Here is a 140,938-nt window from a genome sequence, read left to right on the forward strand (position 1 = left end):
CATTTGATCAACTATGTTCATAACAGCTTTATTCATAACAGCCAGAATCTGGAAACCGTCTAGATGTCCGTCAACCAAACAATGGATAAAGAAATTGTGATACATTTACACAATGGAATACAACACAGCTATTAAAAACAAGGAAATCTTGAAAATTGCAGGCAAATGGATGGAACTAGGAAAGATCACCCCGAGTGAGATAACCCAGACCCAAAAAGACACACATGGTATGTACTCACTCATAAGCAGATATTAACCACATATTATAGGATAACCACACTACAATACAGAGACTGATGCACCTACCAAGGTCCATGTTTGATATGTTTGATGTGGACCTAGACACTCTGCTCAGATGTAGTAGATACAAAACACAGTCTCACTGTGGATCCCAAAATATGAGGAGTAGGGACTATTTCTGGCATGGACTTTGGCAAGACAGCTTTGTCAGGCCATAGAGGAAGAGGATACAGGTAGTACAAATGAGACTTGATAGGCTGAAGTCTGATGTTAGGGGAGGAGGGCTCACCTTTATGAAGACTAAAGGAGGGAGGGAGAGGGTATGAGGGAGGGAGGGTGTGATCGAGAGGTGATGAGGGAGGGGCTACAATCAGGATGTAAAGTGAACAAGTTATAAAAAAAAAAAACCTCAAGATGTATGCTCTGGTTATCTAACAGATTTTGAGCCAATTTGGTGCATGGGCCGTGGTGGCTTTGGAATTGTCTTTGAAGCTAAAAACAAAGTAGATGAATGCAATTTATGCTGTCTTTGATTTTTATTGAAATTAAAATAAATATCTTTTTTCTTACCTCATATCCTGAAACACTGCTCAGTCAAAAATTTCCCAACAGCAGTTGAACAAGACCAGGGTTAAGTCCTGTCAGAAGGTTGGAATGGAGTTCTGCCAGATCAAATGATTTGGACTCAGTTAATATGACACAGATCCTTTCATATAATCATACAATGGTCTTACCTACCTTGGGATTTACCTCTTTCAGACAAATGCTCATTGACCTTTAATAACATACACATTCTTCTCTCCATCATAGAGAAGGCAGAAGCAAAAAAACTTCAGCAATTTTATGTTAACTCTACCTGTTGTTCTTATATCATTAGCCCCAAGCTATGAGCCTGGGCTAGAGATAGATCTAAGCATCATCCTTATAAAATAGAAGGTGGAGTAAAGGATTAGTAATACACATAAAAACTGCTGATGCTGATGAAATGTATTTGGTGACAAATTTATAATGACTTTGCTGTTTAATTGTCCAATATAGTTCTATGCGTCAATTTTGATAAATTAATTGGTGCTTTGTTTTATCTTAATGGTTTCAGGTACCTAAAGTTTCTAAAAAGTAGGGCCATATGTCACTGGGTAATTTGATTTCCAAATTGATTTATTTACAAAAATTACACTGAAATCTCTGAACAATGTATTTTACAACATTATACCTGGGTAGTATATTTCAACTAGCAAGCACTTTTGTATTTGAGCTTAACAAGTTTGTGAGACAGATACGATTACACACCTGGTCTTTTTCCTCTTTTTCTAGCATATAACTCCTAACATGGTTTGCCTTTTTTGGCATGCTAATTAATTGTTTGATCACTGGTTGCTGGGAACATTAAAGTAGAGAGCATTAAGGCTTTCAGACAAAATTGAATTAAATTACAGGGCTTCCAGATGGTGTCCATGGATGAAACAACTGCTTGCTTAGCATGCAAGATAAATCCCACCCCACCCCCACCCCCTCACACATCGGTGGTGACATGAGTGGTCTGAGTTTTGACTGTAAGAGACTCTGAGTTTGTTTATCCATGTCCTCTGTAGAGCAAATCAGTACTTTTGTTTGTTTATTTGTTTTTGTTTTTTAAGACAGGGTTTCTCTGTGTAGCCTTGATTGTCCTGGACTTGCTTTGTAGACCAGGCTGAGTCTTGAACTCACAGGGATCCGCCTGCTTCTGCCTCCCAAGTGCTGGGATTAAAGGAATCAATACTTTTTAAATGACCCTCAAAATGTTCAGCCAAAATGTAAATTATTTTTATTTTCTTTAATGTATGTAGCTGATATTTCAATCCTTATGTCTGTCATTAATATAGAAGTTTCATTTTCTGCTTTATTTGTGTATATACTCGCTTGAATTTTTAACTACTTTTCTTTTTAGATGTAAAACATTTTATTTACTATGTATGAGTCTTTTGGCTGCATGTATGTATGAGTATCATGTGTATGGCTGGTGTCCTCAGAGGTTAGAATAGGGCATCAGTTACTCTGTACTTGTAGTTACAGATGGTTGTGACCCACCATGTGGGTGCTAGGAATTGAACCCAATCCACTGAAGGTGCAGCAAGTGTTCTTAACTGCTAAGTAGTCACTCAAACCCCTTAATTTGCATTCTTAAAGAATGAATAATTTTTATAGCTACGAACAGTGAATATAACTTTTAGGTCTCTTATAATTAAATTATCTTCTAAGGGAATATCTGTTCTATTCCCCCAAATCAAACATTATAAATTAGGTTTTTGGGTATCAAATATAAAATATCTACATTACAGAGTGAAGCAAAGAACTGTTGGAAATATAATCAAGCATTCTCTGAACAAGTCTAGTGCTAAAAATAAGTAATGAACTCTCATTACCCCCATTTACCAAAAGTAGAGGGAGAGTACAATCATAAAGCTTCTAGAACACTGGATTTTCAAGTGTAAAATGGTACAGGTACTATTATTACATGGATAAGTGCATTTGTGTTTAGTTATAAATAAAAACAATTGGCAATGTAGATCATGAATTCACAAGGGAGTTCCCAGAGAAGGAACTGAAACGTTTTTGAGAATTATTGATTAAATTCTTGGTAGTGCTTAAGCTCATTTCTTTATTCTTGAACTTCAAGTTGTGTTTCTTATACCCAGGGCTAGGAAACAGCGATGGAAGACAAGTAAAGACTGAGGGAGTATATCAATATCACACATTAATTGTGGCCTAACTACATCAAAGTCGATGGCCTCTATTTCTAAGAAATTTAGAGGGAAGATAAGATTTTTATGAGGACAATACTTTCCATTCTTCACCTCAATTTCTTCTTTACATACAAATGATTTATTGACTGGCAGCTGATACTAACAGCAGTATGTGCATATTAAATTTACATTTCTGTCAATGTTAACTAGATGACACCATTTATATCCTGTCTCCATTCACACAAAGCTTATGAAAAATTAGATAGCCAACGTTAGTAATGAGTTATTGATCTAAGATTATACCCAGTACTTAATAGGTTATGTGCCCCTAATTAATTTGTCATTGTTTTATTTTTATTTTTTGAAACAAGGTTTTAATCTGTAGCCTATACTGGACGGAAATTCATTGTTTAGCTTAGACTGACTTCAAACTCATAGCAATCCTTGTGTCTCAGTCTCACAAAACTGGAATTATGGTCATGTACCACCATTCTCAGGTAATTTACAGTGATGCTGTGGAACAACATCTAAACGAACAAGTGTGTATGAAACCTCTTCACATAGCAAGAAATGTGTAATAAGAACAAGTTACTTTACAGGTTAATTTTCAGGTGTTTTGTATATACCTTTCTTCCATAAAAATTCAGATTACTTTTAAAGTCAATTGTAACTTGTCATTTCAAATGTGCCTTTTCTTCTCTCACCTAAGAGATGTCTTAGTTGGGTTTGCATTGAGCAATTGAAAACTGATTTAGTGGTCCCAGGTCTGATCGCAGACATGCACACTCTCTCTCTTGAGGTATGCAGGGCGGCAGGGAGGGTTGTTTGCTGGAGGTGGGGAAGAGAAACAAGGAGGAGACAGATGTTGGGAAGCATTGTGTTCCCTAAAACTTCAAGTGAAGTGCTCTATTATCTGGGTGGGAAGGAAGGTGGCTGTGAGATGACTGTGTGTGTTAGACTCAGGTCTCTCTGCTGTCAGCATTTGTGGAATGGACTCTTGCTTTGTGGGTCCCAACTTGATGGCCGTTTTCTCTGCTTGCTTCCTTGCCTCCATGCAGGCGGGAAAGGCCAGAAGGAAAGTTCTTCTTGAAGATAAAGTGGATAAATGGATTGAGCTAGAAATGATCATAATGAGTGAGTTAACCCAGAAACAGAAAGACTCAAATGGTATATACTCACTTATATCTGCATATTAGCCCAACGGGCATGTCCCACGAAAGCCATCTCAATGGTTATCCCATCCCTTGTATCCTCCCATTCTTCCTTCCCTCCCATTTTCCCCTTATTCCCCTCCCCTATGACTGTTCCTGAGGGGGATTACCTCCCCCTGTATATGCTCATAGGGTATCAAGTCTCTTCTTGGTAACCTGCTGTCCTTCCTCTGAGTGCCACCAGGTCTCCCCCTCCAGGGGACATGGTCAAAGGGGAGGCACCAGAGTATGTGAGAAAGTCATATCCCACTCTCCACTCTACTGTGGAGAATGTTCTGACCATTGACTAGATCTGGGTAGGGGTTTGTTTACTGCCTGTATTGTCCTTGGCTGGTGCCTTAGTTTGAGCGGGACCCCTGTGCCCAAATCTGCCTATCATAATGTTCTACTTGTAGGCTTCTAGGACCCTCTGGATCCTTCTACTTTGCCATTCTCCCATGCTTCTCTCATCTAGAGTCCCACTAGAATGTCCTCCCCTCTGTCTCAGTTTCCTGGTAAGTGAAGGCTTTCGTGGGACATGCCCCTTGGGCTAATATACACTATGGAATACTATTCAGCTATTAAAAACAAGGAATTCCCGAAATTTGTGAATAAATGGATTGAGCTAGAAATGATCATAATGAGTGAGTTAACCCAGAAGCAGAAAGACTCAAATGGTATATACAGTTCCTTTAACAACAATGGAACTCCCTGTTTTCACAGGCACAAAGAAAGAAAGGAAGGAAGGAAGGCAGGCAGGCGGGAAGGAAGGAAGGAAGGAAGTCAGAGCAAATTCCTGTGTAAAACTGCAACTCATTAAAAGCAAAACACAAAACACAAAGCATTTGTGGAATGGTACCATTTTCCCCAACCATTCCCACAGCGACCTCCAATTTCTAGTCAGACATTCAGTCCTTTGGATACATCTCTGTCAGTGTCATTCAAAATACGTACTATGACTGGAGCCAGATAAACAGGTTTACAAATTAGAGAAAATGTCTTGGAGTCCCCATGGCAATCTGCTTTATCTGCATTATCGCCAGGGGTTTGTGAAGAATGCAAATTTGTCTCTGAAAATTAGTTTGTCCCTAGGCCAGTACCCTTTAATGTGGTTTAAGATCCTAGAATGAGAGCTCAGGCTTGAGACCCCTTGGCTAAGTTTAGAAGCCATGGAAAAGTCGCTTTTTTTTCTCTAAAAGGTTTTGACATTGGTATCGCGTTTGTCTTCAAATCCTAGGAGTGCTCCTGCCCTGAACTTCTGTCTAGGCTTTTTCTAGACTCCTTTACCTACTGGGAAGGCTTGTTGCTATCTCTGTGGCAAGGCAGGGCCTCTCCTGGCACGCAAACCTGCTGGGTGAACCCGCCCCTCTGGGGCGTGTCAGTACCATTTCCTGGAGCAATCTCCCAGGGTGGCTCCACATTTCATTTCAAATACTTTGCTGTCTACTCTGCAGCTGCCAGACCTGCTCCTGCTGCTGCTCAGGTAACTCATCTTTTACTGGCACCACCAGGGATAAAAGGTGGTTGATAAAGGCCTCCTTTGCGTGTCCCTGCTTGCCTGCCTGCCTGCCACATTATCATCTTTTTATGTCTATTCCTTAGGGAGAGCTCCTGGGGAAACCCTTTCTGACCACTGAGAAGATGAGCTCAAGCTACTGGAGTGAGACCAGCAGCAGTAGCTGTGGGACCCAGCAGCCCACTGAGGTCCTGCAGTGCCAGCCTCAGCATTACCACTGTTACCAGCAGTCAAGTCAAGCCCAGCAACCTCCAGAAAAAAATGTAGTGTATGAACGAGTGAGAACCTACAGTGGGCCTATGAACAAAGTGGTGCAGGCCTTGGACCCCCTCGGCTCACGGGAAGTGCTCTCCCAACTCAAACCTGCCTCCTCCTACCAAAATTTGGTTTGGAGCGACCATTCTCAGGTAATAAAAGACAGCTATTCCAGATTATCAGGAAAAGGAAAACAATTCTTGAATCTCACTTCTCTTCTTTTCTGCTTCATTTGCTGTAACCTACAGGATAGCTCTTGGTGGATTGCAGTTATGTATGTATTGGACAGTCTCCCAAGTTCTGTCTCTTAGCTATTTTTTTTCTTTTTTCATTTACAGGTGCCTGTGGTTGGTTGGTTGGTTGCCATTCCTATGATTTACACAACCTAACCAGAGCATAGGAACACACATTTTAAAAATTGAAATTGATAGAAAAAAACATGTTCTAAGTGGCAAAGCATTTTGCCTTTAAGGGCAAAAGCAGTCATCAACTTGAATGCAATAGGTTTATTTTTAGAACAGTTCCCAACAGAGTCACTTTATATCAGGAGCAAACAGGTGTTTTGTGCTAAATAGAATGATGTAGAGACAATAGCATATATGGAGTGACGTGTAGTTATTTATGTACAGGTAATAGTATCTTGATCCTAGATAAATGACAGGTGCACATGTCTTAGAATTTTCTTATGTGTCAAAATGACACATACTAGCTGTATAATTTATGGAATGTTAGGAGAAGTCAGGTTAAAGGATTTGAAAAGCGAAAAAAAAGGCAAGCAAGTATTGTATGAAAGCAACAAAAGATGGATCTCTAAGACACTCTTGAAAATGAAATAAATTGTTTCTAAGGGTTTTTGTTACCATACATACCTGTGCTAATAGTCTTGCAAATACATGAAAAATAACGTGGAGAGAGGATATAAAATGACAGCTTAATGTCTGCTTTGATTCTCTAACTCTCTTTATATTAAATGCACATACCTTTAAGCTTTCTGTGAGCTTCTATCCAAACTGAAATTGTATTTTCAAGATATTTATACTGTGAAGACCTCATAAATGAATGACTGGGGTCTTATCCTGTCTTACATTATTATATCAATTGGAAATAGTAAGGTTCTTTTTCCACAGCCCATACTTCAAGTAGAATATGAAGCAGCAGTCTTAAAGTGTACAGTGAAACTTTAAAAAAATTATTTCCTCAAAGATACATATGGTTTCTAAACTATTGGGACAATCATTTTAGTATTATTTTATTTAACACTTAGTTTTAATTCAGGGAAAATACAAAACAAATCTCAGATTTAATAACAGCAATTTTCTTTTTTTACTCTTTTCCTTTTATTGAAAGTAGGTTTTTTTCATAGAATATATTCTGTTTAGTGCCTTCCCATAACTTCTTTAAGATCTTCACCACTTCCTCTCTCACCTCACCCACACCCTTTCTGTCTATAGCTTTGAAAAACCTTCATGTGTATTGAGTTCAAGGAATAGAAAACTATGAGGGTTAAAAAAAAACAAGTTATATAAGTGAGCATAGTGATGCAAATTTACATTCCAATATTCAACATTAGCATGTTAATGAACAACAAAGCTGATATCATCTTAGATCCTTAATACCTCCAAAACAATGGTTAAAAACAATTACTATTATCTTAAGAATGTTGAAATCATCATACTTTTAAGTTATTTCAAGGCACAGCTTTTTTTTCATGTGGATATGCTAGTAAAAGAATGATAGATACACACTTCGGAGCAAATGAAAAATGAACAAATATTGAGTATAGGACACTTTTGAGAATTGTGTTTTATTATTCTTTGGTTTAACTTTCCTTCCTAATAATAATAATGTCAAGGTCAAACTAATATAGTTAAGCTTTTTATAAAACTTTTCTTCTTTTATATGGAATTTGCCAAATTGATCCCTCTAAGCCTCTTTGCATCCTGAAACTTAGTTCCTTGTAGAAAAAGACAAAAACATATATGCCCATATGGGCTGAAAGTGTGGCCTTAGTAGCTAAGATAAGAAATAGGAATGGAATTCATTGTGAAGTCTGGAGTTGTTTATGACTAGAGAGAAATAAAAATAATGAATGAGGGAACATGAAGGAGATGAGATTCAAGCTGTGGGATAAAGGGGAAGAAGAAGAAACCTTATTCCCTTGTTAGAAAAGAGAAACTTTGGCTATAAATTTTCAAATAGACTTGGATATGAATTCCACTAAAAGGGGCTACAACAAAACAGCTTTTTAAGATTAGAAACTTCAGTGACAATGAATAAAAGCCCTTCTATTTAGTTTTCCTTCCTTCCTGTTTGTTGTGGATGATGTTGTACATTATGTAAAATAGTCGTCGGTTTTAAATAGACCTGAAATTACCTTCATGCTGACAAAATGGCTTATTACATACCATCCAGGCACAAGGCAGTAGATATTACTCAAAACTCCCATTACAGTTAAAAAAATCTATCTCTAATATGCTATATTTTAGGTAAGTTGATACGTGGCAGTTATGCGTATATAAGAGTTTACTATAGGGGAAGCCTATAGTAATGAAGAATTATCATTCAATTTTTGATCATGATGAATTCAACTAAACTTTTACGTTGTTTTGATGAATGTGCGATATTTAGAGAACTCAGATTTTTAAATCAGTTTTGTCAGTAATAAACTATTTTCCCTTTGAGAAACAATTCATGCAACTCTGCTTTCTTTCCAAAATCTTAATCTTAATTTTAGACTTAACTAAATGCCATTTATGATTATTTAGCATTTTCTATCTCTGGCATTTTAGAATATGTTTTCTACTACTCTGCTCTTGTGTAGTAAAATTATGTTTACAGATATAAACATATTTATATTTCTATATATATGAGACATAATGTTTCTTTCATTTTTTATCTATAATTGATAAGATATATTTATGGTTTTCTTGGTTATTATTTTGTCTGATTAATAGAGTGTTTCTCAAATAAAATTATAGTAGCTACCACTTGCTAGTAAGTTATCTGAGTTAATAGTAAAATTTAAATAATGAGGTTTACCCACAGGAACAAGTATAATCATACAAAGCCAGAAACACTTTTAAGCTCAATGTGGTTTTACAAATAAATGAATAATGTTCCAGGAGCTACTTAAAACTAAAGAAAACAATAACAACAAAACTCTTTAGAATTCAATCCTTAACACTTAAATATTAAACCACCATAATTAACTCAAAATGGCATAGTGCTGTAAATGAACAACACTGGTGTGAATTATTCATTGGACTTATATTTTTTCCTTTGGCTAATTTAAGTATTCATGAAGGTCAAGATATTTTCCATGAATACTGAGAAACTGTTTTGAGAAAGAAAAATGGATCAAAATTAACTATGTTAAATTCCAGTCATTCAGTGAACAGATGCTTCTGAAATGCCTATTTTACAGGAAATGTTGTGATTGGGCTAAACACCATTTGCTTATCCAAAGAAAGTCCACTTGGAGGATAAACATGCAGAGTTTGGGCTGTCAGTGGCCCATATGCCTATCTACATTTAAAAAATTTAGTTTATATGTTGTCATGAGGCCTTTCTTAAACAAAATATTGGGTTTTGATATTAGGCTTGAAAAGTTTAACATTATTTTTTAATTTGAAAGCTTGTAACAAAAAATTTAACCTCAGAGTTTAGCCTAGGGTAAATGTGAATTTGTAAATGACCTTCCCTTGCCAAGAATTATTCACTTGGGGTAAAAATTTGTTTACAATGTATTTTCCTTTGTCTTTGGTTACAGAGACTATGAATGACTTCCTTTCTGTGCTAAGATTTCTATTTACTACCAGAAAATTGTTCCTGTTCTGTGTGAAGGGGTGTGTTGCTTTGAGAAATTGTTGTTCAAGGGTGTGGTCAGAAAAGAGAATGATTGTTCAGGGAAGTAGGTTGTTTGAATAACGAATGAGGTCATGGGATAAAGGGGCTGATGTTTTCAGAGTTGGTCATCCCCTTTGTGCTTACAATTAAATGAAGCTTTAGAAATTGTTAGTGCACCTAATTGCTGGGTGAAAATGTTCATGGCAATTGTCTCTTGTTAAGGCAGGTCTGATAAATTTCTGGGCCAGTTTTCAGGCAGCAGCACTCACAAGCTGTCCTTGTGATGTGGTGATGGGCATGGAGTGTAGCCAGTGGAAAAAGAGAAAAAAAAAAAAAAAACGTTTTGTCTGCTGTTCTTTCTTCATCACTGGGAGATTTGCCATGCTCTTAAGCTTCATTTAAAAGTTAAAGCCTTTCTAAATATATTTAAACTGACCTTTCACATCAGAAGCACTATCCCAGTAGAAGCTCTTCTTTACTGTTTGGAACATATTTCCTAGTAAAAGCTAAAGACGCAAATCATACACTGAAAAGAGAAGTATATATTTTATTACCTCTTCATGTAATAGTTTTCTTTTTTAAAAAAGAGAGAAAATAAGAATCAGGAGTAAGCATCTCAAGTGAAGTATTAGGGCTTGAAAGAAAGAAAGGAACTATTTTTCTTTTCTTTACCTGACAACAGAATCATAGATTTTTATTCTAATTTAAGGAAGTGTTTGTCTTATCTAAAAAAAAGGTGGTGGTAATTTACATGTCCTCTCTTTTATAAAACATTGAAAAACATCTCAACAATAACCTAAGGCAGGTGTTTGATGATGCTACTGATTTTGAAATGTTCTAACAAAAATGGTCTCCTCACTATTCAGGGACTTTATTCAAATGGTAGATTATCTTTGGAAATTTTATAAGGATAAATGTCAAGTAGTTTTAAATTATATTGTGCTTTCAGATTTTGTGCTTTTCTGTGGTGTGTGCGTGTGTGTTTCTAATGTTTTTTAATTTTTGGTTTGCTTTTATTTTTAATTATTGTTTTGCCTGTTTTTCTAAAGAGAGAGAGAGAGAAGGGGGGGGGGAGAAAGGCCTGGAATTGAGTAACTGGGGAGTTGGAGAAGATCTGGGAGTGGTTGGTAGAGGGGAAACTCATCAGAATATATTGTTTAAAAATTACTTTGAATTAAAAAGTACTATAAAAATAAAAAAAACTGCTTCTTTGAAATTACTGAACCTATAGATTTTCTGACTAAGTATTATTATTTTCAGTTATTCTTATAAGTGTTGGGACTAACAAGAGGATTCAAAGAACTCCCATGATCTTCTCTGGTAGACAATATGTATTAGTCTTTAAGGAAAGATTTAAAAGTCAAATTAAAAATCATGAAGATATTTCATGTTCATTGCAGCATTCTTCCAAGTATATAGTGAAAAAGTCCTCTGCTGTGCATATAATATTCTCTACTACCTAATTTATTTATTTCTTCTCTGTTGCTTGAATATCTTGAGTGTTTTGGCCAAAGCCACCAAGAGGTAAGTGAAAGCCAGTAAGAGATGCTCGAGGATGTTGTGATATTGCAGTCTAAACAACTGTTACATAGAAAATTCATACAAACCTGCTCTCTATGAAATGTCTTAGGCAGAGCTCTAAGTATTAAATGTTCAGGATTTAAATGCTCAGATACTAAATGTTCAGCTGAAATATAATAGAACAGAACTCTGAAACAATGCAGTTTAGATTTGAAGCTTGAATTTAATTCGTAGAACAGGAACTCATTAGCTGTATCTGTTATTTTCCTCATTTATAAAGTGGGATAACAATAATAAGGGACTCATAAGTTATTGTTGCAGCCACATGGGATTACATACAGTGGAAAACATATAGTACAGTGCCTGACACATAGGTAAGTGTTAAGTATTGTATAACCTTGAATAAGTCACTTGACTTGTTTTAACCTCTCATCACTTATTAGGAAAGAAAAATAAATAGATTTCTTCAGACTACAGTGATTACTGAATGAGGTAAATGAGAAGGTATCCACTAAATGAAGTACTATTTCATTTCCATTTTTACAGACCCAGTCCCTGAGGTGCAGAGATGTAATATAACCTTTGGAATTCCATGTGGCTAGTGTATACTAAAATTGGGATTTAAACCTAGCAGTTAGTTGCAGGTCTATACCTATGACCATTATGTAATATTCTTGGTATGTGAATTTGACTCATTTACATTATAAAACCTGTGCTAGGTGATTCATTATTGTATTTCGTCACTATTTTCTTTTGTATGTACCCATTGCAAACTACCTAAGATAATATAGGTGAACATAAATAAAAATATATAATGGACATGGTATAAATCTCTTCATTCAGGATGCTGAGGTAGGAGGACTACAGTCAGTGAATGAGTCCAGCCTTAACTACAAAATGAATTTAAAGACATCATAGACTTTCTAAGAAAATGTAGCATGAATAATACCTGTCTGAAATATGTTCTTTCTCAGAAGCAAAAAATTTTGTTGTTCAGAATTAATTTTAAAAATCTTTTTCCATTAATTTTACTGATTATTTATCAAAATAGATGATGATGCAAGAAATTAACTTTTGCTTATTTCAAAAGTTCAAATGCTCTGGGATAACTTTAATGGAAATACTGAAAGAATAGGACCCCCCCTTTACCTTCATGTAAATTTTTTTATCTAAATGACACAAGATATCATTGATGATGTAAAAAAAAAAACCTTTTAGGACCTCCCATCCTGCTTCTTTCAGTCTATCTCCCATTTGCTACATCTTTCTATCTTCTGTTCCAGATATCCATATGACTGCTTCCTAAACAAATTCAGTTTGCCACCTTTCTCCACTTCCAACTTTGTTATTTCCATTCCAGGTCCTGTAAATAATTCATCATGACTCAGATCCTACTTACACCTGCTCCAATGCACCTATAAAGTCATCTTTAAGTTTTTTTCTTATCCTGCATCTTTTCACCCACAACCACTCTAGATTTAGTCTACTTTTACAATTAATATTAGTTTGCATTAACTAGAGGGTGACATGCATATTACTGAGTAATATAATACCACTGTGGTCTTTATTCCATGCAGGGTTCACACCTCTTAAAGGTTGACACATTATTTCTAAAAATCAAGACTCAATGACAAATGCAAGTAAATGTTCTGGAAAATAGAATCTCTAAGCCTTTTCTTTCTTTTTATTCTACTTTTCTGCCCCCTTCCTTCCTCTCTTCCTGCCTTCTTCTTCCATACCTCTAGTATTTCTTCCTTTGCTACAATTATGGCTTTCCTAAATTCCTGAACATGGTTTTTATAAAGACACAGTTCTTAACTGGAACTATTTCAGAATGTCACTCTTGTCGACCTCTCTTTGAAATTAAACTAGAAGGGCACATATTGTTTTTTTTTTTTTAATGTGAACAGCACATAAAATAAACATAATAAACATAAGAAAGTTATTCAATGAGTCAATTAGTTTGTTTTCCAGGTCTTAGGTCTTATTAAGCATCTGAAATCAACTTGTTTGTATTTGGTTTGCAGTTTTGATGGATAAATATTTGTCACAATTGTTATGGCATATGATGTTAAAGGTCATCATATCAGTTCTCTGAGCTGTTGTTGCTTGAAGCTGTTAATTAGTTTTCTTTTAGATATATTTCATGTACTTGCCCTGATGGTAAAATTCTGGCAAAGTGAAGTTCTTTTGTTTATTAATTTTTACTCTATAATCTTCTAATGGTTTGATATACTAGTTATGTGCCCAAAGATTCTCTTGTAAAAACTATTATAACCCTTCAGTACTCATCTACACACCAAACTATATTTGAAAATTTCTAAAGGATGATTTTTGCTTCAAACAGAGCATTTACTTACCCATTTATCTTTTTACACAAACTTTAGCCTGGATTTATTGTGGCTTGATTATGAAATGGCATCCACAAGCTCATGTTTAAACATCTATTCCTGAGTTAATAACACCTGTTTTTGGAGAGTATAGAAGTGTTAAAGGAAATGTGGCCTGTGTAAAGGAATAAGGTCACTTTGGATAGTGACTTTGGCCACTACATCCTTCAGTGTATATTATCCCTGAACATATATATATATATGATCTCTCTCTCTCTCTCTCTCTCTCTCTCTCTCTCTCTCTCTCTCTCTCTCTCTCTCTCTTTCTCTCTCTCTGTTTCTTGATCTGAATGGTGTGATCAGCTTTGCTCCAGCACAAGCTCTTGTCACCTTTTCCTTTTTTAATACACAAGACTTTAGGCTTTCTGAAACCATGAGCCAAAATAAACAATTTATACTTTAGCCTGTTTTTGTTTTTGTACTTGATCAAGCTATACAAAAATGACTACATCAGATGTAGAAATTATTTTAAATATATTATCTTTATTTTAAATTCTTTGCAAACTCAATTACACCTTAATTTTTTCTAGAAAAAAAATTTCAGGTTTTCTATGAACACCTCATTTTATTTTTCTCCCCATTAAACTTTCAGTGACATTCAGTCTATAAATTTCTTTGTTTGACTTTCAGATCTACTTGTGAGCTGCTTCTTATGGACCTTATTTTGTTGAAACTCTATTCTACTGCCCTGTGCTACAGACCAAATATAAGACATTATTCTCTAAATAAGCCCTCAGTTTTTACACATCACACCAATCTACACATGACAAAACTGTAGCGAAATTTACTACCCTCCTCAAGTGTTTCCTTGTGATCCAATCTTTAAGTATCTAAAGTTAACTTTACTTCTTAACACTTAAAGTTCCTGTAGTAAACTCCTTATAACTCTTCACTTTTATTTGTAAATTTTTATCTCCTACCTGATTATAAGTTTGACAAGAACAGAGAATGTATTCTGTTAATCCTTATACCTCTATCTTACATAACAATTAATACCCATTACACATATAAAGAGTGCTGGAGATATAGCTCACTTGATAGAGTGCTTGCCTAGCATGCATGAATCCCTGTGTGTGATATCCAACACCCACATAAACTGCTCTGGTCCACACATCCATTTGAGAATCAGAAGTTAAAAATTATATTTGGCTTAATAGAAAGTTTAAGAACAGAGTTGCTATATGCAACTCTGATTCCTGAAAAAAAAAAGAAACAAAAATACAAATTAAAAAATCCAATATTCCAACAGCCCAAGATAACTTGTCCAAGTTAGCATAGCTATTTTAATAAATCACAAATCATTGAATTTAGAAACTTACTTTGGCTATTTCCATTATATCAATTTATCTGCTTTAGTTAATATTAATTTAATAATACAGATTCTCACTTTAAACATTTATATTTTTATTATGATAAGTTATTTGGTGACTATGATATCTTTATCACCCTAGAACAGCATAAAGATATATTAGAAGACAAAAAAGCATCCATTATGATTTTTAATTCCATTCCTCAAATAATCCTTGAATGCAGAACATAGCCTACATTTTACAGATTTCCTATATGTCTAGAGGAGAATAACAGCTTTCCAGCTTCTGATTTTCTTTCTTTTTCCATTGCACTGTGATACTGACAAGCACTGTCATTAGAGTAAATAACTGAGAAACTTGGGCCAGTTACACTTCAAGTGATTTAACTGAAAAAACATAGCTATTTTAACAGTTGAAAATGAACACTTTTCTGTGAATAGTGAATTCTCTACTGGAAACCAAAGTTTCTAGCTCTGGTATAGTATGTGCTAAGACGCAGAAAATTATCTTGAGTGATGTGGTGAAAATCTCTCAGAAAGCCAACTGATTTCAACCCACTCTGATTGTAAAATTTCCAATGCCATGTCTACTTCATAAAAAGTAAATGATGAAGATGACAAAGAGAAGGAGTAATACTGTTACAACTGTGTCAAAGCTAAAAATCATTACCCGGGGGCAGAACAGGACAAACAGATCTAGATTTTATACTGGACCTGTATAATTATGAACACTGATTTCACCAGACTTCTGTGTAAAGTAAGTTGACAACAAAATGATACTTATCATATCTGAACCACAAGAACAGATGACTCATTATTATAGTATGTATTTTATAAGAAAAAGTAGAATCATCCTGAAATATTAAAGGGATTAAGTGACATAAGTGGTAAGTAGAACTTTGGTGTTTTATTTGATTTAGAGCCCTGTGGTTGTTCTTTGCAAATGTATCATGCAGTGTAGATATATCCTTTGTTGAATTTATAGCAACTTAAATAATTTAATCAGGGTTGTCTCCTCATGCAATCACTTTTAGACAGATATAATATTTTCAAGAATACAAAAGTTGCCTTTCAATTAGGTATGAGGAAGCACACCTATAATTTCAGCATTCTGTAAATAAAGGCAGGGGAATTATGAAGTCAGCCTGGGCTACATACCACAATTCTACCACAGAAAACAATACCCAGGATATAGCTTAGTGGTAGTCCACTTGTTCTAGTATGCACAATGACTTCAATTTATTCTCTAAAAGCCAAAAATATAAATGCTACTTTTCACAAGAAATAATTTTAAAGAGGCAAAAAAATTTATTTAGTCTCCTCATATAACATCTAATCACAATTTACCTTATAATTTGTAAAACTGAAAATATAATCAAGCAAATTATGACTATGGCAAAATATAAAGTGATTATATGCACAATTTCTGGAGCTGTTGCTACTTTTGTTAAAATTATAGTACCTAATAATACCTGTATGAGCAGTGGAGCTGTGGCTCATCATTTAAGATCCTGTCTGCTCCTCTAGAGGGCCCGGTTTGAATAATACCTGAATGATTGTCATCTCTTAAATTAGGCTGCTTTGTCTAAAATTATTTATAAGTATAAAGGATTGTACCGGTACCTTCCTTATGAGGTTGTTTTAAGTATTGGATTTTAAACTCTATGAAAGATGTTTGATATAGAAACCTTTTATTAAAATTATTTTCTTTATTTATTCACTTTATGTCCCTATCATAACCTCCTCCTCACTCTCTTCCCAGTTCCACCTTCTCTCCTTCTTTCCCCTTCCCCTACTCCTCAGAAAAGGGAAGACCCCAACAACCCCCCCCCCAGCACATCAAGTCTCATCAAGACTGAGTGCATCTTCTTCTCCTGTGGCCTGGCAAGGCAGCCCTGCCAGGGGGAAGTGATCAAAAAGCAAGCAACAGAGTCATGTCAGAAACAGGCTTTGCTCTCCTTACTAGAGGTCCCACATAAATCCTAAGCTGCCCATCAGCTACATCTATGTAGGAGGTCTAGGTCCTGTCCATATGTGGTCCTTGGTTGGTGCTTCAGTCTCAGAAAGCCCCCCTGGGTCCTAGCTAATTGGTTCTGTTGGTCTTGTGGAGCTCCTATCTTCTCCAGGTCCTTCTATCCTTCCCCCCATGCCCACTTTTCCAAAGACTCCCTAAGCTTTGCCCAATGTTTGGCTGTGAGTCTCCACCTCTGTTTGAATCTGCTGCTCATTGGAGCCTCTCAGAGGACAATTCTGCTAGGCTCCTGTCTGCAAGCATAGCAGAGTATCATTAATGGTGTCAGGGGTTGGCTCTCTCCCATGAGGTGAGTCTTAGTTTGGACCAGGCATTGGTTGAACATTCCCTCAATCTCTTTATCCCTGCACTTCTTGTAGGCAGGGTAAATTTTAGGTTGAAAGTTTTGTGGATAGGTTGGTGTTCCCCTCCATCCACTAGGAGTCCTGTCTAATTAGAGGTATCTTCTTCAGTCTCCACGACCCCTGCTACTAGGAGTCTCAGCTAAGTCACCTCCATATTCTCCCAGAAGCTTACCCTGTCTTAGGTGTCCAGCTTGTCACTGAGATGCCCTCACCCACGTTTTCTGGTTTTTCTTCTCTCTTCAGTCCTGTCATTCATTGTCAGGCTGTGGTAGGAAGGCCTGGGTGCTGCTTGCTTCTGCATGAGAACAAATGGACCTCAAGATAAAAGGTCTTGCTTCTCACTCAGGGACAGCTTAAAGAACTCAGGGTGAGGTTCATGCACCAGGCGAAGTTCCAGGTCTCACAGCGGGAGGTGGAAATTGAGTTTTCCCTTTAGCATTACTGTAAGTTCTTTTAGAATGAGATTGCTGGTATCCAATGGCAGAGGAAAGTTGGGACTTCCACAGGCCTATGATGATACCAAAAGTGTTACAGCCCTTTGTCAAGCCACTATGCAAGTCATGACAGAGGATGCGGATGAAGGCAGATGGATGCCTGTAACCAGCTGGAAGGCAGGTCCTGTGAGATACAGGCTTGGTAGTGCTTTGCTGTTGATCAGCACCAAGCTTGTCAAGTTGAAGCGGCCTTCAGTGGCTATGGAGGCAGTTCTGCCATCACTGCCTTACCAGTGCTGTGACTCCAGCAGTGATTCTCCAAGGACGGGAGCCCTCCCTTCCCCAGTGTAAATGGAGTCTCAGACAGTCATGGTAGAGGAATGGGCACAATGAGAATTCACTTCGTGAATTAGAGACATTTATAGAACTTGGAGAGTTGAAGGTGTTTTGAGGGTGAGAATGTTGGATTTACCTGGACTAGGGTGCTAGGGACACTTGATTTACATGAAGTGGTATACTACCTAAATTACATGCAGTAGCATGGGGTCTTGTCACAAGAAGAACACAGTATTTAATTATCCTATGGGTGTGAGAAGAACTTCCAGGTACAATTAAAGGTCATTTGCTAATAGCCAAGATCTCTTTAGCATAGGGTGGGGTATTTCCAGGAATTCTCAGCAAGGTGCTTGCAGAACAGATTCTATGAGGAAAGGGTTGGGCCTGTATTCTTCCCTGAGGGCTATGTGATGCTCCTTAGGGAATCTCAGCATCCACAACTCAGGTGAAGAGAGAACCCCTTTGATAAAGGAAGCCCACCTTAATAGACTGTGCTCAGTTGGCTATCTGGAAATGCCAGACTTGAACCTTTCCAGTAGAGCCCCACACAGACCCTCTGTCCTCTCTCTGCAGCTCTCTTCAGGTCTGATCTTCACCCTCATTTCTCTCTGTGCTCCCTCTCCTACTAGCTCCCTCCCTTCAACTGCTTTTACTGTCTATTCTATTTCCCCTTCTGAATGAGATTTAAGTATCCTCCCTTAGACCCGCCTTGTTACTTAATGTCCTTAGGTCTGTAAATTGTAGTACATTTATCCTGTACTGTATGGCTAATATCCACTTATAAATGAGTATATGCCATGCATGTCTTTCTGGGTCTGGGTTACCTCACTAAGGATGATCTTTCCTAGTTCTATCCATTTGCCTTAAAACTGCATGATTACTTTGTTTTTGATAGTTGAATAGTATACCATTGTGTAAATGTACCACCGTTTCTTTATCCATTCTTGGATTGAGGGACATCTAGGCTGTTTCCAGATTCTATTATGAAAAAGGCTACTATGAAGATGTTTGAACAAATGTCCTTGTTGTATTGTGGAGCATCTTTTGGGTATATGCCCAGGAGTGATATAGCTGGATCTTGAGATAGCACTATTCCCAATTTTCTGAGAAAGCACCAGATTGATTTCAAAAGTGGTTGTACAAATTTGCACTCTCACCAGCAATGTAGGAGTGTTCCCCTTTCTCCATATCTTCATCAGCATGTGCTGTCACTTGAATTTTTTATCTTAACCATTCAGATAGGTGTAAGAAAGAATCTCAGAGTTAACATGAGTTAGCATAATCATTATTAGTAACATCACCATCATCAAAGAAAAAGAAGATTGACAAGTTTAAAGAATTTAAAATTGTTTTGTAAATGTGGAACCAATATGGAAAAATAAGTTATAATGCTCTCCTTTTGTTTATAGAATGTCAGAAATAGAACAGAAATTAAGGATTGTCTAAACTATACTTACATACACCTACACGTAGTTTCTCACGTGAGGAAACTGAAGTTCATGGAAAACACATGAGTTACCCAATATCACAAACTGGCTAATACAATAATTAGGTTTTAACACAAGGAGCCTGACTCTAAGCCCAGGTACCTATCTACTGTACCGTGATAAGCAAAACACCCCATTTGTGCCATAAATTACTTATCAGGAATAAAAAGATGTGGTACAAAAGGCATATGAACCAAAAATATCATGGCTCATTAATTTAATGATTCCAATATAAAAGGTCTAAGTGATTTACGTATAGGTGATTTATACAACATTAAACTTACAAACTCTACTAAAAAAGAAATCCTTATTCTTGGAGTGACTTTAAAATTATAACATGCTCTTTGGTGATTCATTCACAAACATTTTTTCACTTCTTATAGAACAGGAAATGACTATCTGCAGGATTAATAAAGGGGATAAATATGATCTAAGTATATTATATGCCTGTGACTATTGTGATGAAACCACTTACTTTGTATAATTAGTATGCTAGTAAAATTTCTCACTAATCTTTTAAAAACACAAGAATTAAGTTCATGTAGAGCAAAAAACCCCCACTTTTTCTCCATTATCTTTTGGCCAGATCCATTAGCACATGCTTATATTTGGAATCATTTTTCTGAAATGAAGAAGATGTACTTATTTGCTTTACAGTCTGTAACCTTCTGCATTTATCTGAACAGTTTTTAGATTCTAGCAGTAAATCCAGGAGCCTATTCAGAGGCACCCAGAAAATATCTGAATCTGTATTGTTCAACTTGAAATAAAGGAAGGGTAAGATGGAAATGTAACAAGTTGAAGACAAAATGACAAAAAAGTGCCAGTCTCCAGAGGATTCTCCAGTTTGAGCAAATGTTTTTTAAAATGCATGTTACACTTACACTGTACTTTGACTTCTAATAAACATGTCAGTGTTTATGGGAAAATATCCTAGAAGCATATCAATCCATTATAAATTATAGGAAGGTGTGAAGACCTTGAGTAATACTATCAACTCTGTGCAATCTAAAGATGGGGCAGTTGCTCAGTGGTAAGTGATTTAGCAATGTATGAGGTCTTGACTTTTATCTCCAGTACCATGAAAAAAAATCCCTGTACACACTAATGAGGCAGTGTATGTTTCCTAACTTGGGGAGAAATATAAAGAATGATAGTATAGCCAAAATGGTAACCATTTTGTCTAATCATTATGAATATCACCGTCCTTCACATTTGTGAATGATTTTAAAACAGCACTACTGGCTCCAGGATGACACTGGTAGCAGAGGAGATAAACTACGATGGAGCCAACTTGAAGTAAACTAAGAATAACAGTCAAGTTCTCAAAGATAGCTTCATCTATTATTTTGATAATCTATCTTTGGGTTTGCTTGACAAATTTTTCATTTTGTCACATCAGACATATAATATTATTATGGTATATATTAGCACAGTTTTCAAAGAAGAAAAAGGAAACCTAATAATACAAGATTGTGTTGTTACAAAAGTGCTCTAGAAATTAAGTTATTATTAGGTTATTTTAAAAGCTGGCCAAGTAATTCAGTAAATGTGTCCTTTGGATAGACATCATCAAAGAAAACCTATATACAATGCTCTTATTTGTGACTAATTAGATTCATTTAATTGTGTGGGCTAGTAATCACAGAAACTGGAGACGTTCAAAGTACAGTGGTCAGAAACAATTTCTGAACCCTTTGTTCTTCTCAACAGGAGCTTCATTCTCCAACTCTGAAAATATCTACCTGTGCACCAAGCACTCTACATATAACCCAAAATGCTGAGCAGGTAAACAAAATTGTTTGTTACATTAGACATGTTTTTCTTCTTCTTATGTATGTGTGTTTTAAGTTTTTATAGAACTATACCCTCACAAAATGTCATAGCTCACAAACAAAAGAGGGCATTCTCATATATGAATATAGGTTTGCCCATGAGAAGGTTGTATAGTAAGTGCCATGAGTTACATTTTTACTTCCATTATTCTCTTACCCACTGTCTTTAGTTTAAGTGTAGTTGAATTTTAGCTGAGACTCTTCTAGTGACTAGATATTTGAAATGTTTTTGTTTGAATACAAATAAAATACATGAATTTGGATTGATTGAGGAACTGATAGTACTTTAACATTTATACTTACTGGGCAAGAGATTATCTTTACTATGAGTGTATAATTTTAATGACATACACACTCTTATTTCTTTTCACCTTTATGGCCTAACAATACTACTTATTGAGTTAGGTTTTACTGTAAGTATTGTATATCCATATGAAAGCTGTAATTAATAATAGTATAATAAAATTTTTAGCTAATTTATATGTGTAAAAAAGTAAAGTTCTAAAGAAATAAAATTCAAGCATATTAAATGTGTAGTTACATGCAAGAGGAGCATATAATTTAGGGTATAGACAAGAGAGAAGATGCTATTTTAAGTTTCAGGAAAACACGTGGTACTTTGTTGTTGTTAAATCCTAATTCCTAGTTTTGTTGAATAGTTTGAGGTTTGTTAACCATTTTCTTTCCCCTCACGTTTTAGTTGAGAACTTCATACATGCGTATAAGGCATTTTGACCAAATCAGATCTCTATTCCTTCCCCTTAAATTCCTATCCTTTCCTCCCAAGACCTTTTTCTCCCTACTTCATGTACTTTTATCATTTTTGCAGAGTCCACTGGATGCTTCCTATATGGGCATGGGTGTTGGACCCTCTGCTAGAACATGAGTAGATTTTCAGAGGCCACATCCATGACAAAAATTTCAGTTCCTATCCCCAAGCTCCTTAGATAGGGGCAGGATTTCATGATACCCTACCCGAACCATATTAGTGTTTTGGCTACTTTGATCTTGGACAGATCTTATACATGTAGTCACATACACTGTGAATTCATGTGTGTAATGGTTTTGTCATGTCCAGCAAATAATATTTTGTTGCAGATCTCCATGATTTCTGGTGATTATAATCTTCCCACATTCCCATCCTTCTTTCACAATTCATGAGCTTTATTTTGTACATATATTTGATCACTTTGATATTAATTTACAGATATTTTCTCACTGATATATAACAACCCGTTTCTATTACAATATTGACCTTTCCCCATTAAAAGTTTACAAACGAATTTGTTCTAGCATTTTAACTTTCTCTTCTTTCTTTCATTCTTTCGTTCTTTCTTTCTCTCTCTCTCTCTCTCCCTTTCTTTCTTTTTAAATTTATTTATTTAAATAATTTATTCATTTTACATCTCTATTGTTATCCCCTCACTTTCTTTCTTTCTTTTTGGTAAATTCCTGAGACAAAGTCTTGGTATGTACAATAGGCTAATCTAGAAAGCTATACCTTCTTGTTTCAGCCTCCTAAGTATAATTTACAGGTCTGCATCACCACATACATGGTTTCTGTCTCTTTTAATGTAATCTATGGCTCTTTACCTCCAACAGAATGAATATTCAAAGCTGTATGTTACCATGCCCAGATAAAGCCAAAATTTTAATTGACTCATTTTGAGCAGTATTTTGTTCTAATCCTATGGGAATGCATCCAACATGCAAGTCTCACCAAGTATAGTTTCAAAAGTATGGAGAAACACTTAGTCACTAAGCTACTGCTGTTGCTTCTGGAGTTGCTGTTAGTCATATTTGCATAGCACATTTTTATGTGGTCTCCAGTATGCCTGATGTTGCCACATCAGCCAGCATTATCTGGAGAATAACCTTAACCTGGAAAGTGACTCCAGTCAGAAATGCTTTTAACTCCCCCCAAAGAAGCAGCAGAGAACCATTTGACCATTGAGCAGGCACCTTCAACCTTTCTCCAAAAAGTAAATCAGACAAGAGACTGGGCATACTTGATTACAGAATGTTTGGTCCAGATCTTTTCTCCTTGATTGATGAAACTTTCTAGATTTTCACAAAGCTGGTATCAATGGGAAGAATACAAATACCCAAGTCATTGTCGAGGTTGTTGAAAGTCCTTACTCTAAAGCCTTTACATATCCCCCATCTGGGTCTAAGCTAATCAGTCTCATTCCATGACTTGCTGTGGGAGTCTTTGCAAAAACCATAGTTAGCACGATGTCCCTGTAAGGTAAACAAAAAGTCTGGTTAAACATGACCCAGTAGCTGGTGTTGGTTCAAACTTTTAGAGTCTGACACTGGACAGTTTATTTTAGACAGATTTAAGCACAGCACAATTTGGAAAATATTTTCAGGTGATAAGTAACCTAACCCCATGTGTACAACAAAGCTTAAAACGTGATTGCATTGAAACGCTTGTAAAATACAAGTGAGTATTCCATAAAAATGTGTTCTATAAATTAAGTAAAGAAGCAGGCTCAAGGTCAACAATGTTCATGATAAGGGTCTCTGGGAGAATTGTGCCATATATTGACTGAGATAAACATAAGTCTGGGAGAGCCCATGCTGCCTGGTCAGACAAATAGTGCAGATGTCACCGGGATATTAACCGCATCAGTTCCCAGCTTTCTGGACAAACAAAACCAAACTGAGTTATATGTCTCTCCTTTTGAAAAGACAACTCTGCATGTTTAACATCCCTGGTTCCCCTAGGGCTTATCTGTGAGCACAAATACCTATATGCTTCCTACACCTTGCAAGTCTGATGACAGAAGTCTTTGTCCTTGGTGAGGGAAAACAGTGGGGGTTAGGACTATAAGTTGGAATGATAATTGTTTCCATACACTATATTAGTTACTTTCCAGTTGCTATGATAAAACGCTATAACCAAAAGTGACTTAGGGAAGTGTCTTAATTAGGGTTACTAATGTTGTGATAAAACAACATGACCAAAAGAAATTTGGGAAGGAAAGGGCTTATTTGGCTTATGCTTCCAAATCACTGTTCATCATTAAAGAAAGTCAGGGTGGGAATTCAAGCAGGGAACGAACCTGGAGGCAAAAGCTGATGTTGAAGCCATGGAGGAGTGCTGCTTATTGGCTTGCTCCCTTGCCTTGCTCAATCTGCTTGTCTATAAAACACAGGGCCACCAGCCCAAGGGTGGTTCTGCTCACAGTCTTGGTGCCCCTCCATTAGTCCAGTCACTAATTAAGAAAATGTCCTACAGGCTCACTCACAGCTTGATATTAATGGAGGCATTTTCTCAATTGAGGCTCCTTTCTCTCTAATGACTCTTTTACCAAGTTGACATAAAACTAGCCAGTACAACTGACCTCTTGCCAACTTGACACACAGATAACTCCTTGTTAAGCCACAACCTTCCTTTTCTTGTCCATCCTCCAAATCACACATTAATATTGATATTACAATATAAAACATCAAAAAATTTTAAAAGTCCCACAGTTTTTAAAAATTCAATTTCTTTGAAATATCCAGTCTCTTTAAAAAATCAGAAGTATTTTAAATTCCAATGTCTTTCAGTTGTGGGCTCCTATAAAATATGTTAAATATTTCTTTACTTCAAAATGGAAGAAACAAAGCATACTCACAATCTGAAAGGAAATACAAAAATAAACTCCAACTGTAAATAACTTGGTATCCAATGTCTTGGACCCACACATGATCTTCTGGGCTCCTCCAAAGGGCTTAGGTCACTTATCTGGCTCCCCTGTCTGCACCACACACTGCTTCTCCTGGTTCCACTCTACCGTGCTGCTGTGCTTGGTGGTTATCCCATAGTACTGGCAACTCCAAACTGCTGAGGGTCTCTTCAACTGGGCTGCACTTTCATCAGTAGCCTTTCCTGGACTCTTTTCATGATGCCAAGCCTCAACTCTCTTCATGACTCCTTAAATCCTGTGGCTTCAACAGCTACTAAGGCAGTGCCTTTATCAATGGCCTCTCCTGGCTTCTCACTGTCCCAAGCCTCAGCTCTTCTCCGTTACCCCTTCATGCCTTCAAAACCAGTGCCACCTGGCAAACTCTTCCACAAACTCTGGCTGCTAACTTAGGCACCTCTAGAACAAAGCTTCTGTGTGCTAACTCTTAGGAAACACTTCCTAGAAGATTTCACTTCAGGGTTGCTGACCTGTCCTTAGCCACAGCTGATTCATCGGCTCCAGCTGACCAGCATCCATTGTCATAACAAGGCAAAGGTCTCTTGTTAGTCACAGCCGATTATTCACCTCTAGCTGACAAGATACCACAGATCCTTCACACAAATGACCTGATAGAAGCTTTACATATCTTTGAAGCCAGACCTCCCTTGCCTGCATTGCTCTCAGCATTCAATGACTTTTCTAGCCTAAAGTTCCCAAGTCCTTCCACAACTCTCCCCAAAACAACATGGTCAGTTCTGTTGCAGCAATATTCCACTATCTTTGTATCAACTTCTGTTTTAGTTAGGGTTACAATTGCTGTGATAAAACACCATGACCAAAAGCAACTTGAGGATGAATGGGTTTATTTGGCTTATACTTTCACATCACTGTTCATCATTGAAGAAAGGCAGAACAGGAATTCAAACAGGGCAGCAACCTGCAGTCAGGGATTTATGCAGATGCCATGGAGAGGTATTTGCTTACTGGCTTGCTTCCCATGAATTTCTCAGCTTGTTTTCTTATAGAACCCAGGACCATCAGCCCAGAGGTGGTTGCCCCACATACAGTAGACTGGGCCCTTGCCCATCAGTCACTAATTAAAAGCATGTCCTAAAGGCTTGTCTGCAACCTGATCTTATAAAGGCATTTTCACAATTGAGGCTCCTTTCTCTCTAATGACCTAGCTTGTGTCAACTTGACATACAACTAGTCAGCACAAGAAGGGTTTATTTGTTTTACAGTTCCAAAGGCTGAGTGCAGAATGTTAGGAGAGTCCTTACAGCAGGTGGCTGGAAAAGGAAGCTATAAACCTTCAAAGCCTATCCCTAGTTCAGTACTTCCCCCAGCAAGAGTTGTCCCACCTAAATATCCCATAACCTATCCAAACAGTACCACCAATTGAGCACCAAGTAAATATTCAGATTCCTGAGTCCATAGGGGAAATTTCTCATTTAAACCACCATTCCCCAGGATGGGACCATCTAGAATCAGACTTTTGAAAGCAAAGAGCAGCCAGAATAGGATCCCACAGACAACAAGAGTGTCTGAAGTGCCTGGTCTGTCTGTAGTATTACCTACAGTTATGGCAACCAAAACCACACACCAAGTCTGGTGCCAATGCAGACATTACAATGAAATGCAGAACTTTGATGATCCAACCTGCCCATGAATTGAAGGCATTTTCAAAGGACCTGGAGCCCAAAGGTGTTAGATTTGGGAAGCCACTAACCTTGTGGAAAAGGACACAGCTATGAATGATGGAGATGCTTGAAAAGGTAAGTTCTGAAAGAAGTAAGAACACAAGGAAATCACTGAACTTCCAGCTGCCCCTGCTCCATTCCAAGCAAGTTGCCTGCAGCATGGTTTTAATAGTGTCTTTGATCATATCAAGCCTGAAGATTTCCTCTGAAGGATACTATGGAGGACAAAAAAACAAACAAAGAAGCAAGCAAGCAATGGAGATCTTTACAAAGAATTCCATGGCTCAAGACTGCATCTGCTTCATGTTCCTAGAGAGTGTCATTGTGGCTGCCTAGTGCTGTTTTTGTGGTGGCAGCATGCAACTCATTACTTATAGCAAGTAGGTCAGAATTCTCAACCTCCTCAACATTGAATTCCCAATTGAACTCTCCTACACAGTAAAAGTTCTGGTGTGGATTATCTGGAAAGTAAATTGAACTATGTACAAGAAGGTCCAGTGTCTAAAAATAGACACAAACATAAAGAGATTTAGATGATGAATACATGAAAGAGTTCCATGAAGCCAGCAAGTAATAAAGAGACTAAGAGGAGGGTGAGGAGATACCTTTCCTGATTTTTAGACACAAGTACATTGTGCCATTCTGCTGATCTGCCCCCACTTACTTTTTATGTGCATATTTGCATATACTGTATAAGTTACTTTTATTGATTACTTTAGGGGTATGCACAAGGCCAGAGGGTTTGCCATCATATCCTTGTGATGTATTGAGACTGTTCATATATCCTTGGAAATACTCTTAGCAGCCAGATGGGCAGATGGGTGGGTAGATGAGGACAACAGAAAACAAAACAAAAATCCCCAAAGAGTCTGGAAGCTATAGTCATTTGATTCACACTTAGATCCCATATCTCTAGGAGAAAAGAAATTGGCATCATAAGCTTTATGTGTAGTTTTTATATACAACTTACTTAATATGAATTTTATTTAAGCTTAACTTTTTATCTAAACATGCCAATCACTAATCACTTTGAGGAAGGGGATTAATAAAATGAAGGAAAGGGAAATTCAATATGAATTCCTTAAAAAATAAATACCTTTGTGGAGAAAACCACTTTAAACCAAATTATGTAGATTCAAGGCACCTTGCTAGATTTTCAGTTTTTCAAATTCTCTTACCCAAGACTGAGTAGGAAGGAGGGCAGAAAGTGAGAATTTTTAGAGCAATTCTGAGGTCTTCCTTTAAACACACTTTAAAATAAAACAGAATTATAATGCTATTATTCTATTCAATTTACATGAACAGTAGCATTTCTGCTTGTGTCTTAGACAGTCCAGAAGGCTGCAGAAGACGCCAGGAAACTTAGACAAACAAATAGGAGCAACATGGTTTAAAAGTGAGAAGAGAAGCACAATAAGAGGGAAAATAGTGTACTTCATTTAATTTGTTTTTGCACCATTTAAGCAATTTTCCTCTAATCCAGTATGCCTCCAGTATGAAAATAGAAAAATGAGTTAGGAACTGGAATCTTGGAAATGTTAATTTTTAATATTTTATGAAAGAAAAATACCTCCATTATTTTTGTAAAATATTTATTGAGTCCTTGGGTCTCATGAATTAATCAATCTTTAGAAGTAGGGTAGAACTTAAAAACAAATAAACTGTTAGTTCTTATAGAACCTTTTCCTTGCCAAACTCTAGTAGAAAATAATATATAATAAAAATAAATAAAACCATAATAAAATGTGAAAATATGATAAAATAAAAATTAATATAGTGTAATTACTTACGACATCACTGAACAAATGCTGCTTTTCAAAAGTACTTTCAACACTAAAGTTAAATAAATTATAAAGTTGTATGTCATTGTTCATGAAAGTGACTATATAATGTTTACTATGAAAATTGTTCCTTATTATTGATGGCTCTAAGTTACCAAATAATGATAATATTATGTATTTACATGGATTTAATTTTTCTTCATAGGAACTCCATTCTCCAACAGTAAAAGTTACTACATATCCACAAACCACCATTAGGAGATACGTAGTACAAAACCCTGAGCAGGTAAGGTGTCTCTTTTTCCAGTGGATAAGTAAGTCAGTTACTAGATTCTTAAAAGTAGATTACTGGCCTGTCTTCCAGTTAGAAAGTTCACCTCTAACTATTAATATAAAACTATTTTTAATTTCAGGTAGCTGTGCATCCATATATTCTGATATAGCAAAGCAAAAGTTCCAAGTAGCTTGTATGTTATAATATTTTCATTTCTGTAGCCCCACCCTTGCACTACAAGGGACTTTTGTACACTTTGAACCAGAGCAAAATGGGACAAAGGTCTTCACAGGCTTCCCATTAAAATCTACCAACCATCAGGAATCGGAAGATTTAGTTTATTTAAATTTGCCTTTCAGATGTATATTTGGAAAAAGAAAAGTCAAAGTTAAAAGTTCAAAAATATGTTCATGTGCTTGTAGCCTGTGATACATAAAATAGATGCATGCATGTACCTAGAAGCAAGCTTTAAAAAATTACATTATTATATTTTTACTAAGATAAATAACCTTGTCTTACAAAATTATTTATGTGCTGTCTAATTTGAGAAGAAAATTAAGAAAATATTTTTCTAAAATAATAAACCTTTCTTAATGTACACACACACTTCTGTATCATATATCTAGAGTGGCAAGAGAAATTTTTTGTTGTTTTAAAACATCAATCTCACAGTAGGAAACACTGTGTATGGACAGAGATATGACATTCTTTCCTTTACTCTCTATTTCTCCATTATAACAAGAAACAGTCTCTCTCTCTCCTGAAAGGTTGAGTATTTATTCGAGCTGTAGAAAGAAAAGGGTTAATGCAGAGTCTCATGTTTGTTACTAATCTAGACAGTGTGCAGGTTCTACTACTCTCTAGTCTACCTCTTATTTTTTAAATCTAATTATTAAAATCATGTTCTCATGTCTCCTTATCTAAGGAAGCTACTAGATGTGCATGCATATCTGTGTGGATTTCTGTACACAGATGATCTGAGTAGGGGGATGATTGCTTTGGATATTTGCTTGAGTTTTCATAAACTTATGTAAACATTCAAAGAGGATGTGGTTATAGCTAAAGCAGTTGCCTTCTCCTTCTTTTGCATAATCAAATATTTAAACAGCAAGCCTGAAAACAGGCAAGGTGGCTGGACAAGGGGCAGTGAGGACAGCCTCAGGGGGAAAGTATGTTTCCTTACCTTTGTCCCTCTACAGCTCCCCTTCTCAATGTATGTGATGAGAGTTGAATATATACTATCTGATACAGCCTATACTATTGGCTCCTTATAAAGGCAGAATTTCTGGTACGTTTTGTACTTATATACATCTAATCTGATTTTTTACTCACTTAGTTGCTGTCCTTATACTTACATAGGTATATAATCTTGTATCTGGTAATGTGGTGTGTGTGTGTGTGTGTGTGTGTGTTTATTTGTATCCATGTATGCAAGTACATGTGGAGGTCAGAAGTTAATATCAGATGCCTTCTTCAATCATTACCTTTCTCTTTCTTTTTCTTCTTCTTCTCCTCCTCCTTCTTTTTCTTCTTCCTCTTTCTCTTCTTCTTGTAAGCCTATCAAAAAGGTTTTTTAAAAATTTATTTACTTTAAATCCCTCTCTTAACCCTCTCCCTCCTATCCTCCCTGTCCCATACTCCATCCCTTTCCCTCTCCCTCTTCCCTATTCCTCAGAAAAGGGAATCCCCTCTTTACTCACCCTCCCTAGCTCATCAAGTCGAATCAGGACTGAACATGTCTTCTTTCCCTGTGGCCCGGCAAGGCAGCCCCTCTAGGGGCAAGTGATCAAAAAAGTAGACACCTGAGTCCATGTCATAGACAGCCTTCTTTTCCCTTACTAGGGTACACATATGAAGCCTGAGCTGCCCATCAGCTACATCTGTGTAGGGGGCCTAGGTCCAGTATATGCATGGTCCTTGGTTGGTGCTTCAGTCTCCCATAACCCCTTCTAGGCCCTAGTTAGTTGCCTTTGCTGGTCTTCTTGTGGAATTCCTGTCTCCTCCAAGTCCATTTCTCCTACCCACCCCCAGCTTTTCCACAAGACTTCCTATGCTTTGCGCAATGTTTTCCTGTGGGATTAAGCATTTGTTCTGAAGTGCTGTTGGGTGGAGCCTCTCAGAGGACAACTCTGCTAGGCTCCTGTCTTCAAGCATAGCAGAGTATCTTTATTGGTGTCAGGGGTTGGCTCTTTCCATGGGGTGAATCTCAGGTTACACCAGGCATTGGTTGGACATTACCTCAGTCTCTGCTCTATCTTTATCCCTGCACTTCTTGTAAGCAGGGTAAATTTTGGGTTGAAGATTTTGTGGGTGGCTTGGTGTTCCCCATTCTTTTAGAGACAAAGTCTCTTACTGAAACTGGATCTCATGGGTAAGACTAGCCTGCCTGCTCAGTAAGCTCCAGGGATCTAGTGACTTTATTTCCCTACGCCTAAGATTACAGGTATGATACTAGGGTCCAATTTTTAATGAATGCTGAGCATCCAAACTCTAGTTTTATGCTTACACAACAAACACTTCATCAACTGAGCCATCTCTTTAGCCTGGAACTCACGTTTTTGTTGTTATTGTTGTTTGTTTGTTTTGTTTTTTTTGTTTTTGTTTTTTTTCAATTTGTTCACTCTACATCCCAATTATAGCCCCCCTCTCTCATCGCCTCCTGGTGCCACCCTCCCTCCCTCATACCCTCTCCTTCCCTCCCCTAAGGGGAGCCCTCCTCCCCTAACATCTGACCTCAGCTTATCAAGTATCATCTGGACTGTCTGTATCCTCTTCCTCTGTGGCCTGGCAAGGCTGCCTTGCCAGGCGGAAGTGATCAATGTGTGGAAGCCAAAGTCCACTTCAGAGATAGCTCCTATTTCCCATATTATGGGACCCACAAGAAGGCTGTGCTGCCTATCTACTACATCTGAGCAGAGGGTCTAGGTTCTTGGTGCATCATTCTCTGCAGCACCCGCCTCCTCTGCTTGGATTTATTGGCTCGGCTCCATTCTCCATTGGCCTCCTTGTGGAGTTCCTGACCCCTCTAGTTCCTTCTATTCGCTCATCTCTTCCATAAGACTCCCTGTGCTCCACCCCTATGTTTAGCTGTGTGTCTCAGCATCTGCTTGGATCTTCTGCTGGGTAGAGTCTTTCAGAGAACCTCTGTGGTAGATTCTGTCCTGTTCTTTCTTCGCAAACACTTCCAGTGTCTATTCTATTTGTCCTTCCGAATGAGAATTAAGCATCCTCCCTAGAGTCCTTCTTGTTATTTAGTTTCTTTAAGTCTATCTATTATAGTGTAGTTTTCTATATTATTTAGCTAATATCTGCTTATAGGCGAGTATATACCATACTTGAAAACATATTTTCATTATTCTTGGGAAAACTAAAGTTCTTAAGTGATGCAAGAACACTAAGTTACAAAGTAACAAAGTTGGAAATGGATTTGAATAATGCAGAAGAAAAAAATGCAAATTAATGACAACTCATAATGGACCTTTAATGATTACCAGATAAATTCTGTAGCTACATATTTACTTTTATACTATATTGTTTATAAAGGCAACAATGTTAAAAGTATATGTATAAGTAAGGACCTATTAATAACACCAGGTTAACTCCTCTAAAAACTCATTATCTCAGGCTTTGTTGAACTACAAACATTTTCTCAAGAAGACCAAACAGAAAAGGGAAGAAAAATAGTCATTTAAAAAAATTGAACTCTGTCCTTAATTGAGCAATAAAACAAGTTTCAAACCACATGCTTTGTATATAAAAATAACCTAACTGGTTTTGCAAAATAGCTTTAACTCTGTATATCCGTGTTTTCTTTTTAAGTGTGTTTCTTATATATTTTGCACTTTTAATTCTCTCCAGGAGAAAATGTAGTTTAATTGCAATGTTTACAGTAGGTTGAGGCTCTTAAATAGTAACCTTATTCTCTTTCACTTCCTAGCTTTTGTAAGCTTTATTTCTTCTTCTTGGGATTAAACTGATATCAATCCACTTCTCTAATTATAGTTCCTTCTGTCTCTATTCAGTTCTTTTTTGTGATTGCTTCTGATTTTCTTTATTCTTGATTTGTTTTTATAGTCATAGGATTTATGTATGCTGATTTATTTTTATGCAAAAATGAAGAAAATGCATTCATTTCATTAGTAGATGAAATCCAACTGATATTTATCAGTTTCATTAAGTTTCTCATTGTCATGCTACAGGTATGGAGAAGATACTGTACAGCAGTGGTTCTCAACCTTCCTAATGCTATTTTCAATTCAGTTTCAGTTACTGGTGTATGTGGGTGTATCTGCATGTGGGCAGACCCACCTGTAGATGGATAGAAGGGTGGTGTCTCAGTTCCTAATACCCTCAGAAATATGTGTTTTCTGTTGGTCTTGAGTGACCCACAGGCTGAGAACTGCTGCTCTACAGCCTTCAAATAGGCATAAGGAAATAAGGCATTTTTCTTAAACCAAAGGTGCTTACATTTTCTTTTAGGGTAGGAAGTAAGGCATATCCACAAATAGGCATGAAGATACATTGTAAATTACATGGTAGGGTAGGTGATAGTTACCAGTGGATAAATGCAAATTTTCGTAGTTTTCTCTTTCTGTGACAAAATACCATGGCCTAAGCAACATAAAAAAGAAAGCATCTAATTTGAGGCTTGCTTACAATATCATTGGGTGAGTACATAAGCATCATGGTGGAGAGCATGGCAATAAGCAAGCAGGCATGATGCTAGAGCATGGCTGACAGGGTATAACTAGGTGGGGCCTTGCCTTGAGGTTAACATTACCTTTATTACATTTCTCCTTATCTCACAAACTAAGGCTCCACCATTACATTTCCTAGTGCTTTTTTCCTCTCTTTTTGCCCTGCTTTCTCTTTCTCACTGTAGATCTGCAGAAGAGAGATAGATCACTCATAAACATACAGCACAATCAATACTTAGGCTGTATTGAAATATCCTCTGCCAACAAAACTATTCTGAATCTCTTCAGTTGAGTCAAATCTCAGGCAGATTCTTAGCACAACAGCAAAATGTGGCCACATTCTTTGATAAAAACTCTTAAGAATGGTTCTTAGCCTAGTTGTTAATACTGTTTACCTCTGAAACCAGTTGATCTGGGCCTCCATAGTCCACATTGCTCTGAGCCCTATTGTTTTTCAATATCCTACAAAGATGGATCATTAAGCCCCACTTACATCATTCAACCACTTTCTAATCCAAAGTCTCAAAGTTTTTCACTTTCCTCCAAAAACAAGAAAGACAATAAATAAATAAATAAACAAATAAATAAATAAACAAAACACTGTGGTTACGCATGTCATGGCAACAGCTCACTCCCTGGTACCAACTCCTGTTTTAGTTGATTTTCTATTGTTGTGATAATACACTATTAACAAGGCAATGCTAAAAGAAAGAGTTTAATTTGGTGGTTCATGGTTTGAGAGGGTGTGTTCATAGCCATGATGGTGGGAAGCTTGGCAACAAACAAGCAGCTATGGCACTGGAGCAGTAGCTGAGAACTTAAAACTCATCCATAAGTGCTAGACACACACACACACACACACACACACACACAGAGAGAGAGAGAGAGAGAGAGAGAGAGAGTGAACTAACTTGAAATGGTATGGGTTTTTGAATCTCAAACTCTATCCCCAGTGATACACGTCCTCCTCCAACAAGGCCACATCTCCTAATCCTTCTGAAATGGTGCCACTAACTGGGGAACAAGTATTAAAACATATGGACATAGGGAGCAATTAAACACCACACTGCAGTTTGATTAGAGGTAACACATTTTTTTGTGTGTGGAAAATGAAGAAAAGATTTGTTTTGACATGTAATGTATTAGTACAATTAATATGATCTTAGAATCATTATATTCATGAGGATATTAAAATTCAAATATGTGTGTTTTGTTCAGGTCTTCACAAGTTCTCCTCTTTTCTGACTCAGAATCTTGGCATAGTTTTAACAAGATTTAATAACTTACTGGGTAGGGAGGATGACAGAAAAAAGTTAAGTGTGGGCCTAAAAGCTTGATAAGTGGACACATGGGTTATGATGACCTAATAGAAAAGTTTAAGGCAATTGGGGGAGAAGTTGGTTTATTAAAGGGGAATAATGTGAGGTCTGCTTGAGCCACTGGTATCTGAAGTACATAATAGAGAGGGTACCTAGTGCATATTTAAAATGACACTGCTAAAGGTCACATTTGTGACATTAGTAAGAGGATTGGCACCTAAATTTTATCACCAAGGTGAGTGGGATTGCTGTGAGGTAATGGAGAGGGATCTGTTTCAAGGGAACCAAAAGAAGGACCCACTGTAAGAAAAGATCCTCTAGGAGAATGTTGTCAAAACAGAATAACTAAAGCAAGTAGAAGAAAGTATTGACTAACCATATCAAATTAACATAAAGCCACAAATAGATATTAGAATGAGCTTTGATAGTTAAGAAAGTGATGGTGGAATTTAAAACAACAGTTTTAATATGCTTTTGGGAACAAAATCCAGTTGCAAGAAGTTAATGAGTGAACTTCTCAAAGGGAAGTGGAGGAAATAAGTGCAGGTAGTGCCTTTCTGAAATGGATATTGGTCAAAGCCAAGAGAGAACATATCACTAGAGGAGAAAGCTTAATCTTGGAGACTCTGGAAGGTTTATAGATAGAATGAATCAGTAATGGTGAAGGATAGTGATACAATAGAGAAAAGAGACAAGTGAGATACAATTCTGAAAGAGAAAAGAGGGGTAAAATTCCAGGTACACACAGAGATGAGCTGGAAGAAACAAGAGTAGTTTTTAATAGTACTGGAAATATGTGGTGAGAGCACATTAACTATGCCATCTTGATTTTCTCTGTAAGGAAGGGGGTGAGGGAGAGTGAGGACAGGGGTTATGAGAAATAAAGGCTTTAGAAACACAGTTATAGCATTTGATTAGTCCAAGTATGATCACAAAGCTTGAAGGTGACACTTGAAACTGAATTAACTTGAACTTGTAATGAACAAAGTTTTATTTTAGTTTCAAAAACTGTTTCTCTATTATAGCTTTGTGGCCTGGGAACATTGCAATAGGTGTCGGGAATTATATACTTTGTTAAATGTGAGAACTACTGCCAGAGATTTTGAAAGTAACAATTAAAGTTATAACATCAACGGTTTTGAAAACACCTGCTAATTTTTAGGGTGGATTTGGCACCAAATCAAATGTGTAGACTGAAGAAAAGAAGATACCAAAGCAGTGAAACTGTTGAGCTTCTCAACTGCTAAGAACTCTTAACATGCTGATTTATTTTTATACAGTAATTATTCATATGAATATTTTATTTTTACCTTTTTATAAATTTGGTAAAGTGATAATCTAAATTTGGATGTGTTTTTATTGTCATTTCAATAGGAAAACCAAAACACACTCTAAAAAGAATCAGTAGTTCACATATATTAGCCATCTTTCTTCTTAAAAAACACTAATAGACAAAGATGTAAAATTAACTACATTTCACAGAGAAGAAAAATTTCATATTCATAAATTTGTTTTTATTTTTTAGAAAATTCTAAATCACCAAGTGTTACTACCATCCATTCTCACTCAATAATCTGATTATCTATTATGGAAAATTCAGGGTCAATAATTTCTTTGCCTTCAAAACAGTCTATGTTGTATAATTTAAATTGATATCCTAGAAATATTATAACAAGATTTGCCAAGAACATCTTAATATATTAAAAATAAATGTACACAAAAAGTAAAGATTGATGGAACCTTAAGATTATTTCACTTGATGCAGGATACCCTGTTTTTACTATCCTTGTGATAAACACAAGGAACTTCAGAGATGGCTAATGCCTTACTTACCTAAAAATCCACTGCATATAGATGGAGAAAGAACTGCAACTTTTGTTTTATGCCACCATACCTTCTTTTTCCACTCCTCCTGCTTCCACTGATTATTACAAGTTAGAGTCAATGAATTTGTACCACCCATTGATGGCTCAAGCATTTTCGTGTTCAGTTTCTTACTAAGTTGCTGAAAATTTATCCCTCTGATTTGTATGGTTGTTTTTTCTGTCTTGATTCTCAAACTTCATAAGACTTTCCTAGTTCTAATTTGGGGAGGATTTTGGGGGTGAAATTTGGCAGTTTTATTTTTGTTCTTGTTTGTCTTCCCTCACATTTTGAGCCGTTGTGATATTATTAACCAGAACTTCTAATCTGTTCATTGAGAAATTTGGATCTGCAGACTTGAGCTACATAATTTCTTTTCTTGTTAAGAATCAGTCTTTTAGGCAAGTTACTTTAAGAACTCAGAGTAATTACAATACTTTTCAATCAACAATATTTGCTGTATAATAGTAATTTCATCTACTAGAAGTACATTAAAAATAAATGAACCCAATTTTTGTGTTGTGACAAATCAATTAACAAAACCTAGTGGCTGAAATTAAAATCAGAAGGGACATACTGGGCATGAGAACATTCACCTTTACTCTCCTGACACTTGGAGGCAGAGGTAGGCAGACATCTGAATTTGAAGCCAGCAAGATCTGCATGATGAGTTCCATAGCAGCCAGGAAGTGCTATAGTGAGACTCTTCTTCAAGAAGAAAAAAAAAGTGGGGAAAAAAAGAACGTGATGTTTATTACATTTATTTTGGACCTTTGTCTGATTTTTTTTTATTAGTCTTTCAATCTAGGACACATCACAGGCTTTTTTTTTCTTCATTGACTGACATCTTCTAAGCACTTGGCTAATGCTACAGTAATTTAGTTGATTACATGGAGAGACAGTGGCTCTTAAACCTTCTGCTCTGTTCTCAGTACTCAAAACATATGTTGGACTGAGAATCTTAGCCTTGATCATCATCACTAATAGGAACTATACACTTCAATGACATGCAAATTAAGTCCTAGAAAAATACTTTAATGCAATTCTGCCCACTTTATACTTTAGTAGGATTGAATTATATTTATTCTAAATTTCTCTATTAATTTCTTTGCATAGAAAGAAACCTGTCCATAATCCCAGTTTGAGTGTTCATGCCAGACTACCTTAGAAGAAGCTTTTGTTGTGTTCTGCCTTAGAGACAATGGAGTCACAGCAGCTCAAACCCAGTCTGCTTTGTACTTCTCACCCATTTCTCACCCAGAAAATCAAGTGTTAGCTTTCCTACTTCCTTCAAATCTCTCCCTAGAGAACTAGTAAAAATAGGAAGAATTCAAATTTTTCTCATTGATAATGGACTGTTTTTAAAATTATTTCTTTCTCCTGGAATAAACTTATTGAAGAATCATTCCATCATCTTCCTAATATCTGATACTACCACAGAGCTATTAGATACGAGTTCTTTGTTGGAGTTCCTATGAAAATAACACCTTTCAAATCAAAATATACTATTTTATCTCTATTTAGGAACCATTGTCCCCTTTCCTAAGAGGAGGTCACTTCTTCCCAGGAAACAATGTAATTTATGAAAAAACAATAAGAAAAGTGGAGAAGCTAAATACAGATCACGTAAGTAATCTTTTGTTTTAAAACTTGTACAGATATAAAATTTTGAATTATGATTATTTTTTGGTTTTTTGAGACAGAGTTTCTCTGTGTAGCCTTGGCTGTCCTGGACTCACTTTGTAGACTAGGCTGGCCTTGAATTCACAGAATCCACCTGCCTCTGCCTCTGCTTCCCAAGTTTTCGGATTAAAGTACTGCATGAGACAAGACATTATCCTTCTGGAACTGTCAGGAAAAGAACCCTTTCGTTATTAGTCCACTTGTGGCACCCTTAGGCATTCTTTTGATGGCATAATAATAGCATTCCTACCCTCGATTATTAAATGGTGCTCTATATGTACATCTTCACATTGGCATCCCTCTGCATGGATGTCTTTGTGTAAAATTTTCTCATTTTTATAAAGACATTGCTCATATTGGGTTGGAGCTCATCCTAGTAACCTCACTCTAAATTGACTCTATTTGAAAAGACCATATTGAAAAGAAAATGCTATATCTCTGGAACTTATATCACCACCCTAAATTTCGAGTATGGTGAACACTTCAGTACATAATAGGCAGTTAAATATTATAAAATGGATTTGGATAAAAGAATCATTTTTCTCATATATAAATGAAACACTCTTAAAATGTATTGGATTTTGTTTTAAAATTTCTTGGCATGAGAAAATAGTCTATTTTTATAAGCACTTATTGGCAGTTGTTAGTAGACTTGGAGGAAACAGCATGCTATATATCAAATCTTCCTTATTTGATGCCCAGTAAAAAAGAAATGACATAAATTTTCAGAATGATAACATCAAGATGTCTCCCTTTTGGTTTTCTTGTTAAACTGAATAGTGTCTCAAGTTTTGGTGGATTAAACACAAGTGTTACAGAACAGCCCAACATTATGATGTCAAGCAGAAAAAAAAATCACTACATGTTTCTGATAATCTGAGTAATAATTTCTAAAGCTATTAATTTACATTTATATATAATATTAAACTTGGCTATCTAAAATGATAAGTTTTACAAATTAATTAGTAAGAGGAATGTGGAGTACATCATTTACACTGCTTTCAAGTTCCTATTTTAAAGAGAGTACTTTTTCTTCTTTATAGCCTCTAGAATACAATGTTGACTATATAATATATTGTCTTACCACCCAGGCAGCTCAAACAAGAAGGAGATTTTTTAAAGAAGACTGCTTTTTCTTTTACACTTTTTAAAATTAACTCATTTATTTTACATCTCAATAGCTATCCCATCCCTTGTATCCTCCCATTCTTCCCTCCCTCCCATTTTCCCCTTACTCCCCTCCCCTATGACTGTGACTGAGGGGGACCTCCTCCCCCTGTATCAAGTCTCTTCTTGGTAGCCTGCTGTCCTTCCTCTGAGTGCCACCAGGTCTCCCCATCCAGGGGACATGGTCAAATATGGGGCACCAGAGTTCGTGTGAAAGTCAGTCCCCACTCTCCACTCAACTGTGGAGAATGTGCTGTCCATTGGCTAGATCTGGGTAGGAGTTCAAAGTTTACTGCACATATATTCCTTGGCTGGTGCCATAGTTTGAGCAGGACCCCTGGGCCTAGATCTGCCCGTCATAATGTAAGAAGACTGCTTTTGCTTACTTTTGATATCACTATTTGACTGTGCTCATCTTTTTTTTTAAATGAATGATTTCAATGGTTTGGGAGTTTTAAAACTGCCATGTCAGTCGTCCAAAGTACAATTACTTGTGCCAGCATAATTTTTTGTTTTGTTGTTTCCTCTGTGATAGGGGCTATACCACAGCATGCTGGGTAAAGCCAAGGTCCAAATAAAGCTATTTGTTGGCACTTGTCCAAGAAATAGAAGCCTCTGTAGTAAAAAGTTAGTAAAGTAATGCCAGTTCCAAGTTACTTATCTCTTCAAAATAATTTATATATTTTTTTTGACGTCACACCTTTTTTTTCCTCCTTTATTAATTTATTCTTGTTTATATTTTTATTATATCGAAAGAAATAACATATGAGAAATCATAACTGTTGGTTATTCTGTATGTTAAAATTTATACTATGATATACTTCAAAATATGATCAGCATATGAATATTTTACTTTAAAATAATGACTTCAGTAGTGAACTGTAAGAACTGGAGCTATAACTCAGGGATTGTGTGGATGATGCTCTGGATGACCTTATCACCAAGACTGAAAATAGTAAATACAACTCTTTTTAAATTTCCAGCACTACATGGTGACATTTTATAATATAAAAGAACAGATAATATATCTATCTGTCAAATTTTACCAAAGCTGATTAAAGCATATGGTTAGTTTTCTAAAATATAAATATCTCAGTGCTATCGTACTTGTAAAATGAGTCACATTTAAACAGAGTCTAGAGAAGAAATGGCAAGAACTGATTCTATGACCTTTATATGTCTACCAAGGCAGTTCCTATTAATAACATTTGTTTCTTCATGTATTTTCTTTATTTCAAAATATTTATACACATAAAAATCAACTCATACAGAGTAAGAAGTTTCAGAGTATAAAAAATATTTAAAGCAATACAAATAATATTAATGGTATTTGGCTTCTCTATCTGGGCCTTCATGTCTCAAGTTTTTTTTTCCAAATAGCCACTCTTGGAAGTTTATCACTCTATTTACATAAAAAGAGATTTATATATTTGTAATATATGTGTGTAGATTATTTTACATGTTAAACCAGAGGGATAAACTATTCTATTCATTATTCTATGCTTTGGTATTGTTTTCATCTGACATTGTTTGAAAATTGTTGCATCTAAGAGTATAAACCGTTGAATTACAACTTTTTACAGTTAAAAAGAACATTTATATTGAATTTATACTTTCAAACTTGACTATGTGTGAGTGAATGTAACATTATGACTAAAACCTGAGTGTTTTTCCTTTGAAATCAGGTTTTTAGCTGTCTCTTTTCAAAGCAGAATAATAACAACATACTAAAGAAGTGTTCAAGTATATCTGAAGGCCTCACAATGGATATACATAAATGTTAGTTGTTCACTGTATTTCTCAGAAAATAAAAGTCATGACATAAACTAGCAGGTGAAATAGATTGGGTTTAAAAGAAAATTCCAAATTTTCGTGCAGTCAATATAAATGACACTTACACCCTCAGAGATCCTGAAGAACAAATCATGAATTCTAGGCACAATTTTGTCAAACTTAGTTTTGCTATTAGAAGTATATCATCTGACTTTTGTCATCATTGAGAGAGTACTATTTCTCTGTTCAAAGTTAGCGAGATAAATGATAATAAAACTGAAGCTTATGATGGCAACAATGTTATAATAATAATAATAATAATAATAATAATAATAATAATAATAATAATAATAATAATAATAATAATAATATATTTATCCCTCACTTCATTGTACTACAAAATTTAGCAACTCAACGGAAGCAATATTTGAATAAGCATGGTAGAATTAGAGAAAGGGCTTACATTTTCTGGATCAAAAGCACTAATCAGTGGTTTTCAAAATTTTTTAAAAAGCTCTTTCTCAAGTTTCATAAGCATGAGATCATTGCCTCCCCAACAGGGATGCAGACAGATTTCCTGATATTAAAAATTGCTGTGTTGTACTTTTTCCTAATTTTAAATTCTTTTTAGACTTTTAGCATTTTAGGACTATTATCTAATTAGGTGCCTATAGAATCATAAAAGGAAGCTTAAAATTTTCATAATAAGTTTAGAATTAAGTACAACTAAATTATTAATTTAATTAGAACATGCAATTTTATGGCTACTTTGGGTAAGTATTTTGATGATCAGAACTACTGATTAAATAAAAGCAAAATTCAATAAAATTTTCTTAATGTATAAATTAAAAATAATATATCACTAGTTAAAATTACAAATTCTACATCTAATTATTTTGTGAAAGACTTGTTGTGGCTCTCAATTTTGTTTCCAGTCTTTTTTTGATTTGTAGTCACTATGATTATAGGTGGCTATTTTTGACATGTATATATATATATATATATATATATATATATATATATATATATATATTATATGTTTTAGGAATGTTGTCCTCAAATTCAATGCCATCATCATGTCATCCAACAACCCCAGATCATCCACTCTCCACATTGTCAACAATCCCAGTCAAGTCATCAAATCCAATGTATAACAGAAAATGATTCAAATATTGGGCATGAACTCTGCCATGGTGGGCCAAGCCAGATACATGAACAGGTAAGATTAATCATCTGAATACTTATCAAATTAAATAAGTTTCTGAGCATGTCTTGTGCATGTGAGTATCTTAACACTCACATTAAATTTTCATCCAAACATTGAGGAATTATACCAGTGGTATTTGTGTTTTTTTTTTTTAAGTATTTTAAGTAACATATTTTAAAGTAACAGACTCCTCTCAAAAGACAAAATCATTCAGGTTCATTAATTAAATGTATAAAGTTATAACTTGAATCATGACTATTTAATTGTAACTGATAACTGATCCTTAGAAATGAGCTAAACTGTTGTTCAGCATTACACATTTTCATGTGATATAATATTCAAATGAGCAATGAATTACAAATGTTGTTAGCTGAGACGATTGCTAATGGTAGCATTTCACAAGCTGGTAATTAGTTGCTGTATATATATTCTTTGAGACTATACTATACTAATTCAAGTCAGACTATGCTTTCAATTTATTGTGTATTATAACAAAATAGAAACCAAAACTTAGTTGCTAAGGAGAAACCTCCTTGGATACAATCTTGAGTGACTAATTTATGTTGTGAAGATGCTGAAGTCTTGTAAACATCTGCTGCACAAGTGATAATAGGAAAAAATGATTTTTCTTCGATCTGGTAAAAACTAACAATAATGACCGAAATAATGGAGAATCAGACGTCATTTGTACTTACAATTTCAAATTGACCGTTCTCATAGATACCTCTTAAATGATAAAAGAATTAGAAAAAAATAAACAAAGTATCTTCTACAGGAATTTGGGTTATTTTGTATTAAGTATACATAGAATTATTTTTCAATAATGATACTTAGAAATACACACTTTGGTCATATTGATAAAAAACTAGAAATAATTTACAATTCATGTTTTTCCAATATTAAAAAAATGCTAAAATGATCTTTTCTCTGACTTACTGCATGAAGACATTAACCTCTAGAATAGTTTGTGAAATTTTTTATGTACATGGATTGGTAATGACAAAAAATAGTCATGTTATTGGATTAAATCACTTGAAATTGCTATTTTATAGGTCATAATTGGCCAAATAGTCATACCTCTGTGTGGTTCAATTTAACCTTTAATTTTACTTTGCCTTAATTTCCTTTAATAAAATGAAGGGACCTAAAATTTAATGCAAAGCAAAATGTTGTCGTCTTACTTAAGAAGGAACAATGTGTTTTGAGAGCAAAAGAAAGAAGAAATTTATTTCAACTGGGAGATCAAGGATGTGGTGAGGTGGGAATTGACCTAGACTTTGAAAATTGAGCAGTATTTCCATATTTGATATCATGGGACAATGGCCAGGAAAGAAAAAAAAATCACAAGAATAAAGTTACAGGTTTGGAGAAGTACATTTTGTGTTTCAAGGTTAGTTAGTCATGGGGTAGGAAGATAGCTGAATGGGTTTGCCATGCAAGCGTGAGTACCTCAGTTCAGATCCCCAGAACTGTGAAGCAGGCAACAGTGTGTGCATCTGTAATCCCAGTGCTTCTATGGCAAGATGAGAGGCATGTAGGAGACTCCTTGGAAGCACTCAGGCGAGGTGGACTGGTGTATGCAGTGGCAAATACTTAAATGATCTTTTCTGAAATGGGGTGGAAAGTAAGGCATGGCACCTGAGGTTGTCCTCTGATGTCTAAATGCATGAAGTGGTACATATAGGCCTCATTTACATACACAAGCCAGCATACATATCACATATGTTCAGATACAGATGCACACACAGTACAGAAAAGAAATAGAATAGTTTTTTTTTAATAGAATGGAAGGTATGCGATAGGAAGTACTTGTCAACATGGTTCATTTAAGGCTAGCTCATGAGGTACTAAAAATGTTAATATGAAAACAACTTTGGGCTATATACTAGACAGTAAAGGTTTTAAATAGGAAAGTACCAATAAGAATACTACTTTAGAGGGTTATCTATGGCAAGTAGACTAACATAGTGCTTAACTTTATTCTCATAATGATCAGATTAGAAAGCTATTACTGACTTTTTGTTCATAAAAGGAAACTAACATTTGAAGAAGTTAAGTTACTTTAGAGACATATACAGCTAGCATATTTTAGATCAAAATTTCATACAAAAGGTACAAATATTCTGACATGAGATATATTGGTGATATAGACTAGATTAGCTTCAGAGTAAGAGCTAGTTTTATCCCTAGCACTTTGCATTTTAAATTATTCATTTTAATAATATAACATATCCCTGCAACATTCTCCTTAATTAAATTTTGATAGTTATATCTACCTCACAGAATTGACAAAAAAACTAAAAGAAATACACTTGAGAAATATCTCCATAAAATAGGAAGACAAAGAAAAATGTCATGGAGGAAATTTTTTGAAAATAATAAAGCCTAAATTAGATTAAGGATGGAAGGACTAGTATAAAAGACAATTTTCAAAGATGGAAGCACTATTATAGGATTCAAAATATTAGCTATAAGGTGCATTGATATGCATCCACCCAGTTTAACTGATAATACATATGACCAGCTGATATTATTATCTACTTAAAAATACCAAGAAGAGACTTGATACCCTATGAGGATATACAGGGGGAAGAGGTCTCCCTCAGTCACAGTCATAAGGGAGGGGAGTAACAGGAAAATGTAAGGGAGAGAGGAATGTGAGGATAAAAGGGATGGGATAACAATTTAGATGTAATGAATAAATTAATAAAATATTAAAATAAGAATTAAAAAAATAAAAATAATCATCATCTTTAGGTACCTAACATATGTCTTTCAGCTTCATTATTTACACTATAGTTTGCAATTTCAATGTACCTTTGTGAAAATACGAAGTACATTTTTATATAGCTTTTCCATTTGATTGAATCTTTATGAGGATAACCAGGAGATGTACAATATACACAAAGGAGGGTCTTAGTATTCACTTGTCCCTTGTAGGTCTGATATATCAGAAGAGTCTCCTGAAAGCTTGTGTTTGGAATCCCAGCCCTGGGGAGGGGAAGATAGGAAGAGTTGTAGGGCTTTCTGACTAGGTGTGAGCTCTGAATTCATTGAGAGGTTCTGTCTCAAAAAAATGAGGTGGAAAATAATTGAGAAACATGTTAATATTAGCTTCTGGCCTCTGTGCACATGTGACCACTCCAATATGCATATGCACCTGAACCTACATATACAAATGCGGTTCATAAGGAAGACAAATAATTATCTATAATATGTTATTGAAAAAAGTGTGAAAACGGTTTAAGATAATTGTGTAAGAATTCAATTAGCTTTATTAACTGGCAAGTTTTAAGTTTTAGTTTTCATAGAGATAGAGAATCTTGAGATATGTTTGTAGATACAGAACAATTAATTCCACTATTGGTAAAGCAAAGAGTATAAGCATTTAAAGGTTTTATATAGAATACTATTTATTTGTATATGGCAACCTTAGAGAAAACATCTTTCCTATCTTGCTGAGTCGACAACTCTGACTCAGTAAATCAATATGTGTCATATCTTATCTCTATCAACCTAAAAAAATCTATCAAAATATAAACACATCTTAACTCCTGCACAAGTAAGCTTAAGTGTAAAACTAAACTATCTGGTCTTTAATCCCATCAGAGACTTGAGAAGGAATAAAATTAAATATCTGAGTGACAAAACACTATGAATGTAACATTTACATAATTCTTAATTGTTCCATGGTCCTTCTTGCTGTATGTAGTTTATTGTATATATGTATAGTAATATAAATGTATATGTAAAAGTAAAAAATAAAAATTAAAAAGAATATTATCTATATAGATCTATGTATACAACTTCTAATTTCCATGATATAAATATGTTGTATGATATTAACATTACATGTTAATTCATCCACTTCATGATTTCATATAAAAGGCTTTTTACTGTTTAACAGACAACTTTTACTTCTTTAGGGGAGCAACTCCATAAGGTATACAGCCAAGATAACTAACATTGTGGAATATTCATCCAGACCTTATACATAGAGGGAAGCTACATACCACAAGGCCATATATGGAAGTCAGAGGACAATTTGTTAGAGCCTGTTCTTGCCTTCTAACACGTGGGTCCTGGGGATCAAACTCAGGCCATTGGGCTTGTAGGCAGGTGCCTCTATCCACTGAACCATCTCCGTGGCTCTGATTTCTTAGCCTTGATGATTTTGAACTTGAGACACCCGAGTCATCTGTCTAGGCTACTCATTCTGACTTTTAAAAAATATGAATCTACACTCCTTTTAAAGTTAAGTAAAAGCAGAGAAGTCACACGAGTAGGAGGGATTCCAAAAAAAGACTATGGCTCATGAATATATATTTCTTTATAAAACTATATGAACATATACTGTGATTTGCATCCAGAATTTATTTTTTGTTGGTCAATGTTTTATAATCTAAATTTTGTATTATAGATGTAGTTATGAGTGCCCATTCTTACTTGCTTTCTGGTCCTTCCATTTGTCTCATATGCCAGACTTTTAGGGTATTCAGCAGAGATGTTGAAAATGAAGTATCAGTCAAATCTAAACTACATATCTCTTCATCCTTTGTTCAATATTAAGACAATATAGAGTATGACCTAAGCTATTGCTCTCTACGCAGTGAGTCTTTGAATGATTGACAAGGTAGGCAACAGCATTAGAAAGATTAATAGCAAAGAAATGAAGCCAATAATGTATATCTGAGGACAGTAGTCATGGTAATTTTTTATCAAAGAGTTTAAATGCTTCTTAGGTCTATAATTTTTTTCATTTAACCCTGAGCTGCCTTTTCCATGTCTGATTGACTACATAGTCAATTAAAATAAAAAGTGAAGTATGAGACAAAAATGCATAAAGGCCATAAAGGCCATTGGATTGAATATTTTTTCTTAGTCTAACTCGTTTAATATGCACTAATAAATCAAGTGGACTTTCATCAAATTAGTAGGAATTCTTTTATAGTCAGCATTATTACAATAATTCACATTTTATTTACCCACAGTATGCAGATAGGAAAGAAATTTTAGGGGCTTGGAGAGATGGCTCAACTGTTAAGAACATGTAGTGTTCTTGTAGAGGACATGAGATTGATTCCCATCATCCATATTAGGTATGTCACTACTGCCTATAATTCCAGCTCAAAAGATTTGACAATGTCTTCTGGCCTCCAAAGGCACATGCAGATTCCCCCCATGAACACACGTGTGTGTGCGCGTGCGCACACACACACACACACACACACACACACACACACACACACATACACATTATAAAATTAAAAAATTTCGTGATAATTGAAAACTCTGATTTATTTAGTTATTTATTTTACTGTTTCATGTAAACAATTATATTCAAAAATTTAATGTTATTCCAGAAGGGATGGAGTACACTAAGGAAATAAGGCCCTATAAACACAGCAGTATCAACACACACATAATCTCACAGAGAATGTGGCAGCATTCAGAGGGCCTACAAAGGTCTATGTCAAATGGGATTCCAATGTTGGGAGAAGAAATGGGCACAAGCACCCATAGCTAACCCAGAAGCTATCTCTAATTGATAGGCACTCTAAGGGAGTCTCAAAGGTGATACAAACCACTCTTAAGGCCAGGCCCCATACCCAGTAGTAGATAGCCAACACAAAATAGACTCAATGGCTTCTTTGTAGATTCTTTTGTCTTACAGTAGGTTGTTTCTTCTTCTTCTTCTTCTTCTTCTTCTTCTTCTTCTTCTTCTTCTTCTTTTTTTCTTCTTCTTCTTCCTCTTCCTCCTCTTCCTCCTCCTCCTCTACATTGCATGTCATTACAGATTATACGCATCTGTTTTTATGTTTTGAGGTGATTTCTATGTGTCCAAACAATCTTTCTCTGTATATACATGTATATCTTATGTTTTTAATTTGGCTCTTTCTCTTCTGTTTGTTTTGTCCTAGTCCAGTTTGCTATTTTTTAAATTTTATTTGTTTTATTTCATTATTATTCTTTTAAAATTTTTGTTCAATTAATTTATTCAGATTACAACTCAATTGTTATCACATCACTTGTATCCTTCCATTCCTCCCTCCCTTCCACTTTCACTCTATTCCCTCTAAAAATGCATGCTTGTTTTCTAAGGAGAGACAGAAAGTGTGTGGATTGCAATGAGAGAGAAGTTAGAAGAAATCTCAGAGGAATTGGGTAAAGGATAACCATGATTAAAATATATTGTATAAAATACCTATTTTCAATAAAAGAAAGAAAAAACTCAATATTACTCAAGTTTCAAGTTTTTATTCACTAGAGCACTTAGAACTGAGTAGAATGAAAATTAAAATATCTCAATGTTGGTTTTTTCCTTGCAAATCCTCTCCTCCTAAAAATACACACATCTGATGCATAAAAATTTGCTGGCTTGATTCATATGTTGATTTTAATATTTTTTATTCTTTAAAATTTTATATCAATATATCTGTCAACTTAGAAAATTTATAATTGCACTTGATATTTGCTTCAGGTGATAATTCAGGATGATGGCCCTGAAAAATTGGACCCTAAATATTTTGGAGAGTTGCTTGCTGACCTAAGCCGCAAGAATACAGACCTATATCACTGCTTATTAGAACACATGGAGAGAATTGGAGGAAGGTACTATAGATGTACTTTTTTGTCTTGATGTTGCAGTTGTCAAATATTTTAGTATAATTTTATAATTTTTAAATTAGGCCTTTAAAGATAATTTTTGATCTGCATATGTGTATGCCTCCATGAGTTTATGTACAAGACATTTGTTTGGGTGCCCACATAGTCCAGATAGGGTTGGATAGCCTGAAACTTGAGTTATACACAGTTGTGAGCTGCTCAGCACCATTTTGGGAATGAAACATGGGTCTTCTCAAAGAGTAGTATGTAGCTCTAACCACTGAGCAATCTCTCTAGCTCTCAAGACAGTCTTTTTGAGAAAGCATGTTCAGGTTCAGAGCAGAACACTGGTACTCCTCCTGAGGAAATGGGGTGATTACATGGGAAAACTGAAAAAATGTTTAATTTTAGAAGTTAATCATGATGATTTTGGTGGCTTCACACCAGTGATCCTTACCTTAATTTTGAGGCCATCCTGGGCTATATATCTTATCTTGGCAGCTAGTGCTATATAGCAAGACTATATCTCAAAAAAGTCAAAACTAAACAATGAAGAAGAGTTAATGTACTTTATAAAAATCAACAAAGATCTCATTAACTACTTTAAGATCAGTTAAATAATTACGAATATCTTCTTTTTGAATATATTCTTATGTAATGTACTTTTATAGCAAAAACTAGTACTTGGAAAAGTAACTAAATAAAATGAATGTCATGTTAACAAGACAAAAGATAAATACTGGTGAAGATGTGGGGAAGAAAAAAATTGAATATTGGGGTAATTTACACTAGTCATTATGAGAAACAGTATTGTGGAGTTTTAAAATAAAAACTAAAGCTACCATGCTACCCAGAAATCTGACTACTGGGTATATAATCAAATTAAATGAAATGAATATGTAAAATACACACCTTCACTGCCATGTTCATGATACCAAGGAATAGAAAAAAAAAACACCTGACAATCTACCAGCATAAATAGAATAAAATTCTGTCATGTTTTACATTATAAATGGAATTTGAGATGATTCTATTTAGTGAACTAACACAGGCACATAAAGCAATTGTCACATAACTTACTTTGAAATCTTAAAAACATAAAAGGAAGGGGAGACAGGCTATCAGGATGAGACTTGATAGACTGTAGTCAGCTTGTGAGGGAGCAGCCCCCTGCCCCTCATCAGAGGTCTAGGGGAAGGGAATAGGGCAGAAAGGGGAGGGAGGTTGGGAACGGGAAGATAAGAGTGAGGCGATAACAGCCGGAATGTAGTATGAATAAATTATAATAAAATTTTTAATAAAAAATTTAAAAGCAAGCAATTTCATAGAAAGTAAGAGTAGGATGGGCATTGTCACAAATTTAATAAAGTAGATGGGTCAAGATGGAAATTTTATTCAATGTACAATGGCTGGATGAGGGTAAGTTCTATTGTACTATTACAGAAAGATGATTATAGTGATTAATACCTTTAAATTCCAAATTGAGAAGAAAGACTTTCAGTGTTTTCCTCATAAAGAGAATATGTTTGTCTTGGGAAGGGGAAAAGGGAGGGATGGTGGGAATGGAAGGATGTTAGTGAGGAGGTAACAATTGGGATGTGATGTGAGTAAATTATAAAATTAAAATATTAATTAAAAACAAAATATGTTAGATATTATAGGAGTGTTTAAACTAATTTGAAAATTGTACTGTTTACACATGGATATAAATATCACTTGGTGCCTCATAAATACATATAGTTCTATGTGTCAATTACAAATATTTGGGTTTTATGAATTTTATGAATTTTAACATATTACATTTATAATAGAATATATGCTTACTGCCAATACACCACTGTGTGTATGTCATTGATGTGTTCTCAATTTATAATTTTATCCATAAAATTATATTAAATATATATCACTATATTAATTTATATAGCATATTGTATGTAATATATATTGTGGAGGATTATATATTTGTAAATAGAAAACTGTATAATATAATAAATAATATGCAGCTAGATATTTAAATTTATACATTTACCTTTTTGTGTGTACATGTGTGTACGTGTATGAGTTTATGTGCACCACATCATTACAGGTGCCTCGACAGATCAGTAGAATTTGGATTTTCTGGAATTGAAAGGGAACATTCATTTGTTATTAAATGAGTTACCTGATGCTATATAATGGTGATCAAAGCATGTATGTGACAACAAATTAAAAATAATATAGAAGATAAAGGAATGTCAATAGATTTTTTAATTAAAATTTATTTTATTTTATTTTTTTATTAATTTATTCTTGTTACATCTCAATGGTTATCCCATCCCTTGTATCCTCCCATTCTTCCCTCCCTCCCATTTTCCCCTTATTCCCCTCCCCTATGACTGTTCCTGAGGGGACCTGGTGGCACTCAGAGGAAGGAAAGCAGGTTATCTATAGATTTTTTAACTCAGAATTTTCATTGACTATATTCTTTTGATTCTAAATAAATGTTTATAATGATTTATTTATTTATTTAGTATATAAATATAGAGAGTATGACACAATATACACAATTTTGTATACCTCTTAAGCTAAAGAAAGCATATATTTTCCTAATAAGTACCTTTAATATATTCTTTTAATCTACTCATCTCTTTTCTATCAATTTTGTTATCTTCCTGTAACCTTTCTCTTACCATTTTCTTCAAATACTTTTTGTTCTTATCTACTTGGTCATCTGCTAGGAAAATGCTAATGCCAGATAAGTATAGCTCTCTCACTTGGCTTCTCTCTCCCTTATATCTACTTCCGTCTCTACTAATCACCTTTCACTGTCTACTATCCACAGAATTTAGAGAGTTGTACAATGGCTATTTTATATAGCTTAGAATTCATGCTAGTTAATGCAGGACTTAATATCTGTTGACTAATTGTATGCCTTCATTACTGGTAATCCACTCAAAATATATCAGAGTAAAATAGAGCTGATTACTTAAATCTGTTCCATTATAAATGTGATTTTCCCTTTTGCTAGATTTTGATCATAATCAACATTTCTTGCATTACCTAGAAAAACTACTTCATGCATTCATTCATTTTGACAAGTTTACTGCCTTAATATATTTCTCTTCCTCCCAATAACCAATTTATTGAGTTACAATCATGTGCCAGACACTCTAGTGCTTATATGTATTACAAAATTTGAAAATTAACCTCATAAAATTTCAGATGAAGTTAGTAAATAAGAGCACATACCTACTGAGGGCTAGAGATGTATTCAAACATTTTTTGTATTCTCTTACCTATAAACTATGACTATGTTTCTGCAAAACACTCCTTTTTTGTGCTGTAGGTATGCTTTATGAATATTTTCCCCTGGATATATCCCAAGATATCTATTTGGCACAATATAGCAAATACCACTTACATACATGCAAACTATTGTACATGTATTAGCCATGCCTTAGGAATGGGAACCTGCAGTTCTTTTCCCATGATAGCTTGCATAATTTTATAAATGTATGCAAAAGGCTTTCCAGCATGAGCCATTTATCTCTATAATCAACATTTTGCTCATAAGCAATTGCATAGAGAATAAAGCTAGGGATAATGTATTGAAAGTCTTTTACCTTAAAATATCATTTCTGCCTTTCTGTCAGAACATGTACAACTGTTTTTCTTTTGTTTGACATGTTCACCATACATGTTCATACCCCATTCTTCTACCCTTGTGCAGAGGAAGCAATTAGACAAAAACTAAAGGTCGGTCTGTTGCCCTTGACAACACAGTAACTGTATTGTTCCCAGCTTTCACATTTCCTACAGGATCATATTTCAGACTGGTATAACCACTGACAATCTCATAAGATTTGCCTTCTTAATTTGGCTCCACAAACACTCTCTCAACCTCTCTGTCCAAATACTCATTTTGTTGCTTGAAAGTCTATTATCAAACTAGAATTTTGATTGTTTTGCTTTGTTTGGTATAGATTCAAATGCCATTCTAACCTCACATCTTCCTGATATTCATAGATTAAGTGAGTTGACTTCATGTTAAAAGTTTTTATTTTGATAAAATGGGATGAAAAACATGAAAACAGTAATAAAGAGAAACAAACTCAAAACTGAAAAAGAGAACCAAAGAGAAAAGGGGGATGTAGAACTACAGAAAACCTGTAATGGTTTTTTGATTCACCCAAGGACCATCTCCCTTGGGTGTCAAGAACTTCTACATCTCCCCTCAGATGGACTGGTAACAATGGATGATGTACTAATTCTGCAAATTTTATTATTTTTATTCAGATGTTGCTCATTTTAGATCAGCTAATTCCAGGAAAATTATTTTAGTCAAGCTGAGTGAAAGTTCCATTTTTAAATATTTAAATGTCTTTATTTATGATTCCAATTTAAACCAGTATTATTATGATATACAAAATATAAAATAAGAATAGGAATATTTAAATGTGGTTACTGGATACATTTTTCTAAAGTTGTGTTTTTATTGTTATTCTTTCAGCAAACAAGATTTTGACTCTGCAGATGCAGTAAGTCCAAAAATCATTAAAATTAAGTAGAAAATAAATACATTTGATTGTGATATTCTTTTATTTAGTACAAATTCTTTTACTTAGTACAAAACAGGTTAGTAAAATAAAAAATGTTAATATCTTTGTAGTGACTATAAAATAATAATCACAGAGACTATTTTTATGACTGTCAGTAGGATTTAAGTTGTCATTGTTTAAAGTATATTTAAATTTACCTGATCACAAAACTGTTTCAGAAGACAGAAATGTATACAATAAAAATAAATGTTTTCTAATATCCTGTGAAACCTATGGTGCAACAGCAACTTGAAGTAAAAATCTTTAAGTATCAAGTCCATTACAACTGTAATTTTGTAAAACTATTTATTTTAATTTTATAAGCAATCAGATATTTATTTTAGCACAATAAAAAGAACAATTACCTATTGCACATTAATTTTATTATTAATTCCGGTATACTGCTATTCTGCATACACAAAATAGTTCTCTAAGTCCTAAATTGCCTATGAAAAGCACTTATTTTAGCTTCTCTCTTAAATTTAGTTGAAGCTGACAAATGTTGCTGTGGTAACATTATAGTCTCTCAAAACTCACCACAGCCGCAAACAAATTTTCTTTAAGCTCTATAATACCTATAATTTCATTTCATGGTTTTCAAAATTTAAAAATTAAACTTTTTAAACATATCTACCACCCAATAAAACTTATGTTTGAATGAACATTGATGATACTTTAAGTGGAATTTGAAATTTATATTATTGTTATTATCTCCATCATCATCATTATTTATTTTATGAGTCAGGATGTGTCTATATATCACAGCTTGGTCATGAGCATATGTAGTACATATTAGCCTTGATCCTCTTGCCTTAGATGCTTGGATACTGGTTGAATAGGCATACCACCATACCCAGATAAGTAATCACTTTGTTTTAAATTGCTATTCCTTTCGCCCCTTGGTTCTGGAGTTCAAAGCCAGACCCTTGTAATGCTAGGCAAGCACTGTGCCTCTGAGCCCTATCCCTAAACTGATCTTTTAAAACGGGAATGGAATGTTTGACTGGTCATCCAAATCTTTTCTCTAACAATGAATTCAGTATTAGTTCCACATATATCTATATAACTGAGTATTTAAAAGTGAGACTTGGTAAAACTACAAATACTATTTGTAGAAACTATTCTTTAAAGGGTGACTTAATCTGCTATCCTCCTAAAATACACAAAAACCTATGGAGTGCAGCCCGTAAAATTAAACTGCTGCTGTTTTCAATGGATAACTTCCATTTTCTTACAGTCAGAAGACATTGAGTCATTGATTCCTAAAGGACTGTCAGAGTTTACAAAACAGCAAATTCGTTATATTCTGCAGGTAAGATGGAATCGATGTCTGGCTTCAATGTGATAGTTGTTGCTTCATCTTACTATAGTTTATTTTGCCATGTTTGCTCATTATCTGTTAGAAACCTGTTCTTTTCTTTTTTTTTTTTCTTTTTGGTTTTTCAAGACAGAGTTTCTCTGCATAGCCTTGGTTGTCCTGGACTCGCTTTGTAGACCAGGCTGGCCTCAAACTCACAGAAATCCTCCTGCCTCTGCCTCCCGAGTGCTGGGATTATGGATCCAGAGGGGATGGAAGGTGGGGTGAAACTAAGAGGAGTAGAGAGAGGGAAAACTATAAACATGATATATTGTATGAGAAAATAATCTATGTTCAATTTAAAATTTTAAAAAGTTGTAACACTACAGCTCAGATCAACTTACTAAATTAATTAATTAAAAACTTTTTATAATAAACTTAAATTGTGTTTTCTTTAAGTAATCAGTCATAGGCAACTACTACCTAAAATGATTCTCATAAGAATAGATAGTCTCAAATAAAAGCTATGTTGCACAGGAGTTGAAAATATTTTAATTAGATAGGATCACATTTTAGATTAGTCAGACCACCAAGACTTGAATGTTTAGCATTCAGGTAGCCAATCTAGAAATATTGTTGTCTTCCATGAATTGTTCTTAATTCATACTTGCAAGATTTAGTACAACCTAATTCTAAATCATAGTTTTTTCCCCTCTTTTTCTCATGCCAATTTCATACTCTACTTCCTCCATTTCTACTTCAGGCGGTGAAAATGGAAAGGCATTGTCTTACCTTTCCAGATTAGTGTAAGGATAGAATCCACAGGAACTGGGAATTCTGCAATAAAGAAAAATCCACAAATCAAGATAGAAGCTAAGGAAATATGAGTGAAAGTAGTATGCATTAAAAAAAATGCTAGTCAGGATACAGAGGAAAAGGGTTATGGGAAAGCAAAGTCATCCACATAATATGGAAATCACTATGGATGCTCATCAAAAAACTAAAACTAAAACTACTGTCTTAGTTAAGGTTTCTATAATTGTGATAAGGATTAATTTCACCTTCCACTTCCAACTTACAGTCCATCAGTGCAGGAGGTGAGGTAAGGAACTCAAGACAGGAACTCAAGTAGAAGCCATGGAAGAATACTGCTGTTAGCTTAACCCCCTGGCTTTCTCAGTTTACTTCTTCTACAACTCAGGACCACCTTCCCAAAGATGGCACTGTCCACAGAGATCTGGGATCTCTCACATTAATCATTAATCAAGACAATATCCCACAGACATTCTTTGTTCTTTGTTCTGTTTCTTTATGAAATGCATGGCATTTTAAAATTCCACTTTGATTTGTTATTATTGTTTTGAGGTGCGCTGGTTTTCGTGGTTTCTCTAGATATCAAATAATATATCCATGACTAAATCTTGTGTGTGGATTAGTGCATTTTAACAGTTTAAGAATCTGTAGAAAGCTTTAGGTTTTTATGTCTTTTTACTCTACATTTATATTATTCTGATACAGTACTTCTCCATTAATAAGTAACATATTAGCATCATATTATTTCAGCTACCAAACATAAATAAGAAAGTTCAACATAATTACAGCCTGTTGTATATACCCATATGATACTTTTCCTTCTTACTGTCCAATTGATTTAGAATTTTATTCTATTTAGAGAAATAGCTAATCTAGAAGGTCTAATAGTGATTTGTTGTTTCCATTTTTCTAGGCCTGAAAAGTAGCATGATTTGTTTTCTTCATTTGGAAAGGAACTCAGTTTCATTTGATATAAAATATATAGTTGACATTTCTGTTCTTTGAGCATTCAAAAATGCTCTTGTTTTTGTCTCCATAATTTCTAAAACAAATCTATTATTGTTTTAGCTGGTTTTCCTAGTAACTAAGATTTCTCTTGAAACCTCTCAATTTTTGTTTTTGTCTTTTAAGATGTTTGGTTTTGATTTCTCAAGAATAGATTTCTTTGAATATATTCTGTTTGAGATTTGTATTCTCTCTCTCTCTCTCTCTCTCTCTCTCTCTCTCTCTCTCTCTCTCTCTCTCTCTCTCCTCCCCCTCTGTCTCTCTATCTCTCTGTCTGTCTCTGTCTGTCTGTCTCTCTGTCTCTGTCTGTCTATCTCTCTGTCTCTGTCTGTCTGTCTCTTTCTCTCTCTGTCTCTCTGTCTCTGTCTCTCTCTCTCTCTGTGTATGTGTGTGTGCATGCACACATGCATGTGTACATATATATTAATGAAGATTGCTAACATGGAGAGCTTCTTAGCTGCTATTTCTCTGAATTTCTTTCATTTTCTACCTTTTTCCCTTTCAGAACTCTAATGATGTGACTATTGGGTATGCTTAAAGGATTCTTGGATCAGCTTCATTTTTGTAATTATCTTTTATTGTTGCTGATATTATGATCTTTCCTTTGTGTGCTTACAGTTACTTTACTCTGTCCTTTCTCTGATTTTTTTTTTATAATTCATTCACTAAGAGTCTTTCTGTTGCTGTTTTCTTGCTTATTGGAATTGTTATGAATTTTTCATTCGATTATTTTTTTTACCCATTTCTTTGCTAAGAATCAATGGCTTATTGTAGAGTAATCTGTTTTAAGTCTGTTCTTAATTTCATTATTATATTCTATTCAATTTTTTAATAAATGAAGAAAAGTAATAATTTCATTATGAAATTTTCATGTGTAGCTGTCATTGCACTTTGTATATATTAATCTATCCATTACTTTTGTCTTTGATCCTCCCATGGGTGAACCTTCCTACACTGCCTCACAACACCCGTCTACTGTTATACAACATGTGCTCTCTTCCTCCCCTCTCTCTTTTTCTCCATATTAGAAAATATATGTGCTATTTGTGTTTCTTATTATCCCGTTTTGTTTTTCCTCTCCTCCTATTACTTTCTTTCCTCCCTGTCTGCTATATGAATATATGTACACACACACACACACACACACACACACACACACACACACACACACACACTTTCTAAATTCCAGAGAAAAGATATAAAGTTTATCTAAATTTGTCTTATTATGCTTAAAAGATCTGTCATTCTTGCCACTACTTGAAATAGCAGTTTTATTGTTCTTTATGATTAAATAAAAATCATATATACATAGTAAAATTTTATTCATTCACTTATTGATTCCATATCATAGCTATTGAGAATATGCCACAACAAATGTGGGAATGTAGGTATCTTTGTGGTATGTTGTCTTAGAGACTGAGTATATGCCTAGAAGTGTTGTGGATGGACTACATGGTATTTTTTTTTCTATTTTTTTTTTTTTGTGAAATCTTCCATATTGATTTCCACATTGACTTGAAGAGCTTACATTTCTACCAGCCATATATTTATATTCCCATCCCCTGCATCCTGGTTAGCATCTGTTGTTTGTTTCTCTAAAAGTTTAAAGAAAAAAACTGTGATAATAATAGTCTTAGATGGCAGTAATTAACTTTTACAATTTGAAATTTATTGGTCCACGATTTTCTAGATTTTATGTGGGTTTTTGTTTTTGTTTTGTTTTGTTTCGAAAGCCAATGTTGTTTAAATAGCTTTGCTTCTGTATGTTAAATGGAAGTATTCTCTTGAAGCTTTTAGTATCATAAGAAAAACAGCTTTATGTGTTTGTGGGTGAGTCTGGGTGTGTCTAGAACTGATAATCTGATAGAACTGATAGTCTCATTTTCAGCCATGCATTCCTGGCTTAATTTATAGAGCGGTTTGTGACTTTCCCTTTCTCAGTGTCTCGAATTTCTTGCTAAGCATTTTATGGTTGCTTAAAAGTCTTTGTTGGGCAATTCTAACAGTTCTTTTCATCTTGATATTGGTATCTATTGATTGGGATTGGTTTTCCTTATCAACTTGAGACTTCTTTTTTATCTTTCAGTGGTGAGTGAATCTTGATGAAAACATGAGCATTTTGTTACGTGTTTTGAAACTCTGAGGCTCATTCAGATAGTTTATTTTAGGTTACCTCCTGCAGTAAATAATCAGAAGAAGTGTTATAGTTTCTATTACTACCAATTGGAAGTGAATGCTATAACCATCCTGTCTACTTAAGATAGTACAGAAGGCTTTATGTTATCAACTGTACAACAGAGTTTGGTATATCATTTTTGTGTAGTTAGGATGAAAGTCTCATCTCCCTACTCTCTCTACTGACATCAACCTAATAAATAGTGTTGATGTGTCTCTTTAAACTGGTAATGGCAGAAGTTTGGGTTCATTTCTCATCTTCTTATCCTTAGGTGAAATAGGAGTTACAGTTTTCCCTACTAACCTGATGTGGTATTTGGTTTGAGTCAAATTTTTATTGCCTAAAAGTTTTCTGCATTTACTCTGTTCCTTTCATCATCTTGAATTTTTCAACATGTTTATGTATAACTGTTTATGATTTTTAGTCACACTTAGTAAGGACATCAGAAAAAAGTGTCTCTGTTCCATCTTTGCAGAAGGTAAAGTTTCCTTTTAAAACTTTCCCATTAAACAAATGAGAATAATTTATTGTAAGAGCATTCTTTTCCTTGAAATTAGTTGATTCCATCTATACTTCAACATTATAAAGTTTATTAGAATTTGGTGAGCATATTATGTTATAAACATCAACAAAAGCATGGAGTTTTGCATGTATTTCCACTATTATAGAATTTATTGATTAATAATATATTCATAAGCTATGTCAGTATGTTGGCAGAACATCAACAATTATCCCTCATTTTATTTGATATTATGGCAACTGGAAATGGCAAGTTCTTTTATGCAAATGTTATCTACTAATATTGGTTCTCACACTATGCATTTCATGTTACGCAATAACATATAGAATATTGAATTGCTAAGAAACCATTAAAGAGATGATGAAATTCAAAGAATTCTTTCTAAAGGCCTGAGCACTCATACAAATGCAATGAAAGCCATTGGATGTAGTTAGGTAAGATATTAAGGAAACCTGTCCTGAATGAGTTTTGCAAGATAAATATCTCTCCAAAGTATACATGGGTCAAAGAGTATTCATGTTGTAGGGTAGTCAATATGAGGCCATCCCAAGTAATATCAATTCGAGGGAAGCATGTCCAGAAGATAGGGCTATTATGAGCTGTAGTTCTGGGGTCAGTTCTGAAAGTTTTCACTTATTGATAGCATGATTCATGTACCACATGATATGATGAAGTATCAATAAGGCTGCACATGTCAGTGTTAATAGGTTTACCTACTTTATATGAGTGTTGAATCATTCATTTGTTGGTGTGTATGGTAAACTGTTAGACCTGGGTTTTGTTTTCTATGGTTTTGATATGTCATATTCCCCTGTCCTCTTAAGGTAATTTTAATGGTAGACATTCATATGGTGTCAGTAATATTTGACTTGTCTGGATCAGTGGTTCTCAAGCTTCCTAATGCATTTTAATACAATTCCTCATCATGTGCTGACCCCAACAATAACATTACTTCCATTGCTACTTTATAACTATAATTTTGCTATAGTCATGACTTGAAATATAAATGTCTGATATACAGGATATCTGATATTCTACCCTAAAGGGATCATACCGTACAGGTTGAAAACCAATGGTTTTAACAGATTATTTTTCAGTCTGTACCTCATGGTTCTTACTGGGTGGGTAGGTTGCTATTCACTTGCAACAGAGAGTCATTCAGCATCAGGGATTATATTCACTATGCAGCAATCAAGATATGTTCCCTGGTCTGTCTCAACAGCTCTCTGTGGTTTGGAGAGGTGGGACAACACATTGCTATAGCAGAGAACCAGGATTGAGTTCCAAGTACCCACATAGAAGTTAATAACATTCAGTAACGCCACTTCTTGGAGGTTCAATGCCTTTTTCTTGCCTCCTCAGGCCACCAGGCACTCATGTGATGCCTATCTACATATACACGTGGGCAAAATACTCATACACATGACATAAAATGAGCTTGTCTTTTTAAGAATTGTGTTGTGAGGTAGCATACATTTTTTAATGTAGTAAAAAGCTTTGAGGAGGGTGGAGTCATTCAAGGCAGGTTACTGCCTGAAAACTCCACTTGGAGTAGCTTAGGGCAAAGTGCACTGTATTCCAGACAATATTTTTTTCCTCACACCTCAAGCAGAATCCGTGCACATCACAGCACACTTCGGCAAGTTCATTTTATGGCCTGAAAAATAAATGTCTCATCTCTTCTCTAATCATTTAAACAAGAATTAAAAACAAAATTTAATGATAGAATTCTGCTGTGTGAAGGAGATGATTTTTTCCAAACAAAAGAAAAGCATATATTCCAATGATATAGCTAAAGTGTTTTTTAGGAATGTTGCTTGACTTGCTTAAGAATATTATTCAGAAAGGTTTTTTTTTTTTGTCTCCAGTCAAATATATCAAAAATAAATTTATGAGAGTGAGGGGCATGGGAGGTACTCTAATGAGAGTACATGGGAGGGTCTGAAGGAAGGAAGAAGAAGAGGGAAAATGATGCGATTGTTTCAATTGAAATTATGTATAAAGTGCTGAGTATGGTGGTGCACAGACCTTTTATCCCAGCATTAGGGAGGCAGAAGCTGGTAGATCTGTGTAAGTTCAAGGCCTTCCTGCTTTATCTACAAAGCAAGTTCCAAGCCAATCAGGGCTACACCATGAGCAACTATATAAAAAATGTATCAAAAATAAAAGTTTTTAAAATCCAAACAATGTTTGCTTCTTTTGCCTATTTTGAAGCATTAGGAAAAATAAAACCTCAATTGCTTTATTTCTCCAGATGAGGGGTATGTCTGACAAGTCATTGAGACTAGTGCTATCCACGTTTAGCAATATCCGAGAAGAACTTGGACATCTTCAAAATGATTTAACAGTAAGATTCATTTGATATTTCTTTCCTAATCAGTATATCTGATTGTTTGCTTCCTAATACAAAAATGAAAACATTTGATATATCTTTAAAAAGTATATCATAATGTGACAATAGTACACTTACCTAGATATAAATTATTTTGTGAAACAACTAATTAGCATTGAAAGATGAGGAAAAAAACTGCCTTGTGAGTACATGAAAGCATGTTGATATTTACTAATCATTTAATTTACCACTAAGGTAATTTAATGCTTAAAGGCAGAGTTGCCTGTAAATTTAGAATGACTGTATTCATTTAATAAGAATTTCCTTCTTTACTATAATAATACAGCATATTTTGAATTTCTCTTTAAATAAAACAACTTGAAAACCCTTCCTCCCAATAGGTAACCTTTTCTATTTTTTATTTTAACTGTTATTCTGGTGCTATCAGCTGAATACATTCTGAATGTTCTCTTCATAGTGAAAAATACCCTGAGGACTTTGGATTGGTTCTTTCCCCTACTTTTCTAGCTTGTTTCTGCATTCTCATGAGTCTACCCAGATTTTAATTTGAAAATTCTCCACCTGCTGGGATTAAGAAGTCTTTGTAGATTGAAATAAAACATAAAAATGATTTCAGAGCCTTCTGCTTCATTGCACTTAGAAATAGTCAATCCATCAAAATATTCCTTTTAATATAGGTTTTTAAAGTTTGTGTTTTTGTATCTTATATTTCACTCTACTTTGAAGTATTCTACTTTGTTAAGCAATTACAAGATGAAACAAGTTTTTATTTAAAATTTTACAACATAAACAAGACTTTGCCTGTTAACAATTTTATATAACTCTGAGTTCTAATAAGTAATTTATGCTTTTAGTCACTGGAAAATGACAAGATAAGACTTGAAAAGGACTTGGCATTCAAAGAAAATCAAATAAAGGAGTATGAAGAACTCTTGGCATCAGTGAGAGCAAATAATCGCCAACAGCAAGTAAGTTGATGTCTTTTGTAGGTGATACTCTAGATTGATAGCTTTCCATATACTCAATTGCTGGCATATTGAAATTCTGAGATGCAATCCAGACAGCATTAACGTGTGATGGAACAATTTGTTCATTTGAGAATTGAATAGCTTTGCATATTTTCAACAGCTGAATGCCCTCTCAGAAAAATACGCAACCTTATGGATTATATAGTATACAAAGTAGACAGTTCTCTGTATTTGGGGGCAAGAAGAATTGCCACTGGAAGTCTGAGTTGACTCATTTAATCTAACGATGTACTAATAAGGAAAATTTTACATCTTATGTTTGTGTAGTGAATAAACAAGGGAATGAACTCTATAGGCATTCTACAGTTTTCTGATATAATTCTAACCAAACTGTAATAAGCCTCTAGAGTTCATTTTTTTAATTTTTGTCTCATGACTTCCCCAAAGCTATTTTTAGCACAATCGAGGAAGCAATCATTTTAGTGACTGCTAGTATAGTATGTTATTCCTTTTTACTCAAGTTAGTCAAATGAGATTAGGAACAAGATTAATATGTAGTATGATGTTTAAAATATCATCCAAGGGCAAGAATCTGGTAGACTCAATTTGAGAAAACATTTCCTTCATTTTTCTCAATGAATCACTTAAAAGGACATTTCCTCTGTAAATTCAAAATGAATTATTCTTATGGATTTGTATCTTCTTTACAGCAAGGACTTCAAGACTCAAGCTCAAAATGTCAGACATTGGAGGAAAATAACCTTTCTCTTCGACATACATTATCAGACATGGAATACAGACTAAAAGAACTAGAATATTGTAAACGTAATTTAGAGCAAGAAAATAAAAACATTAGACTACAGGTACTAATTTTTGTATTTTTGTCCTAGTTATATAATTGTAAATCTATCATAGTTGATAGAAAATACAAATTTCATCTTGAGAAGTACTTGGACTCTTTCTGTTGACCTTAAATAAAAGTTTTATCATGCTGACACTTGAACTTTACCAATAAGCCACTCCAGATCATTTTTATTATTTCAATGTCTTATTTAATCACATGGTATTCATGTAATAATAAAGCTTGAAACCTAATATGAATTTCCTTCTTAGGAATCCAATTACAGAAAGTTTTTTTGGTTTTGTGTAGGTGTCTGAGACTTGCACAGGCCCAATACTTCAGGCTAAAATGGATGAGATTGGCAACCATTATATGGAGATGGTAAAAAACTTGAGACTTGAGAAAGATAGAGAAATCTGCAAGCTAAGGGTATGTTGATCCTATACTGCATAAATACCTACTTTTACAGAAACTTGTTAAACAGTAGTGATTGTTGGGTTTGAGAGTTTAGAAATGTTGTTTTGTATCCTCTGATGATAGGACGAGATGAAAGCTGTACCAAAACTTTAGGAATACATGAATTAGGCTGAGCCCAGAGCAGTTCTATCTAAAAATCCCTAGGCCTAGGCCTAGAAGCTTCTAGCCTCCAAGCAATATAATCTTATGCAAGCCTGGACTTTGAAGGCCTCAGATTCCAATCTCCATTTGCTAACCTAGGCTTGGAATGTTTTCATTCTCCAAGATTTATGGCTGAATAAGCTCACACTTTTTAGTTCTTTCTGAACGCTGGCTGGCTGGTTTTAACTCAGCTGTTCTGGCTCAAACTCCTCCCTCCAAACTGACTGACTCATTCAGATTCTCTTGGTTTCTCACTGAATTGCTCTGCTTGGAAAAACTGCCCCCAAACTCCACAAATTCAACTGCATGAACTCAGCTGCACTTAACTGAACTGTACCAAAGTGTACTGTACTCCTGAACTCTGTTTCCACAGACTCCTGCACTGCACTCTATTCCACTGTACTGTACTCTCTCTTCACTGCTCTTAAGTAGCTTCTCTTTTCTGTCTGTTAGTCTTGAGAGTTGGGCTCATGCTATCTCTGATTCATTCTGTCGAATCTTTCGCTGATTCATCACTTTGTCTCTTCCCTCAATTAGACATCACTGTTTGAGAATATAGCTGTGTGCTAAAAGCATGTTTACTTTCCAGCCAAAGGGATTCAAGGTGTGTGGTAAGGGTGTGTCTGTATTCCAGCTTGATCACACAGACATAGGTCTTTGGATGCCATGCTTTGCCAGAGTAGCCATGTTGCTGGATTGAAATTTCTCTACAAGAGGTAATTCAGCAGTTAAAAACATTTGCCACAAAACCATGGGAAGCAGAGTTTGTATACCAAAACCCATGTAAAAGGCCAAGCATCCTTGAAATGCCGGTAACTACAGCTCTGTGAGATCTATTACCATCTACATACACATATAAGCATAAACATACAAGCATGTACAGATAAATTAATAATGTAATTTTTTATTAAAAATAATAATTATTATAACCATCACCACTAGTCCCTGACCCTACCACTATTTTTAAAAATTATTGTTACAACTTTAAATCTACAAAGAAAAATAAGTAAGTTGAAGATTTTTAAATATCTTCTAAAACCGTTTTCTTATAAACATACTTCTGTATATTAAAAAGCAACAAAACTTCTAACTGGTTTTTCAAATTAAATTATTATAAAATTTAATTAAAAAATTTTCTTCTCAGATGGTAAAAGGAAGTCAATTTTATTGTCATGATTTTTATTAATTTTTAACAATTTGTATTTCGAAGATGGGTGGAAGACCCTTCATAATATTGCTTAATGCATGTTTTTTCAGAGAAGAGTAATATTTTACATTATACAGCTAAGACATAGCTGTCTTAGATGGGTGATTATAAATACTTTAGTTAACATTTTGAATTAAAAAAACAAGTACACCATTTCCCCTTTGCCTTTCCTCTCCACAGTCCCTCCTGTATACCCATTCTTTGCTTCCTCTCAAGATCCTGGCCTCTTTTTCTTTAAATGTTGTTATTACTTATTTCTATAAATGCCTAAATACATAAACACATCCCAGTTAGTGTTACTTGTATGTACATAGTATTGAGGCTGTCAATTCCATATTGAATAACCAATTAAGGGATTTATATATAAGGAAGCCTATTTCTCCCACTCTCTGCATTTCTTAGTTTTCTGTAATTCTTTGTCTATAGATGGGGGTGGTAGTGAGATTTCCCCTTCTGTGTTAGCATGTTCTTCAGGTATTTTTTAGACAGCCATATTGTTGAGGCACCATGGATGAAATTTCCCAGTCATTGCTAAAGTGTCAGTCTTAAAGCAGATTTACTGATCTGGCTTTTGCACTTTTACTGCCTCACTTCCTTGATGTTTCTTGAGCATTAGGTTCAGTAGTTAGGTTTTACATGTATCAGTTGGTGCTAGACACCTCATGATCATTTGCTCTCTGTATTTTAATAAATTATACATATTAATAATTTTGTCACACAACACATGATATTATGCTGGACTTGATTATCTATGGTGGACATCACAATTAGGATATTTTCGAAAAATAAGTATGTAGTATGTTGCCTTATAATTCTTTTTGAATTTATTTAACTAGCCCTTCGAAATATTAAATGTAAACAAATACATTTAAATATCTTATGATTTCTTTATTTTTATTTTCTGTGGATTGTTACGTCTGTGTGAGGTTATTAGATCCCCTAGAACTGGAGTTACAGACAGCTGTGAGCTGCCATGTGTGTGTTGGGAATGAACTTGGGTCCTCTTGGAAGAGCAGCCAGTTCTCTTAACAGCTGAGTCATCTCTCCAGACTCTTCATTTAAATAACTTAATAAACAAAATGGCCAATGCTTTTTCTCTCCTAATATCAGTGATATTTTTCTAAAATAAAATTTAATTTGTTAATAGGCCTACTGATCGTTCTACCAAATTTCTTCCACTGGTCTCTTTTTTTCCTTTTTAAATAATTTATTCAGATTACATCCTGATTGTTATTCCCTCAATTGTATCTTCCCACTGGTCTCTTTTCTAACCTAACATTCATTATTGAGCACTTTATCCGAGCAGCTTCTATGTCCACATATGTGGAAGTGAGGAAAACAAGGCTTTTCCTTGGGCATCTCTTTTTTGAGTTACAGCTGTTATTATAGTAGTATGGACTGCTTCTGGGATTCAACTCTTTTGAAAATAATACCTCCTTGGAATGTTGTGAATATTCCATTAAGACACGCGTTAGGAGTCATTTTATGAACTAAAAATCACAGTAGAACATTAAGATTGAAGGTGTTTGGCAGAATTCAAAGAACCTATTTTCTTAGCTTTATTTTATTGCTAAGGCCTAAAGCAGTTGCTTAGAAAGTACTTAATCATATACAGCAAATAAGACATTTTAAGAAGAGAAATTTCTGACACTTTACATTATATTTTGTTAATAAAATTCCACAAACATTTATGGAAATTGATATATTATTTTTAATTTTATGATTAGCTATGTGATTTGACCTAACTATACTACATGAATTAAGTTGTATTTTTAAAGCATTATAATAATTATTATTTCTAAATCCTTAGTCCCAATTAAACCAGTACCAAAAAGATGTTTCAAAAAGAGAAGGAAGTTGTACTGACTTCCAATTCAAGCTTCACGAATTGACAAGTTTGCTGGAAGAGAAGGATTCTCTTATAAAGCGTCAATCAGAGGTAAGAAAAGGGAAAAGAAAATTTAGGGTGGAGAAAAATTATACAACTAGTTCTGTAGAATAAATAAATCCCATGGATTAGGAAAGGACGCACTGACCTGGAGAGATGGTTTAGTGCTTAAAGGCTTGGCTCTTATTCAAAAACTAAGGAAATGATGCAATACCAAGACATACTATAATACATATGAAAGTATGTATATGAATAGTAAGATTTTTCACTTGAAATGAAAGCAGGAATTGAAGGTTAAAAAAAAAAAGACTGGTGTTGTCCATTTACTATTTCTAAGACACTGACTTTATATTTCATTTGCAGTGAATTTCCCCAAAGCCTGTGAGCTCATTTCTAAATCATGAACTCTTCTTTCACTAAGGAATTATATCATATCAGTAGCAAGTAGCCCAGACTCTGCCATACAATAAGTTCTAATGGAACTATTAAAAAGAGTGGCTAATATGCTATTGCTATTATTTTAAAATGGCACTCACAGTAACATTCACAATAAATTTCTGTTAGAATTCTGCATCTACTTCTTTAATTGAAATGTCATTGTTATTTATTATTATTATTATTATTATTATTATTATTATTATTATTATTATTATTATTATTATCATTATTTTCAACTGTTCAGAACAAAAAAATTTACATCCTCATACTGACAACAATTTCCATACATTTTTCAATATACCACCTTAGTTAGTGGGGTTCTTAAAAGGCATGTATAACATTTTGGGTACTGTGAATCAACATTAATAGGATTAGAACACTTTACATCAAAGCCAAGGAGGAGGAGTGGTGGGGGTTTTTCTCAGTAATCTTACTGTGTCATGCTTATATTTATTCTTAAAGAATCATTGTTTTTTACTTGTAAGGAACTATCAAAGTTGAGACAAGAAATATATTCATCCCATAACCAACCCTCCAGTGGTGGAAGGACTACAATCACCACAAAAAAGTAATGCACATTATTTTATATGCTATATTACTATAAAATTTACGTTATTATTCTCTTAGTTGATGTGTATATCACTAAAAAGTCTTTGGATTTATTTGTGTGTTAGCAAATTATTAAATATTAATTATTTAAATATTAATTAATTAAATATTTAAAAAGACATTGCTATCATGGCTAGGATAATGTGAATTTACACTACATGAAATTCTATAGATGTAAAAGCAAATGATCTGTTTATTTATGACATTGTGCCTATCAGTTGATAGATATTTATGTAGTTGTGCCCAATTTGAGACTATTGTGAATAATGCTACAGTGACCATCTCTGTATATGTGTTGAATATGTCCTTCGATTCTTTTTAGTATAGGCCTAGGAGTGAAGTTATTGGATAAGATTGTAGCTGTTTACTTAACTTTTTGAGTGACTGCCTTGCTCCTTTCCAAAGAAGTTGTGCCATTATACACTCCCACACATAGTACATGGGGGTTCCAAGGTTTCTCTACTATTGCCAACATTTCTTAGTGTCCTTCTCTTGGACAACAGAGTTGATGAGGCTTTTATTTGTAGCTTTGACTTGTGTATTTGAGGGGGGTTTTTTTGTTGCTGAGGTTTTTATTTGGGTCTTTGATTTGTATTTTTCCAACTGGTGATGAAATTTTTGCGTTATGTCATACATATATGTATATACATGGAATATATGTTTATTCTTTGGAAATTTTTCTATTTAAATTATTTCTCTACTCTCAATTGGCTAATTTTTACTGTAGAAGCTCAGTTTTATTCCATTGGTCCATCAGTCTTTATGTCACTGTCACACTACTGTTAATATTATAGGTTTTAATAAGTTTAAATCAGGAGTGCTCACCTTCAAATCATCCTTTCTTAGATTATTTTTCCTAGTAGTTCTGAAATTAAAAGTGTATATGCCGCCATGCCTAGTTCTCCTTCCATTACTACAACAGTAATTTGTAGTCTTTATTGTATAAATGTTACACTTTGCTACATTTATTCCTACGTAGTTTTTTTCATACTATTGTTAGTACCATTGTTTTAATTTTTTAAAAACTTTGTATGTGTAGGTCTTTTGCCTGCATGTATGTTTATGTACCATCTGCATGCCTGCTGCACAGGAAGGCCAGGAGAGGGCATTAGATCTACCAGAACTGGGCTGTAAATGGTTTTAAGCCATCACATGTGTGTTGGAAATTGAGCCCCAGTCTTCTTGAACAGTAACCAGTGTTCTGAACCTCCAAGCCATGTCTTCAAACACTCAAATTGCTTTCTTAATTATATTTTCTGATCATTCATTATAGAGGTATAAGATTATAGTTGGTAGTCTGTATGAATTTTATATCCCTCGAGGCTAAAGATGTATTTAATTTTTAGATGAACTCATCAAAATCATTAGATATGAGACTATTTCATTTGCAAATAGAAGTGTTTAACTTCTTCATCTTCAGCCTGGTTACATTTTTTTTTTATGAGACAGGGTTTCTCAGTGTAGCCTTGGCTGTCCTGGACTCACTTTATAGACCAGGTTGGCCTTGAACTCACAGAGATCCACCTGCCTCTGAATCCCTGAGTGCTGAGATTACACAGGGCCCAGCTAGCCTGGACCCATTTTGTTTCCTTTTTCTTGACTAATTGCCCTGAAACCTCCAATACTAAATAGAAGGGATAAGGGGGAGTTTTTTCACCCTTCTTGATCTTGACAAGTGGGTGTGTGAAATTTACTCTTTACTTTTCATATATGATGTTAGCTGTGGGTATTTAAAAATTAATCTGAAGATATTCAATTCTATACTTTATGGAGTTTTTTCATATTATGACCATGCTAGAAAATTTAAATCTCAATCTGTACCTACTTAGATGATCAAAAGACTGTGTCCACCATTCTATAAATAATATAGTATATTAAATGACTTTAAGATGTTACAATCCTATATTGTTTGAATCAAATATTTTGTTCATGTTATGTGATTATTTTTATATGTTACTGGGTTTGGTTTACTAGCATTTTGTCAAGAATCTTTACTTCTGCATTCACAAATAAATAATATTGATCTGCTTTTGTTCTTTTAATCTTGTGATATATTTCTAGTTCTGGTAGCAGGTTACAACTTACTTTACTGAATGAAATCAAAAGTGCATTTTTAATTAAATACTCTTCAGGAGAATTTCCAAGGATTAGCATTAATTCTTTTAATTTCTGATACACTTTACTAGTTGCAAATATTTGAGTATTGTTTTCCTGTGTGGGAAGTTGATTTGCTTTGTTTTTAAATAGTTTTTCTGTTTGTTCTTGAGATAGGCTTACACTCTGTATTCTCCTAAGAATGGATTCATTTCATCTGGGTTACCTAATCTGTTTCTGTACAGATTTTTACTGTACTTTTATGTACTCATATTTTATTTCTTCAAAGTCTGTAATAAGTGGTTTTCCCTTTTACCTTTGTGATCTTAATAATTTGAGCTGTATTAACTTCTCAGTTTCTATTTATATTTTATTGATTAAATTTGTTCTTTAACAATTTCACACAATGCACTCTATTGTTGCTTCCCACTGTCTCTTTTTTCCCTCTCACCTGTCATCTACCCCTCTTCCCTACAAGTCCCTTTCTCACATCCACGTCGTTCTTATTTATTCAAAGTCAATAATAATGATCTTCTATTTTACCTATATGATTTTAGCAATTTGAGACCTTTCTCTTTTTCTTGGTCAATCTACATTAACTATTCAGAAATGTTTTTTACTATTCTCTATTTTCTGTTCAATTTATCTCCTATCAAACATTTAAATTTTTATTTTCTAACTGTATTTTGTGTTTACTTTCTCTTTTTGAATAGTTGTTAAGATACAAGCCTAGGAGATTAAGTTGAAATTTTTCTTTTCTTATAGAAAAAGAAATATAGCCATAGTATTTTTCATTCAGCACTGCTTTCACTCTATTGCATAAGTTTCCGTGTGCTCTATTTTTGTAGTTGTTTTGCGTTATATCCTTTCTCTTCTCTTTCATTTGTTACAGTGCTATAAATGGAACATAGGGCTTTCTACATAATAAGCAAGCACTCTGTCCTATATGCTGCCATCATCTGTAAAGAAATTTTGGGGGGTATTTTCCTTCTCTAACTCATTTATTGTTTAGTAATATCACCTAATTTACAAATGCTTATAAATTTCTTAATTTATTCACTTATATTTCTTATTTCATTCCATTTTAACTAGAGAATACTCTGCATGGTTGTGTTCTTAAAGTTATTGTTTGTTTCATAGTCAACATTTAGTCTATCCTAGACAAAATTTGATATGTATTAAAAATTATGTTTTCACTTCCTTTTAGGTTTAAAATACTATAGATGTCTTCTAGGCCTGCATGTTAAGTGGTATTCAAGCCTATTTCCATGTTCACATACTGCCCAATCTACTCTGTATAGAAAGTAGTTACTGAAACTTCCATGTATTATTTACCTATTTTCATATTGAATTCTGCCCAGTTTGGGATCATATAATTTTGAATTCTCTCAGTTAGACTTATATATGTTTATAATTTTTGTGATGCCTGTTAAAATTTCTTCCAGAATTTATTTTTAAATAAAATTTAAATTACATTAATTTATTTTGTATATGCATGCTGTGGTACACATATGGCGATCACAGGACCACTTGTGGGATTTTCTCTCTCTACCAAGTTTCTCACTCTACCAAGCTCATTCTGAAGAATGAACTCAGGTCATCAGGCTTAGAAGAAAGGGTCTTGACCGGTTTAGCTAATGTCTTGGCCTTCAATTTCTTTTGTTTGTTTGTTTTTTGAGAGAAGGTTTCTCTGTGTAGCCCTGGCTGTCCTGGAACTCACGTTGTAGACCAGGCTAGCCTGAAACTCAAAGATCTGTCTGCTTCTGCCTCTCAAGTGCTAGGATTAAAAACATGCACCATTATGCCTGGCTACCTTAAATTTCTTGTAGAGCAGTTTTGCATAAATCTTTATACTCTCAAAGCTTTTTTCCAGTGATGTCTTCCTCCAGCAAGGCCACACCACTAAAGTCCCCAGACAACTCCACCACCTAGGGAGCAAGCATTCAAATGCCCGAGATTCTGACAGACATCTCATTCAAACCACTACACAATGTTTCAGTTATGTTTGTTTGGCCTCACTGCCTTTAGGCCTATGGTAAGACAGAACATTTGGCAGTGGGCACATGGCAGAAGTAGCTGCTTATCTCATGACAGTCAAGAAATAAAAAAGATTGAGAAGACAGGCCATGGTCTCAACATCTTCTAGGGTACATGACCATTGATCTGAATTCCTTTCACTAGATCTCATGTCCTAAAAGTCATGCCACTTACTAATAGTGCTACACATTGGCCACCAAAGTTTTAATCCATTGGCTTTTCAACAACTTATCCACAATATAGCAGAATTCACATGGTATATACACTCTCACCATTTTGCTCTAAGGCTATGTTTTTATATTTAGGAAATTTCTTTTGCTTGTTTATTTTTAAATAGCATAACTAGCTGTTCTTCATACAATTGAACAATTTGCTGTTAGAAAGCATTTTAAAAGCACTTATATTCATGGCAATTATCTACACTGTTTGTTGAAATCTACTATCTTGTTAGATGTTTGCTATTCAACACTCTCCTTGGTCTTCCTTTTGTCCATTTTTTATTTTATATATTTTTATGATTATATAGGTCATCTGCTATTTATCGTGCATATTTCTTTTCATTGTTACTTTAGCACTTATAATATATAGTATTCTTCAGCATATCTAACTTCAACCACTTTTTTTTGAGACAGGGTTTCTCTGTGTAGCCCTGGCTGTCCTAGACTCTCTTTGTAGACCAGGCTGACCTTGAACTCACAGTGATCCAACTGCCTCTGCCTCCCTAGTGCTGGGATTAAAGGTGTATGCCACCACTGCCCAGGTAACTTATGACACTTTTATCCCCTGACACATGTCACATATTTCTATTTCCTCTTATTATTTTTTATTTTTTACCATATATACTTTCTCATATACATCATGAAAAAATTTTTTTTTTACTTTTAAAAGTTAACTATCACTTAAAAGCATACTAAGAATAACAAAGGGTTGGAGAGATGGTTGAGAGGTTAAGAGCACTGTCCACTCTTCCAGAGATCCTGAGTTCAAGTCTCAGCAACCACATAGTGGCTCACAACCATCTATAATGAGATCTAGTGCCCTCTTCTGGTGTGCAGTTGTACATGCAGATAAAACATCATATACATAATAAATAAATCTTTTTTTAAAAGAATAACAAAAATGTTTTAGATTTTTCCACATAATTACCTTTTCTAATTCTATTCATTCTTTATCCTGCATCCCAATTTTTATCTAGTATCACTTTCTCTTTGCCTACATTTTTATTCTGCTCTTCTAGTGAACAATTCTCCTTGTTTTTTAAGTTGGAAAGCTGTCTTTATGTTGCTTTCATTGTTCCCAGTCAGAAAAGTAACCCACTATGTGAAAGGAATATGATCCATTAATTACAGTATGTATCTGAAACCTTGGATAGGATAAACCCTTATATAAAATTTGTCTTTTCTTATTTGATTTTAAAACAAATAGTATCAAGATCACCATATAATTTTTCCGTTACTAAGTACAAATGTTTTAAAACCTGTTCCTTTAAAGAATGTATAATATACCTCTGAATTTTCAGCATTAATAATTTTGTGCTTTAGAAATTAAAATGGTTATGTATGATATCACCCATTGCTCTGATAATAAAGAAAGACAAGTTAGTAATAAGTGAGTAGCATATAAAGCATAGATACATTAACTTACATGGATGTGTACATTTACATGCTGCATATGTACAACATAACGAGATTGTATTGCCCTACTCATAATGATATAATATTTATAATTTAAGAATTCTTTACTTTGGAATTTTTCATTTAGTATTTTAGAACTTATTTGGCAAGAAGTGTGTGGAACTGTTGAATAGGGAAGGGGCAGAATACTGCTTTTCCTTTGTATAGAGTAGTACTAGAGAGGGCTGCTACACAAGATACGGCTGCAGCATACATTATTGTGTCACTTTAAGTTGACAAACTTTCCAGAATCAATTTAATTTTCCTTTCTTTATCCAGTAAACATGAAAAACTTCAAGCAGTTAGTTCAGTACTTATGGTACTTCTTTTTATCTTTTATGTGTATAATTGTCCTGTGCTACCAGTGAGCCATCGTGATGAGAGGCATATTCCTCTCTTTGTTTAACACAGTTGCTCTTTTATATTTGAGAAGGCATTTCATTTGAAACTAATCATTCATTGATAAAGTGATTTAAACCAGGGACTAGAAATAGGAGTGACTACAAATGAAAGTTATTTCATACTAACTGTGACTCTGTTTTTGGTTGTATAGGTACAGGACACAATATCCAATCCTAGGCCTCCTGTATGATGACTATGAATATATACCACCAGGTAGCGATACACAGACTATTGTGATTGAGAAAACTGAAGACAAATGGACTTGTGTAAGTTTACTTGGGTAATTCTAGCCCATTTTAGTTACTTATTTATATATTTTTAAAATTAGGTAAAATATCAAATGTCATAGACAATTTGAAGGGGAATGGAACATGAATGTGCATGTACTGATTAAATTTGTCTTGTATCTTGAATATGGATACTTAGTCTTAGTACTCTTATTTCTTTAAAATTTGAAAGGAGAGTTGTAACAATTTTTTCTATAGATTGTAAAGTACTCTAGTTTTAAATTCTGGAGTTTAATATGAGGCCAAATAACCTTACAAATGACATGTACTCTAAAATTTACTTTCTATGTCTTCCTCCAACACAACCAGATAACATAAATATTGACACCATTCCAAATGCTTCGACTCATTACAAAGGGGTTGATTATTTTAAAATTCTCTTTTTTATAAATGTGTCCAGCTATTTTCCTAAGATTTCAATTGCTTTCTTAACTGTTAAAATAGTGATCATCCAAGAAATACATATTCCCTAGCGTAGTAGTTTTCTCCACTGGCATCTACTTTGCAACTCCAGAGCATTTACTGCATTTAGACATTTTCAGTTTTCATTAAAGGCTAGCTATATTGGCATCTACTTGGGAATAGACCAAAGTAATCTGTACCCATGCATCTTATAGTGTGTAAGAAACTCACTTACAAAAGAATTATCTGGCCCCAAATTTTAACACTGCTGATTTTGAGAAAACTTTCTAATATTTAAAAAGTGCTCAAGTTTTTCTTTAATTGTATACTTCTATAATCTTGCAAGATATTTAAATAATAATTCACTGATCATGAGCACAGGAAATGTGTAACATTCTTCTGGCACAATGGACAGAAAAAAAGCTTCAGAATCTCAGCTCTCAAACCATACATATATATAATCTTATACAAAACAGTGTAGAAAGTAACTTCAGTGTTATGTTAACTACTGCTTGTCAAATGGTTTATAATGCTAAAAACAGGCAAAGCATATCTGTGGTTAGTAAACTCAAGAAGAGCTTAGTCCAAGAAAGGAGAGGCTGACTGCAAGAGAACATATGGAGGACATCAGTTTACTAATAATACTTTGTTTTCTGAAATGCATAACTTTGAGTACATTTTTTCAATTTGGAATTGTTATTTTATACATTTTTATTGTACTTTGATACATGTGGTGAAAATAAATAAATCTTACATCCTAACATTACACCTCAGTTATGTTGTTACTAAAATTAACCAGTTATTAAATAATGAAATATATATATATCTTGGACAGTGGTAGTACATGCCCTTGATCCTAGCACTTAGGAGGCAGAGGCAGACAAATCTCTGAGTTTGAAGCCAGCCTGGTCTATAGACTGAATTCCAGGACAGCCAGAGCTACAAAATGAAACCCTCTCTTGAAACAAACAAACAAACAAACAAATAAACAAAAAAGAAAAAAAAGTGATATAATCTTATGGCCAAAAAAGTCCAAATATGTCAGTAGTAATAAAAATACATAATGATTTCAGTTTTAATGCTCTTTCACAGCAATTAGACACCATTTTTTTAAGTAATCAGCAGAAGCAGTATTTAGTAAATCTCCAACAAAAATAAAAAGACATGAACAGTTTAATCTTTTAAAATCATATTTCAAACGTCATTGACTACTTGGAAACTATTACTAATTATCAAGTGATAAAGCATACTTGATAACTCAAGAATCAGATTGGTAGCAAAAAGAGGTCTATACAGGATATAACGTTTTCACTCAATGATAATTTGATGCTGAAAGTTAAGACTCAGAAACAATTGCTGGATTACATGTGCCTCAGCCGTGAAAACAGTGTGGGAATCTGTAGAATTAAAGGGCTTAGTGTAGTAACCATTCCTTCTGTCTCCAATGAAATAAATATTTAAGGTCTGAAAGAAATACAGAGGAAGAAGTTCCAAATATATTTAAATAAGTCACAAATGATAGATCTGTATTTATCAGCAGGCATATTTCAGCGTATATGTAACCTCTAAATATGACAATAAGAAGAAAATGCATCCAATCTTCCTCCTCCTAGCTTAAAATCATTTAAAGCATGTGTTTTAAGTCAGAAAGATTATCATTTTATTTGGGTACTCTAAAAATAGTATATAAAAGTGTGATACATTTGTGTTAGCAGTATACATACCCAACTGAATAATTTAGTATGCACATGTAATAATGGCAGTATTTCAAAATAATTGTGAACCAATTGTAAGATACATTTTTTTCTTTTCTAGCCATGAATGGATCCACTTTACAGTACTCAACTGAAAAGAAATTTTCTTTGTCTGCATCAGTATTTTAATGGTCATTTTTCCACTGCTAAAATGCAATCAAATTGTAAATCACGGTAGTACCTCATGAATCTAATGGGATGATTTAATTCTGCAGAAGAGTTCCCCAGCCATTCAGGAGATCTGAATCCTTTTTTATACATTAACATATTTGATATAACACCTTGCAAATGTGGGGAAAAAAACCTTTGTGTTTAAAGTGTTTGCAGACAGTGTAGAACCTAACCTACTATTTTTATATAGAGTGCTTCCTATATGTTGAACTTATTCATAAGGATAGAGTCTTTACAAGTTATTCTATTATGCTAAATGTGTGATTTAGCTACAAGATTTCAGTGCTGTTTTTCAGCAAAACAGAGGCAAAGGATAATTAAACTAAAACATAAGTTAACAAGCATGAAATATACAACCGAGATTTACCTTTTTCACATTAAGTTTATGACTACAAGAGTGTGTGACAGGGCTAACATATCTTGGAAACAGAGAAGTCAAAGGTGGAGGTTAATTTTGTTAATCATGGAAATGGGCTAATATCTTTTTAAATAACTATATTAATTAAATTATACATTATGTAACCTGGTTCTAAGTACATCTGAGTACCTGGGAAAATCTGTTCTTTCAAAACATATATTCTGCAAGTGATCCTATTCACTTTCTTAAAAATAATAATAGTGTACTGTAGTAGTAGGGCAATAAGAATGTAGAATGTTTCATAGTGATATCCAGACATAACATTGAAATAGTGCAAAGCCATAAAAGCTTAAGTAATAAAAATAGTAGTAAAAGATACTTCATAGCCTTATCTTACTTGGAGGATATCTTATAGTAGACTCTTTATCATATTTAGAAGTTTGTCAGTTGAATTACAATGATATTACAAAGTGAACACAAGTATTTCTTAAATATATTAAAGAAATTTCATAACATAACCTAATTAAAAGGTAGAAAAATTTGTTCATCAAAGTTTGTACTAATGTAACAAATACATTCAGGTTACATGTTTAATGCATAGTATTGTACTAAAACATCTATGGAAACCTTTATAAAATTCTTTAATGCTTAAAAGCATACTCTAATTATTAATTATTCTAAGAAGCAGTTAGGATAAGCATGGCTGTGGCACTATGCTATCTAGAGTTATGCGTTAGAAATATTTAAAAGGTCTTGATATGAAATTAAGTTTTATTTATATTCTTTTAACAATTGAGATCAACATTAAGTTCTCTGACATGAATAAGATTTCTATTTTACCAATATTTTATTATATAAAATGTGAATGTTTCAAATTCTTACAATTCCCCTCTATTTTATGAACAACATATCAGTTTCTTACTCTGCTAGCTATTAATATATGTAACTGTGGCAAGTGTTATTCATCCAATACAAGGGAATGTTTTAATTAACTTGACAGAAAACTGCCATAATTACAGTTTGAAAATGAGAGTAAGAGTTTTTCAAAATTACTAAAAAACTGTATCCAGAATTAGAGAGCAACTAAAAAGATAGCTTATGTGATCCTGGATAGTTAGAGTCACATAAATGTTTCTTATTATATTTACCAATGTTTTGAGATCCAACAGCAATAAGAGGAATAAAAGTGATATATTTTTCTTCTCACCAAGTCCATGTAGTTTCTGGATAAAAACTCCGGTGATATCAGGTGAGAATGCCTGTTTATCCCATTTCTATTTCCATATGTTTTTCACTTTATTTTTGTCAAATAAAACCGAGACTGTAGACTATCATGAAAAGTTTGTTTATATGTCTAAATAAAATGTTAATCATCTATATGGTCCTTGTGGAATTTCAAATAGTAAAGACTTTTAGCTTATCTTCATATTTTGCCAGGAAATATTTTTAATCACTTGAATGCTTATAAAGTAGCTAAGAGGCAATACTGTAAAACAAACACATAGAACAAATGCTTCTTGATGTGGCCTACACAAGGTGGAACTTTAACAAAAGTTTGATAACAATTTGATGTAAAAATGTAATACCTTTGTTTACAAATTTAGTTTTCTAAGCCCAAAGATGGATTGATGTTTTCTTTCCACCTTTGTACTGGTCTTTTCACCAAATTATGTTTTTCAAGCAACAAGAAAAGACCACAATTTTTAAAATTATTTAACAATCACACTTACATCAATTTAGCAAAAACTTGTGTTTGCATCTTTTTCATTATTGCAACTTATAAAGATTATATTTTTGGAATATAAAAATTCTTTTTAAGGTAGATGTTTTTAAATGATTTTCTCAAGTGGCCCATCTTCACCCTGACACACCATTACAAAATTTACTTGATTTCATATTAAATTTTGTTCAACTGAAAAATACAATGTTTCATGCTTACTGTAAGATAAATAGCAAACATAGTATTTCAGTAAAGAGTATAATAAGCACATCTTTCACTAATAAGAGAACCTAATATTTACTCCAGAACAAGACATACTTTTTATTCTACAAAGGAATAATGGGATTGTTATGTGACACAATTACATGATAACCAGTATCAACTAATATTCTGTCATTTTATTGAATTAATCTTATTAAGAATGTGCTTATTAAAAAACAGGCATGCTCTGACATGAGCTCTGGTGCCCCCAATTTGATCACTTCCCCTTAGTGGGGAGGCCCAGTGGCATACAGAGGAAGGCAAAGCAGGCTATCCTGATGGGACCTGATAGGCTATGGTCATATGGTGCGGGTGAAGGTCCCCTTCTGTCAGAGGTCTAGGGGAGGGTAATAGGGCAGAAGAGGGAGGGAGGAAAGGGGTGGGGACAGGAAGATACAAGTGAGGGGTTAACAATCGGGAAATAATATGAATAAATTATATTTTTAAAAGCCAGACATGGTGGCATATACCTTTAATCCCAGCACTTGGGAGGCTGAGACAGGTACTTCTCTGAGTTTGAAGACAGCCTCTACAAAGTGAGTTCTGAGACAGGCACTGGAACCATGTCTCAAAGAAGTGTTTATAAACTTTATTTTCCCGTCCCAGCATATTGTTTTATTTGAAATGTATGCTACAGAGATCCTCTAAGGGGAAGACTTCACAATATAAGTATATTTCTATACTTAATACCATCAGTGTTGAATACTCTCAGTTTGTATGGGTCAAGGACCATCAAAGCAAACCAATTTGTTTAGATGAAAGAATATATACATAGTTTTATGTAGTTTCCTAAATGAATCTAGTGAGATAATCATGTTGTGGAAAACATCTGTTCCTAGGATGATTCCTAGTAAATCAGATGGAGGTGACGGAGGGTGGGAACTGGAGGATAAGAGCAAGGGGATAACAATCAGAATGTAATGTGAATAAATTATAATAATAAAAAAAATTTAAGGCTTACATTAAGTGATGTGTAAGGCAGCAATACTATTATCAACTGGTTCCAATTTTTAAATGAAACAAAATTCTCTTTGGAGGAGCTACTTGAAAATGTGTAAGTATAAAGGCATAATTGGAACAGGCAGGTATCTAGGATTGGAGCTTGTATGCAACCTCATTTAACAGGTTTCAAGTGTACAACGTAATGCTTTTAGAAGAGCAGAGTCGATATATACAAAGTTGAGAAATAAGGAAGATTATTTAACATAATGATATTCTAGGGTCATAATATAGTCCTGCTCATACATGAAGATTTACTCAAAATATTTAAAAGACTTACTGGATAAAATCTCAAGGTAATCCAGCCATGATTCCTTTTGTTCTACCTTCATAAATGAGCAATTCTAGCATCTATCAAAAATTCTTTAAACAATATCTGGGATTCACTTCAGTTTAAACCAGTGGGGAAAGGAGGTATCAAATAGCCAATTATCAGTAAGTAAATGAAGAGAAGAAGCAGAATGTAAATGAAACAAGTTTTGTCAAGTAATGTTAATCATTGAAGATTTGTAATGGGTACATAGAAGTTAATTTTATTCTTGAATTTGTATGTATATATAAAACACAACTTCATCAGCAGTACAGGGTTGATAGTGGTGTTTTTCCTGTTTGAGATAGGGTTGAATTTAAGGGCTTTATCTGGGAAAATAATTCCTGATACATTTTATCATGCCATAGATCATTTAAAAGTGAGAGTTGAACAAATCTATCATCTGCACATGATGGCTATGAACTATTTTGTAAAAAGGACTTTTCAGTAAGTCTCTCTTGGCATACAGGGCAGTGCTGTGTCAGGAAAAACCTGTTCTTTTCAGGACAATCTTTAATTTGTAATGTGATTTGTATTCTGTCTGGACTGCAATATTTTAGGGACAATTTATAAGTAAATAAATAAATAAATGTATTTTTGTTCAATTCCACTACAACCAGGTACAACCTCTTACTATGGCACCTTGCTTCCCTCAGCAAGATCTTCAAATAGAAACCAAAACCAATAAAAAAAAATGTGCTGCCCTCAAGCCAGGAAGTAGTGGCACAAGCCTCTCATCCCAGCACTCAGGGAGGCAGAGGCAGGTTGATTGCTGTGACTTTGAGGGCCAATCTCTTCTACAAAGTGACTCTAGAACACCCAAGGCTACACAGAGAAACCCTGTCTCAAAAAAACAAAACCAAACAAAAAATAAATGTGCTCTTACAAACCCACATTGGTTTTCAACTAGAAAAATCACAGGCTCCATCTCTTATCAGTCATAATCACTCACCATATCTCTCAACAGCTTATTTCAGCTCAGATTCTTTGTATTTATAGGTTTCCTTTCCTTGTTCTTAATAGCATGTCCTCAATAAAGATTTTCTTTATCCACTCACCCAGTTAGTTATTCAACAGCACCAAAGTAGTCTAGAATTATACTAGATGCTTTTTATCTAACACCTTATAACAAACAGGGTGACAACACAGGTGAACTTGCCAGAAATGTAAAATTGTAATCACTACAATTGAATCTGAATGTACATTTTAATAAGTTTCCTAGGTAACCTTCTAATTATTAAATTTGTGGAGCACTGGTGCAATACATGAAGTTAACAGATGTTTTTCCTGCTACCAATAGGCTTTACACAATAATCACTCAATTGGCAAAAATGTAACTAATAGTGCTATATATGGCAACATGAATCTTGTTAAATAATAACTATTAAAAATAGCAAATTATTGTATGCTTATTTCCAGACACACCTCACAGATACATGAAATCAATACTTTACCTTTTAAGTTACAGTGGGAAATATACTCATTTCTCTGAACTAGATCATGTAAAGTTTTAAATTTTTTAGTTTCTTTTCTAATAGTCAATCTTAGATCTTAAAATGAGTACCTTTATGCATAGCATTTAATCATAGTTTTTATCAAATAATACCAATTTTTGATGAATAAACATGCCACAATCATTGTTAACTGTTTAAATCTCTAACTCACATTAACACAAAAAATTCAACAAGATATTTTCAAAAGATCAAACTGCCTAAGAGAAACTTTAAATGAAAAGTCTTTAATAAGGAAGTAACATTATAACACACCTTTAAATAAACTTATAAAACTTTGAATTGCAATAAATGCTTTTTATTGTATGCTCATTTCAATGAGTAACATTTAGAAATAATAAGTCCACATAACAGTAACAATCTTATTTTACAGCGTGTACATCATTTACAGCCACATAACACACAAGTTTAGAATTTCCAAATTTAGTATTCTGAAGTTAAGAAAGATAAAAAAATTTATTTTCAAGTAACTGATTCTTATCTGGTGCAAAAACAGAAAGGTGAGTATTACTTAAAACACAATGCCACAATATAGCATGAAATAAAATTACACTTTATGCTGACCAGCTGAATATAAACTAAATTAGGCCAACTAAAACTTAAAAGTACACATCATATGCATTACATTTATGAACAGGATTTCATTAAAATTCCCTACACCAGCTTTTAATATTAAGCGCCATTTTGATTTGCAGCATGCTAACACAAAGCGCTGTTAAAGGGATGCATATTTTAAATTTTTACACTGTAAACTGAATACCACCTCCAAACTCTATTGGCAGCATATTGTTCTGTTAAATACTGCATAAATACCGCCTCATTGAAAGTTCATGTTAAGAATATGGTATATAGATTTAAAAAATCAAACTTTTCAATAATGGCATAAAATTGCACCTTTAAACATTAGAGCAAGTAAGACTTGAACAGTCATACTTACTAAAACTGTCCTAAAAATTCTAAATATTTTAATATTTAAGAAAACTGTTCTCTCAATTCAATATTTAGATTATAAGAAACATAGTGCTGACTTTGTAACATTATACTTGCATCCATTTTAGAAAGCCACATTTGACTCAAATACACTTTTATCATATATGCCATACTGAATCTACTTGAACATCAAAACTGGAATTTCGTTTCTTATATTTCACTTCAGATTTCAGCACAGAATGCTATGTCTTAAACTATCCTGTGATAAAATATCAGCAACTCTGAAGTTCTCATTCTGTCTCTCCTCTCTCCTCTCCTCTCCTCTCTCTCTCTCTCTCTCTCTCTCTCTCTCTCTCTCTCTCTCTCTCTCTCTCTCTCTCTCTCTCTCTTCTAGTACTGAATTAATGTAACTTGTTTTTTCAGTGAGATTCCTTGTAATGAATACACAAAACATTTGCCATTTCTGGAATCCAATGTCCAAGTACAATATAAAAGGTTCAATGACTAAGTGACGGATGGATGACTGCATTTTCTTTCCCCACCCATTTCTAAAATTGCATAAAAGTGAGGATGCTTGCTACAGCAAAGCATTTCTAAATCAATTATATTCTCCTTTTAGAAACACTTATCTCTAGTGTGACCAATCAAATAAGGTGTCTTTCTTAACTTTTCCCCTCTGTAGTTTAGTTATGCATATAATACTGTCAAATACACAGTTAAGTTAATCTGCAACCATCCTATAGTACTTCTTAAATTCTTTAATTTTCAAAGGGCTATAAGATCTCCCTTATACTCCAAATATTTTAAGATCTTTAATACAAAGAATGTAAAGTTAAGACTTAATATCAAGCTTTTAAATCAGATAAAACAGTGAGATTTTCTTTCCAAATAGTATATCTTATTTTGTAAATACCTTCTTTCCTTATATTGATCTTACTACATAAGAGTCTCCTTGTGATGCCTCATTATATGCTGATTTTTTTCTGACGGTCTCCTGAATCCCTTCTTGCAGAATTCACACCTGTGTGGATAGTCTTTTGTATGTATTGAAATCACATGCCGTTTAAAGCCAGATGCGTCTGTGGTGCTGTATTCACAATATTCACATTGGTAAATCTTCCTTCCAGTATGTGTCTTCATGTGCTTTTTGAGCTCATTCTGTTGTCTGAATCCTCTCTTGCACCTTTTACACTTCAATGACTGATCCTTAGTATGAACTGAAAGGATATGACCACTAAGAATAAACGGATCTGATGTTTTAAAGTCACAATGCCTACACTGATGAATCTTCCTACCCTTATGAATATCACTGTGTTTTTTAAGCTCTGAAGGACGATGAAAACCTTTATCACAGACTTCACATTTGTGAGGAAAGTCCTTGGTATGGACAGATATGATGTGCCGCTTAAGGTCACTTGAGTTGGTGCTCTTATGATCACAATGAGGACATTGGTGTGTTTTATGTCCTTGAAACAAATCCAGATGCCGTTGAAGCTCTCTTTCATCACCAAATGCTTGAGGACAATGCTCACATTTATATGGCAAGTTGTTACCATGTTTAGACTTAATGTGAGTTTTCAAATTTGATTGATCTGCACACCTGAAGACACAATACTGACACTGATATGGCTTCTCACCAGTATGGGTTCTCATATGTTTCTTGAGTTCAGAAGGATGACGAAAACCCTTTCCACACTCAACGCAAACATGAGGGAAATTCTTGCTATGAACAGCCAGCAAATGTCTATTTAACAGTCCTTGTTCAGCAGTTTCATAATCACAGTACTTGCACTTGTGCATCTTCGGCTCCTTGTCTCTTAAAATGAGTTTATTTGAACTTAGTGGACTAGCTTCTCTGTATCTTCGGGTGTATTCTGTAAATTCATGGGTTTTATCAACTTTGTTTATGAGCTTATGGCTTTCTAAGTGGTTATGGAAACTCACTTTCTTGTTAGTTGTAAAGTCACAATCTGTACACTGATATTTCTTTCTCATCAAATGATCAGGATGATTCTTCATATGTCTTTTTAAGAATCCCCTGGATTTAAACTTTTTTGTGCAAATATGGCAAGGGTATACTGTCAAGGGCTGTCCATCAGGACCTATTATAACAGCTGGATGGGGGAAAAAGAAAATTGTGACATTTGATCACAGTGCTTTAAAAGATTTTGTAAAACAGGTTCCTGAAACTAGCTGAAATTCACTAAGTGAAAATACTAGTTGAATAAAAGCCTTATATGATAAAAGTGCATATCATAAAATTTTTGTAGTAAAGCTGCTTACTGAGTAGTGAGTGGCTCTCTATTGTACACTACTCACTATGGCATGAAATACAAAAAAGGAGAATTAAGCACCTCTATAATTAAACCCATCTGAATTTATCTTAAAAAATCTTTTGATTAAGGAAGAAATAATCCTTTTTAAAGCATTAATCATATACTGTTAAAATATAATTATTAGAGCTAGAGAAACAGCTTAGTGGCTAAGAACACTTGCTTCTCTTGAAGAGGATCTTAGTTTGATTCACAATACCCATGTCAGGCAGCTAACAACTATCTGCAACTCCAGTTCCAGTGGTTCCAACACAAACAACTGCATGTGCCTACACGCGCATACACACACATCCACACTCACACGCACACTGAATTAAAATAATTCTTCTATTTTGTCTATAGAAAATACAAGGATATATGGGGGTATAACTACCTTAAAAACATTGATTTTACTTCTTGTACTACATGTGTATCTCAAATCACAATAATATCCATAAAACAAATATCTCACCTGTTTGCCACTGCCTTGTTTCTCCTCTTCTCCTCTTCTTGATTTTTTGTTTAAGTACTTTATTTGTGTTAATGCTATCACAAATTTGAAGGTACTGAGCTGATGTAGTGCTTCTGTTTTCTAATGCTGAGTCAAAAGTGTTCCCTGAAAACAAAAGATAAACTGTTTCAACTGCATAAATTTATTTTTGGGGCTTTTGTTAAAAGAATTACTTCAGGTGACATGGTGCTAAGTTATGGTGTTAAATTTCATAAAGTATACACATTTCCTTATTATCATTCATTTAATTTATATCCTCTTGTATGCAAGCAAGCACATTGAGTACTATAGTACACAAATTAGGTTATTTCAACATGACCATCCTAAAGGAAGAAACTGGTAAGATTAATGTCACGTAAGAAATTATACAAAATTATGGCATCAAACCAACTTTTCATAAATAGAACATGAAAAAAATTGAAGGAATTTGGCCAGGAACATATATAACTAAGTTACTCAATATAATCATGGTAGTTATAGGTAAAACAGATAATACATGTATATTTTAGAATAATATATGATATGAAACTTAGTTTTTGACTTAAGGGGTTAAAAACAGATGTGACAAGCAATTTGCTGCAATTTCAATGTTAAATCAATGCATATAAAATAAAGTCTTTAATAAAACCAGTACTGAAAAATCTATCACGTCAAGCAATTACACTGTGGTGGTTTGAATGAGCATGACCCCCATAGGCTCATAGATTTGAATGTTTGGTTCCCAGTTAGTGGAACTGTTTAGGAAGGATTAGGAGCCTCGGCCTTGTTGGAGGCAGTCTAGCTGTGAAGAAGAGGGTGGGGGTGTGATTTGAGGTTTCAAAACCCCACCCTAGAGACAGTTTCTCTCTCTACCGGCCTACCTAATTGTGGATCATGGTGTAAGTTGTCATCCCCAAGCTGCTTGTCTGTTTACCTGCTGCCATGTTTCCTGTCATGATAATGAACTAATTCTCTGAAACTGTAAGCAATCCCCCAATTACATGTTTTCTTTAATAAGAGTTGACTTGGTCACAGCCCTTCACAGCAATGGAAAAGGAACTCAGACATACATTAGAAATGTAAATCTATAAAACTGTCAGAGTAGCCTATATGCTGTGATATCTATCTTATTTGTATGAAACCTACATTTAAGTTTAGAATCAAACTACCCAATGGAAGAAACAGAACAACTATATACTTTATCATGTGAAAAAGTCTTCTTTAAGAAAAATAAACCATTCTATCATGGAATAACAATAGAGTATATTAAACTAAAAATGTTATTAAGCTGGGACATGGATTTATGATAGGTACATATTAGATGATTGCCATAGAAATTAAGAGAGTCTTACTCCAAGAATGATATTAGCAAATTGTTGATATGAACAATTGTTCTATTTCTCTTCAAGCAATTTGTTTAATTTTTTTCTATAGCAACCTTTTATGATTCATGTGGTAAATTGGCTAATACTTGTACCAAAGGGAAATCTAAAATGAATTTCATTCACAAGTTAATACATATTGTATTTATATATGTTAGTTGTTAAAAAGAGGCAGACTCATGTGTAACACCTACAATAGGTGAAGTCCAAAAAATGTGTCTACAGACACAAGCTAACAAGTTTTTACTGATCATGTAGCATATTAAAGCAAACATCTAATTTATTTCCCCTATACAATGCTCTCTCACCTGTCGTTTGACAATCTTCATACCTTCGGGAAACTCTTCTTTCATCTATATATTTAAAAAAAGACTAGTTATAAACTGATATACTGCCTAGAGAAACTACTACCAGATTGCATTTTAATCTACAAAATTTTACTTTTGCCACCAATTTCTCAATGAACTACACTTGATATTGAATGCTTTCATAAGTTAGATAATCTTCTCCACTAAAAATAGAAACTACTTATCTGCTTCCTTAGAGTTGATAATATCTAGAACAGTTTTACAACTTAAGTGAAAATTGAGTAGCTATTTCTGCAGAGTACTCTTAGCAATGAAGATGTTCAATACATGCATGACTGTTGAATGAATGAAACTTTGAGAGAACTAACTTTGGCTAAACCAATGCATTGCACACCAGAAGCTTTTAAAATGTAAATTATAAAATGAGGTTAACAAAAGACAGAATGGAGTTTTTAAAAACTTGATGAATTAACATACATTCTAAAGATTTTGATTTTTCCCAGAACCTCAATTTTATTATTTGTGTGTCAACAATTGAAATATAGTTTTGTAAAAGGGGATGGTTTAATTTTAAAGGATACTCTTATTTTTGTAAATAAGGTATTTTATGGTGCTTACTTATATAGGTAAGATTTAGAACAGACAGATCCTAACAAAAATGCATTAAGCAATGGTTAATAATATAAGATATGATAGAAACATCATGTAAAATAATTGGAGATGAATCAATTCATGGTAGAACATTTTATTCAATTAGCCAACACACAAGGGCTTTAGAGCACAGAATATTTAATTGCTCAAAAGCATAGTAAATACATACTTAATATACTTAGGCAAAAATACTAGTGGTCGTACCATATGATGCAGGATAGACAACAGGGGAAACTGTTTTATTAACATCAGAGTCCTCAAGCTGAATCTCAAGGAGACTTCCTTCCTCTTCCCCTACAATGACTTCCATGTTCAGGTCATTTGATATTTCAGGATAACCTAAATTTTGGAAATAATTGCTTGTTTACAATCTCAAGTATTTAATAAATGTGTGAAGAATTCCAAACAATTTAAATCTTTAGGTTTTTAAGATTTCATCTTAGTTAATTTCAAATATATAAATTTATATTAAGTTTATATTTTGTATTTTTCGAAGCTAGTGCTTCTAGAAGACAACTGTTTCCCCCAAATTGTTATCTTCCTATATTCGAAACAAGTGCTATGAAAATGGCTTCTTTAATTTTCTTTATGAGACAAGGTCTTGCTTTGTAGCCAACGCTGGTCTAAATCATGCAATCCTACTGCTTCAGCCTTCAGTGTCTTGGAATTATAGCCATGCACCATTATGCCTGGCTCTGAAAATGACTTTTAAATTTACAAAACATGTGTACTTGAAAAGGGTATTATAATAATAAGGCATTAGAAATTTATAAAAGGGGTATTATTCCATACATTTTCCTGAGAGATTTTTGGAACTCAGAAAATATTTCCAATAAATACAATATTCTTCCCCACATTATTTTGCTAATACTGTATATGTAATGATTAATAATCAATATATTGGTCATTTAATAAACTTTTTAAAATAATTAAAATTATATGTGTATATACATACATAGGTACATGCAAATATAAATATAAAATGCTTTTGCTCAAGAATTAGTAGACCCTCTTCAGGAAGCAAAACTTTTAAGTATACTACCGAGAGAAAAAAATAGACATATTTAAAGATAATAGTATTGGGGTTTAAAATATTTAAAACTGAGGCAATTTACATATATTCTAAAAAATATTTCTATTTAATATCATAAATATATCATCAAATTTAATTTATGCTTTCCCTATAATTCAAAAACATACTATAGGTGAAATGTGTAAATGCAAGACACTTACTTGTCTGTGTTTTCCACATTCCTACCAAATTCTAGCAATAGATAATACCTCTACCTCAGTTTCTTATTTGCTACCATGCCTCTTACTTAATTAATGAGTTAAAAATGATAAGATTTAGAGATGAAACAAACATTATTTAAATAAACGTTTTTGGTCCTAACTCAAGTACTTTGCACCAAGTATTTTAATAGTTTCAGCTGTGATGTGGAATTAGAATTCAGCTCTCTATGGTTGCTAGAGAAAGACATGAGGAGTAGTTGTTACAGTGCAGCATAAGTAGAACAAAGCACTATAAAGGTAATTCTGTGAAAAGGAGGCACTCCCTCTTCTGCAATAAAACCAAAGAGAGTTTTGTCAGCATGGCAAGGAAACAGATGTAAACTTAGAGAAAGCCTGAGTAATGAGATGAAGACAATGTAGGAAAAGAATAAACATCTCCATGAAAAGTAAACAACAAAAAGCATGAAAAAATGACAAAAGAAAGCAAATCTGAATAGTGTTACCCTATGATCCTTGGCCCCAAGAAACCCTAGTAACAAGTACTCATAAACAGCACAATAAATTTACATCCTGGCAGAATGGCTTGTATAAATACTTACCAACCTAACCTCTCAGTAACAGGAGATCGACCAGTTAGCCCTTCCACTGCTAAATCCAGATAGGCCAAAAGTGTTTACTGCCATGTGGAGAAAACACTGGCAGGAGAGTAAGACAAGACTTCAAGTTCTAGTATTGTAAAGGTTTTATTTTCCCCAAGCCTTTACTTGTCTTATTAAAAAGAATACTATTTTCTACCTCAGAGATTGTTAAAATTAAATGAAACTAAATAGATCTAAAGATCTTTATATTTTTAAATGTTATGTCTACATATGTGTATATGCCTGTGTGAGTTCATGTGCACCAATTGTGGGCATGTACAAAAGTAGGCCAGAAGATGGTGTTGGATCCCCTGGAACTGGAGATATAGCCGGTGGTTATAATCTGCCTGACTTAGGTACTGACATTGAACTGGGTTCTTTGCAAGAGCAGTAAGTGCTCAATTAGACAGATATAATTCTATATACATAATATAATGTATAAGATTCAATTTTTATGTATTTGTGAACTTCATTACAACAAAAGTTATAAACTCTTCATCTATTTTTTATAACATTATTTCAGATGTAGAGTTCATGTATTCTTATCTGAGTAATACTGGCTTATTTTTAAATTTTTTGATCTTATTTAATACAGCTATTGTTGTTATCAATTGCTTTTAAAGTTGTACTATTGCTTCTTCTAAGTCATTGCAATACCCTTTTATCTTACTGATATCATCCTCTTCTTGGGAAGAATCTTTAACTGCCATGTAAACCATTTTCTCTCGCTGCATTCGGTTCTGGTCAAGCACTCCAGCTACAGAATGGCCACTGGTGTATTCACTCTCTGTGACAATTTCTGTCCCACCTTAAAAATTAAAACATATGTAAACTATAAATATATCATGGAATAAATTCCTGAATTAATGAGTATATACAGGGTATATAATTACTGGGACAAGCTTGAAAGTGTCATTAAAATATTCATATTACTAATACCTTTAACATTCATCTCTCATTTCAGTTTTTAACAGTTATATAGCATTTATATTCCAAGCAGCATTATATATATATGCATGTTTGTATGTATACCCATTTATTTCTCATAAAAGAACATTTTTAGGTAGTCACTGTCATTATGGCCATCAAATGATGAAGAAACAAGGCAGAAGATCACACAAGCCATTGAAGGTTTTTCTCAATTAAGGTTTAAAATCCAAACTACTTGCCTCTGTCATCAATGCTCTTATACACTCATCATAATCCTTATTCTAATACAAATTATTTTCAGGTTTTAAAACTTTTGTAATAATAGTTTTATATCTGAAAGAATCTAAGAATGGCATCTTCCCTATTGCCATTTATGTGTCGATACTCATATACAGTTTTTAAAATACACTAAAAAGCCTATGAACATTTTTGTATTTTGAGAATTTTAGAATAATCCACATGAAGGATAAGAATTGGAATGTCTCTTATATCATAGAATTAAAATAGCTTTGTACCTATTTCAACATCATCTTCAGCTTCTGCTTTAAATATATATACTTTTATCACTTCTGAACCAAATCCATCTTCTTTAACATCTTCTTGTGAACCATCACTACCGATTTTCAATGGTGTGTTTCCCATATGCTCCAACTTCTCTCCCACATCATCCACTGCAAAACATAAAGGAAACTATTTCAGTTAAGAAGTTCCACTGACATTTAATGAGTGTTAAGCATGATGGCAAAATAATGTTTTAACCACCTACCCACTATATTCCCTTAGTGACCTATTATACAGTCACTAAAAATGGTATGTTTCGTGGGAAAACAATACTCAAGACCAGCTATATCATAAAATCAAAGTCACATTAAAATATTTAAATTAAATCAATATTACTTAAACTATGTTTCTGTATAAGAAGCACTGAAATTTAAAATAGTAAACATGTATTTAGGTAGGCCATTTTTCTTATATATTACTTATTATTTTGGCAGTTAATGAGTAGACATTCATAAATAGATATTCATAAATATATACTTATAGATATTCACTGCAGTCCATATATAGTGCCCCTGTGATAGTAATATGGTTCTTAAAACTGCAGAGAACACTGTTTTAATATACATGGTGACTTCAAATACTATGCCTTTGCCTTTTCATATATGATGTCTTTATAGTTACTGACTCATCAGGTTTTCTATTTCTGTATTTGCTTCACATGCAATTATGATATAAAGCGTAGTCGCATTTTAAATAAAAGCCTATCACTAAAATCAGTAACCGAAAACAATATATGAGTCATAAAATAAGTTCATATAAACAACTTCCAAATGAAAAAGCAGTTGTTCTAAAACAAATTATGTATCAAATCTATTAAAGTGATGAAATAAAACATATCCAAATAATTTTAATAAAAACAACTTTTCATAAATCTTCATGAAAATATTATCTGAGAGCTCAAACTTCTGTTGAAGCATTTGAACAAAGACACAAACCTTCTGGGTATGTGAATTTAGTAATATATGCTTCTTTTTAAAAGCATAAACAAAGAAAATACCTAATTATGTGGTACTCTTTCCTTATTAAAAACCCTGATGCTTCAGAGCATATAAAAACAGTAATACAAAAAAAGTAAAGGAACTGTATTTGAAACTACTACTAAAGATTTTCAATATATGTACACAATGTTATTCTGTTCTGCACTCTGAGGATAACAAGACATGTCATATAAATACTATATATGAACCACAAAATATATATTCTATTATTAATCTTGTAATAGCCACAAGTCATATTAAGCAGCATATAAATAATATGTCTCTAGCACTTTAATTTCAATCCTGTTCTTAGAAAAACTAAAAAGCAAAAATAACACAATCTAAAACAAAATTATGCTATTACATATTTTAGAATAAAATACTGAAGCTCCTGAATATATCTAAAAACTTTAAAACTGTGAAAAATAGAATAAATGCATTAAAGAGCTATAATCTTGGTACTTCTTAAAAATCCAGGCAGATCTAAATGAGTCAAAGTGTACAATTTCTCTACACCAGTTTTAAGGTTGATAAGTCATCAAAAATGTTGTCTTGACTATATGAAATGGAAAACAACAAATTTGACAAATTATTTTAACTCAGAAAGGCTATTTTATCTTCTTATTTAAATATAAGTAATCCAATTCTATTTAAAAATGTGATATTCTATTGCCGATGAAAACTAGCATTTAAAATGATACAAGAGTGATATAAATATTTCCATCCCACTATAGCTCCTAATCATATTACTACACTCTTAGAAATTCTGGGATGACAATGTCATGAATTAAGATGATGAGCTATATGATATTTATTTAATAGTTTTTCTTATCAAATAAAATAATGAGATTTTAGAAATAAAACAAGCAAGCAAAATTTTAAAGAAAATTCTGCCTCAAAAAACCAAAAGTGCATACAAAAAAGGTTAGCATAATAGAATTTAGAAATATATTTAAAAATTAAATAAATATACTTTATGGTTTTAGTTTCAAAGATTGCTAACAGAAAATTATGAAATGTCATAAGTACACAAGCATACATACACAAATTTCTACATAGAGATTCTCTTCACAGTATTTTATTTTTATTTTTAAAAGGAAAAAGCACATATCTTGTAAAAGTTAAAAGTCAGTATCTAATCTTTTCTATTTGTAGCATGATTCCTTTAAAATTTATATTAAAAAAACCCAAAAAACTACTTTTTGCAAGACCTGTATGGATGTATGTATACTCATGTGTATGTTCTTAGGAGTGAATACAGGTGTTAAGGCAAGTGTTCTACCAGAAAGACTTCCTATTTTTATAAATACCATCAAAAATATCATAAGACTTTTATTATCTTTGATGGCTGGTCTGGCAAATCTAGCACCCAAAATGAAAATAAAATATTTCTATTCTATTCTTTCAGTTGAAATGCTATAAGGACCTCAAAGTAGTTTGAAATAAATGCATCAAATAGTTTTAAATAGACCACACATAATCAATTAATGAAAATAGAACACAAATCTGGAAAGAACGGCAGGATACAAACTAAGTTTATGCTATGACTGAAATATTTTAAAAATTCATATAATCTATATCTAAACACATTATGCTTAAGTTCTTATGTAAAAATTTATTGGCAATGCCAGCACCTGTTATATTTTTTAAAAGCAATGGTAACAGAATTTACTACTCATTTTGAAATATAAATTATCATTGAAATGTTGTATTAATGTTTCTGTTGAGCCTTTCAAATACATATTTCTATTCTAAGACATTAATTGACCTTTTTACTTTACTTTGGTGTTCAATTTCTGAGTATATTAAAAATAAGGGTAAACTCCAAAAGTATCTCAACACCACAGCTTAGAAATTACTTTCAAAAGGATTTCTTCTATTACTTTTATTGAATGTATCTTTAATCCCGGAATACCTTTCCATATTATAAAAGTTAATCTCTGAAGCAACTGATTTTATGCTTCACTTACAAGATATCATTAAGTAGTCTTCAGAAGTGCTCTTGACATCTTCATCCTCATCATCATCATCTTCAGTTTTTATGGTAACAGTAGAACCAGGAACACTACCAGCTGCTTGAATCACAGTTTCTGTATCTGAATTAGTTACTAGAACTTCTTCTGATACCATTGTGGGAGAGTCAACACCTGAAACACAGTCTTGGACCACGTGTCCCAAATGTCCATCAGGACCAGTAACAAGATCAGCTACAAACACCTGCTCAGGTACTCTAACAGTTTCCGTAATTAGTTCAGAAGTCAAAATATGATCTCCGTCATCTTCCTCTAAATCTTCTTCAATGGCAACATCAGCCTCAAGTACTGCTTCAGGAACGATCACACCTTCTGTTACTACATCAGTCTCTGTGATAATATCAGGCCCATGGACAACCTCAGCTGCAAGGCCATGATCAAGAGTTATCCCATCATCTGTGACAACATCAGAAACTAATACAGCTTCAGGAACTGAAACAACAATATGGTCTCCATCGATATGTGCAGTACCAGCCATTCCAGCCACTACAATACAAACAATTATTCAAAAAAAGGTAAAGTTATTTTATTAATAAAATATTATTTTTAATAAATATCTACTTCTATAAATGTTTAAATATGGACTAAATGATTTGTTAAATATATATAATTTTAAAAACATTGTTGATAATTTAACTGTAATAAAAATAATCACTAATTAGGAATTTGGTTAGAGGTCAGTGTAAAAGAGCAAAAAAAATCTAAATTGAGACCTTAAAAGTAATTTATTGTCCTTAAAAAAAAATCAATGAGACATCACCATACTCTCAAAATAACTAAAGTTAAAAAACAAGCTGATGAAGATAGAGAAAAATGTCTTTTATATGTCTGGGGAAACGCACAATGTTAATAGTCGTTCAGAAAAATACTTTCCACAGTTTCTGACAAAACTAACCATTCATTTTTATACAAACAAACAATTGCAATCTAGAGCATTTCTTCCCATAAAATGTAAAACATGTTTACATAGAAGCTACTCTTAAATATTCATAGTAGTTCATAATTGCTATTACTCATAATAGTAGAAAAATAAACACTATCTGAATATCAATCCATCAGCAGATAAATGTTTGGTTAAATCAACCCTGGCACACCCTTTCCATAGAATAATACTTAGAATGAAAGACAAAGTACTCATATAACCAACAACTAGGATAAATCTCCAGAAATTTATCCTGAGTAAAACTTGCTACTCAAAATGAGGAAATTAATTGACAATGTGGGCCAATCCCTAAACAATGTACCTAAATAATCCCTTTAAAGGCTTAAAGAAGAGGTAGTGGGAGAGTTAAAGATGTATATAAGAGCTAAAACTATGGTGAAGGGTCACAAATGCTGTTACTCAGACTATTGTAATCCCTAACTCACATAAGTGTAGTTATCTGCATTGGACCACACAAAACCAGCCCTATCAACAATCAGTCAAAGAAGAGAGAAGAGCTGATGGGGATCTATCCTTTATCTCTGAACTTTTGGCTATGCAAGAAAGTGGGAGAGAAGGAAATCACTGACTGCGTTTAGTTGTATAACTTTTGCTGAGCCTAGCAGGCTCCAAAGAATAGCTCTAAACCACATCACACAGATGGCCCTGTGGTGGGTCACAAAATGAAAAGAAAAAACATTAACGTAAGAAATTTGTTGGAAGAAAGAGTGAACAGGCATGGTAGGAAATAGGAGGTGAGAGTAGTCAGAATGAAAGGGATACATATGTGAAGTTATATTTAAAAAGATGCCATTAAAAATTAAAAATTCTTACCGAGAGTCCCAGTAGGATGTCCTCACATCTATCCCAATCTCCTGTAAATGAAGACTTTCGTGGGACATGCCTTTTGGGCTAGTGCCCAATTATAAGTGAGTATATACCATGTGAGTCTTTCTGCTTCTGGGTTAACTCACTCAGTATGATTATTTCTAGTTCCTTCCATTTGTCCACAGATTTCAGGAATTCCTTTTTTTTAATAGCTGAGTAGTATTCCATAGTATAAATGTACCACAGTTTCTTTGTCCTTTCTTCAACTGAGGGATATTTAGGCTGTTTCCATGTTCTGGCTATTATGAATAAGGCTGCTATGAACATGGTTGAGCATATGTCCTAGGAGATGGGGAAATAGAAGGACCCAGAGGGTCCTGGAAACCTACAAGAAGAACATCTTAAGCCGGGCGTGGTGGCGCACACCTTTAATCCCAGCACTCGGGAGGCAGAGGCAGGCGGATCGCTGTGAGTTCGAGGCCAGCCTGGTCTACAAAGTGAGTCCAGGGCAGCCAAGGCTACACAGAGAAACCCTGTCTCAAAAAACCAAAAAAAAAAAAAAAAGAACATCTTGGTGGGTGGATCCGGGCCTAGGAGGTTCTGCTCAAACTATTGCACTAACCAAGGACAATACAAGTACAACAACATCGAACCCTTACTCTGATCTAACCAATGGATAGGACATTCTCCACAGTTATGTGGAGAGTAGGGACTGACTCTGAAATGAACTTTGGTGCCCCCTATTTGACCACTTCCCCTTGGTGGGGAGGCCTGATGGCACTCAAATAAAGAATAAGCAGGCTACCAAGATGAGACTTGATAGCCTATTACCATATAGTTGTGGAGGAGGTCCCCTTTGGTCTTAGGCCTAGGGGAGGGGAATAGTGTGAAAGCAGGAGGGAGGGAGGAACGGGAGGATACAAGTTATGGGATAAAAATTGAGTTGTACTCTGAATAAAGTAATTAAATAATAAGAAATTAAAAAATTAAAAATTCACACACAAATGTATGTCCAAAGGATAGAAAATGGTTGTGATACTCTAACTTTCTGGGTCTACTTATAATACGTTATCTACATGAAATGGCCCAGTACATAGCCTCTTTGACCTAATGATCACTTTCTCATAAAATACTCTCTGAAAGAATGTATAGTAAGATACTACCAGAGATATATAATGCTCACTATGTATAACCAATTTATCAGGAATTTAGTCAAGATAAAAAACCAACTTATACCATCAATGATGAAAATTAAGAATTAAAAGCGGCTGATTTTCCAACAGAAATCTTGCAACCATCATTATTATACTTTTTTTTTTTTTTTTGAGACAGGGCTTCAGGCAGTTCAGGCTGGCCTCAAATTAGCTGTGTAGTCAAGGCTGACCTTGAATTCATGATTGACCTCATTGCCTCAGGAGTTCTGGAATCACATGCCAACACATCCATCCTCCTTTTCAGCTATGCTAAACCTCAACATTCTTAAAATTCCACCTTAAATTTCCACTTAAACTACATCAAAAGAACATAACAACAGAAGTGGCAAAATAGACCCAAGGCTTCATCCCTACACAAGGAGCTACAGGCAACTAAAGAATGTTCAGAGTAGGAGAAATAGTCTTCCTCAGAGAAGAGCACACCAATACCAAACAGTCAGCCCTGAAAACATATATACAGGTAACATTACATTATACAGACTTAGCAGGTTATATTTATTAATATATATCAATGACAAAAGAGGCCATGAATTTGAAAGAGAGCAAAGAAGAGGGTTTGGAGAGAGGAAAGGGAATGGAGAAATTATGTAATTATACTATAATCTAAAAAATAAATTAAAAAACTTTAACCACAACCATACAAAACTAGTAGACAAAGAGAACGTGTATTTAAAAAGTGATTTTTATCATTTATTACTCTGAAAAATAAGAGATAAGGACAGAAAAGGGTTTCAAATCTTGTATTTATCCAGAGTGGAACTATAATAGCTTTAACAAAGAAAATTAAATGTTAAGCCTATTAAGGTTCCTACTATTGGGATTCTCTGTATGTAGATGCTAAGATTACTATTTCATGAAAATATTTTCACAAATCAATGATTTAATATTCAAGAAGTGCTAATTATTTCATAGCACTGCTGGAGATTAATTTGATTTCTGATTAAATAGTGGGGAAAGATGGAAGGAAAGAATAAGACTAGTTTAGTCCTATGCTCAGATTAACCTGCTCAAGTGATTTCAAGAAAATAAATGATTCCAAATTCGTCTAGCCTAGAGTAGGTCAAACTCAATCAAAACTAAACCAAAATGAATCTAAATATACTTGTTACCCTGATATTTCTTAAACCTGAATCAAATGATCTTAAAGAATCTAGATCAAGAACTAATAAATACAGCAGAATATTGTCCAATTACTCAGACCAAAAAAACATAATTTTGCTTTCTTCTTATGAGTTCATCTGTTACATTTCATTAAATTCTAAAACAAAGTCATTTATTCAGCTATATATGCACTGTAATTCCTTTAAAATGTCATTTATTCAGATACACATGAGTAATATTATGCACTAATGATGCATCAAGTAACCTTATACTATGTGTGCGTGTGTAAGGGAGCATATGCACTCATAATTTCATTTAATCATCAAAGTAAGTGTGAGTATTATCTCCATTATATATGTGAAAATATAGTTTTTCTTTAAAAATTGTATTTATTTATATAAAATTGGGGGAGAATCCTGGAGGACAACTTTTTGGAGTTGGTTCTCTCCTTTAACCTTTACTTGAATTCCAGGAACTGAAGTCTGGTTGTTGTTAGGCTTTCATGGCAAGTACTTCACCTGCTAAACCATCTTTCTAGGCCCAAGAAACTATATTTTAGAGAGGTTTAGCTGTATTCATTCTTTGACTCATTGTAGTCTTGTTTTTTTCCTCTTTCTTCTACTCACATAGGAGCATAAAGTTTCATTTATCATTCTAGATAAATTTTAAAAGAGAGACTTATAATGTTAAGCAAACAGGCCATTGCTATTGTAATATTTTGAGGAGATTTAAAACACCTATTATAGAAACTCATTTAAATATTTTTTAAAAAATTTAAACAAAACTTAATGGCATAAAGAATTTATCTTACTAGTTTAAAAAATTAGAAACAATCATCTTTCAAATGTGAACCAATTAAAATGAACATGTAACAATGAATAGTAAATCCTGACTTGAGGTATTTTCTATTTTATTTGTTCAAAGGTTATCTATCACCCCACTGGAATGAAAACAAAATTTTCTTTCTTAACAGTCTATCTTGGACCACTATCTAAGTTTTGTTATTTAAGTTTCAAAGCAACACTGACATTTGTAACACCATACTCTCAAACTGTTAAACTCAATGCCATTGAGTGTAAGGCCAACCACTGTACTCAAATATCAGCAAAAAAAATGCATAAGACACAATATTGTAAAAATTTAAAATTTCAACCATCCTTCAAAAGAATTGATCTAATAACTTCTAAATTAGTTCTTCCAGTTTTCTGTACAATATCTATCTCATAGTCTCAATTGGGAACCTTACAGAATTGGAAGACCTTATGACCTGTAGTCTATTTAAATGGATATGCATACAAATTTCTGTTTTATAACTTTAAAGATTTACTAAGGACAAATGGAAAACTAACATATTTTAGGACAGCACCATCACAAACCATAAATCCATAATGTAAACATTAGTCATATTAGAACTTCTTGGTTTCACTATAATTTAAAAAACAATATTACTGCAATATAAAAATTCAGTTGATATTGACTTATCCACCACAGTTTAAGAGATCATGAAAATGTAATTTAAAATAATTAATTATTTCAAAAATACAACTAAGTAGTTGAATTATGAATAGGCATATAAAAAACCAGTAGTTCTCTACTTTTTTTCTGATATAACTTTTTTCATTTTAAGAGAAGCCTTCAGCACAGGGCATGGTGACACACACCTTTAGTTCCAGCACTTGAGGAGGTAGAGGCAGGTGGATCGCTGTGAGTTCAAGGAGAGCCTGGTCTACAAAGCGAGTCCAGGACAGCCAGGGCTACACAGAGAAACCCTGTCTCGAAAAACCAAAAGAGACTACCCTTCACATTACTGTGACAATACCGACCAAAATTGGAAGTAGTTCTCAAACTTCCCATCTTCTTACTCCTTCCTTAAACAAAAGGGAATATACAAACAAGAACATTTTTCCAGCAACAACATATTTCATAGCGAAAATCATGTTAAATATATAAAAATGACCCCCAAGAAGCTCTGCTGTTTATCTTATGGTTTTAAGTATGCCTTGGCACACTGACACATGCTTCAAAGGGAATAAGCCTGAGAGAGAAAGCTTCTAGTCAAATATAAAATTGATCTAAAGTGTTTCAACAACCCAAATATCTACCAACAGACTAGTGAATAAATACGATAGGATCACCTATAGCATATCATTCAATTATAAAAAAAGGACTTATGTGTTGATATGTGCAATGACATAAATAGCAGATGAAAATGTGTTAAAGTAAAAGAAGCTATGTATGAAGGGCATATTTATATGACAGTATTTATAAAAAATTTTCAGAATAGGTGAATCCATAAATTGAATTACTGATTGTTAAGGACTGGTAGAGAAAGAAACAATTAGTATAACTGCTATTAAATATGTAGTCCATATACATGTTTTTGATATTATAATTTTTAGGATAAGAAATGTTCTAAAATTAGATGTCATAACTCTCTAATTGTACTAAAATATGGAATTATAAACTTTAAAATATGGTCTGGAAACATGGCTCAATTGTTAAATATGCCTGCTGCTCTTCCATAAGACCTGGGTTCAGTCCAAGTTGTAACTTCGGCTCCAAGCAGTAACTGCTTTTATTGCTTTCATGGGTACCAGCATACATGTGCAATACACACACATACTCGCACAAATAAATACACATACATGCAAATAAATAAAAATAACTACTTTTAAAAAGGGTGAACAATATAGCAATTGAATTGTATCTCAATGAGAAATAAAACATATTTATATAAAAGTAATTCAATATGTAGCTCCTATTTCCCAAACAACAGAAAGCAAATAAAACATTACATTTAGGAAAACCTTAAGACACTAAGGTCACAAAGTTGACATTTAAAATGAAAATATTTACTATATTAAAATTCAAGTATCCCTCTATTCTAAGACCTAAATTATAACAAAAATGGTTCTAGGATTCTAATGGCTATCAACTCTCCAGCCATGAATTTTAAGGAAAAAAATAGTGTCTCAATCTTTAACCTTATCTTTCTTCTATAATTCTTTCTGTGTCACTTTTTTAATTATTGTGATTTAAACATGAGAGGACAACTTAAAGAATTCATTTTAGCTCAGTTTCTGAAATTTTAGCCTGTTTCCATTTCTATGGTACTGAAATGAGAAAGGCTGAATGTCATTGCAGGGAACATGTAGTAGAGCGAAACAGTTAACCTCATTGTGAAAAGGAAGCAGAGGGAGACTATGCCTGTGGTAGCAGGTATTCTCCATTCTTCCAATTTTATTGCATGTAGGGCCCTAGTCTGTTGGATGTTAATGCTCATGTGTAAGGTGGGTCTTTCATCCTACTCAATCCTCTGTAAAAACACACACTAACAGATATATCGAAACATGTGCTTTGATAATCTCCTAAAGTCTTTCCTAACCAATATATCACAATTATTGTACATTTTACCACATCAAATCATTTCTAAATCATCCATAAACAACAAACCTCACTCATCTTTTAGGAGAATAAATCCATAAATCCTTTATATGTCATCATCATCTCAATTCTTACTAACTTCAATCTTGAGTGCTCAACTGTATTTATATCTGACAAATGTCAAATAATCACAGAAGAGGACCTTAAATGTTATTATTTCAACTTCTTCATTATAAAACTTGATCAGTAATCCAGCCAAGTTTATAATCTAGACAGCATCACTGTCAAGACTAGAATACAGTTCCTCTAATTCTTATTACTGTAAACTCTAAAATAGTGCAGCAAATAGCACATTAAACCATGCTGAGAATAGCAGCATTTTCTTAGTTGAACAAAGTATTACAAGTTCTTATGCCCCAAAATTTCAGTTTCATCAACTCCACATCATTCTATGAGTCCTGTGTTCTTCTTACACCAAGTTTTCATTTCTGTTTTCTCATTTTATTCCTATCCTGCCTTAAATTCTTAACACTCCACCCTCACCACTTTAATTTGGATACCTCTATCTCCTTTAAAATTCATACCAACCTTCCCAAAACCTAGTTTCTTTTAGACTATTAATATGGTCTTAATATATTCAGCAAAGTGATTACTGTCTTGAGACTCGTGAAAAAATGAGTATAAAGTAAGAAACCTTTTATTAGGGAAAAAAGGAAAAAGTGGACTGGAGAAATTGGTCAGTGGTTAAGAATGCTTGCTCTTAGAGGATCTGAGTTCATTTCTAAGCACCCATGTCAGACAGATCACAGCAACCCATAACTCTCTCTGGCACCAGGAAATCAAATGCCTGCTTTTGGAATGTGGGCACCTACACAAGTGCTTCTCTCTCTCTCTCTCTCTCTCTCTCTCTCTCTCTCTCTCTCTCTCTCTCTCTCTCTCTCTCTCTCTCTCTCACACACACACACACACACACACACACACAAATAAGTCTTTTAAAAAAAGAAATGTATTCTATTGGTAACAACTTTGAGGAAATGAAATCTGAAATTAATTACCAAGTATATGATTTACTTATCTCTTTATAATCATCTTAATCATTTGTGTTGATAGAAGCACTTTCCTTTCTAGCTTTATGAACAACACAACTTAAAATGCATTTTAGAGAGCTGATTTAACATTTACTACAGTGAAAACTAATATATATGATCACAACATGATTGAACTAGGCACTTATGCATAGTGAGTTTTTCATTTCTAGTAAAATATTACTTTTATATCCAAAGTCATTATTTCAATCTTCTCACAAATTATATGATCTTAAATAAGTTGTTTATATACAGCTTTAAGAAAATAAGCTGTACAATTTATTTTCACAGTAAAAAATTATTTCATTGTAATTATATTTCCTTGGTATGCTTTTTAATATGTTTTTACTTACAATGATAACATACAACAAAGAAAATGCTTTACCAAAATCCTGCATAATCATGGTATGGGCCATTCTCCCATCTGAAGTATGCAATCCAAGACTTCCACCACCTGAATCCATCCTTAGCAAAGTTCATTCACAAATACCTGTAAAATAAATATTTTGAAAGAGTTTAAATACTTTTATCTCCAAGTCAGTTGTTTTGAGAACAATACAATAGCATATATGCCTTTCAACCAGGTATGCAAAGCTTATTACAAAAGAAAAGAAAAAACCCAAAACTGCTTAGATGCTTTATGTGAGAACCATACATAAAAGAGGCAGGTGGAAGTAAAGCCAAGATAACGGAAAATGAGGCACAGTTATGGTGATGAGCCATAGGAATGTGATTTTAAAAAACAAGCAAAAGAACAAAACTACAAAACTGAGGTCCAGTTAAAATATATGTAATAAATAAAAAAATAAGATGACAACAGATTAATAGTTGGGATATTTATACATTACTAGAAGACTCAGATGTCTAGTATTAGTGAATTTCATCCAGTAGCTCTCATCCATTTCTTCCAGAACCAGATCAGCCCTGCAGCGGAGCTCTGCAGATATTGTATTCACCTCTGGCTTCTGGGGTTCTACTTATAATGCAAAATGTTCTATCACAAGTTTCCCCGGAGTTCTTTGAACCAGTAAGGACTTCTGGCCTCACTCTACTATATTCTCTTGTCTCACAGTTTTGAGGACTCATGAAACATGACTGCTTCCTAAATATGGTAAAGATAAGATCAATCACATACAAACATTTAGCATTGTTTCTTTCAGCATATTATCTGCTTGCAATTGTACAACTGATATTGTTCAGTAATGTTAATAAAGAATGCTATTCTCTTGGAAGTTTTTAAAGTAATAGATGAACCTGTTTCATTGCCTATATTAAGACAATCAGACAACATGGAACAGAAAGCCGAGTGTTTTGATTCAACATACTACTTATAATTGCATTGCGCATTGCCCCAGCAACAAAAGATTCTAACCAAACAACTGAAAATGTGTATATTTAAAAAGGTATTTATCATATTTCCACTCAGAAGTGTTGTTAAATTGAGCCACATCACACAAGGGTATGTTCTTAATGAATATTTTAGAACAATGACACAGAAACAAAAAAGTTCTTAAGTACTGAGGTATATCTAAGCTTTTCTTTCCTTGCTATAAAGCTCTACAGCTACCAACAGTCAGAATAATCTTAGCGAGAAATTCCTTAGTAAACATTTGAGCTGTATACCTCACAAAAACATGCTATATCAGTGGATAATTACTTCTAAGACCAAAATAATTAAGTAAATTATGTAGAAGCAAAATCAGATATCTGGAGGAGGGAATTCTTAGCTATATTTTGTCTTTCTTCCAAATTAGCCTGATTTCTGACTTACTGTCATCAAGATGAAGGGAAAAGGCCAATGAAGTTCATCATAAATTACTTGTATATCCATACTTTTAAATAAAAATGTCATAAGGTTTTATTTTTGACACTTAAAACTATACTAGGTAGACTTCAATTTTATCATTTGCTTTCTTTATCAGATGACTAATACAACCATTGCAAATGTCATTCTATTCTTTAAATTTTGTATGTAATTACTGAAGAAAAGAGTAAGTAATTTGTTAATCACCTTTACACAAGTGGACTGAAGAAACTGTAGATATTCTTATGGACTGTAAAGTGAATTTTGCAAAATTTCTTATTTTTTTCCATCAAAGTAATGCATTTTCTTTGGGAAAATGTTCTTTACCTATTATGAAAATACAAATTAGATACTTCAAGACATTTTAAAGCAAATCTCTTACACAACTTAAGAATGTTTTTCTTTACTCTTCAATTTGTAAGGTGAGGTTTCGAAAAGCTCAAATCTGTGCTTATCGAAAAGGCAGCCAAAGGGACGCCACCAGACCCAGCTTCACCCTCCCTCAAACTAGTACAATATAAAAATATTATTACATTTAGAATTCAACTGCTTGATTAAGCCAAAATCCGTTTTTAAACCGGGTTTTTAAAACATCTTATATAAAGAACATCCAAGGGTAAGGTTATCTTTGCCAAACCCACTCAGAAAAATCTGACCTAGGACTCAACGAAGTGTGAAAATTACAACATAGAAGGCAAGTATTATGGGAAGTACACCCTATATCAATAGCAAAGAAATAAAGTGGAATACTTTTTTCACATATAGGAAGTTTCGATAAGATCAATAATAAATAATGTAAGAGAACAGCAGTATGGTATTTAATAACCAGTAGGTAGCTAAGCTTCTCAGTCTTCTCAAGAGTGTACCACACATGCTTATCGAACCGAGATAAACCAAGCAACTATGCTTCAAGTAAACATCCTTCGGTCAATGCACAGGAGACAGAAAACACAAAAATAAAATTTTACACTCATGTGTCTCCTCGAAACAGCTCATGGGGAGCAAGCTTCTCAGTGATGTCAACAAGGCGAGGGATATATGAGAAATGGTAAGGCAGCTGGGCAAGAGAATGGGAAAGTAGTATTTGCAGAGATAGACAAAGGAGCCCTGGCAAGTAGCAATATTGCAGCTTTGGACACAGCACTCTTCCCGCAGAAGTCTCCCTTTCCCACGACCGTGCCAAGTTTCAATCATTTCCAGCAGAACGCACACACGTGCCCTTTCCGATGTCGCCCATCCGACTGATGTTCAAGCGCAAGCGAACAAGAACAAGAGAGCCTTCGCAGCGGGGAGGCAAGAGCGAGCCAAGGAGGAGTCCCCCGCTGCGCCCTCCCTGCTCTCCCGCGGCGCAGCGGTCACCGGCGCTGCCCCCACCCCGTGCCGCCCAGCCGCTCACCGCCCCTAGCTCCAGCCGCCCTGCCGCCTTACGTGGGAGCAGGCAGTTCAGCAAAATGGTGGTGTTGGAGCTGAGGCGACTGTTGCCGCACACGGCACCCCCCACACAGCCGAGCTCTGAAGGCTCCAGATCCAAGCTCCCTCCCACGCCCGGCCCCAGGCCACTTCACCCGGTCGAGCCCGCTAGCCCTCGGGTGTGCCAAAGGCTCCAGTCAGCCGCTGTCACGGAGCGAGCGCAAGGACGCGGGGCGCGGGAGAGAGAAACATGGAGGGGGGTCGCTGAGAAAAAAATGCCAAGGGGACGCCGCACTCTCCACCGTTTTGTTTTCCGCCATTTTCCTGTCACCCTAAACCACCGACGGTCACAACGACGGCTCTAGCTACCCCGTGGGGCTTCAGCCTAGGAGAGGAGGGGGCTGACTGAGGAAGAGATTCTGACTTTGCAATGTTTCTCCCACCTCAGATGGCGGAGAAGAAGGAAGCCCGCACTCCAGAGGCTAAGGTAAAGCTCCGGGACTAGACGCCACTTCCATTGTTCCCTTCGCCCTCCCTGAGACGCTGGGTGGGAGCCTCTCCCCTCACGGAGACACGCTGAGCATGGCAGAGCCGACGCTCCCGAGTTTCTCCTCGGGAGTCTCCTTACCTGTCACCGCCGCCGCCGGCTGCAAGCGCCACCGCCTTCCCCGCCGCCAGTCAGACTGAGGCCGAGCTCTGAACTGCTGCGGGGGGCGGCAGCCGTGGACCTGGAAGGTCCTAGCTTTCGGGTTTCCGAGGTTCCGCAGCCCGAGCCAATCACAAGCTACTCTGCATCAGAGAGGCGCTCCGCCTCGTCCCGCTTTATGTCGCTCCTACATGCTGAGGTTGCATTACGTCACGCAACCCTTGCTGCAGGGTAGGGGGCCAAAGGGGGGACGCGCGCACGCGCGCGCGACGCCGACCGTGGAGCCCGCGCTAGGTTTGTGCTTGGAGACCCCGCGGACTCGCAGTGAAAGCTGCGCGGCTGGTGAGGTCCAAGTGCGCAAGCTCGGATCTTGGGACGTCCCTAAGGAGTTTCCGTGGGAAGATTTTGTTTTCCAGGTTTCCCAAATGGGATGAGGAGAAGGAGGGAAATGCAAAATGACCACTCGCTGAACCTCCTATAGAAAAGACTTGCCATTTAAAACTCTCTTTCTCTCCATCTCTCTCTCTCTCTCTCTCTCTCTCTCTCTCTCTCTCTCTCTCTCTCTCTCTCTCTCTCTCTCTCTCTCTCTTCTCTCTCCCTCTCCCAGCCCCTCTCCCTCTTCCCCCTCTCCTCTCTCTTTTCTCCTCTGTCTGTCTGTCTGTCTGTCTGTCTGTCTGTCTGTCTGTCTGTCTGTCTCTTTGTGGGTGCGTACACTTTCTGCCGTGGAGGACCTGATAAATTAGGCTAACTACGGAGACATTGCCTCTCCACCAATAAAAGCTATATATGATTTTCAGGTCCCCTCCATTCTTTCCTTCATCCCTTTTTATAATGGGGATAATTTGACGAAGAAAGTTTTTTAATGCCCTTTTTTAAAAAATGTAATAAAAAGGTAGAAAAAGGAACTAAATGAAATGAAAACTGTCATTCCAGAATATGACACTTTTAGCTTCTGTCAGCATAAAGTAGAAAGGTGAAAATTTTGGCAGGTGTGCAAGAAAAAAATAATGAAATGTGACAGAAAAGGAGGTATGAATTAGGTTGTAATTTTAACATGTCTTATGTTCTGATAGTTAAGCCTTAATTATATGATCATTCACAATCTATAGCACTATTTAAACTAGGATGAGGGAAGGACAACTCATTATCATTGAGTAAATAATATGAATATTTAAAAACAAACAATGTTAATGTTCCAGAACATTTTTATCATTTATCCAAGTATCTAGAACTATACCTCTATAAACCTTTAGAGATATTTTTAGGAGTTGTCTAGAAAGATATGGCACTCTATCTTTCCCTGAAAGCTACCACGTAGTAGATATTTTACTTTTAAAATAAATAGTAATAAATATTTTTCCCATGCTGGAAACCAAACCCAGTGCCTCATACAGCAGACAGCAAGCACTCTACTGCTGAATTACATACCCCTCAAGGAGATATTTCAAAGGTCTATATCACAACTGCTCAGTTCTGAGACAAGCCAAAAACAGCCATAATTTGTACCTAGCGAGCAAGGTTAGAAATGTATAGGCTTTGGCATAAAATATTCCATTTTAATTTGCTTTGAAATTATTCCTTTGGGAATTTCTTTTAACCTAAATTTAAAATGTAAATTTCCTTTCAGTGGCAGAATAAAAAAGGAAGGAAGGAAGAAAAGATGGATGCAGAATGTAAAAAAGAAAGGAAGGAAGAAAGAAGAGGAAAAAGGGGCAAGAGAAAGAGTAGGAAAAGGGGGAAGAAAATAGTATTTGTCCAGATTTGCCTTCTTGGGCATGGTTTACTTGTTCTTTTAGCTGTCATTTCCTTATACTTCTATTTTCTTTCCTAGATGAGAAAAGGTATTTTTATGAGTGTATATGGTGGCATATTTCTGTATTTAATACTTTTCCAAATACTGCTTAATGATTTTTCCCCCTGTGGCAATTCCAAGTGAATACTTAGAAGAAACTTAAGTGTGTGTGTGTGTGTGTGTGTGTGTGTGTGTGTGTGTGCGCGCGCGCGCACGCATGCATAGCACCAATGACAGCAGTCTGGTAGATAACTTAAAAACTGGAGATTCATCCTTGTTCTTTTATCTTTAAACATCTGGTCAAAATGTCCTGAGAATTCTATCTCCTTAGCATCTGTAGAATTCACCAAATTCCTCATATTTCTAACTTCATCCTTTGTTGAAGTTTACATCCATTGTTACTTGCATTACTACAACACTATGCTAAGAAATACTTTTATGTCTGTTTAGTAACAAAACCCATATTTTCAAGCCAAAAAAGTATATATATATATTTGAAGCTCCACAGTCCATTCTTACTTAATGCTCTCAGAAAGTGGGGCAATTGTAATGCTCTTCTGACTTATTTCTCTTCCATATAGCTCAATTTAATGAAATAAAAAACAAATCTAATCATATCAAAACATAAAAGATACCTACTCATTTAGAGGAGGAAGCTAACTAGTATATGGAAGAAAAAACATGAAGCAGATGTTTTTGTGGAGTTTTCAAAAATAATAAATGTTGTTTATATGTTGATATTTTAGAGCCTCTGCAGTTTCATACTATCTCCAAGACCAATAATATAACCAGGTTCTATAAACTCTAATTTATACTGTGCTTTGGCTTGTAGATTGTCGAATTCACTCCCATTGACATCTTCAGTAACCTCAGCCAACTAATAATGAATTGCTACGGTATATTTAGAAACCAAACATTTCTGTCTCTTTTCTTTTTTAATTTTATTAAATATTTTACATACACATTTGCGGCGCACAGCCTCGCCGATAAGGAGCACGCCACACTCAAGATTCTTCTGACAGCATTTATTGATCAGCTCTTTTTGATGGCAGATGCGAAGGACTCCGAGTCCCCCAAAACCCGCTGCTTATATGCTGTTTCGGGAGGCGTGCCGAGTCCTCATTGGCTCACTCAAAGTGCCTAATTAGCATGTAGTAAAACACGCTTTGCGCAAGTGCATTAGCGAATGGTTTCGCGCCACACGCAGGCGCACTCAAGGCCAGACAGCCGTGAAGAACCAGGAAGCAGGAAACCGGCGCCATCTTGTAATGGCGATTGCGGCTCCTAACACACATTGATATTATTACATATATATAATAAACTACCTACAGCAAGAAGAACCATGAAACAATCAGGAATTATATTGATGTTACATTCTTAGTGTTTTTGGCAGCCTTGAAGAAAACATCTTTCATATCTTGGTGAGTCTAAAATTCTTAATGTAAATCATTATCTATCATATCTTATCTTTATCAACTTAAAACATATTCTAGACCTAAAAACATCTTAACCCCTAAACAACTAAGCCTAATTGTAAAACTAAACTATCTGCTCTTCAACCCCATCAGAGACTTGGGAAGGAATAAAATTAGTTACCTGAGTAAACAGGAGGTGCAGGTTAGCAGCTTCCCAAATGAGAAGATGACAGAGACATTTTGCTACCTGAAAAGTCACCCAAAACTCTAACATTGGAGTGTTATCTTCAGCCTTCTGGCCCAAAATATCTGATAGACATATTTATAAGGCAGGAACTATTGAGGACTTGTTTATCCTGTCCTGGCAGAGTTTGGCCATAGACTCTGCCTGCATCCAAGCTTGCCCTTTTTTAGGCAGAGTTCTGTCTGTGGTAGAAACGAGATCATTTTGACCAGTGGCTTGTTTGCCACATTTGAAGCCATCTACATAAGGAGGTTCTTTGAAGCTCTTCTTTGAGGTAGGCTGGGTGCTGCCAGCAGTTGACCTCTCTCATTGTCAGTGAATTTTTAAAATAATAAAAACATTTTTAAATACTATATTCTGTATATCTGTGAGGTTTTTTGAAGACCTTATCTAACTATTTTATCTTATCTTTCTATAGAATCATATCTATCTGTTACAGCTAAGATATATACTCTTATGATAGAAATAGACTAGTAATTGATATGACCATGATTTAATCAACTAATAACTAACTCATATAACTTATTTATCCTAAATGGTTTTGCAGTCACAGTTTGTCATCAGCTATATTCTTTTAAAACTGAATCTCATGTATGAACTATATTCCTCTTGTTGCTTTCACTGTAACCTAGACAACTCCCATGGAAAAAATACAAAATGAATGAACATAAGCATATTCTGGGTCATCTAGAAAAACACTTTACAAATAAATACTGTCATGCACCATCAACATTCATATTTAGATTTCTATTTACAATCATTTTTGACACTAGATAATACTATTTTAATTGTTCTGGGATGATTTGAAACAAGAGTCAGATTTCATTTGTAAATCTTATGGTACTACCTGGTGTGCTGTGAATAATAAAATATGTTGGTATTTAGAGTGATGGGTTGAGTGAGTCATCTCATAACACAAAATAGGGCAAGCCACATTCATGTCACTGCAGTCAATTTCATGTATGAACTACAATTTAGTTTCATCAAAAATATAATGTGTGATATTAAATTAATGCTGTTAGTTCAATGGGATTTTTGTTTTCTACACACAAAAAACCCAAAGAATGTATTTCTATATTGTTCTAGTTTTGTTCCTGTTTAATTGACATTATAATAAAACTGAATTATCACTAAATAATAGCATTTTCCTTCAAAATAATTTAGGATAAAAACTACAAATTCTACATAAAAGTTAAGTCCTGTCCTCCACAAACAATACCAGGAAACCTTGGGGGAAATAGCTCACTCCAGCTTTCAGATAGGAAAGGAATGAAATGAGACTTTTTCATTTTGTTATTACAAAGAGGAAGCTTTCAAAGACTAATGTGTTCATGTCAAAAGTACACAAAAGCTTCTAAACATAACAGTAGGTGTGAATGATGGAAATATACTAAATAAAAATTTTCTAAGTTGAATCAAGATCTCAAAAGAGATCTCCTATTCCCCCTCAAAAAAGAAAAACTTGAGTGGAAGCTGTTTATCTTGTATCCATAGATTATAAACTTATATGCTCTAAAAATAAACAAAACAAAATGAATCAAAGTTTATTGTATTTTTTCCATAGAAAATATTTTAACACAACAAAATATCCCTAGTATGATCAAAGAAGGTCTTTTTGGAAAAAATAAATATAGAAAATAAACATTTTGAAGTCTCAAATGTAGCAATTGACTCAAGCAACATCACCAATGGATGAACTATGAGATGAAATACTAAAGTATAGCTTTCTGAGAGATTTTGGGCTGTTATCATCCAAATATCTTAACAGCTTCCTTATCAGTATCTTCACCAAAATTTGAAACTATCACTATTTTTCAGTTGATGATCTAGCAGATAAAAATGATATCATATTGTGCTCTAAACTTGCACTTGTCTGATACCTAATGATGATAAATGCCTTTGTAAAAGAGTATTTATATTCCATATTCCTTTCTAATTAGACAATACTATTTCAGCACTTCTTAAATGTTACTAAACCCCGTTTTGTGACACAATATATGGTCTATTCTGTAAAATATTCTTTATGCACTTGAATCAAACATAGAGTCTGCCACTCTTATGTGGGATGTTTTATATCTATCTGAGTCACTATTTTGTTTAGGTGGTTTACCTACAACTGAAAATTAGGTAATAAATATCCTATTATTATTATAGTACTGAATTTTTTCTTATTGAGGTCTATAGTTCTGTATTTAGGTCTTTTAATTTAGGATAAATATATGTTTACATCAAGTATATTTTCCTTTGTTATATAATGACCATCTTTGTCTCATGTGACAGGTTTTTCATTAAATTGTAGTTTTTCTGAAATAAGTTTAGCTGCACCTTTTTGTTATCATTGTAAGAAATATCCTTTTCTATTTCTTCACCTTCAGCATGTGTATCTTTAATTTTAAAGTTAGCCTCTTATAGACAGCATGTGTTTGAATATTTATTGTTGTTTTAACTTTGTTTTAATTCACTGAACCATTCTGGTTTGGGGTTTCTCCTCCTCTTCCTCCTCCTCCTCCTCCTCCTTCTCCTCCTCTTCAGTTGGAAAATTTAATCCATTTGTTTAAAAATACATATTGATAAAGAATAACTTGCTATTTTCATTTTAGTTATTTCTTTCTTTTAGTTGTTTTGATTCATTGCTCCTGTGTAGTTGTCTTGTTTTGTGATTCATTGATTTTTTTTTTATAATGATGTGATTTGATTCTTTTTCAACCATGGTAAATTAAATGTCATTAAACACTCCATTTTAAGTTATTAGCAACTTGATTCCAAATATATATGGTTTTTTCAGAGATAAAGAATGTAATAATGCCATTTGCAGTTAAATGAGTGGAACTGGAGATCACTGTGTTAAGTGAAACAAACCAGTCTCTCCAAGATAAGTATTACAATTTTTTTCATATATGGAATTTAAGGAGGAAAATGTGTGAAAGTAGATGGAAGAGTATCAAAGATACAGAAGAGCGAAGGACATAGAGCATGAATATAATAATATGATCAGAGTACATTGCATGTATTTTGTGGAAATGCTATAAGGTTTGTCTTTTCTGCTAATAAACATTTACAGGTTTTTATATTTTGGTATCAATCCATTGTTATTTACATGGATTACAATTGTTTCCTCCTTTTTTGTAGATTACATTTACATACTATTGTTTCCTTTGTTGTTCACTTTTTCAGTTAAACAAAATCCCTGCCCATTCCAATGTCCTAGAGTGTTGTCCCTATATTTTAAATCTATAATTCATGGCTTCAAGTCTTATGTATAAGCATTTAATACATTTTTGAGTTTATTAGTACACTGGCCAAAACATTGGGATGTACTTTCATTTTTTATGTATGGATAGCACATTTTCCAAAAGCTATTTATTGAAAATATTATCATTATCTAAGTGTGTTATAAGCACCTTTGTTGAAAATGAGTTGGCTATCTATGTGTAGATTTACCTCTTGGCTGTGGCTTTCTATTTTGTTCTACCATTACTTGTGTCTTTATACATGCCAACATGATGCTGTTTTTATTCTTGAAGCTTATAGTACAATTAGAAATTGAGTGGTGTAATGTTCCTTGCTTGATTATTTTTGCTCAGGGTGGCTTTGGCTAATTAAATATTTTCATGTTTCTATTTAAATAATGAAATTATTTGTCTGGTTATACGAAGAATGTCATTGGTATTTTGGCAAAGCTTTCATAGAGTCTATGTAATTCTTTGTGTAGTATATAGTTTCAACTGTATTGATTCTTCTAACCCACAAACACACGATAACATTATTTTATTTTTGTATATTTGCATATGTCCTAAGTTTCTTTCACCAATGATTTCTAAGATTTATTGTAGATTTTGGGGGTAAAGTTTTTCTTAGATAGATTGTGTGGCTATCATAAATTTAATTCATTCATTTGTTTAAGTTGAACATAACCTACTACTAACATACAATAATGCTATTGTTTTCTTCATGTTGACATTCTATTATGTATCATTGGTGAGCTGGTGTGTAAATTTCCATTATTTTGAAAGGAACACTTAGAAATTTCTACCTATAAAATCATATTATCTGGCTCTTCGACTTTTTCTGACCTCTCTTCTACATGGATCCCTGAATCATTGGAGGAATATGTTGCCACTTAGAGCTGAATATTGTGCAGTCTCTTAATCTCTCTCTGTACCTTGTGCAGTTGTGGATGTCAGTGTTGATCATTACCTACTATAAATAGATGCTTCTTTAATGAGGTTATAGTGTGTGTGTGTGTGTGTGTGTGTGTGTGTGTGTGTGTGTGTGTATTTACTCCTTCCCTAAAAGAGTTCACTGTTTGCCATTCCCCTGATCAGACATTTTGTACACTGTTATTCCTCATTCTATTTCTACCTGGTATCCCTGTCCTGGCAGTGGACCCACTTTACTTTCCTGGTTTCTGTAGTTACTCTAGGGTATGTATTCACATCTGAACATTTGTAGTTAAGAGCCTCCAAAGAGAGAAATCATGCAGCATTTGTCTTTCTGGGTCTTTGTCATCTGGCTGAATATCGTCTTCTTTGGTTCCATCCATTTACCTACAAAGTTCATGACTTCATTTTCATTACAACTGAATAGTATATACGTGCAACATATTTATTATCCATTTGTCAGCTATAAAATATTTAGCTGTTTCAAATTTCTGGCTGTTATGAACATGGCTGAGAAAAGCAGTCGTGGAGTAGGATATTGAGTACTTTGAGCATTTGCCAAAGAGTGGTTCAGCTGGATTATATGGGAGATTTATTTTTGGCTCTTTCAAAATCTCCACTTATTTCTATAGTAACTACACCAGTTCACAATCCCACTAACAGGGAATGAGGGCTCCCTTTTCTCACGTTCCCTCCAGCATTTGTTGCCAATTGTTCCTTCAATCTTTTCCATTCTGACTGAAGTAAAATGAAATCTCAAAGTTGTTTTGATTTGTATTGCCCTAGCTACTGGGGACAATGAAAAAAGATGGGATATTTCTGGAATATCCAGAGCTCTCTATTCAAGTCCCAGGCCCATTTTTTAGATTCTTTTTAATCTTCTCTCATAAAATACATCCCAACCCCCATCCTCGCCTCCCTCTACTCCTCCCAGCTCCCTTCTCCCTCACATCCTCTCCTCCTCTGATTCTCTGAAAAATAGCAGGCCTCCCAAGGATATCAAACTAACACTATACAACAAGATGGAATGAGACTAGACACACACCCTCTTATCAAGGCTTACCAAGGGGAAAAGTGTCCCAATAACAGGGAAAAAGTCAGGGACACCTTCACTCCCACAGTTAGGAGTCTCACACAAAAAAAGCTAAATAACCACAATGGATTTGCAGATGACCTAGCACACATCCACACAGGCGCCATGATTTCAAGTTCAATCTGTGAGCCCCTATGTGTCCTGCTTAGTTGATTCTGTGTGCTGTGTTCTCTTGGTGTCCTTGACCCCTCTCACTCCTACAATTTTCCTTCCCCCAGTGTCCTGAGCATGTGGATTTATGTCTCAATCTTCAGGTCTTTGTTTTTTGTTCTGTTTGCCTCTTTGTTCTTCTAATGCTTTGAATATTCTGAATATTAATCCTCTGTCAGATGAATAGTTGGCAACAATTCTCTCCCATTCTGTAGGCTTCCTCTCTACCATGTTGATTGCTTCATTAGCTGTACAGAAGCTTTTTAGTTTTATGAAGTTTCACTTGTAGGTTGTTGGCTTTAATTCTTGGGCAAATAAAATTATATTCAGATGTTCATTTCTCCATGTATATCATATTGGGTACTACCTATTATTTCTGTTAACATTTCAGTGTTTCAGGTTTTACGTTTAAGTATTTGACCCATTTGGAGTTATTAGTTGTGCAAGGTGATGGAAAAGGGCCTAATTTCATTCTTCTGCATGTGGACACTGAGTTTTCTTACCACCATCTGTTGACAACAGCTTTCTTTTCTCCAGTGTATGTTTTTTTATTTTTGATTTCTTTCTCAAATATTAAATGGCTGAAGTTTTTATTTTTGTTTTCTTTCTCAAATATTAAATGGTTGAAGTTATCTATGTTCATGTTTTGATGTTCAATTTTATTCCATTGTTCTACATGCCTGTTTGTGCTTGTACTATATACTGTTTTGATCACTGTGGTATTGTAATAAATCTTAGCATCTGGAATTGTAATCTATCTAGCATTTTTCTTTGTCCTCAAGATTGTTTTGCTTGTCTGGGGTCTGTTGAGGTTTCATATGAGTTTTGGGATCTTTCTCTTTTTCTGTGAAAGAAAATAGGTGGCGATTATTATTTTGATTGTATTGAATCTGCAAGTAACTTTTAATATAATGGCCATTTTCACAACATTAGTTCTACCAATCTGTGAACATAGGATGTCTTTCCGTTTTTACTGTGATTTTCTATTTCTTCAGAGATTTACAGTTTTATCACAAGTTATCTCACAGACCAAATGGCTGAAAGGAAAAGTGGTGTGGAAAGCAGGTGGTTAAACTTAAAACCAGAGACATTAATTCAGTTAGAGGAAAAAGTGGGAAAGAGTCTGGGACACATAGGCACAGGAGACAACTTCCTAAACAAGCACACCAACAGCCCAGCCTGTAACATCAACAATGAATAAATGGGACCTCATGAGGCTGAGAAGCTTCTGTAAGGCAGGAGACACTGTCAGTAGAACAAAGCGACAGCCTACAGACCAGGAAAAGATCTTCACCAACCCTTCATTTGACAAAGGTCTAATATCCAAAATATATAAAGAATTCAAGAAATTAAACACCACCAAACCAAACAACCCAATTGCGAAATGGGGCTTGGAACTTAACAGAGAATTCTCAACAGAGGAATGTCAAATGGCTGAGAAACACTTAAAGAAATGCTCGTCCTCATTAGTCATCAGAGAAATGCAAATCAAAATGACACTGAGATTCCATCTTACATCCATCAAAATGGCTAAGATCAAAAACTCAAATGATACCACATGTTGGCAAGGATGTGGAGAGAGAGGAACACTCCTTCATTGCTGGTGGGAATACAAACTAGTATAACCACTTTAGAAAGCTATCTGGTGCTTTCTCAGAAAAATGAGTATAAGGCTTCCTCAAGACCCAGCTATCCCACTCCTTGGAATATACCCAGAAAATGCCCTACCACACAACAGGGACATATGCTCAACCATGTCCATAGCTGCTTTATACATAATAGCCAGAACATGGAAACAGCCTAAGTGTCCCTCAGTAGAAGAATGGACTAAGAAACTGTGGTACATTTACACTATGGAATACTACTCAGCTATTCAAAACAAGGAATTCCCAAAATTTGTGGACAAATGGATTGATCTAGAAATTGCCATAATGAGTGAGTTCACCAAGAAGCAAAAAGAGACAAACAGTATATACTCACTTATATCAAGACACTAGTCCAAGGGATACATCCCATGAAAAACTTTACTTACCAGGAAAGTGGGTCAAAGGAAAGGATTGAGACTTTAGGTGAGAGTAGCATGGAAGAATGGGGAAGTAGTAGGATCCACAGGGTCCTGGAAACCTACAAGAACAACTTTATGACAGGCAGATCTGGGTCCTGGGGTCCTCCTTAAACTAAGGCACGAGCCAAGGAGAATATAGGCAGTAAACTTCAAACCCCTACCAAGACCTAGCCAATGAACAGGATATTCTCCACGGGTGAGTGGAGAGTGAGATCTGACTCTCATATGAACTCTGGTGCCCCTTTTCTGACCATGTCCCCTGGATAGGGAGGCCTGGTCACACTTAGAGGAAGGATAGCAAGTTACCAAGAAGAGGCTCTATACTCTAAGAGCATATATAGGGGGAGGAGGTCTCAATCACAGACATAGGGGAGGGGAGAAGGGAGGAATAGGGGGAACAAGGGAAGGGCTAACAATGTAATATGAATAAATTAATTTATAAAAGAAAAGCAGGTGGTTAGTCCCCACTCCAATTTCATTAGAGCTAAAAAGATGTTTTGAATTTGTTTTGAAATGGTCAATCATACAGTTCAAGCTTGCCATAGATAATATAGAGTTATACTCAAAACAGGAGGTGACAGGAGAGAAAAAAAGAGGAATAATTAAAGTCTTGTCATATAATTCATTAAACACTGAAGACCCTAATAGTACTATTTCCAGTCCTTAGGGACCATTGAGAACTTCTTACACCCAGTTAGTAATCAAGATCCCCACATTATCTTTTTTTTTTTTATTAATTTATTCTTGTTACATCTCAACGGTTATCCCATCCCTTGTATCCTCCCATTCTTCCCTCCCTCCCATTTTTCCCTTATTTCCCTCCCCTATGACTGTTCCTGAGGGGGATTACCTCCCCCTGTATATGCTCATAGGGTATCAAGTCTCTTCTTGGTAACCTGCTGTCCTTCTTCTGAGTGCCATCAGGTCTCCCCCTCCAGGGGACATGGTCAAATGTGAGGCACCAGAGTACATGAGAAAATCATATCCCACTCTCCACTCAACTGTGGAGAATGTTCTGACCATTGGCTAGATCTGGTAGGGGTTTAAGGTTTACCACCTGTATTGTCCTTGGTTGGTGCCTTAGTTTGAGCGGGACTCCTGGGCCCAAATCTGTCTATCATAATGTTCTACTTGTAGGTTTCTAGGACCCTCTGGATCCTTCTACTTTGCTAATCTCCCATGCTTCTCTCATCTAGAGTCCCAATAGGATTTCCTCCCCTCTGTCCCAGTTTCCTGGTAAGTGAAGGCTTTCATGGGCTTGTATGCCCTTGGGCTAGTATGCAGATATAAGTGAGTATATACCATTTGAGTCTTTCTGCTTCTGGGTTAACTCACTCATTATGTGGGGAGAGAGGAACACTCCTTCATTGCTGGTGGGAATGCAAACTAGTACAGCCACTTTGGAAATCTATCTGGTGCTATCTCAGAAAACTGGGAATAGGGCTTCCTCAAGACCCAGCTATTCCACTCCTTGGAATATACCCAGAAGACGCTCCAGCATACAACAAGAAAATTTGCTCAACCATGTTCATAGCAGCCTTATTCATAATAGCCAGAACATGGAAACAGCCTAAGTGTCCCTTAGTAGAAGAATGGATAAAGAAACTGTGGAACATATACACTATGGAATACTACTCAGCTATTAAAAACAAGGAATTCCCGAAATTTGTGGATAAATGGATTGAACTCACATTATCTTTTTGTGGTATATCTTTAAATTGGGATACAGATAAGGTCCATATGTTGTAATTGGCTGATGTTTCTTGAGTCACTTTGTTTGTTTTATTCTTGGAGACTCAATTTTGCTACATATCTCTAGCTGGGCTGGAATTTGCTATCCTGCCCAGGCTGAAGTTTACTTTGCCTCTACCTTCCAAGTCCTGGGATTACTGACATGCATCATGCAACCTGACTTGACTCACTTTTGATTAATTAATTCTATGTCCATTTACTTTTTACAACCTATTGTGAAAATGAATTAATTTTTCTGTACAGTCTCTCTCTTTCACATTTTGTTTTTTCCAAATTATATTTCCTGTGTGTGTGTGTGTGTGAGTGCGCGCGCGTGCGCACGCGCGTGCACTGGGTGCATTGTATGAAGTTTTGTCTCTGTATATTTAGTTGTTGATTGCTAAACTGCAGAGAACTAAGTACTAGGTAGATATTGGTGTTGTGATTTCTATGGCCCAGCACTATATTTTGTAAATATTTGTCCTTCTTTACTTGCCTACTGGTTGCAAAGATCTGACAGCCAATAGGTATGCAGGAAGTGGAGGGCAGAATTGCAAGAGAGGGAGGTGGTTCTAGGAGAAGAATAGAGACAGTGAGGGCTTGCCAGTGGACAACAAGGTGAAAGGAAGGACCAAAGTGGAGCAGAAAGGTAGAGCTAGCCACATGGTGGGATGTAGTGCCAGGATTAGTAGGGATACGCTAGATAGCTGGTGGGAGACTGTCCTAGCTAAAAGGCCTACACTTTAAAATATTAAAAAGCCATTGTCTCATTATTTATACTACTAGTAGGTCCAGGAATTTTTCCCTCCCTCTTCCTCCTCCTCCTTCTTCTTCTTCTCTCTCTCTCTCTCTCTCTCTCTCTCTCTCTCTCTCTCTCTCTCTCTCTCTCTCTCTGTGTGTGTGTGTGTGTGTGTGTGCTGGGATTGAAAACTACAGCATCATACATGTTAGATGAGTATTCTACCCCTGTGCCATGTCCATAATCTTGATGATTGATCATTTACAATGACTTTTAAAGTGTTCCTTCCTCTACTGTTCTTCATCCAGATACTTGATAGTATATAGTATTATAATTGGGTTATACTACCAAAATTATATGTATTATATAAATAATACCAAATGCACCAATTTGGAAGTGGGCCTAAATGAGATTACTATATTACAAGCTCTCTGTCCCTGCTAGTGAATCAATGTCTTTACTGTGGGCATAGGTTAGTTATCATAAGAATACTGAGTTTGAGTTCATCTTGCTGGCTTGCTGCTTAAAGCTCCTCCACATGAACTTTTTATAGTTTTTTTTTTTAGAGTTTTGTACAGTATGTTTTAAGCATATTCATCCTCTTCACCAATTCTTTCCAGATCAACCACTCCTTCCCTGCCTACCCAAATTTGTGTCCTATTTTTATAATCTTTCAAGATCAATTTGTGTTGCCCAAATACCCTTCTACTGTAGGTGGTCAACTTGCCAGGATCTACAATGTAGAATACGTTCTCAGAGAATACTGCTTCTTCCTCTCCCAGTAATTACCAATCACTTCTTTAGAGCTCTCTTGCTCTTCTGCCATCTGCCATAGTGTAGCCCAGAAAGACTGCTTGATGCAGACATATTGATAATGTATTTCCTGACTCCAGAACCTGAGAATCTAAATTCTACTTTTCATAAATCATGTAAGTTGTATTCGATTGTTAACTTTTACATTCAACTTGACACAGTCCTAAATCACCTGGGAAGAGAGGAGTACCAATGCAGGATTGGCCTGTTGGCATGTTTTTTAGGATTATCTTAATTGATTAATTGATATCAGAAGACCTGGACCATGATAGACAACACCATTCCTTGTGGAGGAGGTTTTATACTATATAAAATTGGAGAAATTGATCTGAACAAGCAATAAGAAGTGTATGCATTTATTTCTCTTTGCTTTTGACTGTGTTTGTGACTTTTCCACAATCATGGACCACAGCCTGGAATTATAAGTTGAAATAAATCCTTTCTCCCTTAAATTGATTTTTGTCAAAATATTTTATTACAATATAATAAAACTAAGTAACTTTGATGTTCTCTTATAGGAAAACAAACAGATTAATATTATTAATTCAATTTTTGTAAAAAAAGATAGATGATAGATAGATAGATAGATAGATAGATAGATAGATATTCTTATATATTGTTATTAGGCATGCAATACATTTTTACTTTTGGGATACAGATACTGAAGATGTTTTTAGATCTATTAATTCATTGGGGGTTTCATAACTATGTATAGTTACCACAATAAAGAGAAATATCTTATTGTAAATTATAGTAGTATACAACTTGAAGTTTTATTTATGTTTCTCAGTTAAGCATTAAAGAAATCAGCTGAAGTGACACAAAGAAGATACAGTATAGATCTGAGTAAGAAAAAGCATGAAATTGCCACCAAAGAGAATGAGAACATGACAGGACTAGAGAAATTTAGTATGATTTTGAGGTAGGACTAAAAGGACAGAGATAAAATTCCTGGCCAACAATTTATAATAAGTTCAATAAATGTGGTTATATAGTTTCCTTGAACCACTTTAACTTGCACTGATTCTGATAAATGTAGATAAGGAATTGGATTCAACCCGAATTGCATTTTGATTGGTGGATATGAAGAATAAAGATGAAAGACTATTGAGAGCATATATGAGGGAGTGATGATAATGATGGACCATGGGATTTTCAATAGGAGATAATAAAGTGAAGACTTGAGAATTATGAGGAACTGTTACATTTGATAAAGTCTAAAGAGTAAGTGTCATGTACAGTTTTAAAAGGATAAAGATCCAGGTGCTAAAAGGAATATGTTAGAATAATAGGAGTGGGTATATAGTAGTGTATTTGAAATTGAGGTTATGAAGAAGGTAATAACTGGGCCTAGACAATAACTGTAAAAATAAGTACTGAAGAGAAACAGTAGGTAGAATCTTCTGCCCTTGAAAAAGATAACTACCTAACTACCCTGGGGACCAACATCTTTAACTATAATTTCCCATGCTCCTCTTGTCCATTTACTTCAAAATTTGACACTTTTGAATATAGAACTAAGTCATCAGACATTTACAAAACTATTGTGAGTGACCTCAGGCAGGAGGCATGTAGATATCATTGAGCAGGTATCTTGAATTTTCAAAGTTTAAATTTTCTCATCATTGAACAAATGACAACATCTATTAGAATGCCTGGACACTTTGTTATTAATAACTGTACTGGTTAGTTTTATGTAAATTTGTACAGGACTTTTAATCCAGCGACATGGATGCTCTGGCAAAGGATCACAGTCAAAGGTTTTCTAGGTCTATGTGAGCCAACTAGATTGCAGACATGTCCTGGATTATAGTATGAAGGTGCTGGAATTCAGGCATGCACTTAGTATATACCTTTAACAACATAGGTGAGGTTAGTTTGTAGAAGGAAGCAGCCATGTTTGAAAGCAGTATCTATTGAGAAGCAGACAAGGTGACAAATCAGGATAAGTCAGTATAGGATATGCATAACTCTCATGAGAACACATAGAAAAGAGAGGCTACTTAAGAGAGCAGTGGTAGGACAGAGAGATAATTCACTGTGTTGGGCATTAGTTGAGAGGCAGTGCAGTCGAGTTAAGTTTGTGGCAGTTCAATTGGTGACAGTTCCATTTGTGGAGTTCAGAGGCAGTTTTACTGGGACAGTTTTATGGAGACAAGTTGCAAGAGAACAGATTAGACATGGGTGAAGATAGAAGAAGCCAGAGAATAAGAAGGAGTCAGAAGATTAGAACAGATTGCTAGAGTTAGTATTAAGCCAAGAAAAGCAATTCAACCATAAGCTGAGAGAAGCCAGTTTGAATCAATCAGCTTGGAGAGAAGTTTGATCTATAACAGCTAAGTTGAACCAACCATCCAGAGTTCAGAAAGTGCTAGAAAGAGTAAGTTTATTCATCAGTAAGCCTTTGAGATGACAATTACATCTGGAATATAAAAGTTACATTTACATCAACTTGACGCAGGCTAGAGTTACTTCAGAAGAAGGAACCTCAATTGAGGAAAATTCCCTACCATATTGGGCTGTGGGCAAGTTTGTAGCACATTTTCTTTATTATTTATTGATCTGGGAGGGCACAGCCCATTACAGGTGGTGCCACCCTTGGGATGGTGGCCCTAGGTGCTTTTAAAAAGTAGACTGAGAAAGGCAGAGAGAGCAAGCCAGTAAGCTGCACTCCTCCTAGGCCTTTTCTTCTGCTTATGTCTTCAGATTCCTGCCCTAACTTTCCTCAGGGATGGCTGTGATACCTACCTATAAACCAAAATAATCTCTTTACTACTGAAGTTCCTCTTGGTCATAGTGTTTTATCATGGCATAGAAAGCTAACCAAGACATTAGGTGTCAGATTCCTTGGTATTAAGGAAAAACTATAAAATATAAAATACTTGAGTTGGTACAAACTGATAAACAATCTCTCTCCCTCACCATCTCCCTCTTTACCCTGATCTTTCTCTACCTCCCTCACCTCTTTCTCTCTTCTAGTACTATTAATTTATTAAAGAATATATATATATTGAGTCTAGCCATATCTCAAGCCAGAAATTGGTAATAACCTCGATGTTACCTAGATGTTCTCCTCAACAGAACACAACTTACTTAGCCATTTTAAAAAATGGTATCATTAAATTTGAACGCAAATGGATGGAACTAGAAAAAAAATCACCCTGAGTGAGGTATCCCAGACCCCCCCTAAAAAAAATACGGTATGCATTTGCTTATATGTAGATATTAGCTATTAAGTCAACAATAACCAAACTACTCCATAGAACCACAGAGGGTAGGTATGAAACAAGGTACAAGAGGTTACAAATAAATCTTGTCAAGTTAAGAAAGGGAAATATGATAGATAACTATGGATGGATAAGTGAGGCTGAAACAGGAGGATCAAATGGGAATGAGGAGAAGAGACAGGGTTGAGAAAAGGAATACTAGAAGAGACAGCTAAAATTAAGAGGTATTTGAGGGGTAGTAAGTAAATCTAATAGAATAGAAAGTTCCGAAAATATATACATACATGGAGATGATCTAAATTAAATCGCCAAATAATGGAGAAACAGAACCCAACTGAAGTTTCCATTACCGTGATTGGGTTACATCTAATGGAGTTGTTGGCCAAAGGGATCACATGGGAATCCCTAAGCAACTCTGGCTGTTGCCAAGGCTTTAGATTTTTCTCCACAAATTAACAGCAAGGCCCCATTGCTTAAGACAACACCTATATAACTCACTGAACTTGGAGAAGTGGAGCTGGTACCTACATAGAGCCTTCACCCCTATGTTCTAGCATCTTTGGTTTAGGAAGGGAGGTACTCTGTTTCCTACCAAAAGTGAAATGTAAACACCATGCCAGGCACAAACCCTTTGATCTGCTATAGTGTCCTACCTGCAGGATATGTCATTGATAGCACAAACCTTATGGAAGTAAATAACCAATATCTGATTTGACTTAAGGCCCACTCCATGACATGAAACCTATACCTGACACTCATTGAGTGACCCAAGAACCAGAGACTAGTTAGTGCAGGGACCTAAGGTATCATCAAATGCTACTGGTTGAAAACAAACAACAACAACAACAAAAAGATGTGATAAAATGATTCCTAACATTGTTCTACTATAGTCATAGATCAGCCATCATCAGAGAAGCTTCTTCTTGCAGCAGAAGGGAAAAATACAATGATCCACACAGCCAGACATTATCCACAGAATTGCAGACTTGGGAACACTCAACTCTAAATGGCTTGTCTCCACAAATCCCTACCCTCAGGGCTTAGGGAACCCAGCTAAAGAAGCAGCAGAAAGAATGTAAGAACCAGTGGGCTTGGAGGAATCAAGAAAACAAACCCCTCTAAATTGACATGCTCAAAGGGCATTATGAGCTCAAACATTGAAGCTTCTTGAACTGGGCCTTTACCTGGCTGCAACAAGTCTTAAGTTTAGTTTTTGTTTGTTTATTTTCTTTGATTTATTTATTTATTCACTTTACATCAGTTGCAGCACCCTCCCTTCTCTCCTCCCCGGGATTCCTAAGTGTGAGAATAAGTGGATCTCTGAGTCTTCTGCCATTTCTTAGGCTTTTTTTTCTGTCCTGTGGTTTGTCTTGTCTAAGATGATACTTTTGGCTTCATCTTTTTTTATTACAATTGAGTGGAGAGTGGGGTCTGGCTTTCACATGAACTCTGGTGCCCCATATTTGACCATGTCCCCTTGATGGGGAGGCCTGGTGGCACTCAGAGGAAGGATAGCAGGCTACTAAGAAGAGACTTGATATCCTATGAGCATATACAGGGGGAGGAGGTCCCCCTCAGTCACAGTCATAGGGGAAGGGAGTAAGGGGAAAATGGGAGGGAGGAATGGGAGGATACAAGGGATGGGATAACAATTGAGATGTAATATGAATAAATTAATAAAATATATTTAAAAAATAAAGTCAGACTTTTGGCTTTATCTTAACTAATGTTTTATTTTGTTATATTTCATTGTTAACTCTTAGAAGCCTGTTCTTTTCTAAAGAAAGACGAAGGGGGCAAGTCCAGATGAGAGGGGAGGTAGGGAAAACTTGATGAAGTAGAGGAAAGGGAAAACATAATCAGTATACATTATGTGAGAGAAAATAAATTTTCAATAAAAGGGGAAAAACAAGAAAGTAGACTTGCTTTTTATTTTGGATGTACACCCAACTATGACTTGTGCTAGCTTGTATTAAACCTTTACTTCACAGAGTTATAGTAAGTACATAATGGCTTCCTCATTTCTATACTTAAGAATAGGTTCTTTCCATGTCTCAGTACATGATTATTTCCAATATTTATGGGGGAAATATAACGTTAAAACAGTGACACATGTAATTATATCTGTTAATCTAACACTTTGGGCCTTGAAATGCTAGCTTGCTATAGTTGGCAAAGGATTCCTCCGTATCAATAATGAGTTTACCAGTGAGAAGTAATGTTCCTACAAGGAGCCCTGGGCCCAAGATGGCGGCGAGCAGTGTGGACAGTGTTTGAAAGCTCCAGCGAACAATTCAGGGAATTGCACAGATTTCTGAGCCAGGAACACCAAGGTCCCCACACCACGGCAGCAGAAGTGCTCCATGGTTCGGAGGGACCAGGGTGCAGAGGACCTGCCTGCCCCTGCACACAGGAGGAGCGAGGACTTTCTCGGATCAGAGCGGCGGCGGTGGGGACAGCAGTGCCATCAGCGGCTCCAGCAGTGCCAGCGGCGGTGGCTGAGGTTTGCAGCTCAGAGCCTTCCAGTGGAGGCGATTAGTGTGGTGGACGGTGGGAGTTGCTGCGGGAGAGGGGACTCTGGACAGGATTTGGGTCGCGTGGTGCCTTGAGACCCAGGCTGGACTCAGCGCACGGTTCGGCCCGGAGTCCTGGGTTTGCTCAGTGAGCTGTACTGTGGAGAGGCTGGCTCGGCTCGGCGGGCAATTCTGACCGAGGCGCAGCTCCCCTGCTGTGACGCAGGCTGGGCGGAATGCCCGCTCCTACCCTGGGCTCCGGCTCAGGGAAGACGCAGTTTTCCTGCTGTGACCGAGCAGGGCGGAGCGCTCAGTTATACTCTGGGTGCTTGCCCAGTGCAGCCTTGGTTTTCCTGCTGCAACGCAAGTTGGGCGGAGCGCTCGCTTATACCCTGGGTGCTTGCTCAGCGCAGTCTCAGTTTCCCTGCTGTGACGCAAGCCTGGCAAAGTGCTCACTTCTACCCTAGGTGCTTGCTCAGCGCTACCGCAGTTTTCCTGCTGTGACGCGGGCTGGGCGGAGCTCTCAGTTATACCCTGGGTGCTAGCTCAGCACAGCCTTGGTTTTCCTGCTGTGACTCAAGCTGGGCGGAGCGCTCACTTCCACCAGGTGCTTGCTCAGTGCAGTCGCAGTTCTCCTACTGTGGCAGACGGTTCAGGCCCTGAGAAACTAGCTGAGCTCGACGCGTGGCTCGGGCCCAGTATCCCTGGCTGGACTTGGCAGGGGACCCAAAAGGTTGTGGATACCTTGGCCTGACCCAACGATCATTCAGAGACCCAGAACGATTGCAGGACCCACAGCAAAGGGGAGCTGAGGATCACCGGCGGTGAGAGCCCAAAACTACAGGGCTAACCTCCTGCCATCCACACCAGTGAAGTATCAGGGCTTCCAGCCTACGGAAATCGTGAGAAAACAAGTGAATCTATCATCAGACTCCCTCCACTCAACACTGGAAGTTACCCAACAAAAACAGAGACGGCAAGATGTCTAAGGGACAGCGTAAAAGCATGCGCAAAAAACCCCAAAACAACATGACGTCTCCAGTTCCCAGCTATCCCAAAGAAAACAACCCGGAGAACTCAAATACAACGGAAACACAAGAAAATGACATCAGATCCTTGGTAATGAGGATGTTAATGGAGGAAACAAATAAAATTCGAAATCAGATGCAGGAAGAAGCAGCGAAGCAGGTGCGAGGCATAAAAGAAGCACATAGAGTGGAACTGGAAAATTTTCAGGAAAATATAAACAACCAGATGAAAGAAATCAAAAAATCTGTTCAAGATATGAAAATGAAAATGGATTCAATGATAAACTCACAGACAGAAGAAAAACGAGAACGTGAGGCCTCAGAGAAGAAGGCGAATGACACAGTGCTGAGCTTTTCTAACAGAATCCAAGAGATGGAAGAACGAATCTCATGTCTAGAAGATACAATAACAGATCTTGAAGCAACCAATAAAGACAATGCCAAATCTGGAAAACTCCTGACACAAAACATCCAAGAAATTAAAGACACCATGAAAAGAAGAAATCTGAGGATAATAGGCATTGAAGAAAGAGAAGATATCAGACTCCAAGGCCCAGAAACTATTCTCAACAAAATCATAGAAGAGAATTTCCCCAATCTAAAGAAAGAGATGCCTATAAATATACAAGAGGCATACAGAATACCAAATAGAATTGACCAGAAAAGAAAAACTGCCCGTCACGTAATAATCAAAACACAAAACATACAGAACAAAGAAAAAATATTAAAAGCTGCAAGGGAAAAGGGCCAAATAACATTTAATGGCAAACCTATCAGAATTACACCCGACTTCTCAGCAGAGACCCTCAAAGCCAGAAGGGCCTGGACAGAGATCCTGCAAACCCTAAGAGACCACAGATGCCAGGCCAGACTACTTTACCCAGCAAAACTATCAATAAACATTGATGGAGAAAACAAAATATTCCATGACAAAACCAAATTCAAACAGTACCTATCCACAAATCCAGCTTTACAGAAGGTACTAGAAGGAAAACTCCAGCCCAAAGGGTCAAGCAACAATCAAAACTACTCAGCAAATAGATAATTATACCATGGCAAAAACACAACTACACAAACGCTCAACTGGAACCAACATCAAAATTAAGACTCTTAATAGTAACTGGTCGTTAATATCTCTCAACATCAATGGTCTCAATTCTCCAATAAAAAGACACAGACTAACTGAATGGGTGCATAAACAGGATCCAACATTCTTCTGCATTCAAGAAACACATCTCACCCATAATGATAGGCATTACCTCAGGATAAAATGTTGGAAAAAAATATTCCAAGCAAATGGACACAAGAAGCAAGCAGGCGTAGCCATTTTAATATCGAACAAAATAGATTTTCAACCAAGATTAATCAGAAGGGATGAGGATGGACACTTCTTACTCATCAAAGGTAAAGTCAACCAAGATGACATCACAATTCTGAACATCTATGCTCCCAATACAAGGGCACCCACATTTGTAAAAGATCTGCTAAAAAGGCTTAAACCACACATCCATCCCCACACAATAATAGTGGGAGACTTCAACACCCCACTCTCACTGAAGGACAAGTCATCGAAACAGAAACTAAGCCGAGAAATAACATCATTAACCAATGCCATGGGTCAAATGGATCTAACAGATATCTATAGAACCTTTCACCCAAACAAGAAAGAATATACCTTCTTCTCTGCACCCCATGGAACCTTCTCCAAAATTGATCACATTGTAGTTCACAAAGAAAACCTCAACAGATACAAGAGGATTGAAATAATACCTTGTATCCTATCAGATCATCATGGGCTTAGGCTGCAATTCAACAACAACAGAAATAACAAAAAGCCTACACGTATGTGGAAACTAAACAACTCTCTGCTAAATGACACCTGGGTCAGGGAAGAAATAAAGAAAGAAATCAAGGAGTTTCTGAAATTCAATGAAAATGAAGGAACAACATACCCAAATTTGTGGGATACATTGAAAGCAGTGCTAAGAGGAAAATTCATAGCACTAAGTGCCTTTAAAAAGAAATTGGAAGCAGCGCACATAAACACCTTAACGACACAACTGGAAGCCCTAGAAAAAAAAGAAGCAGAAACACCCAAAAGGAGTAGACGTCTGGAAATAATCAAACTCAGGGGTGAAATTAACAAATTAGAAACTAAGAAAACAGTCCAAAGAATCAACAAAACCAAGAGCTGGTTCTTTGAGAAAGTCACAAGATAGACAGACCATTAGCCAAACTAACTAAAAGGCAGAGAGACAGTATTGAAATCAACAAAATCAGAAATGAAAAGGGAGATATAACAACAGACACTGAAGAAATACAAAGAATCATAAGATCCTACTTTGAAGGCATATATGCCACAAAATTTGAAAATCTAAGGGAAATGGACGATTTTCTTGATCAATTTCACTTGCCAAAGTTGAGTGAAGAACAGATAAACAAGCTAAATAGTCCCATTTCCCCTACAGAAATTGAAGTAATCATTGATAGTCTCCCAACCAAAAAAAGCCCAGGGCCAGATGGCTTCAGTGCAGAATTCTACCAGACCTTCAAGGGCGAGCTAATACCGATACTCTTTAAGCTACTCCAAAAGATAGAAAGGGATGGAACATTACCAAACTCATTCTATGAGGCCATAGTCTCATTGATACCTAAACCTCACAAAGACTCAACAAAGAAAGAGAATTTCAGACCAATTTCTCTGATGAACATCGATGCAAAAATACTAAATAAAATACTTGCAAAACGAATACAAGAGCACATCAGAGATATCATTCATCATGACCAAGTAGGCTTCATTCCAGGCATGCAGGGATGGTTTAATATACGGAAATCCATCAATGTAATCCACCTCATAAACAAATGAAAATAAAAAACCACATGATCATCTCTTTGGATGCAGAGAAAGCATTTAATAAAATCCAACACCCATTCATGTTTAAAGTTTTAGAGAGATCGGGAATACAAGGCACTTTCCTCAACATAATAAAGGCTATATATAGGAATCCAACAGCCAAAATCAAAGTAAATGGTGAGATACTCAAGGAAATTCCTCTAAAATCAGGAACAAGGCAAGGCTGCCCACTCTCTCCATATCTCTTCAATATAGTACTCACAGTTCTAGCCAGAGCAATAAGACAACATAAGGAGATCAAGGGTATTCAAATGGGAAAGGAGGAAGTCAAATTATCCCTATTTGCAGATGATATGATAGTCTACATAAGTGACCCTCAAAATTCCACCAGAGAACTCCTACAGCTGATAAACACCTTCAGCAAATTGGCTGGATACAAAATTAACTCAAAAAAGTCTGTAGCCTTCCTATACACAAATGATAAGCTTGCAGAGGAAGAAATTAGGAAAACTACACCCTTCACATTAGCCACAAGCAATATAAAGTACTTAGGAGTTACTCTTACTAAGCAAGTGAAAGACCTGTTTGAAAAAAATTTCAAAACCCTAAAGAAAGAGCTTGAAGATGACATGAGAAGATGGAAGGATCTACCTTGCTCATGGATAGGGAGAATTAACATAATAAAAATGGCCATCCTACCAAAAGCAATCTACAGATTCAATGCAATCCCTATCAAAATGCCTACACAATTTTTTAAAGACATTGAAAGTTCAATTCTGAACTTCATATGGAAAAACAAAAAACCCAGAATAGCTAAAACAATCTTGTACAATAAAAGGTGCTCTGGAGGAGTCTCCATACCTGATCTCAAACTGTACTATAAAGCAATAGTAATTAAAACAGCATGGTACTGGCACAGCAACAGGCTGGTTGATCAGTGGAATCGAATCGAAGACCCAGATATGAATCCACACATATGGTCATTTGATTTTTGACAAAGAAGCCAAATCCATTCGATGGAAAAGGGATAGCATCTTCAACAAATGGTGCTGGTCTAACTGGATGTCTATGTGTAAAAAAACGCAACTGGACCCATATTTGTCACCTTGTACAAAACTCAAATCCAAGTGGATTAAAGACCTCAACATAAAACCAGAGACACTAAATCACTTAGAAGAAAAAATGGCAAAGAGCCTGGAACATATTGGCACAGGAGCCAACTTCCTGAACAGAACACCAACAGCCCAGGCATTAATGTCAACAATTAATAAATGGGACCTCATGAGGCTGAGAAGCTTCTGTAAGGCAGGAGACACTGTCAAGAGAACAAAGCGACAGACTACAAACTGGGAAAAGATCTTCACCAACCCCACATCTGACAAAGGTCTAATATCCAAAATATATAAAGAACTCAAGAAATTAAATACCACCAAACCAAATAACCCAATCGAGAAATGGGGCATGGAACTAAACAGAGAATTCTCAACAGAGGAATATCAAATGGCTGAGAAACACGTAAAGAAATGCTCAACCTCCTTAATCATCAGGGAAATGCAAATCAAAACAACTCTGAGATTCCATCTTACACCCATCAGAATGGCTAAGATCAAAAATTCAAGCGACACCACATGCTGGCGAGGATGTGGGGAGAGAGGAACACTCCTTCATTGCTGGTGGGAATGCAAACTAGTACAACCACTTTGGAAATCTATCTGGTGCTATCTCAGAAAAATGGGAATAGGGCTTCCTCAAGACCCAGCTATTCCACTCCTTGGAATATACCCAGAAGATGCTCCAGCACACAGCAAGAAAATTTGCTCAACCATGTTCATAGCAGCCTTATTCATAATAGCCAGAACATGGAAACAGCCTAAGTGTCCCTCAATAGAAGAATGGATAAAGAAACTGTGGTACATATACACTATGGAATACTATTCAGCTATTAAAAACAAGGAATTCCCGAAATTTGTGGATAAATGGATTGAGCTAGAAATGATCATAATGAGTGAGTTAACCCAGAAGCAGAAAGACTCAAATGGTATATCTTCACTTATATCTGCATATTAGCCCAACGGGCATGTCCCACGAAAGCCTTCACTTACCAGGAAACTGCGACAGAGGAGAGGACATTCTAGTGGGACTCTAGATGAGAGAAGCATGGGAGAAAGGCAAAGTAGAAGGACCCAGAGGGTCCTAGAAGTCTACAAATAGAACATTATGATAGGCAGATTTGGGCCCAGGGGTCCCGCTCAAACTAAGGCACCAGCCAAGGACAATACAGGCGGTAAACCTTAAGCCCCTACCCAGATCTAGCCAATGGACAGAACACTCTCCACAGTAGAGTGGAGAGTGGGATATTACTTTCTCACGTACTCTGGTGCCTCACCTTTGACCATGTCCCCGGGACGGGGAGACCTGGTGGCAATCAGAGGAAGGACAGCAGGTTACCAAGAAGAGACTTGATACCCTATGATCATATAGAGGGGGAGGTAATTCCCCTCAGGAACAGTCATAGGGGAGGGGAATAAGGGGAAATTGGGAGGGAGGGAAGAATGGGAGGATACAAGGGATGGGATAACCATTTAGCTGTAACAAGAATAAATTAATAAAGGAGGAAGAAAAAAAAAGAAACATGTAGGAAATTCAAAAAAAAAAAAAAGGAGCCCTGGGACACAATGACAATTTAATACATGCTAAAATATATTGTAATAATGCACTTTTACAATGGTAATATGCAGGAATTACAACTTATATACACACACAGAGACACAGAGAGACAGAGACAGACAGAGACAGAGAGACACACAGACATATTCACTAAACTATTAAAGTGTGGAATTCCAATGAGAAATCTTCATGCATTTGCCTACTTTGTGTTTGAAAAGTTAGTATGTTATTGTCAGCTGTGACCTTTCTGAAATAAAAACAATTTTGTGGACTGCAGGCTTCTGGCATAGAGGTTCTGTCTTTCATTTTGGAGACAAATGGACCCTTTTCAGTTTAGCCTGTAAAATTATCAGGACTACAGATTTTCAAGGACATTTCAAAAGGATAAAGCAGTTTAATTTCATTACATATGCTAAAAGCTCTACATTTTTACAACTCTTTCTGATTTGGTTTGTAGTCTGTGTGCTCCGTAGGGAAATACATGCCTGGTACTGTAAACCTATTCAAAAGCCAGAGGCTGGGAAGGTCACAGACCCAGGTGGGGGTAAACATCTACTACTGTTGCTTAGCTGAATGGATATGTGGTCAAACTTGCTTCTAATCTGTATGTTTATATGTAGAAAATTGAACAGATCTCAGCATTGGTGAGAACATCTTATTTTCAGAGGGCCATGATTAATGCAGAGGGACATAATGAACCCACTGGTCATAGGGACTATTGAGTGTTTAACCCTAAACAATATGTCTATATAAGTCCTTAGAAGACTCAAAGGAGTTCCCTGAAGAAGGAACAGAACAAATATAAGTGTGTGAGGATGAAGACTGCTATAACATGCTATCTTTTTATGATAAGACTATTGAAATAATGACCACAAAGTAGCTGTGGCTGTCCAAAAAAGGCTTATACAAAATTGGGCCAGTCAACACCCCTCATGGGCAGATACAGGGCTCATGAAACTTCAACTTACCTGAATATGTTGGCAGTTAATGGCTGCTGCGTAGGGGAAGTTGTTGGGTTTTTTTTCCAGTTTGTATCCTGGTAAGTTGTTCAAGATCCAGTAATAGACTCTGCGAGTCACATACACAAAAGAAAATATGAAACCAGGATGAGAATTAGTTGGGGGAGAGCAAAGAAGTCAGTAGGAGTGGGAAGGGAATAAGAGAGAGTAATCAGGATCGATTATGATGATAAAAGAAAGTACTTATGTGGGAACCTGTCAAAAATTAAAAATGAAGGAAAATCTAGATAACTGGAATAAGGGCATTTAGGGGTCAATGTAGAAACCTAAAACAGAGGAAACTTTCTGGAACCTGTGAAGGTGATGCTAGCAAAGACTCTTACCTATTAAAGAAGGATGAGGAGTCTGAACTGGCCTTCTTCTATAACCAAGAAAGACTCCCAGAGATGAGACTGGGACACCAACTGAGGCACAAAACCTTGAAACCACATCTGTCCTGTCTGCCAGATGTTCTGGGCAATGCTGGCTCAGAGCCTGTGGGAGTTTAACTGGTCTAACTTGAGGCCCAGGCAGGACACTGCTTGTTCAGGAGCCAGAAACTGGGTTGCTCAGAGACCCAAGGAAGAGCTAAACACAACTAACAACAACAAAAAAGAAAGAAAAGAAAGAAAAAGAAATAAAGAAAAAAAGAAAAATAGATTGATGGGGAATGGGTGCAGACACTAACACCTAAACATTACAGGGAGTGCAGGTAACTGTTCAGAAACAGGAGGAGAGTAGGAGGCAGAAGGATCTAGGACACCAGGAGACCACCAGCAACAGAATCAACTAAGAAGGGCTCATAGACTGAAACAGCAATCACAGAGCCTGTATGGGTCTGTGCTGGGTTCTTTGCCTACATGTTATGGTTTTGTAGCTTGGTGTTCATGTGGGACTCATAACAGTGGGAGTGGGGATATCTCTGACTCTTTTGCCTGCTCTTGGAATCCTTTTCCTCTTACTAGGTTGCCTAGTGCACCATTGATATAATGGTTTGGTCCTAGTCTTATTATAACTTGTTTATGCCATGTTTGGTTGATATAATTGGAGGCCTGCTCTTTTCTGTGGGCAAATGGAGGAATGGTGCATCTCGGGAAGAAAAGATATGAAGGGGATGACTGAGAGGAGTGGAGGGAAGGGAGGATATGGTTCGGATGTATTGTATGAGAGAAAAATAAATAGAAAGAAAGAAGTCATGGGTGGGGATACCCTCTGTCTTTCTTTATTAGTTCTCTGAGAATTCCATACAATGTACTTTGATCATATTTACCCTTGCCACAACTCCTTCAAGATACACTCCCACTTCTTACCCACTCAACTTTGTGTCCCTTTTTTTTTCACTTCTCAAGTCCAATTTGTGCAGTTCATAAATGCTTGGATGTGTGACTTTACACTGGAGCATGCAGACCAATTAGGAACAATAATCTTAAAAGAAAATTTGCCTTCCTTTTTTTCTAGCAGTTATTAAATGCCAATAGCTCCTTGGCTATGGACAAGGCTTCCTGCCCACCTCTCCTCTCCTTGCTAAAACTTGGTAGGGCTTGAGTTTGCAGAGGCCTTATACATGTTGTTGCAATCTCTATCACTTCATATGGGCAACTGCCTTTGGTTTCCATCCTCTAGCTCTTATAGTCTATCTAACCTTCCTCCAAAATGATGTCTGAGTCTTGGGAGGGAAAAGGTAGAACATGCATTCCCTTTAGGGATAAATATTCTAACCTCTTATTCTGTGTACCTTGTCAAATTACGACATTAATCATCACCTACTGCAAAAAGAAAATTTTCTGATGAGTATTGAGTTGTGCATTAATCTATAGGTATTATAAGTGATTAGGAGTAATTTTATTGCTATATTTATTTAGCAGAATAGTAGTAGCTGTTTTTTCCTAGGGCCTATGACCTATCTGGTCTCAAGATCTTAGTCTCATTAATAGTGTCAGATATGGGTTCCAACTCAATGTCCACACCTTTAACCCAGTTAAGAAATAGTTATTTATTTCCATTAACTGCAGCTCAGGCTCTGCATCCCTACCTGTTATGGTGGAATTAGCCAGTGATTGTGACTAGTGAATCCTGACAGGGGAAGCAGGAGCAGGAACCGCCAGGAGTGAAAGAGACCTCAGAGAGTGGAATGAGAAACAGACTTCTCTGGAGGCAATTTCAGTGATACAGTTCATTTAATGTGTGTGTGGTGGGGGAGGGGTTGAAAGAGCTGCTTTACCTTTTGAGGAGTGGGTAGAGGCTTTCTGGGTGATTGTACATTATTGGCCAGGACTAGGGTACTGAGGATGCCTCATTTGCATGAGGAGGAATTCCTGGTACTGACAGGCATGACCTTATAAGGGGAGAAGTTTAACCTGGCTGCCAGCCTATGTGACCTCCTGGGGCTAGGGGCAAAAGTAGGGATGCAGTGCTATATGCACCAGGACACAAAGGCCTGGAGCAGGTTGGGAGTAGCCCTATTCCTGCTGATCTCAGTATGAAATTTCTAGGGTTTGGACACGCTTCAACACCACTCTTGCTTCTCCCTGTCCCATGGCTACCCAGCCCCACAACTAACATTGTGCCACTATTATACCATCAGATATATCTTGCAGATAGGTTACTATTGTAGTTAGCTGAATTCATAGCTGGGCAAGATTGATGATTACTTTTTTGCTTTCGTAATGTGTATAGTATAGTATAGTATAGTATAGTATAGTATAGTATAGTATAGTATAAAATCCAGATATACCACACTTTGGCATATACCCAAAGGACTCTACTTATTACTACAGAGATGCTTTCTGGTCCATGTTCATTGTGGCTTATTCACAAATTCAGAAACAACCTAGTTATTTAATGAATGGATAATGAAATTGTAGTACATTTAGACAATGTGATATTACCCAACTATTAAGAAAAATTGAAATTATGAAAATTTCAGGTAAATGAATGCAACAGTAATGGTTATCTTGGATAAAGTAACCAAGACATTCAAAGACAAATATCTCATGTTTTATTTCATATGTAGATGTTAGCTTTAAGTTTAGATATGTTTGTTTGTTTGTTTGTTTCATTTGGAATATCCACAGTGGTTAAGTAAGTAATGAGAGGTTGTGAAGAGGAAGAAATCTTTTAAAGAAGGAGAAACAGAACGCAGTTTCATAAAGGGGAGATTGGAATGGAAAGAATACATGGGAATGGGCATGAGAGGGTAGTAGAAGCTTCATATATGTGTGTTAAAGGAATTTAAATGGCTTTACCATATAAAGGAGATGATACCCTAGACATTATATGCCATGAAATAAAACTCTCAGTACCAAGAGTGGGTTCTATCTTTTTGAGTTGTTGACCAAAACATTGCAGACTACTGGCAACACTACTGTTTACCCACAACAACCTGATAACACGCTGTTGCTAAAGATACCACATATTTATGTCAGTGAACATGGAGAAATCAAGCTGTCATTCAACTAGAACCTTCACCCCTACTGATTGCTTCTACATTAGTAAGTTTTGATACAACTTTTTCAAAAGGTCGTAAGTATTACTTATCCCTCTCCATATTCCTTTATCTATACCATCTTCCTAACCTCCACCTCAATTTAACATTTTCTGTTTTAAAATTCTCTTTATACCTTCATATCGCTATTTTTTCTCTCCTCTCCCTTGAAAGTTTCCCCATGATGGTCCCTTAATAATTTTATGACATCGTGGGCAAATATATAAAGGCATGTATTTCATTTGTTTGTTTCCTTTTTATCATAATTTATTCAGATTACATCACAATTGTTATCCCCTCACTTGTTTCTTCTAATTCCCACCTTCCCTCCTTCTTTCACCCTATTCCCCTCCCCTAGACCTCTGACAGAAGGAGATCACCTCCCTCACCATATGACCACAGCCTATCAGGTCTCATCCAGGTAGCTTGCTTATCCTTCCTCTGAGTGCCACCAAGCCTCCACACCAAGGGGAAGTGATCAAGTTGGGGACATCAGAGTTCATATCAGTGACAATCCCTGCTCTCTGCCCAACCATTGAGAATGAGCTGTCTATTGGCTAGATCTGAACAGGGTGTCTTATTGTGTGCAAGGTATGTATTTCTAAGGGCATTAAAAATGAAAGAAACATATCTGAACATTCAAAGGTAACATCCACAAATGAGAGTAAACCTGCAACATTTCTCTTTCCTAGTATGTGTTACCTCACTCAGAATAATCTTTTTCAACCTCATTAATTTACCTGCAAATTTTGTAATTTCATTTTTAACAGTTGGGTAATATTAGATTTTGTTGTTTCCTAGCTATTATGAATAGCTTATTTCCTGTGACAATGATCCTTGAGCCTTGGGTTTGTGGTGGTGGTATATATGCTTCCTAAATGTACAAACATTCTTCAGTCTCTAAATCTCTGCATATTAGCAAGTAATAGGTCTCTGTGTTAATCATCATCTATGGTAAATAGGAGATTCTCAGCTGAGAATTGAGAGATGGATTTTCTATAGGTATAACTATGTCATTAAGAGTTGGTTTAATACTATGTCCATTTAACAGAAAAATGGTATTAGCTTCTCCTGTACGGCCTATGATACATTTAGCAATAAGTTTGTGGCCTGATAATGGTACCAAACTTTGGCTTCATTTTATGAAGTATGACTTACATCCAATTTTTCAAAAAGTTGTCCCATGATCTTCATGTCACAATTGTGCCAGTGGACATACCATATCAGTCAAGTGATTGCTGAAGCTTGAAGTTCTCACAAATTGGTACATTATTTTCTGTGCTTTTATTTTGAAATTCTTCTCATTTTATGCTCCTACTTTATATATTGGATCTTTTCAGGGGATCCTCAAAATCTTGTATATTCTCTTCATGTGTTTATTTTTTTAAGTATAATTTTCTTGAGTGACACAAGTTCTCTACTTTGTCTTCAAGCCCTTATGTTCTGTCTTTCAGTTTATCAGTTATATTGGTAAGGCTTTCACTGATCATCTTGTTTTAATAATTCATTTTGAACTTCTTTTAAATTTGGATTTCCTTCAGTATTTCCTTTTATTGAATTTAATTTTCATATCCTAGATTATCTTATTCCATTCTTGTGTTATTTTGGGCTTCAAATAGTTTGTTCTTGACTTTTGTCAGCTCTTACAGATATGTAATCATGTCTCTTGCCTGTAACTATTCTTAGAGAAATATAAACAAACATCTACTCACTCCAGATAGGAAACTGATAACAGAGTAGAGTATGGATACCAAGAAAGTCCAACTTAGTGGACTAATGAATTTTATTGTGGTTACTTACAACAAGAGTGAGCGGTTACTAACAGGAAAAGAAATGATACCAAGACAGCTGCATCACCAAAGTCCACCCTGGTAAGGGAGGCAGATCATGAAAACTGAAAACCTGGAGCACACTGTACAATCTGCAGGTAGTACAATAGGTAGCTCAATTGATGAGTCTCTTCCAGGCAGCTTGGTTTGGTTTTATTTCTTCTAGGCAATTCAACAGTTATCTGCTTCTTCCAGGCAGCACAGCTGATCTCTACTTCTTTCAGTTTCTTTGGCTAGTCTATTTTGCCTGTGTAGTCTTGGGGTGAGGAAGATCTGATCGGTTTAAAGGATTTCTGAAACTATTTTGAGTGTTTTCCTTCTTGTCTTAAGAAGCTTGCCTGTAGGATGGACTGTTTTACTTCCCCCTAGAACATCTGATTATTTTACCTCCCTGTAAAACTCTTGTGTCTTAATGAACTTACCTCCAAGATGGAAGATTTTAATCTCTGAGAAAACCACTACACAATAATGGCTCCTTTAAATTCTTTGAGCTCTTTGAACATGTTTATAATTGTCCATGTCTTGAATTCACCTAAGATCATTGCTATCAGCTTGGTGGGTTGTGTTTTTGTTTTTGTTTTTTGTTTGTTTTGTTCTTTGTTTTGAGACATATTGTATTCATTTTTCTTACTACTTGTATTTTTCCAATGAGACGCAGACATGTGTAGTTGTTGTTTTTATCTATTGCTATGCTTTTTCATCACACTCAGCTAGTGTCTGGAGGTGAGCAGCAGACTAGGATGCTTAGGGAAACTGGAGGAGACAAGGGCAGGCAGGGTGAAGAGGATACCTTAACAGGCTGC

General features: G+C 35.2%; 2 protein-coding genes across 8 annotated transcripts; one reads left to right on the top strand and one right to left on the bottom strand.

Annotated features, from left to right (window-relative positions):
- Positions 1-5,494: 5,494 nt before the first annotated feature.
- On the top strand, positions 5,495-79,068 carry POF1B (POF1B actin binding protein; the record flags this gene model as incomplete). 3 transcript variants are annotated; one of them, XM_084788791.1, is made up of 18 exons in its annotated part: positions 5,495-5,636; positions 5,756-6,076; positions 21,337-21,411; positions 28,822-28,902; positions 38,294-38,395; positions 42,438-42,611; positions 49,081-49,211; positions 53,695-53,722; positions 55,020-55,094; positions 59,498-59,551; positions 61,848-61,940; positions 62,801-62,914; positions 63,625-63,777; positions 64,065-64,184; positions 67,391-67,519; positions 68,392-68,474; positions 74,873-74,987; positions 77,226-79,068. In XM_084788791.1, exons 2-18 carry the CDS (start codon positions 5,795-5,797, stop codon positions 77,229-77,231), a joined length of 1,815 nt encoding a protein of 604 aa, XP_084644917.1. In that variant the 5' UTR covers positions 5,495-5,636; positions 5,756-5,794. The 3 variants fall into 3 exon arrangements, with proteins under 3 accessions (XP_084644917.1, XP_084644919.1, XP_084644918.1); XM_084788793.1 differs by having other exon boundaries at positions 42,489-42,611; XM_084788792.1 differs by lacking the exons at positions 59,498-59,551; positions 77,226-79,068 and having other exon boundaries at positions 74,873-75,005.
- ZNF711 (zinc finger protein 711) lies at positions 21,439-107,829 on the bottom strand. Of its 5 annotated transcripts, XM_084788786.1 has the most exons (13): positions 107,316-107,829; positions 105,485-105,604; positions 104,322-104,575; positions 103,859-103,963; positions 94,877-95,425; positions 91,884-92,039; positions 91,109-91,246; positions 88,772-88,906; positions 87,917-87,961; positions 86,209-86,352; positions 55,872-55,916; positions 30,375-30,447; positions 21,439-23,699 (listed from the first exon to the last, which is right to left on the bottom strand). In XM_084788786.1, the coding sequence occupies exons 4-13, from the start codon at positions 103,935-103,937 to the stop codon at positions 23,594-23,596; spliced, it is 1,470 nt and encodes a 489-aa protein (XP_084644912.1). In that variant the 5' UTR covers positions 103,938-103,963; positions 104,322-104,575; positions 105,485-105,604; positions 107,316-107,829; the 3' UTR covers positions 21,439-23,593. The 5 variants fall into 5 exon arrangements, with proteins under 5 accessions (XP_084644912.1, XP_084644908.1, XP_084644909.1 ...); XM_084788782.1 differs by lacking the exons at positions 21,439-23,699; positions 30,375-30,447; positions 55,872-55,916 and adding an exon at positions 82,777-85,538 and having other exon boundaries at positions 107,316-107,617; XM_084788783.1 differs by lacking the exons at positions 21,439-23,699; positions 30,375-30,447; positions 55,872-55,916; positions 104,322-104,575 and adding an exon at positions 82,777-85,538 and having other exon boundaries at positions 107,316-107,616.
- Positions 107,830-140,938: the final 33,109 nt, after the last annotated feature.

Source organism: Acomys minous (assembly GCF_964271855.1).
Source record: "Acomys minous genome assembly, chromosome: 7".
In the NCBI taxonomy this organism is placed as follows: Eukaryota; Metazoa; Chordata; class Mammalia; order Rodentia; family Muridae; genus Acomys; species Acomys minous.

Coding starts and splice junctions, on each gene's coding strand:
- ZNF711 (XM_084788784.1), bottom strand. CDS start 103,937: ATGGATTCAGGTGGTGGAAGTCTTGGATTGCATACTTCAGATGGGAGA. Junction 88,907..91,108: donor CCAAGAAGAGGATGATATCA/GTAAGATAAAAG, acceptor TCCAAAATTTAG/GTTATCCTGAAATATCAAAT. Junction 87,962..88,771: donor TGTCTATCCTGCATCATATG/GTACGACCACTA, acceptor TTAAATATATAG/ATGAAAGAAGAGTTTCCCGA.